General features: G+C 32.4%; 14 protein-coding genes and 1 pseudogene across 23 annotated transcripts; 6 read left to right on the top strand and 9 right to left on the bottom strand.

Annotated features, from left to right (window-relative positions):
* Positions 1-4,698: 4,698 nt before the first annotated feature.
* Positions 4,699-8,247, top strand: LOC100801534 (uncharacterized). Its single transcript, XM_006592861.4, has 5 exons — positions 4,699-5,943; positions 6,167-6,277; positions 7,255-7,421; positions 7,509-7,677; positions 7,782-8,247. The coding sequence occupies exons 1-5, from the start codon at positions 5,332-5,334 to the stop codon at positions 7,962-7,964; spliced, it is 1,242 nt and encodes a 413-aa protein (XP_006592924.1). The 5' UTR covers positions 4,699-5,331; the 3' UTR covers positions 7,965-8,247.
* A 2,509-nt stretch (positions 8,248-10,756) lies between these two features.
* On the bottom strand, positions 10,757-14,525 carry LOC100775281 (sodium/calcium exchanger NCL-like; annotated as a pseudogene).
* Positions 14,526-21,748: 7,223 nt separating this feature from the next.
* Positions 21,749-29,563, bottom strand: LOC100800993 (chromatin remodeling protein EBS-like). 3 transcript variants are annotated; one of them, XM_014764339.2, is made up of 6 exons: positions 26,554-29,563; positions 25,326-26,455; positions 24,823-25,165; positions 24,657-24,725; positions 23,782-23,920; positions 21,759-22,063 (listed from the first exon to the last, which is right to left on the bottom strand). In XM_014764339.2, exons 2-6 carry the CDS (start codon positions 25,396-25,398, stop codon positions 22,037-22,039), a joined length of 651 nt encoding a protein of 216 aa, XP_014619825.1. In that variant the 5' UTR covers positions 25,399-26,455; positions 26,554-29,563; the 3' UTR covers positions 21,759-22,036. The 3 variants fall into 3 exon arrangements, with proteins under 3 accessions (NP_001242778.2, XP_014619825.1, XP_006591885.1); XM_006591822.3 differs by having other exon boundaries at positions 25,326-25,629; positions 25,746-29,546; NM_001255849.3 differs by lacking the exon at positions 26,554-29,563 and having other exon boundaries at positions 21,749-22,063; positions 25,326-25,633.
* Positions 29,564-36,537: 6,974 nt separating this feature from the next.
* Positions 36,538-41,014, top strand: LOC100800452 (sodium/calcium exchanger NCL2). Its single transcript, XM_003540429.5, has 9 exons — positions 36,538-37,051; positions 37,250-37,447; positions 37,840-38,024; positions 38,201-38,346; positions 38,454-38,715; positions 39,031-39,179; positions 39,397-39,649; positions 39,740-40,021; positions 40,647-41,014. The coding sequence occupies exons 1-9, from the start codon at positions 36,640-36,642 to the stop codon at positions 40,893-40,895; spliced, it is 2,136 nt and encodes a 711-aa protein (XP_003540477.2). The 5' UTR covers positions 36,538-36,639; the 3' UTR covers positions 40,896-41,014.
* Positions 41,015-48,019: 7,005 nt separating this feature from the next.
* On the bottom strand, positions 48,020-51,627 carry LOC100820197 (basic leucine zipper 34). Its single transcript, XM_041007644.1, has 4 exons — positions 50,490-51,627; positions 49,317-49,407; positions 49,025-49,151; positions 48,020-48,832 (listed from the first exon to the last, which is right to left on the bottom strand). The coding sequence occupies exons 1-4, from the start codon at positions 51,026-51,028 to the stop codon at positions 48,612-48,614; spliced, it is 978 nt and encodes a 325-aa protein (XP_040863578.1). The 5' UTR covers positions 51,029-51,627; the 3' UTR covers positions 48,020-48,611.
* Positions 51,628-60,786: 9,159 nt separating this feature from the next.
* Positions 60,787-67,183, top strand: LOC100819662 (uncharacterized). Of its 3 annotated transcripts, none has more exons than XM_003539563.5 (10): positions 60,787-61,047; positions 61,381-61,769; positions 62,234-62,350; positions 62,738-62,820; positions 64,047-64,486; positions 65,144-65,319; positions 65,944-66,029; positions 66,159-66,292; positions 66,434-66,733; positions 66,951-67,183. In XM_003539563.5, the coding sequence occupies exons 2-10, from the start codon at positions 61,422-61,424 to the stop codon at positions 67,145-67,147; spliced, it is 1,881 nt and encodes a 626-aa protein (XP_003539611.1). In that variant the 5' UTR covers positions 60,787-61,047; positions 61,381-61,421; the 3' UTR covers positions 67,148-67,183. The 3 variants fall into 3 exon arrangements, with proteins under 3 accessions (XP_003539611.1, XP_006592923.1, XP_014620575.1); XM_006592860.4 differs by having other exon boundaries at positions 61,375-61,769; XM_014765089.3 differs by having other exon boundaries at positions 61,256-61,769.
* A 2,590-nt stretch (positions 67,184-69,773) lies between these two features.
* Positions 69,774-73,670, top strand: LOC100819122 (RNA exonuclease 4). Its single transcript, XM_006592859.4, has 9 exons — positions 69,774-69,935; positions 70,020-70,095; positions 70,210-70,288; positions 70,580-70,661; positions 71,603-71,711; positions 72,555-72,643; positions 72,753-72,817; positions 72,921-72,999; positions 73,202-73,670. The coding sequence occupies exons 1-9, from the start codon at positions 69,882-69,884 to the stop codon at positions 73,364-73,366; spliced, it is 798 nt and encodes a 265-aa protein (XP_006592922.1). The 5' UTR covers positions 69,774-69,881; the 3' UTR covers positions 73,367-73,670.
* Positions 73,671-77,356: 3,686 nt separating this feature from the next.
* LOC102660450 (uncharacterized) lies at positions 77,357-78,751 on the bottom strand. Its single transcript, XM_006593238.1, has 3 exons — positions 78,631-78,751; positions 78,245-78,369; positions 77,357-78,172 (listed from the first exon to the last, which is right to left on the bottom strand). The coding sequence occupies exons 1-3, from the start codon at positions 78,749-78,751 to the stop codon at positions 77,357-77,359; spliced, it is 1,062 nt and encodes a 353-aa protein (XP_006593301.1).
* A 583-nt stretch (positions 78,752-79,334) lies between these two features.
* Positions 79,335-84,542, top strand: LOC100799923 (reticulon-4-interacting protein 1, mitochondrial). Its single transcript, XM_003540428.5, has 7 exons — positions 79,335-79,987; positions 80,125-80,352; positions 81,443-81,516; positions 81,690-81,849; positions 82,800-82,919; positions 83,062-83,170; positions 84,174-84,542. Exons 1-7 carry the CDS (start codon positions 79,766-79,768, stop codon positions 84,353-84,355), a joined length of 1,095 nt encoding a protein of 364 aa, XP_003540476.1. The 5' UTR covers positions 79,335-79,765; the 3' UTR covers positions 84,356-84,542.
* Positions 84,543-91,624: 7,082 nt separating this feature from the next.
* On the top strand, positions 91,625-94,499 carry LOC100818049 (uncharacterized). Its single transcript, XM_003539561.5, has one exon. It carries the CDS (start codon positions 92,093-92,095, stop codon positions 94,238-94,240), a length of 2,148 nt encoding a protein of 715 aa, XP_003539609.1. The 5' UTR covers positions 91,625-92,092; the 3' UTR covers positions 94,241-94,499.
* Positions 94,500-97,578: 3,079 nt separating this feature from the next.
* On the bottom strand, positions 97,579-102,217 carry LOC100799393 (uncharacterized). Of its 3 annotated transcripts, XM_006592857.4 has the most exons (5): positions 101,692-102,187; positions 100,563-100,781; positions 98,788-98,813; positions 98,428-98,703; positions 97,579-98,237 (listed from the first exon to the last, which is right to left on the bottom strand). In XM_006592857.4, the coding sequence occupies exons 1-4, from the start codon at positions 102,037-102,039 to the stop codon at positions 98,463-98,465; spliced, it is 834 nt and encodes a 277-aa protein (XP_006592920.1). In that variant the 5' UTR covers positions 102,040-102,187; the 3' UTR covers positions 97,579-98,237; positions 98,428-98,462. The 3 variants fall into 3 exon arrangements, with proteins under 3 accessions (XP_006592920.1, XP_003540475.1, XP_006592921.1); XM_003540427.5 differs by lacking the exon at positions 97,579-98,237 and having other exon boundaries at positions 98,302-98,703; positions 101,692-102,217; XM_006592858.4 differs by lacking the exons at positions 97,579-98,237; positions 98,788-98,813 and having other exon boundaries at positions 98,302-98,703.
* A 1,444-nt stretch (positions 102,218-103,661) lies between these two features.
* LOC100527250 (uncharacterized) lies at positions 103,662-105,559 on the bottom strand. The gene is made up of 2 exons (NM_001250083.2): positions 104,727-105,559; positions 103,662-104,201 (listed from the first exon to the last, which is right to left on the bottom strand). Exons 1-2 carry the CDS (start codon positions 105,306-105,308, stop codon positions 103,788-103,790), a joined length of 996 nt encoding a protein of 331 aa, NP_001237012.2. The 5' UTR covers positions 105,309-105,559; the 3' UTR covers positions 103,662-103,787.
* Positions 105,560-110,353: 4,794 nt separating this feature from the next.
* LOC100817519 (uncharacterized) lies at positions 110,354-118,668 on the bottom strand. Its single transcript, XM_026124740.2, has 6 exons — positions 116,619-118,668; positions 115,649-115,789; positions 113,765-115,514; positions 112,920-113,203; positions 111,737-112,587; positions 110,354-111,645 (listed from the first exon to the last, which is right to left on the bottom strand). Exons 1-6 carry the CDS (start codon positions 118,014-118,016, stop codon positions 110,457-110,459), a joined length of 5,613 nt encoding a protein of 1,870 aa, XP_025980525.2. The 5' UTR covers positions 118,017-118,668; the 3' UTR covers positions 110,354-110,456.
* An 8,173-nt stretch (positions 118,669-126,841) lies between these two features.
* On the bottom strand, positions 126,842-129,588 carry LOC102660802 (uncharacterized). The gene is made up of 3 exons (XM_006592856.4): positions 129,271-129,588; positions 127,312-128,922; positions 126,842-127,187 (listed from the first exon to the last, which is right to left on the bottom strand). Exons 1-3 carry the CDS (start codon positions 129,322-129,324, stop codon positions 127,122-127,124), a joined length of 1,731 nt encoding a protein of 576 aa, XP_006592919.1. The 5' UTR covers positions 129,325-129,588; the 3' UTR covers positions 126,842-127,121.
* Positions 129,589-132,718: 3,130 nt separating this feature from the next.
* Positions 132,719-136,337, bottom strand: LOC100306635 (protein yippee-like). 4 transcript variants are annotated; one of them, NM_001401221.1, is made up of 6 exons: positions 136,211-136,337; positions 135,868-136,122; positions 134,543-134,586; positions 133,641-133,749; positions 133,202-133,257; positions 132,719-133,088 (listed from the first exon to the last, which is right to left on the bottom strand). In NM_001401221.1, exons 2-6 carry the CDS (start codon positions 135,961-135,963, stop codon positions 133,004-133,006), a joined length of 390 nt encoding a protein of 129 aa, NP_001388150.1. In that variant the 5' UTR covers positions 135,964-136,122; positions 136,211-136,337; the 3' UTR covers positions 132,719-133,003. The 4 variants fall into 4 exon arrangements, with proteins under 4 accessions (NP_001388150.1, NP_001388151.1, NP_001388152.1 ...); NM_001401222.1 differs by having other exon boundaries at positions 136,256-136,337; NM_001401223.1 differs by lacking the exon at positions 134,543-134,586.
* Between the last annotated feature and the right edge of the window lie 6,784 nt (positions 136,338-143,121).

Below are 143,121 nucleotides of genomic sequence, written 5' to 3'. Positions count from 1 at the left end.
CAAAATGAGCACAATCTAATGGGTCCATCCAATTTAATCTAAAGAAAATATGATCTAAATAGAAATGGATCAATTTGGATTGTCTTAACGAGTCAACATGTACTGAAAAATTATAAGTCTAAATTCAATTGGATCTATTTAGTCTGATGTTATTTTATTTTATTTTTTCTTTGAATTAATATAAATTTAGATAAAATAAAATAAATATGAGACTATTACGTGGTAACATAAAAAATAAATTTATAATTAAAAATAATTTTAAATATATAAAATTATATTATAAATAAAATTCATAATTTTACATAATAAGTAAATATTTTTTAGCATATAAATTGTATTTTATATTTATGAGAAACAATTTATACGGTGGCACAAGTTGTTTTTAACTATTGATAATTTTTTTTAAATAATATGAAAATTTAATTTAGAAAATAAATAGAAAGAGATAAGAAGTTATAAAATTTCCTAAGTACACTTTTTTTAAAGAAGAAGTCCTATATATACTCTTGTCAAATAAAAAAATAACTTTAAAAGTACTCTCATTCTAGATAACCATTCTAATTTATTTATAAATATTATAAATGATATACATACACAATAGATTGATAAAGATATAAATTTAGATATTATATGCAATAATATTTTTTTAGATATTTTATATATATATATATATATATATATATATATATATATATATATATATATATATATAATATAGACATAGATTAAGTTGTGTGAGAGAATGGTTGAATATGGAGGCATTTTCTTATTTAAAAATGGGTTTAAAGATTGCTAAGGAAGTCATTTTCCCAAAAGATAATACTTAAGAAAAGTTACCATTTTAAAGAATTTGATTTCAATGTGATTTACTTAAAAAAAGATTAATACCACCAAATAATCTTTTAATTCCCAATTTAACATCATTAGATAGACTTTTAAAATAATTTTTTTATTTATAGGAATCAAATTCATATATTAATGAATTTACAACTTATTAATTATTCAAATAACTGAATTAGATCCTTTAGTTAAACTCATGTGATTTTCAATCAGTCTTTAATAAAATGTTGAGCATGTCAAGGACCTGTACCTACACATGATTTTTTTACGGGTTCTTAATGATTTTACTACAAGAGTATGCCGCATGTACAACTCTCATTTCTCTCTTTATAAAGAGAGAGAAATTAATGGTTGTGCACTGATGATAATATATCGGTGATTGAAAGATAGCACACAAACACACAAGTTTTCGAAGATAAGAAAGAATATAAGTATAAACACAATCGGGTGAGTTGGCTGCTTTATTTTTTTTTTTTTTTATAAAAAGAGAGACTGTGTATAATTAATCAAAGGAATCAGAAGGTAATCCTATTGTAAAATTGAGATAATTTGAAAAGAATATTCCTCAATCCACACTCTCGTTAAATTTGAGTTTTCATAGTTACTCTTTACAGTTTATTCTCTCCTTATTCTATATGCTAAAATAGGTTTTCTAGCAACTTGTACACATTTATCTCTTTCAATTTCCCTTTACAGTTTATTTTCTCGTTAAATTTGGTAGCTGATTCCCTCAGTATTGCTACTTTGAGGGTGTAGTTTTCTGTTGTTCTTTTACTTTCCCACTGATAAAAAAAAAATCCCTTTTAATATAACTTGAATCATGTCTAGAGCAAAAACCTGGCTTGCAATTTATGCTTACGTGTAGAACATTTCTGCTTTTCTACCATTTCATATATTTACAATAATGAGTGCATGACTGTAAAACTTCACACCTAAATATTACATCAAATATATAGTTCTAGTAAGGTGCAAAAATCAACCAAACTTGGCTTTGTACGAGGACAATAAGGTAACGAAGAATCTTATCATAGATGGCTCGATGAAACTCATATATCTTTTGTATATGAAACGAAATCTTAAGCTCCTCACATAACAGACAAAATGATGGTGTCATGCTCATATATTGGTGACAATCTCCACTTCCCTCGTTCCTCATATTGGGGCCTCAAAGACGGTGGTGGGTGTCTCTTTGTTGATGACAGAGTCTCTTCCGCAATCTTACTTGATTTGAAGTAATGGATAGCCTTAATCCTTGAGATATATATTCTTTTTTCTTGGTCAAACATCATTAACCCACCAAATAAGTACTAAATTAAATTAACTCAGGATGTATGATTGTCATTCACTCAAACAAAATTTACATAAAAAAATTAAACAATTGAGTATTTTTTATAAAAATATATCATTTTTCATACGTCCATAGGTACAGTGAGACCTTTATACCATTATTTCAATGACTTTATTTCATTATTTTTTTTATAAAATTCTTGGTCCTACTCTTGAAATTGATATTGTGAAGTTTGTTGTGCCTGAATCTGAGCAAAAGAGTGGGTCCCCAAGAGAAAGGTTGAGATAGCTTTCCTCATCAGCACGACATGGAGATATAAGCAGATTTTGAAACTACCGTATATGATGTATATACACAGTTACATTGATTCCTCACCCCTCATTTTAATCTGTTTTCAGCACAACTTTCGCTTTCTTTCCAATGCATGGGATCTAAAGTTTTCTAAAATTAAGAAATTAAGACAACTGATTGATTACCCTTATCTAAAGTACATGGCCAGGGCACCCATTTTGAATGACCCGAGTAACTAATTTTCTTCTCTTTTTTCCCATACTTTGATAATTCGATTGGGATTTTTATGATCAATTTTTGATTGGGATTCAATTCATTGTCACTAGTTACTTTAAATCTGAATTGGTTATTTGTTACGCGTCAAATATGGGATAGGATAAAAGTTTATTATATTTATTATATGCTTTTCCGTTTTTTTCTTTCTAATCTTACTCTTTAATTTTTTTGGGGTTAATATCCTACTCTTTTATATATACAGTCATTTTCATTTTTTTAAAATTTAAATTAATGAACATTTTATTGAAAAATTACTGTCAATAATCACGCCAAGAATTTTTTGCCATGAAATAATCTTCATAAATTAATGACTCAAAGTCATTCACCCAAAAAAAAATGACTCAAAGTCTCACGAAAAAGAAAACTTGGAGCGAGATTTGGTATTACAATTGTTTGTGAGCTGTAAGTGTGAGAAACAAAACAAATGCTTATGATTTGTGAAGGAATCTAACCATCTAGAATTGTTTTGTTTTAAGTAATGATCCAGTGATAATTGTGGTATCTTTGCTTATAGTCATTTTCTCCATGCATGATTAGCTCGACCGAAAGCATTACAAGACTCAACATGCACATGCCTTACGTGTTTTTCACCAAATTAAGAATCCTGTTGATCTCATCCCTCAATAAAATGCAAGTGGCATATATATGACACCACCAAATGCTTTTTCTCCCCCTGAAAATTTGCTTCTAAAAGTGCACAAAGAGTGCAATATTTTACAATCTGCTTTTTAAAGATATACCATGAAATAAAATATTTTACTATATCACTTGTATTACAAATAAGATGGATATAACAGGCCCTATTTGTTTGGAAAAAAAGACCCTATTTAAGTGCCACATATTTTGAAAGTTTCTTTATTTTATTTGAAAGTTCCGTCCAAAAGTGTTTTTTTTTTTTCCTTTAGCAGAATTACCTCTGTGTGTGAATGAATTACCAGTACAAAAATTAAATTGACTGAAGCAAGCAGCATTAAAGGTCAATTGTTCATGTTCAATAACAATAGGTACGCCCAATTTATTTTCCTTTTACTTATAGAAGCTATATTAAATAAATATAAATATATTTAATATATTCACCATCTTTGATATATGAAAATACATTCAATACTGATTTAGTTTTCTATAAAAAAAATGTAGAAAGATTAGTAGGAAGATTTTAAATAACTCTTTGTTCCATTTTAGAAAAGCAATATCATATCTTTCTATAAATTCTCTTCCAAATCTTTTTATTGACTGAAGAAATAAATTTAGTTAATGTCTTTTTATTTTTTGACGACACATTTAATGTATTTGAAATGTAAAATACATTTTATATTTATTATACAAAGAAAATAAGAAGATTAATAGAAAGAAAGATACATTTTATATTTATTAATAGAAAGCAAAAAATATAAGGGTGTGTTTGGTTTGTATTTTCATTTTCTATTTTTATTTTTTATTTTTATTTTTTGAAAACTGTTTTCATTTTTAAAAAATTAGAATTTTAAAAACATGTTTGGTTTGACTTCTTGTTTTCTGTTTCCAAAAATAAAAACACTAAAAATTTATGATATATTAATTTTTTTTTCTTTTTTGTAATTTTAAATTTGCTTAAAATTAGATTTCTTGTCATCGCATTTTCATTTTATTCAAAATGAGATTTCTGTTTTGAACTGAATGAAAACGAAATTTTATTGTTTTCATTTTCTGGTTATTTCCTATTTTCATTTTCATTAAAAATATTTTCAAAAATCCAACTAAATACATTTTCATCATCATTTTCTATTATAACTACAAATAAAAATAAAAAACAGTGAAACCAAACACACACCTAATAAATTTAGAGAATGGATGTATGTTTGTGCTGGGGCGAGTGATAAGAAGTTTGTAAAGAAAAAAAAATAAAAAATAAAATAAATTACCCTAAGTGGGGCCCAACAAAAGCCAACCAAGGTCTAGGGGTCCACTGCCTGAAATCAAATGTAACAAACAAACAATCAAAGATGACACTTTCTACCAAATCTGTCTCTTAGCTACTTTTAGAACACAGACACAAAAAATTTAGAGAGAGAAACAGCATCTATGACTACAAGTACAACTTGGGTTGAGAGAGACTACAGTTCATCGTGAGAGTCGGTCTAAGAGGTAGGAACAAAATGAGGAGTGTAGAGCGAAGATTTGGCAGATAAATGAGTGAATATTGTCATTCATGGTTAATCTGATTTGCATGGTTTGAATTTTGAAAAAATATTATTTTTTTTTGTTCTTTTCTTATCCTGAGGTTCAGTTATTTCGTGTAAATCTCAGACATGCAAGCAATTTGAATTGAAAAAATAATCCGGGATCTTTTAGATTCTCTTCTCTCTCATCATCTTCGGTCTTTGCTGAATATATGGCTGGTCTTTTGGGTTTGTTTCACAATTTCCATAGTCATCAGAGATTCTTAGGTAATCCTAGATTTTGTTTTCAGATTAGTTCTGGGGTTTAGGTATCAAACACTTTTTCTTTTTACTTCTCTCTTAAATATTGATGTTGGGAATCTAGGTTTGGGTTAAAAATTTAGTCTTGAAGACAGAGGTAATGCCAGATTGAAATTTGAAACAGGAGACACTGGTTTGTGTCATATGCTTAGATTAGATTAGATATCTTTGGATTAAATGGAAGATGATACAACAATGCCTCAAGATGATCAAAGAAATTCTGATGGTACTAGAGGCATTGGGGGTCTTAATAGATCTTCTAAGAAGTCAAAGCAGACAAAAGTGCCACAAAGGGGACTTGGTGTGGCACAGCTTGAAAAGATAAGACTAGAAGAACAACAAAAGAGAGATGTAGGTGCAATTTTACCATCTCCTAGTACTTTATCATCAACCAAACCACCCTATCTGCCTCTCCCAGTTAAGAATTTTCATGACTCCAACCTATCCCCTTCCACACCACTTTTACCTTGTGAGCCATCATCTGAATTTAGGTCCCCTTTGTCACTGCAACAGCAACAACAACAACAACACAAGGATGTTAAAGTTCCAAGCACTGTTCCATTGGCAAACAGTGGTGGCTTTGATGTTGGCTGGCATGTTGTTCCTGGACATGGGAATGTTCCCAAGTCGTGGAGCTGCTACCAGTTTGATTCTGAGAAGAACAACTTTGGAGTGGACCCAGGATTGCCGATTCTACCGAGTTTGCCTTTTGAATCCAGCCCCATTTGGCCTCTGCCCAATTTGGTGCAGAGAACACCACAATATCAGCATCAAACTTCTTCACCAGTGGTAAGACATTTTTTTTAAGTGTGACCTCTTTTTAATTTGTATGATGGGATTTTCATTGCCATCTATGATCTATTTATCACATTCTCTTCCCATGGAATTGGTTTATTGGACATGTAGGTGAATGTCTCTCTTTTCAATTTACATGATGGGGTTTCCATTTGCCATATATTCATCACATTCTCTTCCCATGTAATAAAAAAGGATTATTATATTGAACATGTAGGTGAGTGTCCCGTCAGGAACTTTATCAACATCTATGCCTCATTTCACAATAGAGCCCCCTTCAAACCAAAACAACAATTGCAGCAGTGTGCCTGAGAGGTCAATGGAGAAGGTATGTGCAATTTGTGCTCTTGAATTAATTTATGTGCATATTTCAGTATGTTTTATACTATATGTTATGGATGAGATGCTGGAAATGCATTGTTAAAGTCATTAGTTGAATGTGGTATATTCCGGGGAGGCTGCTAATGGATGTTGTGGCGGTGGTGGCCACCTGCAAGGACACATTAATGGGGGTGACCAGGTGGGTTATGCTATTTATTGGCATCAGTGACATGGATCAGGTGAGACTGGATTAGCAGATATCATCAACTGGAAGCTTGTAACGCCTTACTGCTTCTGCATACATGCAAAGTGCCTGTTTTGTCAGTATGGTAGCAGTTCCTGAAATTGTGGCGAGAAAGGTGGCATTCCTGATAGATTTGTTGTGGTTGTCAACTTCTATAGGAGTGTGCTAGAGACAAGATCATTAGGGTTATAACTCGGCTGCCAGGATATCCGGGTAGATTGGATCTTTATTGGGTTGTAGTGCATGCGGACTCATTGGGTCCTTAAGGTATGGAGGTTGGTCTAGAACACTTCAATTCATAATTCAGTTGTTTAATTTAAAGATTGTGTTTTATAATAGGAAAATGTTGAATGTACACCCCAAATTTGGGGTGAAAAGGTGTAGGGAAGAGAGATATAAAGGAATTAGTAAAAAAAAAAAGGAGGGAGAAAGTGAAAGATGTAATTGGATGGTAAAAGAAGTGAGAGATAGGAAGAAAAATGAGGTGGAAAAGGTGGAAGAGAAAGTGGCAAGTGAGTGTATGAATATAATTGCCCTTTATAATAATATACTTCTTGTACTAATTTACTCTTCTATATGGCTAAATGTTTCAGTTTGTTCTGTTGAACAGTCACATCATAGTCATGTGTGGTCTCAACAAATTCAGTCAGATTTTGAACTGGTGCATTTTAGTAGAAGAGATTTTCCTCAGAGTTATTAAGTTTATGGAATTTAATATAGGTGTTTGAAACATAATGCAGATGATTGGCATGAAAAGGCAAACGCCATACTCTTTCTCCCCAGATTTTCCTCATGCCCCTGCTTTCAATTGTATATCGTCCCCCTTTGCTGAAATAAGAACTAATGCAAAAACTCTGTGCGGTAATGGAACCGGATTTAAATTTGATGCTGGCAATTCAACTTCCAGGTAGTAGTTTCATTTTATTTTTTTGACCCATATGTTGTAGTTGTAACTCTTGTGGGCTCATACCATGCGTATCTGCACCATCTGCAGGGAAGTATCATCCTCTTTAGCATCCTACTCTGAGCCAAACTCAAAGAAAAGAAGAGAAGAGAATGAGAATTTCAATGGAGATTTTCTCACGTTGGCTCCTCCCTCTCCTACTTCGTATCCACCTTCGAAGTCCAAGTTGTCTTCAACTTACCTAGCATTTCACAACCAGGTATGTCTTGAATTTGAATCTCTATCTTGTTAGGTTTGGGAAAATTCATTCGCCATTTTGCTATATTCATTATTCACTCTAAACTTGTATTTCATTTTCTAAAGGGAAATGTAGAAGATCAAATCCCTGCCCCCCCACCAGTGTTCAGGCTGTTCAATCAACAAAAGCAACCATTTTATGGCTTCTTCCTTCCAGAACCAAAGGAAGAACAAATTGGACAAACAACAGCCAGGATTCAGAATGGTCATGAAGTGGGAGAAAGTGTTGATCTTAACTTGAAACTATGAATATAACTTCTAGGATAGTTGTTTCTCACTATGAAAGTTGCATACTCGTCTTATTTTATTTTATTTTTAATTTTACTAGTCGTAGATATTCCTAAATGTGCACATGTAGTGTTGGTTGAGTATGAAAAGGACTAGAAATCTTGGCCATGTGAGCAGTAGGAGTGGAAAATGAAAGGAGAGATGTTGATTTGTTTGTTTTGAGTGGCAATGCCTATGTGCTTTGATGAAAGCCAACCTCTAGTGGCTTTGCCTTTGGAATTGAGGCTATGGATTTGTTTGTTTTTTTTCTTCTCTTTTTTACTGTTTCCTTGCTTGGTTATTATAGTGCCTGGTTGGATGAGTCAGGAACTGGAGTGGTAACAAACTTATGCATGTGGGTTGTGGAGGCAGCTAATTGTGCATTGTTTTCTCTTCTGTTTCCATCTGGTCCCAAAATCCAGCCTCCATTATGGTTCTAAAATGACAGAACAGTAGGGCCCTCAACATCCAGTAGCACGTGTGTCAATTATGACTTGCTGTATTGTTTTTGTGTGGATGTTTCATTAGATTTTATGAATAGTGCATGTTTGAATAAAGTTTGCACATTTGGGTTTGATACAAATTTAAATTTGTAAACTGAGTTAGTAAAAGTATCTCAAATCTTGTTGATCCAAAATTAAATTTTAAGGTACAATTTTACTCTCAAACATATTTTTTGGAAATAACCAAACATGACCTCGCATACTTTTGAATCCTCTCGTAGAAAATCCAAACACACCCATAATCTGGTAAGAGAATTATCTGAAAAATGGAAGAGTGAATTAAGATTATCATATGCTTTTTAATGGCCAAGATTTAAAATAAAAAAATGAAAGTCAACTAATTATCACATGACCATTTTAAAAATAACATGACATGCGTATTTTTGTATAAAAATTGCCAACATAGTCTTGTATTTCATGCACGTAGCAATTAGCATATTTCACCTCATAAATCTTACTAAGCTATTTAAGAAAAAACTAAATATTGAGAGCATAAGTCATAAAAGAAGAGAGTATGGAGATAAGTGTGTTACCATTTTTTAAATTGAGAGTCTTGATGAATTGGTATTTAGTTTAATTTATTTTAAAAATATTTTTAGATTTTTAAGAGTTTTTAAAATTAATATTATATCTAAATTAATTCAAGTCTAAATAATAATTAGTTATGCATGTACCAAATAACAAAAAGTTATACATTTTGTATGAATTGTTTTCACACTCATATTACAAAGGTTTCAGAACCTGTTTCAAAGCTGTGGTGACTGATGGAGGCGACTAAAATTGTTTCCAATATGAACCATGCGTGTTTGGCTAATTTAGGTTTTTAAATCAATTCTAAATTAATTTTGGGGAGGATAGAAAAGATTCTAGGATTAAAAAAATAAAAACCTTTTTGGTTGGTAAAACACAAAAAAGATCTTATACTCTTAAAAGTAATTTTTTTCTACTCACTTTTAAAATATCAGCCAAACTTACACCAAATAATTTTCTTATAATTAATTCTATTAAAGTCAAATTTCATGGTAGAGAGTGTCTAACCACTAGGTCAACCCGTCGACTTAACAGCCAAGGCTTTGTGTTCATACGTATTAAATTTGATGGAGACCAACAGCCTATCTGATTATGTGCAAAGTTGACGTGAAGATTCCCGTTTGATATCAACAAACTTTTCCCATTGGGGATCAAACCAAGCAAAACCTCAAGAAAGGCCCTTAGTTTTTACATTGTTGGCTACAAGAACATTCCATATTGCACCCAAGAGCATTCTATTTTGTTTTTCTATAGAAAGAAAGGAATCGTAAGATACATACTAAATTTTGATTGCGTTGTAAAAACAGGAAATAAGTTCGGCTCCTCCAAAAACAACACCCTCAACCCCTTCATCTATCTGATAATATGTCTTATGGGAAATGATAAAATGGAAAACATGTTTCTGATTTCTGAACGATGAGAAATAAAAACAATCATATACGGTGGAGTAACTACCGACTTCGCAACACAGTTTTTATCGGTGCTATATTGTCTTATTGCACTCACATTGAGCGGAATAGTGAAAACTGTAACCACTCAACTGTTCTCAATCGATGTCAATTCCACCTTAAATTGAAGTCACCAACAACATAGTCTCACGCAAAGACTACAAAAGCCATACACCCCAACAAGGGTGTAAGAACCATACAAGGCACTAATGTATGAAACATTATTTGGTCTACGACCAACCAAATACATAATCAAGAACATACACCAATGCCAGGGAGAAGGGATAAAGTAGGATAGCCAGAATAGATGTCCATAGAGGGAAGACAGTGCGGAAGCTGGCATAGACGCCCACGACAATAACCAACACTTCTGAATAACCAATGCATAGACAAGGGCCAAGAAAACTGATAGGCAAAGCACATTATTCATTGTCACTGCTCCATATAACTGCAAAAACAATAGAAATCATTTTTAAATGACTTGAGGAGGGGGAAAAATTACACTAATTGTACATGTGAATGTGTTGAGGCTTATAAAATAAGCCACCCTTAGTCATGTACATCACATTAACTAATAACTGAATTAACTGTAAACATCATCCTGAATAAGTTATAGTCAGTAATTGTCCCATGTTGTTTAGCTAAATTCTGAATGAATAGATCATGCAGCAAATGACATAATTTGAGCGAAAGAGATGATTTCAAATGCTTAATAGTTTATAGGTCATAATCAACTCTTGCATACTAATGCCTTAAAGAGAAAGAGTATGAAACCAGAAAACAAACGTCAGAGAAAGTTAATGAGGCAGTTTGCCTCTTATCACGACTAGCAAAATTATTGCTGACACTGCTTCACTTGAATTGGTTGCTAAAGGCAGAAAAATGAAGGAAATGAAGAAAGCAGGAACACTTGTAGCCTCAGAAAAGTTATCCACTGCATCAATCAGAGGATCAGCAAATGCAGCAGCAATAATAGTACCCAGTAGCAGAAGCAGAACTGCTTTGATGGAAGTCCATTTGGCATTCTCAATGCCCTCAGCCTCTTCATTACCCTGACCTCCCACATCCAGCAGATCATGTTCCCTCTTTGTTTCCTGTGCACAAAATCCCATCAATTATAGGCACCAAAAAACAAAACAAGTTCATTAAGTTGAGCATTGCACAACTTACTTTGTGGAAATCAGTTAAGAACTTCATTGTGTGTGGACCAGCATCACCAGATGCAACTCGAGCACGCTGGGCCCTTTGAAGCCATCTACAGACACCATTGACAAATTCTTCTTGATCAACAAGTTCATTACCAGAAGTATCAAAGTCACCCATGATTCTTTTTACAGCATCATCATGATCCAGGTCTCCTCAAACTGAATTCCAATAACCAGTGCTCTCAATTCATTATGAGTAAGATTGCCATCTTGATTTTCATCAATGGTTTGAAACAATCTATATATTCCATTAAGAAGTCAGTGACAACCAAAAGGATGAGAATAAAAGCAGCAAACTTCTTTATAAGTATAATGCTTTAAGTCAAAGCATAATAGAGATAGCTTTACTTTCTAACGACTTCTTTGTCAGGTTCACCATCTTCAATCAGCAGCCTTCCCAATGCACGCTTCTTTAAATGTGTCAAAAGTCCTAAGATAACATGCTTGTGTTTAATAAATTCAAGTTTCCTCCTTTGTATCCAGGGCTGGAAAATCTGCACCATTTTCTCTTTTTCTTAATCTCTATAAGGTGCAAAAACAATGGCCAGGTTTAAAACAGATCACACATTCATCCAGTATACAGTTACTGAAAGTGCTAATGCTAACTACCGGATCACATCCAACAAAAAAGAATGCGTATCATCAGAGTTAAACAACAATGGTGCTGGCTGATGAAAAAAAGAAACTCCAGAAATGAACAGGAAGCACAAGTGCACTGTAAAAGAAAATTACCTGTTAAAGACAACAAGCAATCAGTAAACCGAGAGACACAATGAGAGCAATCAAAACAGCCAAGTGCCTTCCTGAAGTTGAATTGAGAATTTGTGGTAATTGAACGATCACAAATGGAAGGACAGATATAACCATAATCCTTGCAGCATAACTTGTCCAAATATCAGTACTAACACCAGAACCTGCACATGGAGATTTTAGTAGACTACGGATCCAAGTGAATCAAACATTCTAGACATTTAAACTGTACAGCCCAACTGCACATATAAAAATATCATCGTTTAGAAAAAAAATAAACAAGAAAATGGTGAATCATAATATATCTTTACCTAGCCCTCTTCTCATAGTCCAAAACTCGTATAATCTATAATCATGACAACAATAATGATCAATGCACACATGCAGTGGCTTGAATGTATTATATAATCCTTGATCCACAATTATGGTTGAAGAAATATACTTGAAGCTATTGCTAAGTAAACTATCTTCCAATTATTACTTCTTGTTAGAGATGTTATAAAGGTATAAACCAATCATCTGGCTTCACTTAACAACTTCAGCTTCAGATAGTTGGGTTATGATATTGTATCAGATCCTTTATGACCAAGCGGGAAACAATTGATCCCTGCAACACTCGTTCTTCTAAAAAAATGTTGAAATTAAGCACAAGGTAGTCGAGCATGAGGGTTATTCACTGTTCAAGCCTAAAGGGATCTTGAGTGAGAGGAGCTAAAAGATATTAGATATGTTAAAGCCAAAGCTTTTGGGACAATTAGCTCATGACACTTGTTAAAAAAAAAATCAAATCAATCAACAAATCAATATTCAGCATATATTGACACTTCAAATATAATGAATGTTTTACGGAGAAACTCCACAAGAAGGTTGATTGCTTGAATGTCAAGAAAGGAGAGGAAACACTAGAATCTTATTGCTATGGGCAAGGAGAAGTTTGCTGAGCTAATTCTAAATTTTTAAAATATAAAATTAAACAATTTCAAATGGCATACCAGTTAAACTAAATCCCCTTGTGTCTCGTGAATCTATTGCAATTGAACCCTCAATGTCACACTTGCCAACAATTACACAGGTCCCCCATATTATAGTCTGAAGCAGCGTCGTTGACCCAGCTAGCAGTCCCATTCCAACAGATACCTGACTTTGAGCAACTTCTTTACTACCTGAAAGCCCAGACACTAGGGAAATAAAAAACAAGAAATACAGATTAGCGGGGAAATGGACAAATAACAGCACTAGGTAAGCATAAATTCTAGTTGGTGATAGAAACAAAAAAATTCCAAGAGAGGTGGAAAAGAATCCAAAGCAAATATGATGTTACAAGATTAAAGATCAGTGGATTTTCTATTGTTAAGAAGCATAAGAGATGTCTCAAAGCAATTGCTACTAGTCAGATAAACCTGAAATAGCTAAGTTCCCCAATTTTGGCTTCTATTTGGCAGTTGAGAATTGAACAGTAAATCTAGAATTTCTACAATAACATGTCCCGTATCAGCTATTTTTCATACTAAGAAGTGAGTGTGAGAGGAGTTAATCTTAACTATACAATCAAAATGAATGGTCAAAATTAGATTTAAATAAAACTATATTGACCAATGACCATCTATATATATTATGGTTATATGGTCAAAATTAACTCCTCCCAGATTCTTAAGCACTCATGGAACTTTTTTGCACTTTTTTTTTCATGTATTCTTATTTATTTAATTATTTTTTCTTTAAACATTAATAAGAACCAATTAAGAGATGATATATAATGTAAGTTACATAAACATATTATATCAGTTTCATATTAATTACATTATGTTAAGAGCATCATAATGGTGATTTTCATCTTAGGTGTTACAGTCATTTTTAATATCTCTACAAACTTTTTAAGTGATTAAGTAATAATAATAACTTAACAAAATTGACGTGTCAATATATAATTTGATAATAGTGTAATTTGCATTGTTAATATATTGAGAAAAAGAGCTATGTATTGATTATGAAAAACAATTTTATATTCAATATATATATATATATATATATATAATAAGTTTGTTGATTTTTATAATAATTATTTTAAAAATTATAATAATGATTATTTATAATTAAATATTTAATATTATTAGTGCATAATCATTAAACTCTAATATATTTCACTTAAATTTGTCTTTAAATTTTAAAAAATTTATGAATACAAAAGCCTAGTACAAAATTCTTTAAAAATTAGAACTAAAGTAAAACATATATATGTAATAGAACGTGAAGCCACTGACAAATTCCTCCTTGGTTATTTTCTTGTCACCATCTAGGCCAAAAACTTTTATCACCTCTTTTATTTCTTTCTCTTCATCAAAATTTGTATCAGTTACTTTTGTTTTTGAGCAGAAGGACTTTCACTTCAGAAGCTGATATACCACTGCTTCCATCTTGATCTATTTCCCTATATAATTGCCTGCAAAGTGTAGTGACTATAAATGCTTCACACCAATGCCATGATGACCTAAAAAATAAGTTAAACTGTCAAAGTAGCAGCTCTTCAAAATTTTACCTTATGGCGCTCACATTTGGAGTCCCATTAATTCTTGGTGAAGATCCTTTGCAAGGTGTTCTTTTGAACATGTTGCAATATTTTCAATATTAAATTATCATGTTTCACATATTCTAGTCTTCTTTTCTGTACCCATGGTTCAAAAACCTGCAGATTAAATAGCCATGAAGACAATTAATTACTCAGCTAGGAATTGTCAGTATCAAAATAAGTTTATTAATACGCAATAGGATGGCACATTATGATAGTGGATGACATAGTTAGTGCTTATATTAAGCACGGATAATTCAATTGTCATAGGCTTGATATTACAGATGTAACAAGAATCAAGATGTTTAAGTATCACAAAGGTCAGAGGTTTATAACATGAGAAATTTTATGGTATCTTCCAAAATTTAAGGATTTTGTTATTGTTATTAAGTAATTTTCTCCTTTTCTCCCTTAATGTGTCCTAACAAATTCAATTATTAACTCAAAAGACAACTATATAGAAACTCTTAATTTATCTGATACCGTAACAATGTGTCCTTGATTCTGAAACATTAAAATGATTTCAATAGCTGGCTTTGATAATAAAAGATCTTATTAAAGAGTGCTTTAAGGACATTTACTAATTATTAAGGAATTAAAGAACAAAAGGTATACTATATATGTATTTAGAGTTTAAAATTATTTTATTTTCCAGTCCTTGGTTGTGTGATCATTCATTAACATTTACCATAAGATAAAAGGAAAAATGGAAAATGGAAAAACCTGGTAAACGCGCGAAGTACAGGAACAGAAAAATGGAGATAATAACGAGGCAATGACTAAGGTCACGCTTCTTAGCACAGAAGAGAATTGGAATAAATTTGGGATTTCAATGATTGCAAGTGGTATGACTGAGCAAACCATGATTCTTGCAGTGTAACTGGTTTCCAAATCCGTATAGTAATGCCACAACCTTGACATCCACCAAAAGATGACATTTTCAGGCACGAAAATAGTAAGTATTGAAGAATTGGTATATTATTCTAGCAATTATACTTGTTATAAATGTTTGATAAATAGAAAATCGTGATCGAGTAGTACTTCTGTTATATCAAGAAAATTCCACTTTTTAGACATCTAATGCTACTATTAAGTAGGCATTATATATTATTAATTATTATTAGGATTTTGAATTCATCTTAAAAACAATTGGATGGACAATTCGTGATGCAGGGATTAAAATAAAGAATATTGCTAAGCAATGTCCTTGTTACATAATTAATAGATGAAAAGTTTTTACTAAAAATCAAAGTTAGATGAAAAGTTTTTACTAAAAATCAAAGTTAAGATTACATTAGAAATTATGAAAAGGCATATTCTTGTGCTATCTCCCTGCTGCTGACAAGTCCAGAAACTGATGATAGAAAAACAGAATGATAAATTAATATTCTTTCTATTTCATTATAATTTTCATTTAAGAAAAAAATAATTATTCCAAAATAATTATCATTTTAATTTTTTAATATAATATTAATTATTATTTTTACTTATATTTCTTATAATATTGCTGATAAATAACAAAGTCTATCAATGAATTAATGATAATAGAAGATTAATTTTATAAAATTTCTATTTTTTCATTTATTTATTACTTTTAATTGATATGTGTGAAACAATCTATATGAAACACGAGTAATGATATCACCTCTTTCTTTTCTTCATGAGTATCATATGTCCTCCATTTATTGAAAAAAAAAAAGGTAATACAGGACTAGAACGTGTTATAGTTTCAATAAATATCTCCATGTGACTTGTATAATGAGGGTTTATTTTTTTTAAAATTGTTTTAGACTTTTAGTTTTAAAAAAACAAATAAAATAGACATATGTACTAATTATATATCCAGGTGTATAGATTATCTGCAACTGTGTTGAGAATGAGACACATCTCTTAATGCTTGTGGTGGTACTTACACTAGTGACAATTGCTTACCTTATAATATAATATAATTTTTTTCTGTGCAAAAAAAAAATAATATCTGTCTTTTCTTTTTTACACTAGTTTTAGAAATAATTTTTTAGATAGGAAATTGATTGCTGAAATATAACGGTTTTTAAAACAAAAAATAAGAAGAAAATTGAAGAGACCTAAAATGATTAGTTCCTCAAATTTGCTGAAAGTGGAATATATCAAAGATTTAGATTAGTTCGGTTCATGGAATTATTTTAACATATATATTAAATTGTTTTTTGACTGCACATATATTAAATTGTTAGAGATATATAGTTCCGTGCGTATATATAGTATAAAGGTTTTAGCATGTTAAATCATAAAATATTGATCTCAGAAGAGCATTAGTTAAGTTTGATAACACTATAACTATTGGCGAGGTCCAACCTTATGTTCAAAAGCTCACGTATTTGTATACTTTTAAAAAGAATAGAAAAGTACAATTAATAACATTAGCAAGGATCCGTTTGGAATGATTGTCAGATTTTTTATTTTTGGTTTTGAAACGTAATTTTTGAAAAAAAAAATGTTTGGCAAATTTGAGGCTAAAATGGTTTTTTACCCAATTTCAAAACACTTTTGGATGAGTTTTCAAGACAAAAATATGGTTTCTTATACAAAGTTTTAAGTTTTTTTGATAATGGATAGGTTTAGGTAATATTGATCTATTACCTAAGATGGTAATGGATAGGTTTAGCCGTTTAGGTATTTGTATTTTTAAAATAATAGCCGAATCTAAACTATCACATGTGTGTATAACAAATTTTAATAGCCAATTTTTTACTGGTTAAATATTTTTTATACTCATACTCAACTTCAATATTCGTATTTTGATTAATTCAAATATACTTTTTCCCTTATGTTTTTATTTTTTTGCAAATTAATATTGATATTATAATAGAAATACTAATTATGAGTAGTTGATAGGTGTGGTTTAGATTGTTACCTCTTATCATACAAGTACTCATAAAGTCACAAGTGACAATTTTCTATCTAATAAAAGTCCAGGTAAACGTATAAAGAAGACTTGGCATTTGAGAGAGAGAGAGAGAGTCAGAGAGTTCAGAAATAACAAGAAAATTTCATATATTATGACTAATATAAATTTTAAAAATTTTCATTAGTTGAAAAAGGAAAACAACTTCATACATGTTTTTATATATCATTTTCCAGATTTGTAAGTTATATGGATATATACGACACGAAACAATACATGGGTATCGATCAGAAGCTTAAAAAATACAAATTAAAAGGGGGAACAGTTTGGGGAATTAATACACTAAATTAATCTAAAAATTATAAATATTGATCAGTTTAATTTGTGAAAATACAAAAATATCATTTTAATCCATGAAACTACTAAATAGAAGTCATTCTAATTTTTGTAATTTAAACAATCATCATTTAATAACAATAATGAGAATTTTAAAGTAATTATTATTTGACAAATTTAAGTATTAAAATTATATCTATAAATTTTAATGACTGATTAAATTCATTTTTACTCGTAGTGGAGAAGCAAAATTTGATGTATTATAGGTATAGTGGGTTAGAATTCAAATTAAGGGACATTAGTTGTTTGCTATACTTGTATATGCAAGATGCATCTATTCAAATCAGCTAGAGAACATGCAAGGTAGCCCACAGAAGCAGAACAATATTATTTTTTTCCAAGGATAAGAGATGACATACCAAGAAGAATTAAGGACTCTGGAAGGGCACCAAAGACACCGGGACCAAGAATCTTGAAGATTTGCTCAACCCCTTTAGCCAAATATGATTCTCCGATCCATGGAACAACAAATATTCATACACCAAAATAAGAAAGAGATGGCCAAAAATATTGTTTGTGCATGGCAAGAAGCCGTACATTTGCTTGCAGTATTCCTCAAAGGATTCATCATCAATTCCTTTAAGAACTAAGTAAGAAGTTTCGTTGTGTTGAACATTATGAACACCATCTGAAACTAGCTAGTTCGCTGGCACGCTCTGGCATATAGCGACCTTGAACCTTAATTGTTAGTAATAAAAGGAGAAAGATTAAGTATGGTGCTCTGGAAATGTTTCTCATTTTTTTCTTTCTGAATTGAGCAAAGGAACGACAATAGTAGGATGCACAGAATCCTCAAAGGGATTTTTTATGGCTTTAGAATATAAGGATAAATTAGATCAATGATATATATAACATATATATGCATACATTAAATTATTAATTTTTTTTTGGTAATGTACGAGTGATTGAAAGATGACCAGAACAAACCAAGTAATTGAAAGTCATGCAATGGGTTTACATGCTCCACAGTTTAAAGAAAATTCTCTCATAAACGAGGAAAGATATTTCTTCCATGTCCAAAATTTTGTAGAATTGTATGCGCGTCTTCAGTCTTCTAACTCTATTTCTTATTATCTAAAAAAACTATTTCTTGTGTTTATTTACTATTAATAAATACTACATATATAATTAATTATCACTAGTTTAATTAATTACAATTGGATGAATAAATTAATAAAAAATCAATACCTTTACTATACAATAATTGATTTTATTTTTGAAACACTACTCACATCTCAACCATCTGAATAATTTTGTTAATTTTGTTTCCTATAAGAATATAGAGCAAAAAATATGCAATAAAATTTTTTAATTTAAATTTGTTAATTTTGTTGATATTACAATAATTGTTTCCCCCAAACTAAGTTTTCAGGCTAAATTTTGGCTTCAAGTATACTTTTGGAGAAAATCAAAGATGATGTCAAACTTATTTTTCTCTCCAAACTGAATTTGCAACTCTCCCACCGGCAAATTAAACATAGCTTGTATCTACATTCATTAAAGAAACAAAATCATGTGTTAGAGTATATATAATGCATGATTACTAAAATAAGTTATTTATCTTAAATTTGTGAGTTTTACAATGCCACATAAATTTAAAAATTTTACATAAAAATTTATTCTAATGCCAAAATTGTTAGAATGAATGCTTAACTTGAGTCATGTTAAATTTTATAATCCAAAAATAATTCTTTAATAAGTAAGAATAAATTAAGTAACAGATTCATATATAAACAACACATTGCCAAGTTATTTACTCCAATAATTATAACTTTTTAAATAATATTGTTTAATTTTAAACAACTCTTGAAATACCTACATTAGTTAGAGATATTCTTAATTATAATAAAAGTGTTTAAAAAATGCAATTAAGCCAATAAAGCGAACTACTACAGTTTTTTTGTTTGGTGAATATACTACTACAATTCTTAAGGCCTACATTCCACGACTTGTGATTCCACAAGTTGGCCCATACCCTCATTACTGAAAAAGAAAGTAAACAAGTAACATAACGTTAGCAGCAGCAGTTAATGCCACAGGAAGACCAACCACATACTAGTACTTGTATTGTAATGATTCTTAAGACTGACAAGGCACATAAATAATTAGTAATGAATTAGTACTGCTACAAAAAATCACACACTAACACGCCAACCCATAAAAGTCTTTATGGTAATTAATTAATAGTTAATACTACCAGCCATCGTCGGTTCAACTGTATCGATGAAATTAAGTGTGAAAAAATAAACATCCACTTAGGGTAGTACACAGATATATACAGCTAGCTATGGGTTCAGCCCCAGCTTTCTGATACTACTACTGCGTAGTGCGTATCTTTCAATTGTTTAACACTTTAGCAGATTCAAAAAAAACTGAGAAACCAAAACATTGATACGAAGATACGAATTTATACAGGATGAGAATGATCGAGATAAGTTGTGCATTGATACATATATTTTGATAAGTACTGTCATTATGTTTACATATAAATAACCCTAGAAATCAAACTCACTATTTTTCATCATTGGATACCCATATAGTTTTTCTTTCTTTCTCTACCTCTCAACTCAGTCTTATGTAGAATGATATATAGGGTGTTTAACTTGCATGTGCCTTGAGACCTTCATGCACGCAAGAAAAAGAAAGCTGTGTGTATGTATCTCGTGGGGTCTATTCATTGTCCAAGGAAAATGCATATCACAACAAAAAAGACTAGAAACAAATTTTGATTCATGACGTTTAATTTGTAGAAACTTTTCCGTTCAAATTAAATATCGTTGCGAAAAAGTCAAACGAATACAAGTATCGTGGACGTGTGATTAAACGTTCCTTGTATCATAACACACGTGATAACGAGGCCAACCTATTTTCGCTGCATCAAAATCACCCAGTAACCTTTTATTCATGGGAAACCATTATATCGTTACTCTGAAGCACGTTTTAATCATGAAAAGTTGGAAATCAATAACTTGCTAATGTTTATACAGTATACACAACCAATTAACGAAGCAATATTTTCTTTCCCTTGACTTCCACAAAGGGTTGTGTAACGTTTGATTCCATATGATCATATATATGTAAGCACATATGTTGTCTTTACGTCAATATGGACATCGTACGTCAGTGTGCATGCATGCTACCTAACCCTAGCCTTCACGAGCCTAAAATACAAGCACGTTAATGAAGATCCCATTTAACAGTTGCTATATAAATTTCTCCAAGAAAAGTACATTTGTATAAAAATATATATCATACAATTTTACTATTAACCTTTTCTATTAGTCAGTGTTTATGACACAAGCAAATTTATTTTCCTTCATTTCCGACAATATTCTTTTATTTTGTTAATTAAACTCTTTACCTTAATGAGAATATACTGGATTAACATTTGAAATAAAATCGAAAGGCAACTCAATTATACTCAAGATATATAGTGAGTGCTTGCTTTGACATCGGCAACGCACAAATAATTATCGCATGTTTAAATTGGCATCGATATACACGGGATCAATGTTTACTCAAAGCTGTCAATTACAAATAGTTTCGGCGTCATCTTTAGTTTTTGATGTTAAAGTTTCCCTGTATGTGGATCTGAAACACATACCCAAACACGCTCTTAAATTTCCACATCCAATATATATAAGGAAACACGCAGAAGCAATAATTGGTATAGGGTTGATAAAAACGTAGATCATCAGGTGCATCTAAGGCCAATCCAAATACAAGGATAGGATATCGACGCCAATAAAAAAATTGAAACGCTATATTAATTGTACACGACATTTGAAAACAAGCACCATCACAGCCGCATCAAATATGCTGTTTCACACTAAATCATCAAAGTTCGTGAGACACTCCAGTTGCCAAACTATTTATACGTTCAAAACTGTTCCGTTCAAAACCTGGCATTATTGCCCTTTCTAACGAGAAAAAAAAAATCAATAATAGCATAATGCACAATAGCTGATGAGCAAACAAACAGGAATCCAAATTTCAGAAAATTGATAATTTCTTTTTACTCCAGTATTCAAGGCCTGATGTTATCTCAAACATTAACACTGACAGGAGTTGCTCTTTCTGGACACAAGGAAAACAGATCAATGTCTGTCATAAATCTAAGACGAATACATACATAGCCGGAGTCAAATACATAAAATGATGTTTATAGCCTCTGGTAGAAGCTGTACAATACACCCACAACAGCTACCACATAGCCCGTGAAATTCAGCAAGAGGTGCATTCGCAAGATGAGTTAATTCAGCATGATGGTCATCTCTTCCGCCGCTTCGGCTCAACCTGCAAATTCAAATTCATGACTTGTTCATCAAACGTATAACATTGATGAATGAAAGACCCAATGTGAAACTTGATGTTGGCAATGAGACAGCTCTCTCTATGCCTAATACGAGCTATACACTCAACATAAAATTTCCCAGTTCTATGTCATAATTATCATTTACAAAGCATAGTTCTAAAATGCCCACAAAGGCCATTGCTAGTAAGTAATGTCACTGGGTAAACAGACAGAAGCATTAAAACATAGTCCTTACAAAGATCCCATCACTATCTGCCAACATGAAGATGAAAAAGCTACCAAACATCTTGCAGAATACATCAACCAAAAGAACAATCCAAGTCAAATCATGTTCTAACAATACCACACATTGGACATTTCAAGAAATTTTTAAAAGCCTATACACTGTACATAAAACAAAACAAAAAATAAACGACAAATCCAGACTCTAACACAAATTAGTTAAGTAAAGATTTTGATCTTTAAACAAAATGCTTTACCATAATCTCTTACTTGATTGAATTATTTCCTCAAAATGAATGGTGCTAAATGCAGAAGATGCATCAAAGATTCAAGGAATAACAAAGGAAGACTGGAATTAGCAGGTCAAGCTTAACGACTTCAACAAGAAAATGAAGACATATGTGACTACAATCGGAACTATATTTTCTTTCACATAGACACAGAGATAGACAGATAATAAACTTTTATATGCTGAATCCAAATATGAGCTTACGTGCTTGGTAAGCCCATTCAAATTTAAGATAATGGTACTAGAAAAAAAAATTGATTATTAACTGATTAAGCATCAGTCATGATTTAAAGTCTTCAAAGACCTCATGTTTACTTATTAAGCATTGTATGGAAAAAAATAAGCATACCATGGCTATCAACTCAGCCTCACTGATGTAGCATGATCTTGGAAAAAAAACAAAATACCTACATCTACTCTACCCCTCCCCCACACACTGAAAAAGACAAAGAATCAGTTCACCAATGTAATCAATGAAGTTAACAAAAGAATGATCGGGTCACAATGTATAGAGTTCCCGATTTAGGAATGAGCACAGACGAAATTCAAAAAATGGAACTCAGAATAAAGAACACAGATTAACTTAGTGAAAGAACCACTCAAACAAAGTGAACATGTTGAGCACAAGGAGAAGAAATATCAAGGTAAATGAACACAATAAATATCATTTATGCCACAATCAATAATTTCAGCCATAAATACATTGACATACAAATTAAAAGAAAACATAAACCAAGGCTGCCAGATAGGATTACATAAAAAAACTATGGGAATATTAAAAACATATTTAAAACTCTGAAGAGTGCCTGTCATAATATCTATAATTCAATTTTTAACCATCTGACAGCCTTGAATCTTTAACTAATCACACTTTGCAGCAAATTCATGTTAAAAAAATGCCTAAATCTTTCAGATTAAGGAAAACCAAAAGAAAAAGTTTTCAACTAAGCAAAGTTTGTTTCAACATTCTAATACAAATCTGATTAGATGCTCTAAGGGCACTTCCTTTTAATGGAATAACTTTCTTTGTTACACCAATCTTCAAATACTACAACGGATGTGTTCCCATTCCCCCTTTAGCCTAGGAATAATAATGCCTCTCCAGTATGATCAGGGAAACTGAAAAGGAACATAAGTAAAAGTGCATCTCAACTCAAATTGTTCAGGACTGGATGCAGGTAGTCTCACCTTGCCATCAGATCCTGGTGATACAGGAAATGTAGCCTGGGGTTTCTTCATGTCATCATCAGATGAACATTCTGAACAAACAAAATGGTCCAATTTCTTTGCTTCTTCAATAGTCATGCCCACGCAAGCAGGATGGTACCTACAAAAAACCTACCAATATTGAACAGTGTTTCTTTCATAAAATCAATAGGGTCATACAAACAGACGAAAAAAAAAAACAGCAGTAGCACTACTCCTTAAATTTAACAATCTTTATGAATTCTTGTAGCCAACTAAGGTCATAGTTTATCAGAGCACAAGAAATCAGCCCCTGCATCATTCAATTTGCATTGGCTGACACATATTGGTAAAAAGATACAAAGGAATCCAGAATCAAGATATTATAGGCTGACAAAAGACAGATGATGTAGACACATCAGAAGTTTAAACTCCATAAAATCCATCTGCTATTTCTTTTATTACATGTTACTCCTTTATAAATGGAAAATCTTTTATATGTTCTCCATTTCCTGCATTGTTCTCAATTGTTTTTCCTTTGACTGAACAAGCAGAAAGCCTCATCAAGAGCGACATGCAAAACATGTGCATAGACTAGCACAGTTTGAATAACAACCAAAGTCATGAGTGCATTAAAAACTATTGGACTTGAGAAAACATTTTCCTAAGGCTTCTTTAAGTCTTTTTGCAGTCTTTATCTTTCTTCCTTTTGCTTAGGGTCAGCAGCCTGGCTGGCTCTGCAGGAGCTGAAATATCCAGAGAATTCCTTCATCCGAGCAAACAACGCATCTAATGCTAAAATTAGAGACCCGGACATCCAAAAACCACTCACAAATGTAATAACAGTAAACAAAGAAAGCAGAATACACTGGCTTTACCAATCCTTGCACCCCTCACACTGCACCATGAGGTCATCTGGGTTATAAGGCATCTCGCACTTGCAATACCTTCAAACCACAAAACCGAACCAAATCAACAAAACAAAACCCACCATTTCAAACACTTACAACATTATCTCACTAAAAAAAACAGAAATAAACTTACACAGCAACACGGTCAGGCGTGAAAGCCCCAGTAGCAGCCTTGTACTCAAACCTACAATAGTAATCCTCAGCACCTACATTCTCAAGCTTGGTATAGTTCTTAAAAGAGTGCACAACACACTTCCCTTCAATTGTGTGAGCACTCTGAACATCATAATGGTCAGACAAAAACAGCTCCTTTGCTCCATGGAACTGCCTGCGTCCTCCAATAGACTCTTCAGGCCTATAATACCACCTCACACGCACCTTCACGTTGTTCCTATTATCCTGTTCGATCTTCTCCACGCGCGCCACGTACGGTGGCTTGCTGGTATCAGAGGGGCGCATCAGCACACAGTCCCCAGCTGCAGAACACAACAAAAAAAACAAAACACCTTTCACTAATCATCGCAACAGCCACATGGTTTCAAACCATTCCCTCCCCTTCCCTTCGCAAAAGAAACGATTTTGAGGCCATTTACGCAACTGGGTAGCTGAAAAGATAAAAGGGTTTCTTGCGATTACCTCTTACGATCTTGTTGGTGCCTCTGATGGTGTAGGAATCCACGTCTTTTCTGCCTGGCCTCGTTTTTGCCATGTTGTGAAGGGTCTCTCGGATACTCTGTTTCCAACAAAAGGGTTTGGGCGGAGAATTGGAAATGCGAGGGGCTGGAGCTTGGGCAATGGCGAGAACGGTTGAATTTTTCTGAGCCTGAGAATTTTTTTTGGGGCGAAGAAGAACAGAGGAACCCTAAAGGTTTTCGTTCAGTCCTTTGAGAGAAGAGAAGAGGGCCACGAGAGAAGGGAGTGAGCGTTACGCTCCTTATGCCTGTGGTTTTTATTATGACATGTTAACACGGTCTTGGTTCATTGTTACTGTTGGTAATAGAACATTAATTAAGATTTGGTCTCATGCATTTAGCTTGCTGATGTGGTGATACCTACCAATATTGCCCCTATCGCCATTTCCCATTCACATCTATTGGCTTTGACTTAAGCATTTTCGAGTTTACTTTTTTTCTCTCTCTCTTTTTCGCGGTAATCTAGGGCATTGTTTTGTCTTGAAGCAGCATCTGTTTCCACAGAAAAAACCAAAGATACTCGTGTCATCTCATTTATTTCAGAAAGAAAAAAGTTATTTTTCCACGGCCCTGAGTTTATACATGAGAGAGAAAATAAATAATAAAAGAAAGAAGGTAATAAATGTATGTTGTGAAATAATGATAAAAGAAAAGAAATGGAAAAAAAAGGAGCAAAGTGAATGTATAAACAATTAAGTGTGGGAAAAAATATAAGATTGTTCCTGAAAAGAAGCGGTTGATCCCTTGATTAGAGTTAGTAAAACTGTAAAAGAAAAATCCAAGGAAAGTGTTTGCCTAGCTCAATTGCATGCCTCATTATAGTTAAGCAAATAATACTACAAAAATACTTAAGGTTATTAACTTCAAGGTTTCCTTTTTTTCTTTTTTCTTTTTTATCTCATTACTATTTACTTCAGACTCGTCTTTTCCTTTATTGGTATCACCATAATAATGTTAGGTATTGCTCGTTACTGCAGGTAAGTAATGAGGCCCAATTAGACCGTTTAGGTGATTGTGCAGTATAGGATAAGATACGAATAATGGGGTGAATCTTGAGGCTTGAAACCTGTTGTCCTGCATGCAGAGAGTTTGCTAGAGTAAGAAGCACCAAGTGAAGTTGTGTATACTATTCTCCAAGGCATGAGCAAAGGGAAAAGAAAAACACCAAAAACCTGATCCAGGGGTGCTGTATCATGAGATTTAACATCTTTGGGTGGCCATACTTGGCGCCGAATGCCCACACCTCTGTTCGATAATTGAAAGCCAAAGACAAATTATATAGGAAAATGGGTCAAATCATCAAGGTGAGGGGAATGACATGCTAGCTTATCAGATATTCAGATCCAATGTTTTTGAAAGAACTGTTAAGACCAGATTCAGGGCCAAGATGTTATCATTAAAAACCATGAGAAACCAATCCCCTAAACCGAAATCGACATGACATACAAAACATTATCCTAGTTGGTGTAAATGAAAGGGAACACCAAAAATAGTTTCAGCCTCAAAAGCATTGTGCCAAACAATTATGTTCATAGCATCTCGGGGACCATCACTTGTGTCAAGCGGTAAAATGCTATAGACATTCAAACCCTGCAAAAACAGGTCCAACATTTTTAAGCATACAAAACTTCCATAGTAGCTGGTTTACCCACATACTCGTCCCTAATAATATTTTGAACAGTTAAAATGTAATGAGTCTAGAAGGAACATTTATAACTTGAATGAATGTCTAAATTCCAAAATGTATGGCTATTGCTTATTTCTTCAATCCAAAATACGGTTGACGTAAAAAGGAAAAAAATACAACTTACATTGGAGGGAAGAACATTAGTGTAGATTTCATGTAACTAACTTTAACATTTCATCTATGATCATCTACAATTTCATCTTTGGTTTTCTCTATTTGTCAGGAATAATTCTCAGTATTCTTGGGTTTTCAAAGATTTTGAGGGAAACTCAAAATCCTAAAACAGGAAAACCTATCTAAATGCTATTTTTCATAAACACTAGCCCCTTTTCATAAATGCTACAACATATATTATAAACAGCTTAAGAAAAAATCATAATTATGGAGTGAAAGAAATCAAAGAATACATAGATGATACAACATATCTACAAAAATATAAAATGTAACGCATACCCTAACAGAATCATCATGATAACACATCATGGTATCAAAAATTATGGAAAACAGTACCAGAACAATCCCAACAGAACCATCAAACTTGCAAAAAGAGCGGACAGCACATCATGCAGTACTCATCTACAAGAATAGCCTGTGCCAATTTTGAGAACTATAAGAGGCTAATAAGTAATAACATTGAATTATCGAACATGCCAACAGGGGAAAAAACAGTAGCATAACGATCAGAAGACAGAAGGCTAAGGCTGAATGAGTGAATGGCAATATTTACGTGAAACATTTAAATGACAAACAATAATTTAGTGTACTTCGCTGAATAACTGTCTTGAATTTTGGTAAAGACAACATCAATAACAAAGCACCTAATAGAATCAGGATTCAGATTCACTATTTGGGACATTGGGTTGCTTGTCCATCAGACCGCCAAAGTGACAAAACAATACTTCTAAATGCTAAAACCGAAACCTACCTTCCAGAATCAAATACTGTGACATGCTAGAAATTACATGGTGGGAATAAGCCTTTGTTGCTGCTTTTTTTTTATCGACAAATGTTAGTTGTTACTTTGTTAAGTTTTTATTTGTGGGAGGGATTCGAACCCACCACTTCTCCCTCTCCGCTCCTCCCTTCAACCGCGAAGCCAACCTTACACCTCCTAAGGCTTTGTTGTTATTGTTGTGTTGATTATAAGGAAGGAACTTAAAACCCACACAAAAAACTTGGGAGCACTCACAAAAGCATGACATGAAGAAGGGGCTAGTAGCACCACGCCTAACTGCTACCCATTTAAAACTCTAATTAACAAAATGTAAGAACACACACACAAGGAGAAAGGAAAAAAAAAAAAAAGGTGAAGAAAGGGGAACAAAGATATTCCGAGTTACTGACAAATAATGGGCAGAAGTGTGTGTTTATCCAGAGGCTCCAACTATGTGGCATGCTTTGCTCTATCAGGTTTTTGTTGCCCCCAAGGCTTTGCAACTTACTGATATATCACTTATAGTTTATGTTCAATCTTAAGTGTATTTAGTATTTACTTATCGGCCAACTCAAGTAGCATGCATAAGACTAAATGGATTTTATATCCAATCGATCAACTAACTACAAGAAGACACTTCAGCCAAAAGATGACAAAACATGAATGGAAATATTTCATTCATAAACTTCTGGACAAGCATCACAAGCCACAGTTATGCATAAGCTATTTTTAGCTTATGGGAAATTTGCCTTCTAATTTTCTTCTTTTGTGTTTATAGAAAAACTTATCCAAACAGGACCATTGTCTAAAACCTAAATGCTTGTCTCCACTCCACCTCGAACCCTTCCTCCCCAACCAATAGCCAAAACATTCCCAAAAACACAAGAAAACATGGTTGAACTCAAAGTCCAAAACTTCATTACAAAACTAATTTTATTCATTGATCAACTAACAACACCAACATCACTCAATCTGAACTAAATATGAGCAATGAGAAACGAGCTTCAGATTCCATCACATTATGAAAGTGCCACCTGACAATATCAATTCCAATTGGCACATAGAACATCATCAGCTAAAATCTGGAATTAGAGATCCTGATATTTATATCCCTACATGTGCGTGATTGTATATTTTGCTAGATCAAATGAGGAAACAAAATAGTGTAAGAAACTAAGAACTAGGAAGAGTTCACAAAAGCACGTGTTCGATTAAATTGTAGGCATATAAATAATTAACTGTGTTCTTTGATCAAATATGAAGTAAGTGCTGGCAAGTGACAAGTGATTCGCATATAATTGCATTACGTCAGTGTCACATGATACCTAGAGAAATTCATGACAATAGAGGAATAAAAAAAACACGAAGATTTGGTGATTTGCATTGTGATGAAGTGCTTTGGGGTGAGAGGCTAAACACAAGGCGTGAAATACACGGATCGAATGCGCGAAAAAGGGAGAGAAAGAATCCATTCGCGAAGGGTAGAAGAAGAACATAGACCACGAAGGAACAAGAGAGAGAAAGCTTTACTCGCTGCACTGGGTTGAGTTGGCAAGCGAAGAAAGAGAGAGAGAGAGAGATGCAAAACAAAAATAGCAGCTGCTTCAGATTTGGACCTGGCTACAAAGCCCATTTCAAAACTGTGTTTGCATCCATTTTGTGAATGGGCTTTTACTCGAAGGCCCAATCAGGAGGATTATGACTTGTATTCTAAAACGAGTTTGGGTGTTGCTATTGGCCCCTAACTCTTTTGCAATTAGCCCCTATCAACAGTGAAAATACCCTTCTGTCTCTCATTTCAAAATTCCCCACCCCTCGTCGAGTGATTGCATCAATGTGTGCACATCATGATGACAAGTGACGGCAGCAGCAGCAGCCAGAGGTAGAAGCTTAGCCAGATCCAAAGCCACGACCAAGATCAATTGTTGATAGGATAATTGGACCTCCATTTGCAGGAAGTAAAATTGAGTTGTCACTTATGCAGTTGTAAAGGGACCACTTGTGTTGGTCATGTTTAGATTCGTTAGGAGCAACCAAAGTTGAAGCTTGTCAGCCATGGTGTCCAGGTGTTACCATACCTTACTCTACCGTAAGTTAAGTCTTACGTGGATCGGTCAAGGTTAGTAGCCCTTGTTACGACGTGATATCTTACCGCAAGCAAGGGCTTGGTGAATTCCTTTTTGGAGAGGTGGTATTAGGAGACATCTTCTTTCCACCTGCCTGTCCAAGGGATGACCATCACTTTGGATAATGTGTTTTGTTTGCTACACTTGCATGTGACAAGCAGACCCATTAATAATGTCCTCTTGCTCTTTGAAAGAGACACGGTGAAGGTCCTACTTATAACTTGGCATTTCGACAAAGACAGACATTGCATTGACAACAAATGCAAGTGTCAAGGTGAGGTTGACATGGTTGGCTGATCTATATCAAAGATATGTTATGTCAAGCTCCTATGTTTAGGCTGCCAAGGCTTATCTCTTGGACTTTATTAGTAGTATAATATTTGTCGACAAGAGCTTGACTCACATCCATGTTGCCTACCTCCAGTACCTCAACAACCTCAACTCTTGCCATGAGTATGCATGTGGAGTAGTTGCACTGGCATATCTCTACAACCATTTCTTGTATGTGAGCTAGTATGATAACAAACAGTGTGGAGATTATATAATATTACTCATAGTAATGAAATTATTTTAGTATTTTAATTATTTTCATTCACATTTTTTTATTACTTTACTTAAACAAAATTTGATTTTTACAATAATGGGTGCTTGCGCATTTGCCCAGTGTTGGCTACTCAGAGGTGAAGGCTTACATTGTGAAGGACCTACTAGCCACCGGATGGAAGCTTGAGAGGTTCTAAGCTTGCCCTTTCAATTAGGGGGAGACTAGATGGCCTATAGTTGGATGTCATCTAGTGTCCACATGAGGAGCACAGGGGTGTGAGGCCTTCGCACATGAGACCTTTTCCTCTAACTTCATCAGATGTGGGATTAACATAAAGCTTTATCGTTTAGAGAGGATACTGAGGAAGTTTGGTCATGTATAGACGATTCCACGCCAGCTACCTCCTTGTCCTTCATATCAACTTTGTGATCAAGTGTGGAAGGAATGGCAGCAACATATGCTCCTATACATTTATCATCCATCCCACGACAACCACAACTTGGGCAACCACTGACAAACTATGTATTGGGTGGAGACTACTCTTGTCATGTAATAAAAAATTATATTTTGTTGATATGTTCCTCTAAATTTCCACTTAAAAATAGTTACTAAATGTAGTTGTTATTGCAGGATCGATTCCAAATGACGTTAAAAGCTATGTAGAGTTTGTTGGACCTCAAAGTTGTGCAGAGGACACGAGTCATCATCAGGTCATACAACAAGCTTTACAATTGTTACAAGAGAACTTGACAATTGGATGTAGCTCAAACACATAAAGAACCAGGAAGAGGACTGCCAAGAATGGCAAGAAGGGGGACAAATGCGGTTGATTATTGTATTGGGCATATATTATTATTATTATTATTATTATTATTATTATCATCATCATCATCATCATATTTTTATTGTTTGATGTAATGTGTATAGTTTTTTATGTTGTTTTGAAATATATTATTTCCAATTTATGTTGTGATTGAATTACTTCTTTTGTGTTCATCAACTTTTAAACAACACGCGTCTAGTAATGTAAAAACAACAATCTCTTCAAATAATTTATAAAATAAACATCAACAACTAAACAAACACTGATAATATAGACATTTCTTAAAAAAAAGCAGTGGATAATTTTTATAAAGTAAAACATGGCTATACAAATTTCTCACGCATCAAAGCAATAATATTTTCTACATCGGTCAAACGCTGCATTCAACTCGATGAGACCTTTGCTACTAAATTTTGAAAAGATGAAAAACATATTTCCTATATTATCATTGCGTTTAAGCTTCATACACTCATATTCAACACAATTATCACATAGATAAATAGGTTAACAGTAAAAAAAGGTTAGGTAAAAATTTATCTACCTCTTGGTGTGCATAATTGTTTTCCTTAAAGCATCAAGCAACATGTTCTTACTTACTTTGATGACTTTAGACCAGTAAAACATTCAAGTAATACCCCTTCAGATGATGAAATCATGTCAGCATTGCAATACACAATGTAATATACACTCTTTATGTTTTCTACAATATGATGAATATCAACCAATGGTGTTGAGTTACATCAAATTCATACTGATATTTATATAAGATAATCTATTATTTTCTCTTAAGTCATAACATCTGTTAAGATTGCACAAATTTAAATTGTGTCTATATTTAATATGATTGGTATGTATCAGAAAAAGTAATCTTTGGTCAATATGCATCATAAAGAGCAGTGTCCTGAGTCAATCATTATAATGTATATTTAGTTAATAAAAACACCAATTATATTCTTATCTTTTTTCAATAGTACAACAAAATACATCATACGACAAAATTATGATTCAATTATATTAAGAAAAATACAAAAATAATTACATAACAAAATCATATATATCGAAAATCATGATTCCATGAAAATAAACATTTTAAGAATAAAAAAAATCAATCCCATGATAGAGATGAATTGGGAGTGGAGCCAACAACGACTCCCAACGATTTCTTAGCGGCACGTTCACAAAGTAATCCACGATTTGCTTGAAATTTCCTTGTTCAGGGTGCTTTTCATTATTTAATAATAGAAGTTTGTGTTGATTTTTTTTTATTAAAGAGAGACTCAAGTTTGTGTTAATTTCGTTAATGAAAAATGGTCGGGGTTATTTGATGGAGTTGTATGAGATTTTACTTAATAGTAAAAACTACATTAAAAAGAGAAAATCCATAGAATATTGTTTGTATTTTCCGCATCTATAATAATAGGAAACACACACTTATATACGGATATCATATTACATTCTTATAAAAAATGGTTATTGTGAAATCCTATTATAGTGAGTTTTATCTTGTAGTTGACTATATTTCTTTTTCGTGGTCAATAATGTCACGTAGTAAACTCGATAGATGTGGGAACAATTAAAATTTTAAAATGTGTAATTTGGTTTTAATATAAACGTGAGAGATGTGAGAAAATAACGTGTAATTGGCTCTTTTTCTGATATTGTTGGAGGGTGTCAGTTGTAAAACAGTCAGAGACACGAGAGAGAGATAAGCATTGGACTGAAATGCTTCGGGTTTTCTGATCTGTTATGTTAATTGTCATGTTCTTTGTGTGTGCTGACAAAATATTTTTTTTTCCTTAAAAAAAAAACATGTATAACATAATAGGAGTTTAGATATAATTTAGATTTTTGCAAACATGGGGAATCTTAACTCTTGTTTTTACATTTTTTCGTTATTCACAAAATTATTTTTTTAGAATAATTCTTATCACTATTTAATGATGACATAATATTTTTTTTTCCTAATCCTTTAGTTTATAACGAGAAAAAAGTTTTGACTAATTTAAAATTCAATAAATAAATAAATAAAATTTAATAAATAATTATTTTCGTTAATGATTAAATTTAAATATTATTCAAATAATTTAATTTTAACTTTAACATCTTAATCATTTTTATTCAATTATTCGGTTAAGATAATATTATCTAAATATGTTTCGTCAATAATTTTATAAAATGACATATATCTGATTTCTTCTAATATAATAAGTGTTCTAAGGCGTATTATTTCGCCTAAAAGCTGTCACATTTCGTGGTCCACATTTTTCTTTTACATGTGTTCCACAATATCTCAAGTAAGATTGTGATAGAATGAGCTTTACGCCCAAAATAAAGTAGTTGAAAGATTATATTAGATGGAGTTAAATTATTAAAATATTAAGATACTATTTATTGTGTTATTTAGCTTTTATTTTTAATTTCGTTAAACTAAGATTTCTATGGTTATCATTAATAGCAATTAGATTATAAATTGTATTGTTTCTATCCTTTTGGTATCAATGAAAAATTTGAGAATTTATATTTGTGTAACTTTCACTCTATCATATTGATTTCGAAGGGTGATATATCTATAAAAAAATCCACTAATACACACGCGCGCGCGCGCATATATATATATATATATATATATATATATATATATATATATTAACAATAGTAAAGGACCAACAACCATCGTATTCCTAAATGGTAAATTACACATTCATTATTAACTAATTGTCAAACCGAATTAATCATTTTTTTATATAATAAATCTTTGACTATTTATTTATCATCTACAGAGGATTTTTTTTATATAGAACCATCTACATAGAATTAATATGATTAATTAATGCCCATTTAAATTAACTATAGTTTTTGTCGCATCATTTGGAAGTTTCAAAACCTCTCGCATCGATGCCCAAAATCATTAAAAACTGGATTATATATATATATATATATATATATATATATATATATATATATATATATATATATATATATATATATATATATATATAATCAAATTACCTGTAGCAATGATGAATTATTGCACTGTATAATTTTCGATTATATAAATTTTATCGTTGGATTAATTTTTTTTATATATAAATCATATATACAAAATTTCCCATTAATATAAAATTATTTGTTATCTAATTTGTATAGATTTCTTAATATAATTTTTTTAAAATATATTAAAATATAAATTATTTGATTTTTTTTATTGTTATTCAATTTAGACATAACTTGGCGCACACAATCTTATATTAAATGTAAATATAATTTAACAGTTGAATTAAAAATCATATTTTATATGAAATTATAGAATAATGTAACAATTTTTTAAGTTACAATTTGATCCCTTATTGGTATTTATTAAAATAAACTATTCTTTTTTAATTTCATACATAGGATTTGATTTATAAACCAATTTAATTGTTTTTCTTACAACGAGTTTAAAAACATAATTTATTTTTAGATTAAATAAAGTTTATTATTTTGAAAGATTCCAAACACAACAAATAAGACTGTGACAAATTTTCGCATTCATATTTTGAAAATAATTTATCGGTTGTCCCCTTCTAGTTAGAATAAGAACAAAAAGATTTTTACATGAATAGGACAATACTCCAGGAAAGATTGCCTTCTGGATAGGGTGGGAGAGGCTCTCGTTGATTTTTTACATAATATGAATATATGATTTGTTTTTTGTGAATAAATACGTACTAATATTTGATAATATGATATATCTGATTTATTTATATGATAAATGGCTTCCATTGAGTGGCTCACGTGTTATGTGAGGATTACTATTCTTCTATCCCAAATTCCAAGTCCAGACGGGGTTAATTTGTATTTAATAAAATGTTTGAATTTTTTTTTTATCAATAACAAGATATTGTTACGATAATAATTACGTGACCGATTTCTCATGTCGGAATATAATGAAATATATACTTTTTCGAAATTGAAAATTTATAATTCAAATATAAGATTTGCAGTGCACTTGGGTGTTGCTGGGTGCATCTAGGATTATTGCTGGTGCATCCAGTATTCTATGTGAAAAAGTAAAAATACCCTTGGGTATATTTAAAGTAGTTTTTGTGCACTCAGCTCATTCTGCTTGATCCGTATATGATTTTGTTGATCCGCAGTCGATCCGTAGTTGACAAAGTTGATTCGTAAGTTTGTTGCGGATCAACTTGATTCGCAGGTTGCTTACGGATCAATTTGATTCGTAAATTTGTTGTAGATCAACTTAATCCGTAAGTTTCTTACAGATGAAGTTGATCCGCAAGTTGCTTACGGATTAACTTAATTCGCGCGATCTGCGGTATCTCGTATGCCGCTGATGACCACTGCAACACTGAACACGGGTACGTTCACCTTCTGACATGTTTAGAATAAAAACAACTTTCAAAGAGTGAAAGAAATCAGGGGTATTTTTGACATTTACAAAAAATGTTGTGGGTGCACCTAGCAACACCCTTCAAGTACCCGAAAAGTTGGTTTCAAATGTTTCAGCATCTTTTTGTTTAAGAAAAGAAAAAGTTTATTTGTGTTTTACATTTTCAACCACACACAAGTCATAATATTACCAAACAAATGAATCAATTGTTCCTGTTTAACTTGAGAAGTATTAGATATACAATTTTGTTTACATGTAGTTTAGGTCAAATTACACAAGTCATAATATATAGGCTAAAAAGAAAATAATAATAATAATATTAAAAACCTGACTAACAACAAACCACCCAAAACCGCTAGTATTATTCTATTGAGAACACCAGAACCAACCATTATTCAAACCAGTTGCACACCGAGGAACAGTAGCAGTTTCCCTTTCGACTGGAATATGTTCGATATATTTGGATGGACACCAAGCATCTTGGAATAAAGCTGAGTTTTGATATCGATCATTAAATAATCAACCACCATGCGATGCAAGCATTAAAATTAATAATTTTAGCGGTCCCCGTTTATTATTACAATTAAAAATAATTCACGTGACACTTGTACGATTGTGAATCCTCAACCCATATATATGGCCTAGCAGAAAATTGAACATGCAAGCACAGTGAAAGGTCTTGAGCCATTTACTTTCCTCAACTTCAATTTCTCTAGCTAGCTACTAGTTCAGTGTTCAGCATATGTGAAATGAAATGAGAAGAACCATGTCAAATGCATCAGCATGCTTCTTTTTCTTTGCTTTTGTAGTATTAGTAGCACTTCATAATGCTGAATGCCGTTCTCTTCGGCCTAGTGTTTCTGATGGGGTTGATGCAGTTCAATTACCTCAAGAGTCTTCTTATCTACAACTCAAAGACCAAAGTGTTGTTGTCGAGTCTTCTTCTGATGAGCATTTCTGTAAGCAAATGTACGGGTTCTTGCCATGTTCCAATAACATACTTGGCCATCTCTTCCTCATTTTGGTTTATGAGTACTTGTTGTTCCACGGAGAATCATATTTGGCTGCTGGGGGTGAGCAAATCTTCAAGATTCTTGGCCCTGGTGTTTTTGGTGCTAGTGCCTTTGATATTCTTGGTGCTCTTCCTGAGTCATTAATTCTTGTTGGTATGCTTCTAGTCTAATTTCTATCTTCTAGTTTTAAAGCTTTTTAAACATGTCAGAAGGCTTATATGTATCTGTTTTAAATTGCTTAGATATTTAGTTATTTGGGTAAGGTTCTAATATTAGATATCTTTATAGATAGTACTTAATATAAACATACCTTGTCCTAATTATTTTTGTGGTTTTTGTTTGTTTTGTCAGTTACTGGACTTTCCAGCGATAAGGAGAGTGCACAAGAGTATGCTTCCACTGGAGTTGGTTTGTTGGCTGGATCATCCATTATGCTTCTGACAGTAGTTTGGGGGACCTGTGTTTTCATTGGCAGACAAAAGTTGAAAAATGACTCTAACTATGGTGGCACAAATTCATCAAGTGGAGGAATAAAAGAATCACTAACTGGTCTGCTTTTTATTCTTTTTCTCTGTATTTGAGCCCCTTAAATTAATTTCAAAGATATATAATTGAAAATTATTTTTTTAGCAACGAGAGTTGAGTCTAACGAAAGAGTTAGTTTTCCACATCGTGGTGAACCAAGACTTCAATCATGTGTCTCAAACAAGATTACCTCTGACGGAGGATACTTGTGAGAAACAATTTTTTTTTTCTAACTAAAAGAAGTCCATGTTTCTAATACAAACTAATGAACATTCCTTCCACTTAAAACAAATCTTTGCTGTTTCGAAGTTTCAAATTCTTCATTAGCATTACCTTGACTTTAAATTTATTCGATTTTGATGTTTAATGTGTAGCTCATTCCCTTCATTTACAGTCTCCTTTGGATGAATTTATAGGTTATGGTATCACTATGGATGTAGATACTAGAAAGATGGCAAGAATCATGGTTTTCTCAGTTATACCACTCCTCATAATGCAGATTCCCAGTATATTCAACTTCTCTTCTATTCCACGCAATGTGACCTTGATGGTTGCTCTTACAGTTGCTGTTGCTTTTCTTATCTCATACTTCATTTACCAGGTTTCTCATCCATCCAAACACTTTCTATTTGCTTTGAGTTTGATTATTAAAATCACATTTTGTTAAATAAGAAAGCACTAAACAATTCCTCACTAATAATTTTGAATTATGCTTCTCCTATTTGATTTTTTCCAATTCCAAAATTGCATTCTCATTTTTCACCAATGAATCTGCAGGTCTTTAAACCTCAGATTGAGAAAACAAGACTGGAGTATATAAAACATGATGACTTAATATTAAGAATTTTTCAACGTGTCGAAAAACAAACTCTACAAAAGATCCTGACCGATGATGGGACTCCCAATGTAGCTGCAATAAGTGGGTGAGTGAGGTTTCATGAAACATTTCTCAACAGATTAAATGGTTATTTTATTTGCTTAGTTTTCTAAGCAGTTATTGTGTACTTAACCGATAATACTTAACAAGCAGGCTGTATCATGAAATTAGTCAACGTGGGGGCAAGGACTTGTTAGCTTCTGAAGTGAAAGAGTTGTTATTTGGAACAAAATTAAATGACACAAATATCAAAGAGGAACAGATAGCAGACATGTTAAAAGTTTTTGACCGAAATGGTGACCAAATTATAACCAAGGAAGAGTTTGTCACTGGCTTAACAGAATACATTAACCAATCAAAGCATGCTCTGGATAGACAATACCTCCCCAAAGAATCTCTCAACAAAATGTATCAGGTATGTAATGCAATGCACCATGCCACTTGATTGCCATACATTATATAAATGATAGCATCATAGTAAAATGTATTGATATCCATTAGAGACTTGCTATCCATACAATAACTTATACAACATTTTCTATCTTATACTTCCCTTTCTTTTCTCCCTTAGTTGTAAAATTTGTTATACAAATAAAGTTTCTCTTTATTAAGTGCAGGATTTTAGTACTTTTTGACATTGTTTGCAATGAGATTTTATTCCTTTCCTTTCATCCCAAGTATTTCTCACCCTGCTAACTGAGCACATCCTGATTGTCTGTATTCTGACCAGACTTTTATCAAGCCATGGATTGAACACGTGAGAAAACAACGTGAATTGAAGGGACATCTTATATCTGAAGTCTTGAAGCATGCTCAGAATGATATGGTTGGCCGGCTGCGCCAAGATGATGGCACACCTGACAAAATTGCTATCAAAAGGTCCACATATTGATTTTGTTTGTTATATAATCTACTCTTAAATAGTATAACTACATTAATTAGATGTTACCAGCTATGTGGAAAGAACCAAATATCATAATCATTGATATAAATGTTCAAAATCTGAAGTTAATAAAATTTAGTTTTCTATTAATGATGACACAACAAAATGGCATATGTTTTTGACTGTTCTGGTGGACACTGTGTGATGCAATAGGTTGTTTGAGGAAATTGATGTTAACCAAGATAACCACATTTCAAGATCTGAATTGGAAAAAGTAGTCAAGGACATCCAGTTTGGCAAGGCTGTAGAAACTGAGGAGGCAGTTACAAAACTTGTTCAAGATCTTGATCTCAACAGAGATGATGAAATTAGCGAGACCGAGTTTGTTGAAGGCTTTACAAAATGGATGAACTCAAATTCCAGCCAAGCTGCTAACTCAAAATCTTCGTCTCACGAAATTCGTCGAGTATTTTTCGTTATTCCTTTACTCAAAATTTCTTTTAGGCCAAACACTTGATGAATAATATAAATTTACACTGAAATGATTGTGTGTTAGACCTGGGAAGATGTTGAAAAGGTAATAGAAGAGAATCAAACCAAAGGAACATCTGCATGGTTGACGGCTATAGGATATGTGGTGTTGGGAGTTACTATACTGGCTCTTCTTGCAGAACCCTTAATAGCAAGTGTCCAAAAATTCTCTGAAGAAGCAGGAATTTCATCATTTTTCATCTCATTCATTTTAGTCCCCCTGGCTACAAATTTTAGAGAAGCAACCTCAGCAATCAAAGAAGCTAGCCATAAGAAGACCAGTAATACTTCTCAAACAATGTATGAGGTTAGTCATCATCTCCATATGCCAGTTTCACTTCTTCACTATGCTCCTATGAGTATGAGGCACAGATACGATACAGTATACATGTAGATATGATACACAGATACGACGACGTGGTTATTCTAAAAATATATAAAAAAAAGTGATACATGTATGATATACATCTAGATTTTTATAAAACTTCATAAAACAACAAATATGTGATTGAAATTCTGTAATCCAAATTAAGAACATACTTTTTTCACATTACTAAAAATTAAAAACAAAATAAAAATTGTAAATCATTGTCATCATAAATCAGTTCCTATTGTCTACAAATAAGAAAAGCATCAATCTCATTCCTTTCTTGAATCATCTATAAAGAGGGCAATCACCATTTTTAGTTCATTAAAAGACAATGCTTATATGTTTCTATATTATATATACTTCTATGTCTCATATGTAGCTATATCAGATTTTCATAACTTTTTTTAAAGATTTGATGCTTCATATAAACGTATGAGTAAAATATCCAAGAGTATTGATATTGAATCCGTATCAGATACAGATACATGAAACAAAATAAAGTATTGATGCTTCATAGCTATGCTAACTATATATACTTAAATTACGATTTGGGTCAATGCAGATTTATGGAGCAGTGTTCATGAACAACATTCTTGGCTTTGTGGTGATCTCTATACTTATATACATGCGTGAGATCACTTGGGAATTCTCCGCTGATGTGCTAGTCGTGGCAATAGTTTGTGCTGTAACGGGCCTCACTGCTAGTTTTCGACCCACTTTTCCTCTTTGGACATCTTTCCCTGCATACCTCATGTACCTAGTAGCATTGCTTTTGGTCTTCGTCCTCAAAGATGTTCTCAATTATGTTTAGTGACCAGGCTGGCATAACAAACCATGGATGTGGATTATGTTGAATATCGTGTGACCGTTGATGATTCTAATGGGGTCGTTGATGCCTTGATGGAAAACGAATTTAGATATACACTGAATGCAAGGAAAAGTCTAAGAGTATCAATTGCACAAGATGAGTTAGTAACACACTTGATTGGAAACCTAAAAATTCATGAGTTGACCTCATTGGATAAGAAATCAGACCTATAATTTTTTGTAATTTTTAAAAAAATTCAGCCATAATAAAAGTACATTAGAAAAATTATGCTACTAATATTTCTTATCAAACAATAATAAACCCATTCATTGAGCTATTGAATCAGTTGTCTTGGATACCACATTGATAAAAATTGTGAATCTTTTTTATTTATTTGTAGGACTTAAACTCACCTTTTAATAGGTTTTGTAACAACTTATATACGTTGTGCAACCAATTAAATTAGATCTTTTATTATAAAAATTGTGAATATTCAATCACATAAAAACTTTAGTAGTTATAGATTCTTTGTTTCTGTTTAACTTTTTAATTACAGATATTCTTGTTATATTACAATAGATTTTGACATGTTATAGAGATTTCACCAGGAATTATGATTGGGATTTTGACGAGAGTATTAAATCACTCAAGTAACAAAACAATGAGTAAGGTATCATCTCAATAGAGACTTGTGTGATATTTGGGTAATTAACAATAAATTAAGTACACTACTATGATTAAATTGAATAATGTGAAGACAAAAGCGAAAATTAAAAGAGTTTAAGGGAAGAAAGTTGATTTAAGAATTTTGTCAAATACTTTGTAGATGTGATAAATTTGGATTTATATAAATGGAAGAAGTGGTCAAGTTTAACTTGATTAGACATTCCTAACATGTAATAACTACTTATTCCTTTGCAATTAAGATTATCTTAGCATCAACCCACAAAATTATTCAAGCCTTAATTCCATAAGTGAAAAAATCTAAGTCCTTTGATTTCATTAGTAATTTCCTGAATTAGTATAACCAAATGTCTTGCATTAAAAAAATGAATTTTAGTTATGATCAATCCTATTTACCCCATCCGTGGGCATAAAGATTATTTGTTGCCTTTTTTAGTTGGCAATTCAAAAGAATTTCCTAATTGCAATTAAATTAATAGGATCATACAATTAGTTGATCAAACTAAAAACAAAAATTAGGTATAGAAAAATAACAGTGAGAACTTTTATTGAATAAAAATAAAACATAAGTGCATGAAAGTAATAGTCTAATTACATTAAACCTCAATGAGGATGAAATTGGTTACTCATAGCCATTAAATTTGATGAATATGATGAAGGGATAATCCGAGGAGAAACCTTAAGCATTGAGTTGTCACACAAAAGATTTAAAATGTTAGAGATACCAACTAAAAAGACTTAAATATGTTTTTTTTATGTTTGATGTATACTGAATTTTGTGTTTCATCTTAATAAATTTTTCTTTCGAATCTTCCTCATGATATTTGAAAAGTTTTATTTTAAATGTCTAATTTTAATTTAAGTTATGATGTATTTATTAAATATTTAATAACACGATTTGTGACGGTTCAAGAATCATTACTATTTATTTCAAAATGAAAGCTGGTTATACCCGTCGTCCTTGGCGTCACTATCCGAGTCTTAATATAGTTTCGAGTTCAAAAGTGAAAAACATCAAAGCTTGAATAATCATCACTACAAACAATGCCACTGAACTGACATGTCATCATCGTTACAACAAACAATGCACACACTCAAAACGACGCACGTTTCAGGCAAACTCACTCGAAATCAGCATAGAACTTGGCGCGCTTGTGGCTCAAATCGCGGCTCTTGCCCAATGATTAACTTTTCCAAAAAGTTGATTTTAACTTATCCAAAAGTTAATTTTAGTTCGAGACAAAAGCTTATTTTATTTTTTCTTCTCATTTTTATTACTATAACTGCTTGTGAAAATACGTATCCAAACATTTGCATGCTATCATTTCATTTTTACATTAATAAACTAATTATGATTTGGTTCATTTGACTGAACTTAGGGGACAAGTTACATAGGAATTTATCAAAGATGGCTATGGTGGTTTGGTTGTTTGTGGCACTTATCATAACACAGTCTTACACAGCTAACCTTGCCAGCATGCTAACTGCTGAACGGCTTGAACCTACCATAGATGATATCGATCAGCTACGGAATAGCAACATCAAGGTTGGATATGGTAAAGGATCCTTTTTGAAAAATTTTGTGCAGGAAGTGTTACAGTTCCATCCTTCAAACATGAGGCACTTTGGAGCACTTGAAGAGTATGCTGAAGCTCTCAGAAGGAAAGAAATAGGAGTTGCATTTCTTGAAGTGATGTTGCAGAAAATCCTATGACCTCTCCAACCACACATGTTACTCCTACTCAAGTTTGAATATGAACAGGTTACTTGGTATAGGAGTGGAAAGTGGTACTAACACCTTATTGCTAAATAACTTAATTTGATAGCTTTGCTAGGCAATGCATTAATTAGTTCGTATGTTTGGTTAAACTAATGTAAAAAAAAAAAAATGTCCCTTAAAGTTCTTATGGTGTTGTAAATAATAATATGTCCCTTAAAGTTCTTATATTAATGAAGAAATAAGGTTAGTAGTATGATTGTTTGGTAGTCCAATCCAAAGCCCAAAAGGGAAGAGGGGTTGAATGGAGCTATGTGTATCTTGTTGGAATCCACAGCAAGCATGCATGTTATTATTCTTAAAATATTTTTTATTTAATTTATATTCTATATTCATTAACTCATTTTTATTTATGATAGTAAGTTTTAATAAAAAATATTTTAGAAATAATCTTATTTTTTATTCATTTTTATTTATGATAGTAAAGTCTAATGAAAGATATTTTAAAAATAACTTTATTTTTTATTTGAAATTAAAAAAATTAAATAATATCAACTAACTTTTTTAATTAACATGAAATTAGTTATTTTTATTTATACATGAATTATTAGCAAATACTTCATATATAAACAAAAAAATAATATTGTATATTAGACTTAAATACAAATAAATCTAACTAATTTTATCTTATTTAATGTTATCATTCCTAAAATACAATTCATTTAGTTTTAATTTTATTTTCAATTACTCATTTTTATTTATAATAACAAGTTTTAATGAAGAACATCTTAAAAATGGGTCTTGTTAATTATTATCCTCACGACATTGATTAAGAAACTAAAATAAAAAAATATTTATCATATAAAACATAAAAAAACTTTAGTAGAGAGCAATTTTGTGTATCCCAAAAATAAAATTCTTTTAATTTTTTAACCAATGTTTTAAGTACATTAGTTAACATTTACCTTTAAAAATAATTTTATTTTTAACATGAGATTAGAAAAGTTAAATCATATCAATTAATTTTCTTAATTAATATAAAATTAATTATTTTTATTTATGTATAGTATAATTTTGTCTTCAGCTCTTAAAAACTTTCCAAAATTCTAAAATTAGTTAAGCCATCATGATTGTTCTGCTTTATTTCAAGTCCCACAATCATTATCTTTCCGTAATGAATGATTTATTGCTCGCTGCATAAGTTCAAACTTGAAACAATCATTATTTCAATGACTCTAACTTCTGTATTTGAAAAATTAGTACAAAGCTGAAACTCTCAGAGCAGTACTAGTGGGAATGATCCAAGTACCTGAAACACTTATAAAGGATGAGTGCTTGCTGCATTTGTTTTTCTCCTTGGAACCCCCACTCTCTAATGACTAATGAGATAGCATCATCTAATAGTCCAATAAAAACTATATATGGTGGTCAAAACTATAAGGAAACTACATTTGAACTTAAAGTCAACTGTCTATTTCCGTTACGTTAAAATAAAATACTTTTTAGTTTACTTTTTTAATTAATTTAAATCTTTTAAAAAATAATTTAATTAATTATATTAAATGTGTCAATTATTTGTATCATTATTCTAAAATTATCTTTTTTATTTATATATTTATTGAATTGTTTTTTATTAATATTTAGAAAGAATAGTTAAATAAAAATATATAAAAAAAATTATATATCTAAAAATAAAATAAAAAATCTTATAAAAAGATACAAACAACTAAAAATAATCTTATAATTAACCACAGAATAAATACTGTACATCATTTATCTGCTCTTAAAAATCATTGTTTCTCTTACCGAAAAAACAGAAAAGAAAGAAAGGAATCATTATCTCTTCCTTTATTTGGATTGCACATGTATTTATCCAAAACCACCCTATAAGCACTGGCTTTGGGGCATTAATATTTTAGCCTTACAGAAAATCATAAAAAGTTCTTGGCATTAACTGGAATTTTTAATTTCGGTTCATCATATTCTTCTTCTAGTATTTCTCATACATTTTGAGAGTCAAGTTGCCTTTTATAAGTTTGGAGATTAAAACGATTGAATTAAATATTTTCAAAATAACCAAGCTCTTAAATCATTTTGAAGTGAATAAGCAAAGTAGAAAGAGCAGACAAACACTCGAACAATTTAAAAAAAAAAGGTTACTTGATTTAGATTTCTTAGCTTCATTGCAAATTAATGGACTAGTACAAAGTTTGTATTTTTGTAGGAGTGAGACTAGTGGAGTGTCTTTCGTGGTCCAAAAAGTCTAAACTTAATTGGTATTTATTTGAACAAATTACGTCACTGGTTTTTTTTTTTTTACTCCTTTAAGGACCAAACTAGAGGAAGAGCGTGGAGAATCATCACCCGTCATTGAAGCTTAAAGAAATCAAGAACGGGTCTTAAAGATTCATTGCCTGCTCCTCATCTTTATCCTTTTCTTTTTGCTTAATTACAAATTGTCAGCTAACTTTTATTATTTTATGAATTTTACTACTTAAGTTATTTTTTGTGAATTTTATTACTCAATTTTCAATATTTTATACATTTTATCATCCATTTTTTGTTGTGAATTTTACTATTTCTATTTTTTTATTTTTGCTTATTTTACTATCAGATTGGGGACAAAAATTTTACTTTTTCTTTTAACTTTTTTTATTACACATTAGCAGTGATAAAATACATAAAAATTGAAGATTTTAGTGATAAAATTTGAGGGAGAAAAAATAAGGGATAAAATTTGTAAAATAATACAAATTAAGTGATAAAATTTTCAATTAATCCTTTTTTTTCTCATTTTATTTATGAGTTTTCAAGTTTCATAAAGTTAGGTTAGGATGAACCTTATTTTAACCTTTTATAACTAATTTCTCTTTGCTGAGTCGTATTTCTTTTCATGTGAATTAAGTTATTGAATTAATGCTCAATGTTTTTTTCGTGATTAGCCCACATTAGGAAATTAAGTGATCTAGATCTTGCAAATAGGAAATTCAGGTTTAGATTGTTCTAATTTAATAACCATATAACTTATGAGTCTTGGAATAGGAATTATATGCGTCCACATGCAATTTTAAACATAATGATTGTTGCTACTTTTGCTCATCTAAGGAACGGGAATCCATAATCAGGAATGCATGGGTTTATCGTCTAAAGGATTGGGATAAACTAAATTAGACAAAGGAAAAAGGTTATCTTAGGGAGAACCAAGGGGATTTCAACATGTGCATGTTTCCATTAATTGAATTTTCTTGTAATTTTTATTTGCCTTTTTTTATATAAAAAAAACTGAAAATCTAAAATTTCTTATGTCTTTCTGAATTTTTTAATCAAAATAGTAATTAATTGATTGTCTTATTGTTAAACCACAATCTTTGTACTTATAATACTCTTCTCACTCTTTATTACATATACAACTGTACACCTGCCATGTTCTTAATTGACCCCAATTTCTTTATAATTTTTGGAAAGACATAATTAATGGCTCTCAAATGTTCTTCACAATGACTTTGATTTCTTCTTCTATGTCATCTTCAAAATTTAAATTAAAGGCTTATTATTTGATGTCAAGCCTTTTTGGTCTCCTTGTTTTGATTTCTTCTTTCATGCCATCTTCAAAGTTTAAATTAAAGGTTTATTATTTTATGTCAAGGCTTTTTTGTCTCCTTTAAAGAATGAGAGTAAATCATAAGTATCTTTTTTCATTTTAAAAACAAGTCTCCAAAGATAACTCCTCAATAAATCTCATTTTTTAGTTTGTGTTTCCCCTTTTAAAATATCCACTTCATCATTATCCCATGTAGAATCCATATTCATTTTCTAAATCCAACTTATCACATGTAGAATTAATTATTCACCATGGTTGGGTGGGAGACTTCTAGAACTAACATTCTTACTACAAATACAATTTATATCTCTATCAATGCTGCCACAAACAATTCTTCCCAAATAATCATATATAAATTATCAATCTAACTGAGAATTGAATATGATTTACTTCCAATTTGGCTTCAAATTTCTTCATTTGTAAGGATTCAAACTTATCTTCCAAATTCCAATGTGTTTGAAGGCGTACTTTTTTCACATATCAACTCCTCATGTGATCATTTTGAAGAATCTCTCGAACTTGTTTTACCCTGGAAAATTTCTCAACATGTCATAATCCAATGTTTCGTGATGATGCTAGCTAAGAGCATGTTGATCCAATCTATGATTTGTTTTGTAACGTGTTCTTTTGTTGTTGATTTAAAGCTCCTCCATTTTCAGTTCACGCCGTATCCTTCTATAATCTATATATTATCTCCTATGCTTCTTGACAGCCAAGAAAGACCTTCATACGCATACACTACTTATCAATATTGTCTTTTGTGAGTCTGAGGTTCAAAACGACGAAATTAAACATTCAAAATTAATAACCAAGTTCTGATACCACTTTGTAGAAAATGAGAGGAATTGGGGAAAAAAGAAGAAGGAAGAACACTCAAATAATTTAAGAAACTCACTATCTTTGAATTTCTTTCATTGCCAATAAATGAACTAATTAACACATGAATCTTAGACACTTCTTGATACAGTAAACATACTTTAAAACAATTGAATTCTTAGAAATACAAAAATCAAATTTAAATAAATATTCTACACACTATTAAGTAAATGCTCTATTATCATTAATACTACATTTTCCAAAATGCTTAATATATGCTGCTCCAACAAGATAATTGGGATCGAGAAATTTGATGTAAAAAATCTACTATTACATAGAACACAACCTGCATATGTAGAAGAATAAATGTTATAGCTGGCTTAATTAAAATTTTGTACAATTCATCCAAATTAAATGCGAACAATTAGTCTCAAAAGGAAGAAAAACAAGAAAAATACTGCGATCAGACACCCCCTTCCTCCAAACAAAAAAAAAAGGAGAAAAATAATTCTCTGACAGCTTCCATGCATATCCCAATACAAAACCACGATGCTTTGTCCCCTTATTCCACCCAACAAAATAAAAAATCAATGAGAATAATTTTTCTGTTAACAAAAGAAGAAAAAAAAAACAAAAGTGTAATCTGAAGAAATCATCAAATCCAAAAATCCCAATTCAACCCCCAAGATATAACCAATTTTCACCTTGAAAGCATAAAAAATTCTCCAACCTATTCTCAAGCTAATTAATCCACTTGTCAAGTTCCTACCCTCCAACCCCATCACTGTGTCAGGGTGCCCCCACACCAACACATTGATGGGGAACACATCACGTGAAAGTTTTCTAGTTAGCATGAAGGGACATTCATTCATCCACAGCACTATTCCTTGTCTCTTCCCCCTCAACTGAGGAGCTGCTCCTTGTTGTCCTTGCATCCCAATGTTTGAGACACTGTTATCTGCTGCTGTCGATGATGATGAAGTTGCATTGGTTGTTGTTGTGGCTGTGATGTTGGTGGAGTTTGTTGAAGATTGTTGTTGTTGTTGTTCATCTTTTGTAGGTTCTGTTGATGATAGATTTGCCTTAGTCTCTCTATTTCCTTCTTTAATGCTTCTTGGTGAGCTGAGAGAGTAAAAAAATATATACCCACTATCTCAATAATCATGATCATGGTGTGCTTTTGGAAGTTCCAAAGGTGATATATTATATCAAAAGAGAAGAAGGAAATAAAATCTCAATATGTATATATGGATTGCATAAAATAAAAGATGGAGTGAAAATATTTGGAAAAGGAAAAAGAACAAAGCATTATACCGTCTTTGAAAATCTTGTCTTGGGCCAAAGCAGCAATGCGTTGCTTCAAGGCACTATTGTCGACATTAAGAATCAAACGTTGATGGTCCAGAAATGCAACTCGCGGTGACAATGCTGATACCTCCGTCTTCATTTTAACATTTCTCATAATTAGCACAAGTCTTATATATTTATTGGAAGATAAATATGCTACTAGATTTAGGGAAACTAATATGCTACATGTAACATTTATATTCTTGGTGCAGCATGTGTATATATATTATGAAAGTTAAATTAAATTAAACTTATTCACCTGCAAAGTTGTTACGCTCCTTTCGAGTTCAGAAATGTATTGTAGCTTTCTTACCCTTGACCTCTGAGCTGATTGCCTGTTAGCCAAAATTCTGGTTTGCATACAAATAATAACAATAGCAAATTAGATTTAGTTTGGTATATACACACTGCACGTTTAATTCTTCTACGTATATAAAATCAATCACGTATACTGTAAGGTTAAGTTAAAGTAGCTTGAAAGGAAAAGGGGTATAAGAGACATAATTGGACTCACATAATTAATTAACTTCTGCACTCAACCAACTCATTTAATTGGTTTAATAAAATTAACTTTGTTAGATCCAAATACATAACTATCAAAACATTTGTTTTCTTTCTTCTTCTTTATATATATATATATATATATATATATATATATATATATATATATATATATATATATATATATATATATATATATATATATATATATATATATATATATATATATATATATATATATCTAAAAATTGTACTCATCAAAATGATAATTCGATCATGTATTCATCATTTTTCAATTATTTATTAAACAACGCAGGACTTGATCAAGTTATTTTTAGTTCTAAAAAAAAAATGTAGCATACATATCAAGCCACTTGCTACTAAACAAGTTACTATTCATGTTTAATATTAAAAAACTCTACAAAAATTTAATGTGTAAGACAAGGTATATATGGATCACTCAGTATTTTTTTTTACGATTAAAACCAATTATTTAAACTCATGAAAGTAAATTATAAACTTTTAACTTAACAAATATTGTAGTAAAAATATGAACAATTTTTTATTCAACAAGTGTTAAACTAAATTAGAATACATAATCTATCTATTAAGAGAATTTTAATATTATTATTTAATCATAAATTATCATGACAAATTTATTGGTTTTTACATTAATTAAAAGTCTTAAAAATATACATTTATTGGTTTTTACATTAATTAAAAGTCTTAAAAGTCTTAAAATTTATTATTTAATTTAATTAAATACATCCTAAATCCTACTAAGCTGGTAGTTTATTTAAAAAATAAAATCATTTTCATTAATTGTACGTGCATGGGAGGTGTGAAAGTACTATATAATATATAAAATATAAAATAGTAATACATTACTACAGCAATAACAATAATTAATATTTGGTGTGATTAGGAGTACCTTTTGACCCTCTTGGGATCAACAACGATTTCAGTGCAGGTGGCGGTGACGGAGGATGGCGCCGCCGCCTCCTCATCCTTGCTCGAGCTTTCCTCTTCAACATTTTCCGTCTTCGGCTTCACGTCCAGCGCCATTGCTATCGGCTTCTCCTCGCTGCTGTTTTGGTCGGAGGTCGGCGAGGAGGGGTTGGACACCGACGACAGCGGCGGCGGAGGCAGCGCCGCCACAGCAATGTCATCGGAGAACATCGAAATGAGCTGGTCCTCGTCGAGCCGGTCGAAACCGGTTCGGCATTCCTCGAGAAACGGTGTCTCGAGGAACGTAATGGAGTCGCTGGCAGATCGCCGATGGGCACCCCGCCGGGCCGACGAGAAGTCTAGAAACTCGTCGACCCATGAAGGCGGTGGGGGAGTTGTAGTGGTGACGATGGTGGTGGTTGAGGTTGTGGGGTTGAAGTTGGCCATTGAGGGTACCCTTTGATGAGGAAAAGATGGCCAATTTTGGGGTGTGGTTGGTATTTTAGGAGGTAACTGTGCCATTACCTATGTATGTGTGACCCCAAATATAGAGAGATACCGAAAATTTTGTGTCTACTACACGTATAATGGCCTTTGTGTATCTAAGTGTGTGTGTGTCTGAGAAAATAGAGAGAGGGAGAGGGAGAGGGAGAAAGAGAAAGGAACAACACAGATCCCAACAACCTAACCAACACACAAACAACCGCGAATCTTAGTTCAAAATCTTGTTCTTGGGGTTCTAAAACCAGCGGGAGAGAGATAGTATTAAAGAGATGATGAGAGGCAATGCCATTGTGCCATGTAAAGCCTCATAATGGTGTTTTTATTCAGTTGCTATAAAGTTTTTCTCTTCTTTCTTCATATATCTCCTTTTTTCCCTCCCTTTTTCTTAGATTTTGGTATGTGTTTATGTAATGTATGTTTTTCTAAGGGGGTGTTGGAGAGAGAGAGTGAGAATGAGGGAGAGGTGGGTCACATGGGAGAGGATTAGAGACAGCTAGCAACAGCTAGCTGGTGAAAGACTCAACGGTTTTAGTGGGAAAATTGGAGTGTTGTTTAATAACTATAGGAATCAGCAACCACGTGCAGATGTGACCCCTTCACTTGGCATCCATTGTCTCATGTCATGATACTGTATACCACCATATTATAAAAATTTCATTTCATCCCTATAGAACTTATCTTGGGCAGTTTTTTTAAATTTATTTTTACCCCTTTGCCTAAAAAGTTTGGTTCCGCTTGTGTTGTGTCCTATCCATATAGCACTTTTAATTAGACTTGGATAATGGGACCACAATCAATGCTTGGCCTCCTGGTTTTCACATGGTCAGTGTGTCATCAGAACCGTTCAATTGATTATTCTATGCATAATCATCTTTTCTTTATGTGTTTTATTACCATTTTTGGATCGGATTAATGGACACGCTGGCACCCGATATTTGCACTTCGGTTTGGATCAGATTTTGGTTCCCTTTTTTATATGTTAATCGAAGAGTGTGCAATTGGGTTTTGATCATCCAATTGAGTATTTGGCAAGTTTGTGATTAACGGGGGGTTTATTTTAATAACTAAAAAAGGCATGCAATGTGGATCATTAATCTTTCCTTGGTGTAGTTACATGGGAGAAGATCTTGGGGCAGATTAAATTAAACCATGGGATAGTGGTGTGTATTGAGAAGATATATACCACATGCAATTGATTAAGTGAAACTGGATTCTATCTCTATAAATAATATATAAGATTCAAGTTTTATAGATAATAAAAAAATATATTTAAGAGATAAAATTCTATTAAAAATAATCAATTATTTTTTTTAATAAAAATTAATGAATATTTTACATCTATCTAATCGTAGTGAAAAAAAAATATTGAGAAGATATATATAGAACTTTGGTTAAGGATGAGCTGTGAAGAGAAAAGGGCTATGTAAGAATCATGTCCTCCATCTCCCCCCATGTGAAACTCTTTGTAATAACTCAGCTTTCTTTGCTTTATATATCTCCTAAATCAGACTCACATGGGAAGATTTCTGTTCCTGTTCCTTGCCTTCTCCTCTGAAATTCTGTGTAGCTCCATCATTTCATGCTGGCACTTATGTTATATATTTATTTTTTAAAGTGAATGTACTTAGGATGCACTAATAATGATTAGGGGAAAAGATGGAATAATGCATGCTATAACTGCCTCAGACCTATTGTTTAATAGCTTTGTCTTTGTATTTATCACTTAACGCCACCCACTTTTGAAGATGTTCTATTATTTGATTAAATATATGTTTGCAAATTCGATTCCTCATGAAGGGGAAAAAGAAATTTAGATTCCTCATGAAACCATTAAATTAATTCTTTAGAAACTCATCATTATGATTACTAAAATATTCCCTCGAGATAACTATGGTCATATATATTTGAACTGGTGGTTAGCTGTCCTCTCCATGGTCAATGAACATAATTCCACTAAACATTCAAATATTCTCAGTGTAATTAATTAATCAAAACATAAAATATAAATTTAATGCTATTTTATTCCAGTCGTGATTTTATTGTTATAGTCTTATTAATTGACGTCCTATATTCTATTTATAGGTATTATTTATGTAAAATAAAATAAAAATACATAAGATAGTTTTGAAACTAGAATACAATATATATTGCAATATGATTTTGGATTATGATACAAAATTAGGTCATGATAGTAATGTAAATTAAATATCTTAGAAAACTAAAATTGTGATTATTAACTTTAAATATATCAATTATTAAAATATATGTTTACAAAATAAAATCATTGAAAAGTCGTAATACTTGGAAAAAAAACAAAGATATAAAAAGTTATCAATATAAAAAAATAAAACATTTTAACAGTCAAAGTAAATATTAAAATAATGAAAAAAAGGTTACAATATAGTAGTGTAAAATGGTTGTTGTTAACTTACATCTAATTGGGCTAAATCGTTTAAGTTTATTTTTTAAAAATAAGTGTGTTTTTTAATAAAATAAACAGTTTTATGATTTTTTAGTATGATTATCTAAATTATTTTTTATTTAAAATAAATAATTGTTTGTTTTTTTAGTGAGAAAATTCTATCTATTTTTAAAAAGAAACACTTATATAAACATCATTCTTTTTTTAAAAAAAAAAATAGTTTAAACAAACTAGATATTGGTCAGTTTATTTAAATTTATTTATTGAAATAAACATCTATTTTAATAAAATATTTATTTTAAGAGACAAATTCTATTTACTTCTTAAAAAAATTTGATATAAAAATATTTATTTTAAAAATCATTTTTCCTTTCATTTAATTTTTTATGTCTCTCCTTTTCCTTCACCTCATCCACTCCAAAATAGGAAGGAAGTTACTTACCCATCATATCTTTTCCGGTGTAAAATAAACTGCGTATGAAATTAGCTTCAATTTTGTGATTTTGTGATCCCTAGAATTCTTTGGGTACCGTACATACGATTTAAGAAGAAAAGGGCTTACGTAATCGTAATGACTAATGAATACAAAGCATAATTGCACGTGGGACGACCAATAAATAAGTCTTACCTGTCTGTCTTTTTTCTTTTAGATTTGAATTTTTAATGCATAGTATTAGTTCGCATTTATCTAATCTTTACCATTTAATTACATGTAATTGTATTTAAACATCCATATACCTTAATCCCTTCATCTCCTACAATATAAAATCGGTGTTTCATGTATATAAGCACCAAGCATAACATGTAAAGATGGTGAGAGATGATAAATAATTGAAAGCGCCAACACAGTGGACGCGCAAAAACACATTAATAAAAGAAGAAAGTTTGATGGGGACCATTTAGTAAAGTTTCCATCCACATTTGAGTATTTTGGTTTGCTATTCACTATTTAGTCCGTATATGTAAATATGAATATGGAAATATTTTTTTTAAAATTACGTACAATGGTTACATTAAGATAGTAAGATTGAATGAAACTTTTGACTTTTTTTTCTTCTGAACACAAAATATGTCCAAAGTCACTAGTCATGAGACTATTATTAGTCTCATTTTTAAAATGTAAAAATTATTAAAATAAGTTTTATTATCACTCAATAATTTTTTTTTCATACGCTAGGTTAGTAAATTAAATTCAGGTTAATATACTTAATTGTCTACCAATTATATTAGACTCTTGTTCATTTCAAACTTTTGACTCCATGCATTAACCCCTATATACATAAACTTATGACATCATGCAAATCTCTCAAACTCTCTCACCACTAGACCAACCCAAATATATTCAGGCATTCTTAAACTTATAATTTTTACAAAAATAAAGTAAAAGATAAGTACTAATTTCAAACAAAATTTATTTATAATATTAAAAATGCAAAATGACCTATTTGATTATTTATCTTATTTTCTAGTTCAATTTAGTCATTCATCATTTAGAAAAGTTTATTTTGATTCTTTATATTTTAAAAAAAGGATCAACATGATCTTTTTATTAAATATAAAAGACTAAAATGAACTTTCTAAAAAATGAATGATCAAAATGAACAAAAAATAAATAATATCTTTATTTTATTAAATAAAAAACTAAAATGAAATTTTTTTTAAACACAAAAAACTAAAATGAAATTTCTAAAAGATAAAAAATCAAATCAAACAAAAAAATAAGATAAAAAACCATATAAATAATTTTACCTATTAAAAATATAATGAATCCTAAAACTATCATTCTTAAAATGATTCCATTTAACTATTAGTTCAATTTAAAATTGCATGAACAATTAAATATTTTAGGCCAGTCCAATTTATATGACCTATTAATATTTTTATTTACACTAGCGTTCAATAACAAATCACTTAACTAACACATCATTTAATGAACAGAATGATGTGGTGATATGATAAATTTTTATCAGATGCATAAATTTTACAATGATATTGCAAATTAAATTTATTTAAAAAATAAGCATAGTTATTTTATTTTGGGGCGATGTATACTTGATTTACTGCTCTCTTGCATTTAATAAATTTTGCACCTATCCTAAAAAATAAAATAAAAAATTGCACCTGTGTGTTGACTTTAGTCAACAATTGTAACTTCAGTTAGTCCATCGTTGAGGCCAAGGAAACCCACTACGAATTGGACCTCAAACCCAATCCAAAACACTATATGTCTATTTCTACTAATACATTACAAAGTTTTGAATTTCCGTTTTGTATATGAAAAAAAAAGTTTATTTTTTCCTGAATATATGAAGAAAAAAATTGTTTTCTTAGAGGCATGAAGAAAAAAATTGTTAGAAACTTAGAATCAATATTGTTGTAGATTTTATCCACCTATACATGATCACCTCTCGTTAAAATGGAATTTATTATCCACCTATAAATGGAATTTAAAAAAATGGTTTATTTATTTAGATCTTATATATACATTATAGAATCACATTTTAAAATCAACCGTGATTCAATTAATTAAGACACTAATTTAAGATTTAATAGTTTAATGGTAAACAAATTGTAGTACAATCAATATTAATAAATTAATAATTAACAACGCACTAATTATATACACAATAGTATAAAAGTTACATTTAAAATAAAATACTCCCATTTTGTTTTTGACTCAAGAAAATATACTCCCATTTCAACCTTAATCAGGAGTAACAAACATTACATGATGTGGTCTGCATATAGTGCGTACAAGGCTCCACTTCATGCCGCCTGTAGCAAGCAACAGCAGACAAATCTTGAAAACATGGTTTTGCCTTGTTATTTTAGTCTACATCATACGTATTTTGGGTTTACGATACGATATGTCAAGGGATTATGGGCATAGTGTCATATACTGTATATAAGTTTCATTTGCAGTAATATTTTAAAAATTGGATCGGTTGAATTATTTAAACCGTAAATTAATTTTATTTTTTTATCTGAACATTATATACTTCGAGGCATAAATTTAACTACTTGAATCAATTTAACAATTATTCACAAGCCTCACCAAAATTTATACGGCTTTAGTTTTAAAACATTAGTTTATAATCCTTAGAGCATGTTCAATGAAATTGTTTAACCAAGTTTTTTTTAGTTTTTATGGATTCTTATAGTAAATAGGGTTTTCTTTTACAGTGCTTATATAAAAAAATGTTACTTAACAATAAAAAAAAATTCTTTCTAAGATGAGAGAGAAGTAAAAAGGTTGTTGGGTTTGTCATGCTTGAGGTGAGAGAGAATAAATGATTAGTTGAGTCTTTTCTTTACATAACTTTGAAAGGTAAAAAGCATAATGTCAAAATTCACTCAAATGCTCTTTATGTCCCGAAAAGAATTAATTAATTTCCCACTGTCGACTGATGAAATGTATCCTTAGTGAAAAAAATAATTTTTCTAAAATATTGAGATCATTAAAATAATTTTTTCAATAAAATTATTTATCAATTTTGTTTATGATTAATAATTATAAAAAAAATTGGTTGATGAACTCTAATATTATCTCTACTTTTAATCACATTTTTTATATTTATATGGCTCAAGATTTTCCTTAAGATAATTATGATTGAGCATGGTATTAGTTGAATGAGTGACTTTGTTTGGTGAGACTCAATCATGTGCTATATGTTGTACCACACTACGTGATTGGTTGAAGGCTCTCAAATTTGAGTTGTGTTATTTGAGGCTTGGAGTTATAGATTAGGTAGCTTCCCATTCATGGCAAACTTTGTGGCAGAAATGAAGGAGAGACGCGTGGGATTGAATTGGAAATAGATCCAAGACATTTTGATTGTCATGTGAAGGCAGTGACGGTATGTTTTTATAAACGTGTGTGTTATAAATAGTGTCAACAACCAGTGTGGCCTTAGCTTTTAGACATCGGAGGAAAGGATTAATGTTTTACGTACGTGATGTTCGGAAGTCTTTACCTACCATTATTTATGTGTAGTTAAGGAATATTTCTTCCATTCTAAAATAACTGTATTATCTGACAATTTTATATAATTAAAATTTTCTTTCATTAGTTTATTAATTTTTATTAATATATATATATATATATATATATATATATATATATATATATATATATATATATATATATATATATATATATATATATATAAAATAACTTAGGATCACGAGTAAATATTGTATGTATATATTGCCATACCGGTGATAGCTTCAAGGAAATAGAGAAAGAAAGAAAAATAACAAGGCCAAATTGATTGACAAGCCACGTGATTATAATTGACAGTTAATCTCCGTTATTGAATTAGACTATATTAAAGGATAAAATTTAGGATAAATTAAAGAATAGAAGTTATTACTGCTCTGGTCTTTATTATAAGACGTTATTTAAAAAAATGATGGTTTTTTTATAGGCAATTTATAATTTTTATGAAGCATATATCTATTTTTTCACTAGTTGTACTTATTAATATTTAAATATTTGTTTTTTTTATCAATAACAGTGTATAATACTGTTGAGCTTTAATATTTTCATATTACCCATATCAAGTTAATAATTATTGATAAGGATAAAATTGATACATGAGTAATTTTTGAGAAAAAAATCAATAAAATCAAATGTATTAATTCTTTTTATTGGTATGTATGACTTTGTCCAAAATGTCTTATAATAAGAACTAGATGAAGTATTTTGTTCCTTTTTCAAGTTGGTTAATTATGAAAATAATTATCTGTTATATTAAGAGTTTAAGATAATATTTATTATTTTTATTAATTAATTTCTTAGAGCATCTCTGGGATACCTATTTTGGTTGTCTCATATTTGTATTAAAATAATTTAACTGATCCCTACTAAGTTGCATCACATTTAAGTAACCTATAAGAAAAAAAATTATATCTTTTTTTTATAAAAAAAACATTGTTAAATGTTAGAGATTTATAATAACTTACCTATTCTTTTCAATCAACTGACCTATATCCTGTTAACCATAAAACTACTACTCATTTTGGTTTCTATATGAATAATTTTTTTTTATGTTTTAATCCTTATCAACATCCTTCTCCCTTTTTCTTCCTTTTACTTCTTCTCTCTCATGTTTGTTTCTTTTTATTACCTCATCAACACCTTTTTCCTTCTTTTATTAAGTTGCAATATAATTTTTTCTATATCATATAATGCTTATGCAAGACCCATCGCCAAAATCGTCTTTGGTGACTATGAATGACATAAGTATTTTCATTTCCAAATTTGTAGCAATTTAACAGTCAGTCATAAAAAAATGAGTTTTAAAATGATGCACCAAGGTCCTACCACTACAAGGAGTGCTGGCTCAAATTGCTACTCGTAGGTTATCTCGTATTGTCCAAGAAACACATTTGAACTCTACAAACTTGAGACACTATGATTTAGGGTCAATAAGAATTAGTTAATGCAAGAGAGTTTAAAAGAAACAAAACCCCCAAAATAAAAGGAGGAGGGAGGTGTTGATGAGGTAAAAGAAAATAAGGAAACAAATTGGGGAGAGAAAAAGAAGTAGGAGGAAGAAGAAAGGTGAAAGGTGTCAAAGGATATTAAAACATAAAAAATTGCTCATAGAAACTAAAACAAGAAATTTTATGAGGAAATATACATTAATGTCATGTCATGTCAGTGTTACATCATCCATTATTAATGACCTTAAGTTTTTATTAGTAATATGAGCCAAAATAGAATTAAAAGTGTTTGTATAAGGACTAAAATGGATGATTTTTTAGTATCAGAACTAAAATGTAGAGTTTATGCGATTATAAAGACCAAAACACAAAAATAGAGTAAATATAAGGACCATGTTTGATAGTGCCTCCATATAATGCGGTTTTCACGACAAGAGAAGTTGCTACAAGAGCCTTGGTTAAGAAAAAGTCCAGAGGAAACATCTTTTCCATTGATGAAGGCTATGTTTGGTTTTCCATCCAGGGTGCTCAAACTCAATTTAGAAATCAACTGATTTTGGTGACATGTCTGGTTTCCTGTAAAATTATGGTTGCAATGAAAATTTTGCTCGGAAGCTTGTTTTTTAGAAACAATACTTGTGTTGCTTTTGCAAACTTAAGTTTAACCAAAATAGTTTGTAAAACTTTAATCCAATTCTCTTAAGAAATAATAATAATAGCAATATTAATATTAATATTTTTGATGTACACATTTTTATTCCGTGGGTTAGCTTGGTGACTATTAGACCAATTCTCTTAAGAAAAAGTGCGTCCCAAAAGAGTATAAGAGAATTGCTATTCTCGCCCCTAAAATGCTAGTTTCACCCCTTCTGGGGCAATTTTTTTGTCTCCGTCTTTGTGTCAGACAGATCAACTTCGTTGGACTGGCTCAACCTGAGCCCAGTGTGCTAATTCATTTTTTTTTTCTCTTGAAACCCAATTCAATCAAGACTTTTGTTATATTCACTCCCCCTTTTTTAAGTACACTTCCCTTGTAATCATAAATATTCACTATACCCAATTCAAAATGACGCTTAAATTTTTGTATTCCAAATTCTAAAGTAGAAATGTTTTGATATTATTCCAAAATGTACTCTCCATAATACACAATAGTAGGTTTTGGAAAGTACATTCCCAAATACTTTTAATTTTTCTATTCTTGAAAGTATTCTCCATAATACACAATCATAAGTTTTGGAAAGTACTTTCCAAAATATTGTTTTAATTTTTGTATTCCTAAAAGTACTCTTTAGAATGCACAATAATGGGTTTTTGAAAGTACTTTTCAAAATACTGTTTTAATTTTTTTATTCCTGAAAATACTTTTTTGAAGTTTTTTTTTTCAAAAAGCACTTTCCAAAATTTAATATAAAAAACTTGTTGCCTCTATTCCAAAATCCAAAAAGGCAACCACCTTAATAAAGTGACACAAAAAATATTTTAATATGTCTATACGTTGAACCTTTAACCAAATTGCACACGTGCAAATTATGTATGGAGATTTGAAGCTTGTAAGCAATTTTCCTAATTTGTAGTAAGAGAATAAAGCTATCAGATCACTATAACCAAGAAAATGAGGAAGAAATGAATGCTTTGTTGCCATGAAAGTAACAAATGGAGTAAAAGAGAAAGAATTATAATGAAAGAGAGGAGGAATATTTTGTTGTCATGGAAGGAGTGTATTGTTTGGGAGAGGAGGGGAGGGGAGTGTGTGTCCGGGAAAAAAAGAATTTAAAATAAGAAGGTTATTTAAGTTAATTTGGATTAAAAAAATAAAAAGGAGGTGTGCTTAGAGAAAAGGGAGTGGATTTAGGAAATGCCTTGGGTCACGCGCTACACTGCTAGAAGTGCAACCGTTACTGCAAGACGCTATAGCTGAGCGAGGGAAGGACGAAGTTGGCGGCAAGTTTCGAAGAGAGAGAGAGAAGAAGCAGTGGGTGGTCGAGGTATCACTTTCTTCTCCGCCCCCGCCACGCCCTAGACCGCCGCGGGCGTTGCCAGCACGTCGCTGGAAGGCGGTGGCTTGTTGGCGGCGGAGCTTCGCGAGATTAGGTTCGGATCGCTCGGTCTCGCTAGGTCACCGCTGACGAGAATTTGAACTTCTCGTCACTACTAAGCCGCTATTTAGGTGTTAGTCTTATTCAGCTCTATTGTTTTGGGCTAATTCATAGCTTAATTTTATGATTATGGATTAGTTTTGTTTGTTATGAACTTATGATTCTATTTCCATTTGATTTCTGTATTAAATTGTTGACAATTTCGTTTTGAATGACACTGTTGGTTTGATATGATATTCTAATAAAAAATTATTTAACCTTTTTTCGTCGGAACTGTAGGGGGTTCTCTAAAAAATAGTGCGAAAAAAAAAGTGCACAGCAACACTCAGTGGTTTAATGCATCAATTGTGATACTAATATCTTCAAAAGGCACTTGACTAACATTGTGTCTGTTCTAGCTAAAGCTTGTGTTGGGAGAAAGCAAAGAGCATCTAGTTTGTTAACAATGGAAGATGATCTGTTGGACACAGAAGACAGGAACAACAATGGCAGTTCCACCGCAAAGAAATCGAAGCAGCGGCGAAAGAGGAAGGAGTACATGGTGGACGAGGATGGGCAGGTGGGGGCACGAGAGAAGCTGGCAAAAAGAATCTTGTTGTCTCTGACGAGGCCTTCCTATGTTTTGGGATTGGGTCCCAAACCTCTTAGGGTGGAACACCGTGCAAGGTTGCGCTACCTGCTTCGGCGGCTCGTCAGCCAGCATCATTGGGTTGCAGCCAGTGGTGTTCTCAGTGTCTACTTGAAGGGAACACTTGATGATAACTCTCCCTACAGGAACCGTCTTAAGTTTTGGGTATCCCCTTCACTATTTGTGCCTGTGCCCTTCTGTGAAATTTTGTTTTAGGGGTTTTGAGAATGTCGTGTGGTGTGGTGTGGTGTCAAGTCTCATTTGCTTTCAAAATTTTCACATATTGGTCTTGTTTTAGTGATATGAAGTTAACAGGCTGAGATGAAAAGGGTATATTGATTCATAACTCCTTTTTTTTTATTTACTTTAGAGAAAATGGCACTTTTGTTTTAAGATTTGCGGGAGATCTTTTGAAACCAAAATGATTTCCCATAATCTAAACATTCCCAAACCTATATGCAATTAAAAAAATTTCATGATTTTTTTTTAAAATGATTCCAGTGCCTCACCCATACTTTTGTTCCCTTTCACCCCTCATTCTAAAACTTTATTCTTTGTTTCTGTAATTTCTTTTATTGTTGATATGCTGAGTTAGTTTCTGAACAACATGTATGCCGGCATATGTGTAGGTTTTACTGGAGCTTCTTAAGCATGTGGAAAACCACTCTATTAATCCAACACGAATCAAGAACCTCTATGATATTTGGTCTAAGAAAATTGGATCAATGAAGACTTGGCCAGTTGAGGTATGATTCAGAACCCCCTAATGCTTTATAATTATTACCTTTATGTTAAATGTTTAAAAATTTCCTTTGTCACGTAGTAACTATTTCTGACTTGTAACAAGAATATAACTACGCTTAAGCAAAAACAATTTTGTCTTCATTTGCTTTGATAACAATGATTGGACTTCTTTCAAAAAAGCTCTATAAAAACAATATTAATGCTTGGAGACAACCAACTCAATACAATCTCATCATCTTGAAAGTAATTAAAGACTAAATTGGATATGGCATAGAAAATAGTACTGCTATTTTGTAGCAGGAACACTAAAACGTCAATTATTGTTTTCAGTTGTCAGTTTGATTGTTTAGGCTTTCGGTTCTTAATGTGGAATTTTGCTTGTGGAGCAGAGCAGATATGCAGTCCATTTGGAGTTCATGCTTTTCTGTCTTTTGCAAGGCAATGCTGAGGATGCATACCAGCTTGCTCTATGGTATGTAATTTAATTCTTAATAATGTATTGCATCCAGTGTTGTTAAATGGCATGGTGCTTTTTTTGCCAACCACCAAAGGCAATTTGTGAAGGGAGGCCTGCTATGGCAGCGCCATAGGCCGCAATGGCGTGTTTATATGGCAGAATTTTGGCCTTCCGCCATATTCCTCCATTGATAACATTTGCATCATGATGCCAAGGAATGAATTTATCATAACTTGTCATTCCTATATAATGTGGTGAGCTGGTTGTCTGTCATTATTATTATATTTTTATTGTGGGTTGTATATTTTTCTATCAAACTTAAATTGCTTATAATGGTTGATATTATTAGTTTAAGGTTTTATTGTTGTTGTTGCTGCTGCTGCTGCTTATAATGGTTGATAAGGTTTTAATGGTTATTATTATTGGTATTTATTTCCTCCAGACATTTAAGAATAATATCTTAATAGTATGGACTCTGGTACTTGCTACTTGTTATGAAATGCAGACTAATTATTATACTTAATATTGCCATTGTATATATTCATGGGATAAAACGATAACATTTAGAGTAGGCAAGTTTTTATAAAAAAATAAAAAATAAAAATACACAACCATAATTGCAAAAATTCAATATTCCAAATGATTGAGTGACACTGCCCCAATGCTGAAGAGGATGAACTTGGGATAGGTCACACCCTGGAAATTTGGGGATGAATTAGTACTCACGGTGACTTTAAAGATACTGGCAAGTCTGCTGCCCAATGTTTGTGTTCTCCCCAGTCACCAGTCACCAGTCAAGAATTTAACCCAAGCAATACATGGAAGGAACACAGTTTCAATACTCTGACAATCATAATTGTGGTTATTTCATTGATTATCTACCATCACTATCAATATATATACTATATAGGTTTGCAAGTTACCACCCAACTGGTATAGTTAAGTGCCAGATACATGCTGTCAAATAAATGCAACTTGACTCAAATATGACTGAAAGACCATTTATGTGTTTTTTTACCTTTTGTGTAAATAAAATGGCTTCAAATATGAACTTTCCATTGATAAAGTATTCTTTTTCCTTCATTAATGTTAGATTTTCACTTCAAAAATAGTAAAATACATGTCAGTGTTTGAGAAATAATGTTATAAGGGGGTTACTAGACTCTAATTTATTTTCTTCCTTCATATTACCTTGTTCTTTCTATCCTTTTTTCATTTTTGTCTTTTTGTTTCTCCTATAGCCTTGGGCAAGAAAAAGGTGATATTGGTCCTATGTCAAAGATGATGATGGGTTTGACATTCTATGAGTTGTGGTATTCTTCTATCCCCAAAGAATTCCAGTGGAGAAATTCAGATCAGTTTGACTTGCAAGAGAACTCAGATATGGAGGGAACTTCATTCAACAATGAAACTGTACAGTCAGAGAGGTATAATTCAGTTGAATCCCACATGGCTGACTCCCAGTCCCAGCGTGATTCAGATGCCTCTGTCATGAATGATAAGAAGATATCTGGGGATGTTGTCTTCAATGAAGACATGGAGGTTGATGCTAATAAAAGAGAAAAACCACATCAGAACTTTCAGCCAGAAGGTTTTTACTTAAATTCTGAAGAGCATAAAGGATTTGGAGATCCTTTTTCTAACAATGGAGGTCTTACACAGGATATCTTGTATGGCCTTGGTAAGTCATTTATTTGCTGAAATGGAGAAAAAACTATTTATTGTGGATTCACACCTGTTGACCTGTATGAGAATGTCTATGCACATGTATAATTGTATATGGATTTTCCTACCCAATATTTTTTTTTTCTCAAACTGGAAATGTTGATTGTCTTTCTTACTACTCTGATGAGGCTAGATTTTAGTTTTTCTCTTGCCTATGATTACTGGTTTGTAGCAACCTCTGATTAATTTCGATAGAGCATCTCCCCCAATTACTGTGGTTTATGAGAGGAGAAATAAGAGAAAGAGTCAAGGGTATCATATGTAACTAAGTGACTGTTCGTCAGTAAGTTAGAGTTAGTTTTTCAGGAGAACAATTGTAGTCATGGTATAAAGGATAGGGAGGGGGAGGATATTTGCACATTGGTTAGGAGGGACCATATTCCTTGAAATACTTAGCCTTTCTGTTTTCTGTAATTCTTTCATCACTCAGTGAGTCAGTAAACAGTCTCTTGTCTTTCATTTTCTAACATTCTTTCTTTTCTTATTATTATATTCTGATACCAGTTTTATCAAACTGATATCAGAGCTCTTTACTCATCATTTCTAAGTTTAAATAGTGATTACTCTCTGATTCACTTGTGACTTTAACATTGTCTTTTGTGCATTTACTTAGGGGAACTTGATTTGTGGTTGCTACCCCTGCGTTTATCTGATGACCACAGTTTTGAGGAGTTCATGTATTTGCAAGGAAATCAGCCTAATGACTATTACAAAAATGCAGTGAAATATTTACAACTTGCACTTGACTCAGAACCTTCTGCTTCAGCAGCATTACTTCCATTGATACAGGTATGGATCATACATTTCAATTAACTTTGTTTGGAACAACTAAACTTCATTTCATATTTCATTTAAGGAGTTGTTTGGTAAACTAAAAATCAGGTTCAGAACTGTAGTTGAATTTGTTACATAACCTCCTAAAAAGTTCAACTTTGATCTGCTGTTAATGTAAATCTTTTCTACTCTATAATCGGACATCCAATCATCTGCATCACATGATTAAAAAAATTAAACACTGTTTTGGTTTGTGTGAATCAAGATAAATTTGAAGTGATTTCAAAATAATTAACTTTGTAGTACCTCTAGTTAATTATGATCCAGTGATCCATTTTTTAAATTTCAAATAATTTTGAAAGAGGAAGGGACAGAAATAAGGAAAGTTTTGGTTCAAATTAAAACTTATTGGATAAAAACCAACTGTTTACAGGATTTTGTATGAAATTAATTATCCATCTTTACTTGCACAAAGCAACTGACTATGTTCTGCAATCTCACAGCATGTTTCTTTTTCTGGATGCACATGCACATCTATATTTTGCATCTGCTATAGACATTATATTATATGACAATTGTTTTCTGCATGGGATAATGTTTGAGATATCAAAAATGGCTTCACTTTATTTTTGTTCCCAGCTGTTGCTGATTGGAGGTCAAGTTGACGAGGCTCTAAATATGCTTGAGAAGCAATGTTGTAATTCAGCCTCTGTACTCCCAATAAGGTATATATTCCTTTTTAATGATTAGCAGTGATGTACTTATTAAACCAACAATTTCTGAGATAAGCTGCTATATTTTACTCAATGCTTTTTTGTCATGTTTAGTAAATTTACTATTGTACACACTTGCAGAGTAAGGGCTGCTCTCTTGGAGCGTTTTGATCGAAACAACTCTCTCCTGCTTCTTAGCTGTTTTGAGGATATATTGAAGAAGGATCCAACATGTAGTGACACCTTAGCAAAACTTATCAAGATGCACCAAAATGGTACTTTCATTCTGAATCATGTTTGTTATATGATTTGAATAATTTATAGTCATTCTTCTGCTACAGACAAAGCAAAACCTTTATATGCTTAATGATACATTATGCCTATGTCGTTAATTGGTTTCTTCTGATATTTTACAGGAGACTATAGTCTTGTATCTCTGCTGGAAATGATTGCTTTACATTTAGATGCTACAGATGCAGAGTACAATACGTGGAAGGTGTTCTCTTCATGTTTCTTGAGACTGTCTTCCTACGAAGAAGACTGCATGTCTTCATGCCCCATTCAAAATGAAGATGGACATAAGCAACATTTTCCCCTTAACAAAACCCCTAAAATATTTACGGATGGTATATCAGGAAAATCTTGGAGGCTTCGCTGTAGGTGGTGGCTAACTAAACATTTCAGCAATAGCAAGCTTGAATCCGAGATTAATACTGGTACGTATATATTTTTTAGTGTTTAATTTGATCTATTATAAATGTAAAACTTACACTATTATCCAATCATGAAAAGTTTATGGCAACACTTACCTAGGAGGTCAAACTCTGTTGGTAACATGATCAACTTCACTATAAATATTGCAACATGCTTACTCAGTATTATTGTTTTATTTTAGTCATGTTAATTTGTTTTCCTAAATTGTATATGTATCAGGTGACTTGCAGTTACTCACATACAAAGCGGCATGTGCATCGTATATGTATGGACGGGAATTCAGCTATGTTGCGAAGGCTTACTCTCATTTAGAAAAAGAAGATGATAAGGAGTTGCTATTGTTCTTGGATGAGCACAGGGGAAATTCATTTGGAATTTATCAAAAATTTCAAAAGAAATTTACACACATAATATGATATTTATCTAAATCACTAATCATTATTTGCTTAAAATCTTCATATTAATTTGGACGACTTTTATGGTTTTAACTTTATTCACTCTGTTATTTGTAGGAATTCATATGCTCATTGCTTGTCAAATTATCAGCTTTATAGAAGGGAAGGATTTGCCTTTAAAAATGGAAGAATGGATACAAGTTTTAATGACAAAACACTAAGTATATAAAATTGAAAAAGGTGGATAGATAATAACGCTTGAACGGAAAACGGGTTACTTTCTAAGTAGTCTTAAATCTTTATCCGCCCTTAATATTAGGTTAAACGGGTTCAATTCTGTAGTACTACCTGACATTGTTTAAGAGCACTTTCATCTAATTAATATCATCTGTAATCAAGATTGAGCTTAAGTATGTTCATCCCCCCGTAAAGACTTGTCATGTATTCTCTATGTTTGATTCTGTTTCGTGTTTAAAGATTTTGTACAAGAATTTAGAAATGTAATTATATTCTTTATCTTTTATATTAATTATAATGGTCTTTTTTACTCATTTGATTTTATGTATGAACTTTTTATGTTGAGTGTAAATTATAAAAGTTAGTAAAAAAAAAAGATTTTATGTTATAGAGATAACGAACCAATGGGCCGATAAGATTATTATGGAGGAGTTGCTATTGGTTTCATTGTCATTGCTATGACCTCTATCAAGGAATTGACAACTTTTTTTTTTTTTTTGAAAATGTCCTTTTCCATGAAAGCATAAATCTGTTGTATAATTGTATAGTAAAATCATGTTTTCGTTATCTGACGGGTGTGAATTAAAAATACATAACGGAAATACAATCTCATTATGTATTTGTCAACAAAATATTTTTTGTTATATTAAAGGGGTGAAAAAAATTAATAATGAAAATACAATTTCATTGAAACAATACCATAAAATCATATTTTCGTTATTTATTAGAGGGAGTGTTAAAAAAATAATAAAAATATAATTCGGTTGTAATATTTCAATAGAATCATAATTTGATTGTTATGATGGTGATGTGCAACTTGGTGGCATAGTGCGGTGGAAGTGCACATCGGCATAGTGGTGGTGCAAGGCGCAGGGTTAAATGTTGTCATTTTTATTCTCCGATGAAAGAAATGAACTTGCATTTTTGGGTTGTGATAACATTCACTTGATTTTAATTTCTCATCTTTTCCATTTTTAAATTTTCTTTTTTGAAGAAAATTTTTAAAAAAATGTGAATTTTCAACAATTTTTTTTTTTAAAAAAATGTGAATTTTCAACAGAGTTGATTTTTGGGGTGTTCTTCATAAGTTATATTGATCTCGAAAACCTAGAAGTTGCAAGCTATTGTATTGTTTTGATGATAATGTATGATTTGTTATCTGTTTTTTGTTGTTGTCTGGTAGGTGGTGAATTTTGGAGGATGATATGGGTTAAATATTTTATTGTTTAGTTGTGAACCTTTAAAATGGTTAACGAAGGATTTTTTGTTTTTGTTTTTTTGGTCTGATGATTTACTATTTGCTTATGTGTGTATTTTATGATTCATATAATTCGTAAGGGCTTGAAATTCATTACTTTGAACTTCATATATTTTAATGGTTATAGGGTTTCTGAACTTTATATATTTTAATGAACTTATATGGTCATTTTTAACACGCCATAAGAAATTTTACTGGGTGTGACTAGTTTTTAACTAAGAAGGATATTTTTGTTGGCATTTTGTGTTTGTAATTGCAATGCTTACATACCAATTTGCTATCAGATGAGATTGTATCTTACATGTCCATTGAATGTTTCATTAATTCTTTCTCATATTTGTTGAAGAGATTCATTAGCTACTAACGAATTTTGGAGTAAATTTTTTGTACTTGCCTAATACATATTCCTTGTGATTAGTAGGGTGTTTGTTTTTGTGTTATTCTTGTATGTTACACTGATTTCACAAAAGCGACAATATACATAAACAACAATATACAACTTTTGTGTAATGGAAGAAACTTGTCGTCATTATATTAACATACATGTTTATCAAACGTGTGTCTAAACACACACTAACTTTATTGGATTGGTCATTTTTTATTATTAAGAAAATTAAATTAGGAAAAAAAATAATCATATAAAGGTGAGTATTGATGCATTAAAGGAAATGGTATGTAACACAAAATGCTAAAAACATTTTCTCATTGTTGATACGAAATATTACAATTTGAAATTTGTAAGTTTTATCTTGTGCAAAATATTTGTTTTTTTTCTAATAGTATTGGTTTAATCTTTTATTTCTTTATGTGTCTGACTGATTTTATTCTATTTGCTTGGAATATTAGGGTTAATTTGCATCGACATATCTCTACATTATGAATCAGATGACAAATTCAGAAATGGGTCAACAGAGACAAGGGTATCATCACTTTGAACCCATTATAATGTGTTAGAATTAACGATCACATAGCATATGGATCCTTTCTCACTACAGAGACCTCACACAAAAAAATTTCAAATATGAAAAATCTATTAAATTTTTTATATTAAAGAGCAAATAAAAAAATTCAGATATATATATCATAAATAAAAAAACATATTTAACCCTTTATTATTTTTCAAAACTCGTTCAAAGTTCTAATAACAAGAACCAATGACGTCGTTGTGTGCTCTTTTCTTTCTTTTGTTTCAACAAAAAATTTTGAACACTGAAACCCTGATTGGGAAGCGCGCAGAAGACACAAACTTGCGGCGAACACATGAAGAAACCGAAGCAAACTCTGTTGAGCCCCAATTGGGTTCAACTTCAACAAGTGCCTTTTCTATCCTCCTTCTTCTTCCTTGTTTTCCAAAACTCATGTTTCTACATCAATTTATTGGTGTTTGTCACCGTGCAGAAGCTGAAGCTGAATGGCTCCAAGGCTTCAAGGACCTTCAAAACTTCAGATGAAGACACCCCAGAATCAATATTGGGTAAAAAAAAATTGATTTTTTCTTCTGGGATTGCGTTGTTTTGTGTGGTGGATGTAAGTGGTGAAGCCTTGTAAATAATACAGCTGTGTGTAACCTTTTTTTATTTTTTGACAGGGAAACGTAAAGAGAGACCAGATGATGAATCCAATGATTGTCAGATTAATCCTCTTGTTCCTGTAAATGACGATTCAAGGTGACTTAAGTGATTTTTATGTGTCACTACGTAGTTTAGGGATGAAGGCTTGTCTTATATTGTTTTGTTTTGTGTGAATTTGAGCTGCATCTATATGAATAACTGAATACGAGTTACACTGGTATAGTGCTATTGCTGGTTTAATACTTTAATTCGTTTTGAGAATTGAGCTAGAACATGTTTTTTTTCTTGTATTGTATCTGTTCATTTTATCTCGGCCTGCTATGTTATTATGGAGCTTTCTACTCTTTTTATAGTTCACTATCCTTTAACTTATTAACCATTTGGCAGTCTGACAGATGCAGTGGCCATGGATTGTGAAATGGTTGGCGTAGGTCAAGGAAACAAAAGTGCCCTTGGAAGAGTAACACTGGTATTAATTTGATCCTCTCCATCTTGTGATTATTATCTTTAGAACTTTTCCCCCCATTTTACTACATTGATGAATTCATATCACTACAAAGAATGACTGATTGGCGGATATTATTTTATCATTTACAATCTTTTTCCTTCTCGTCCTAATCCGGTTTAATTTTTATTGTCTGTGGCATGGATTAGTATTGCATTTCACTTCTTCAGTCCCAATTCTTGCCTATGCCTGAAGTTATACTATAGTTATATATACTTGGTTGTGTGTTGTTTAATCATGAGGTGTTCCTCAATTGGTGTGTGCTTCAAATAAGTGGACTTCACCTGCAGTGCTAGATTTTGAAATCCCACTGGAAGTACCAAACGGTCAGGGCTATGGCATCGGACTCTTAAGTGGATATTAATTCACACACCCAAAGGGTGTGGGTGCACCTTGTGAGAGACCCAAAAGAAAAAAAAAGATTTAATGTTGTTTGGAGATAGACCATAAGAACACGTTTCTTGTATTTTATCACCTTATATGAACATGCTGTTTATGTGCAAGTGTTCAATAAGTGTTATTTGACTCTATGAAAGTTCACTATTAACAACTACGATACTACTGTAAATTTATCCAGGCAATGCAGAACCCATGCTTGATAACTTTATAAAACTCTTCTTTGATTTTTTTCTGGGGCTATTTTTTCTACATCATAAATAAGACCCAAGAACCTCACATCCTGTATACATGCGAAGCCAAATCAGTCCTAACTCTATTAGTGTAAGAAATCATAACTTTAAAACTCAAGTGGTCCTAATTCTAAATAGTAGAATTATAATATCACATTGATTTCTTAATTTCTTTGGCATAAATAATTGTTACAAACTTACAATTATCATTAATATCTTCAGCTCCCCTTTCCTTGTTAAATCTTTTATTTCTAATATTGGTTCAGTTGATGGCAGGTCAATAAGTGGGGAAATGTTATTTATGACGAGTTTGTCCGGCCAATTGAGCGAGTTGTTGACTTCCGCACTAAAATTAGTGGCATAAGACCTCGAGATCTTAGAAAAGGTTCTTTGCTATTCTTGTTTACAATTTTAAATTATAATTGAAAGGATTGGAACTAAAAATTCCAAAGATTAAGTTTAGAACGGGTTCTATCAAATTTCAATGTTTGTGTAGATACATTAATTTTTGTTGTACTCTTTGAATGTTTAAATTTTTTAGCAATCACAATTTATTGAACTCTTGCATGCATCATGGAGTGTGAGAGAATTTTTTGCCTTATGTATTGTTAGTCAGGGAGGATTGTTGGCTATGAAATATATCATTGACTTCTATTGACATTTTTAAGCCTAAAATTTATGTAGCTTTGAGTTTCAAAATTTTGTGTGTCATCTTACTTTACTGAAACTTTGGACATTTTTCAAGAGCCTCTTGTTTTTTCTTTTTTCTTTATCTTTGATCAAAGTTCTTCGGTGGCTTTACCAAAGCATGCATTTAGTGTTTTAGTTGGTCCTAATCATGCCGCTAGGACAAAACTTTCAAGAGCTGTCCTGTATACCTTAACTAGTAGTGATCTAGCTTATCTGGTGAGATTTAGAGTGTGAAAAATGCTCCAGTCGTAGCATTGAATAGTCCATTATGTTCAATCTAAACATTATGCAAATATTTGATGTATAGATTAATTTAATAAGCAGTTCAAAAGGAGCATGTCTACAGTCTACGCTAATATTAGCAGTTAAGGTTTGGGTGCTCAACTATTAGCATGCCTCATCTCAATTATTAAAAGTAGCCATAATAGCTCATTATAACTATTGAGGATCAGGATTTTTCCTAACTATTTCTATAATTAGTATTATAATTCTTATGCTAATAAAGTAATACATTTCAACATGATGATAAAATTTGTAGCAAAGGATTTTTGGGCTGCTCAGAAGAAAGTGGCAGAGTTGATCAATGGAAGGATCCTTGTTGGTCATGCCTTGTCCAATGATCTTAAGGTCTGCATTTGAGTGGCTGTTTTTTTTTTTTCATTTTCTTGATCTGCGTGTGTATTTTTCTTCTCAGCCTCTGGTGTTTAAAACTAAGAATTAGACTGTACTTTTGCAGGCATTATTATTAAGTCATCCCAGAAAAGATATACGGGATACTTCTGAGTACCAACCATTTCTAAAGTGCTGTCACCTTACTGCTTCTTCTACCTATTTTGTTTTTGAATTTTACATTACAAATATTCCTGTAATTAGTTCTAATAAACTTGCCTTTGGGTTTAAGCAGGTCAAGTAGCAGAAGAGCACTGCGGCATCTTGCTGCCAAACATCTTGGTGTTAACATCCAAACAGGAGAGCACTGTCCAGTTAGTCTATCTACCTTTTTGGTCCCCCCTCGTTTTCTTTTATTTGATCACTTGAATAATAAAACTATTAGTGTGTTGGATAAATGGCAATTGTCTTTGTGGTTTAAAAAATGCACTAGCTTTAAGAACTTGAAGTTGCCATTCTTATAGCTGACTCTGTAAAACATGGTATCAGAAGTCTAAGATATCCATATTGTTTCAGATAGAAGATGCTCGTGCTGCCATGCTGCTTTACCAAAGAAATAAAAAAGAATGGGAGAAGAGCATAAAAGATCAATTTCGGTTGAAACAGAAGCAAAGGAAATCAAAGCAAAAAAAGAAGCTGAAGAATGAACACACTTCAAATGGCAACCATGTTGAAATTTGATCATAGCATTGGGTGCCCTTTAAAAAACATCTGGTCAGGGAACCTCTCCTTCAATGGTTATTGTATTGCTTAAATTTGAATTCGAAATGCAGTTTAAAGAATTAGTTTTTTCATAGTTATAGGATCAATATTTTTGCAGTAGCTCCGAGTATAATTCGTAGGAATTGCACTTTCTCTCCCAAGTATAATTGGTAGGAAAACGCTGTTTTCAGTTTTAGTGGGTAAAGGTTATGATGTACTACTATAAATTAAATTTGTATGTATCGTTATTTCTTGTTTTAGAGAAAAAGTTCGGGTTATAAGAGTTTTTATTGTGAGTTGTGACTGATTTATTTTCCAGATGCTTCTGTCCAATCGATTTAGTGCATGTTAGGATTTACGTTGGATGATCTAAAATAACGTTGACATATCAGGTAATGTGATTTTTGTACAAATGACATATTTGGTGTCTTGTTATGGAAATGATTCTAAATTTAAAATTAAATGAATGCATGTTTGTTTTGACATCAAATGTCATTTTATTTATAGGTCAAGTAGAAACAACAGAATATAGTTTCTGCATTTTTCTTACATTTTAATGTGAAATTTTCATTTAACAAACATCTTGACAGAGTTAAAAAGCATATTTAGGTAACTTCATTGTATTTAAAACTTTATGTTGAATTTGATTATTAACTTGATTTTAGAATAAAAATATAAAAAGGTCCCTCTTGTTTTCAAAGGGCTCACTCGCACCTTTTTGGCAAATCTCGAAACAAAGTTTGTATAGTTTGCAAAAAAAAAATGTTAATTAAATATAGAAGACTAGACACTTCTTGGTTTAAAGATGTTTTGCAAACGACTCCCTAAACATAATTGACTTTAGATACTTGAAATGGTAATTTCATTCTCAACTTGGATAAAATATTTAATATGATTCCATTTTATATTTCATTTAATAGAATAATACTTATCATTTTCTCCCAACAAGGTAAGTTTAGTCACCCATGGATGAATCAATGAATCGTCATGGTATGAGAGTCACTTCGCTGAATCACAAAAGCAGCAGAATGCATACTTTCCCAATTTAACGTCAGTTTTGGTAACATGTGTTAGATATTTGTTTTCTCTAACAAATAATGACCGTGCATTCAAATAAAGCTGAAATAGGCTCAATTTACACATTAGATCATTTATATAGTCTAAGTACAAACTTAACAAACTCACAATTACATATTATATCTAATATATTCTTTACATATTATATCTAATATATTCTGAATTATAACTATCACACCCCCTTAATTCAGAATCTCTATAGATGACAGTCCAAGCTTGTCTCTCAATACTATGAAATTGTTCACCTTCAAGTCTTTTGTGAGAATATCCGCAAGTTGCATTTCAGTACTGCAGTACTTCAAGTCAAGCTGTTTTTTGCTCACTTTTTTCACGAAGAAAGTGAAATCTTGTCTCTATGTTTTTTTACCTTCCGTGTGCTACTGGATTCATGTTCAGCTGATAATGAATTTGTTGTCCACATACAATTTGATTGGCCTCTGAATTTCCATCTTTAATTCTTCAAGTAAAGAGTGTAGCCACATTGCTTGGTATGCAGCATAGCATGTTGCAATGTACTCAGCCTCGCAGGAAGATAATGCCACTACAAGTTGTTTCTTTGATCACCAGCTTATTGGTGCACCTAGGAACTTGAAGAGATATCCAGTAGTGCTTTTCCTTTCCACCTTGTCTCCACACCAGTCTGAGTATGAGAAACTCATCAACATAGTTGTAGATTCTAAAATTCCAACCAGGCCTATGAGAGCAGTTTGATCAGAATCCTAAGGAAATAGAACACCATAGCTAAGTGTTCCTTTGAGACATCTCAGAATTCTCTTAGCAGCAGCCTAATGAAAGGCTTTAGGATCGTCCACAAACCTACTAATTAGACCAACTGCAAAAGAAATGTCTGGTCTTGTGTTGCAGAGGTATCTCAATGACCCTACGACCTGCTTGAATAGGGTCCTATCCATTGACTTTTCTGACTCATCTTTCACAAATCTCAAGCCTAGTTCAACTGGAGTGGATGTTGGGTTGCAGCTCATCATCTTAAATCTCTTTAGCAGTTCTGTTGCATACTTTTGTTGGTGAATAATCAGAAGTCCTTTGGCTTTCTTGAACTCAATTCCAAGGAAATAAGACAATATCCCTAAGTCTGTCATCACAAATTCAAGCTTCAAACTCCTCTTGAATCTCTCTATATGAATCTGATTGCTCCCTGTGATCAATAGATCATCAACATACAAGCACAAAATTATCAAATCATCTTTGTCACTCTTCTTTACATAAACTCCATATTCCTTCTCACACTTATGGAAACCTTGTTTGACAAGAAAGGAATCTATTCTCTTGTTCTAGGCCCTTGAAGTCTGCTTTAGGTCATACAATGCCTTGTATAACTTGAACACCTTGTCTTCTTCACCCTTGATCTCAAACCCAGGAGGTTGTTTCACAAAGGCCTCCTCTTCCAAAGTACCATTGAGGAATGTCGACTTTACATCAAGCTAGTATAGGGGCCAATCTCTAATGTGGGCTAAAGCTATCACCAATCTTATGGTTTCTAGCCTAGCTATTGGAGCAAACACTTCTGAATAATCCAAACCAGCTCTTTGGAGGAATCCTCTTTGCAACTAGCCTTGCTTTATGCTTGGCAACAGTTTCATCAGGCTTTAATTTCACCTTAAACACCCACTTCACATCTATTGGAGACTTGTTTGGAGGCAAGTCAACAAGTTTCCAGATCTGATTTCTTTCAATTACTCTTAATTCCTCTTCCATTGCAGCCTTCCAATGATCTTGTTGCAGTGCATCTTTGTGATCAATTGGTTCAATATCTGCCAAAAAGGCAAAATGCACAAACTCACTTGCTTTCCTCTTTGCTTCTGCCTTTTCTTCATCATCTGCCACTACAGCTTGCCTAAGGATGTTAGGCATATCAACATGATAATCTTTATACTTCAAAGGTAGTGCTTATCTCTGAGTAGTTTCTGATGCACAACAGCAGGTTCCTCATGATCAACTTCTATTTCTGTTGCTTCACTATGTCCAGTCTCATTGTTCTTTTCTCCAAACAAAGTGCTGATAGTGCACTTCCTTTTCCAGTCCCAAGAGCCATCTTCATCAATCACAACATCTGTGTTGATGAAGATCTTGTTAGTTAACGGATCATACAACCTATAGGCACCAGTTGGATGATATCCAACTAGTATCATAGGCACACTCGTGTCCTGAAGCTTTTTCCTCCTCTCATCAGGCACATGCTTGAAACACAATGACCCAAACACTCTCAAATGCTTTACTGTAGGCTTCCTTTGTGTCCATACTTCTTCAAGCACTCTATCTTTTAGCTTCTTTGTGGGACACTTATTCAAAATGTATGCTGTAATGGACACTACTTCTCCCCAAAAATCGGATGGCAAGTGCTTCTCTTTCAACATACACCTTGCCATGTTCATCACTGTCATGTTCCTCCTCTCAGCCAAACCATTATGCTGAGGAGTATAGGGAGCAGTGATCTCGTGTATTATACCATGATGAGTACAGAAAGATTCAAAATCATTAGATGTGTACTCTCCTCCACCATCAATTCTAATGATTTTGATTGACTTTTCACTTTGATTTTCACTCAACACTTTGAACTCTTTGAAAACAGATGGCACTTCACTTTTGGCTTTAATCAGGTATAACCTCATCATTATACTAAATTCATCAATTTACAAAATATTTGTTACCTCCCATTGAAGACACTTCCAGTGGGCCACATACATCAGAGTGAACCACTCTTAGCACTTCAGTTGCTCTTGCAGGTGATTTTGATTTGAAAAAGTTCCTAAGCTGCTTGCTTGTCAAGCATCTCTCACAAATCTTATTAGGAACTTCGATCCTGGGCAAGCCCTCAACTAACTTCTGTGACTGAAGTTGATTCATTCCCTTAAAATTTAAATGCCCAAGTTTTCAATGCCAAAGCCATCTTTCATCTTCATTGGCAGTTGATGCTAGACACTGCACATAAGCATTATTCATGTTCACCTGAAAAGTTCTATTTCTAGACAATGGGACTTTAAACACTCTCACATCACTTGGATCTAGCAAATCTAGAAACTTGTTCTTTAAGGATGCTGAAAATCCTTTCTCAAGAAGCTGGCCCAAGCTCATCAGATTACACCTCATATCTGGCACATACATCACCTCTTCTATTACTACAAGGCTTCTATTACTCCTTCTGAAAGCAACATTCCCAATTCCCACACTTCTGATAATACTGTGATCTGCAAACTTTATAGTGCATTTCTTATTATCATCAAGACTCACTAGCCAACTCAAATTACAAGTCATGTGATTTGAGCAACCAGTGTCCAAATACCATGTTTCTGAATCTCCACTACTGCTAAAGTTACAGGTGGTTGTCATTAATACAACTGCTTCTCCATCTAAATCACTTTCACTATCATCTTGTTGCTTTGCTTGTGTCATATGAGCCTCATTTTTACTGTATTTCTTCTTCTTCTCTCTTACATTTGCACTTCCACATTCATTTGCAAAGTGTCCCCAACCTTGACCATTGTAGCATTTGATCTTACTCTTGCCAAACTTTCCTTTTCCACCCTTATTATTTGATCCTGGTTCCTTTTTTCTCCCATATGATACTGATTGATCCTTATCAGAATCATTATGATCATGATTGCCTTGAAATGAAGAGTTCTTTCCTTCGTGCTTGTTGCTCTGCCACTTAATATTTCCTTTCCACTTCTTGTTCTTTCCTCTTTGCTTCTATTTTGAAGCATATAGAGCCTCATCTTGCGATTTTATTAAGCTTTTCTCATTCATTTTCAACTCATGTGCCTCTAGAGAGGCTTGCAGCTCTTCAATTTTCATCTCAGATAAGTCCCTGGCCTCCTCAACTATAGCAACTCTCCCATCAAATTGAGGAGTTAAGGTTCTCATCACCTTCTCGACCAAATCTTGATCTTTGAATTTTTCACCACATTCTTGCATTTGGTTCACAATTCTGAGCAATTTTGTGAAATAATCACAGACCCTCTTATTGTTTTCCATTTGGAGGAGCTCATATTGTCTCTTCAAGGTGTTTAACTTCACCTTCTTTAACTTGTCATCACCAGAACAAGCCTTTGCAAGAATGTCTCATGCTTCTTTCGAAGTTATGGCAATAACAATTTTCTCAAAATATGCAGAATCAACGCATTGATGCAAGAAAAAAAGTGTCTTACAATCATTCTTCTTCAAATCCTTCAACGCTTGTCTTTGAGCATCTGATGTGGTGGCTTTAGGTTCTTCAACTCCATTCTGAATAACCTCATACACATCCTGAAATCCAAATAGGGCCCTCATTTGCACGTTCCATTTGGATCAGTTTTTCCCATCAAGAACTGGTAAGTTTCCAGGTATGTGACCATTCATGATGCCGTCTCGATCAATCTTCACAAAAACTCTTCAAGAATTCGCCAAGAATCTTACGCAAGATCTGAAATCACACGAATCTTGAAAATCAACACTCAACGAGATCGCTTCACTCACAATCTCACAGCTCTCAACAGTTTACACTTGAAGGATCCTCATAGTGTTTGAATCTCATAATTCTCTCACACTGTTTGCACTCACACTCAGATTTTTCACTCAAGAACCCACTTTTCTCGTCCCTCTTGGTCCTTAGAACATGGAGCTCATGATACCAATTCTGTTGGAGAGAAGGAGAAAAAACTAGGGAATCACACACACTCAAAATGATGAGATAAATATTATTGAAAACTAAATTACACATTAGACCATTTATATAGTCTAAGTACAAACTTAACAAACTCACAATTAGACATTATATTTAATATATTCTGAATTACAACTATCACTTGGGGGGTTCATTTTTCATAAGCTTATATATAAATTAATTTATGCTTGTTTTCTCCCAACACTAGATAATTAAAAAAGAGCAAGATAACCGCAAATTCAGCTTTCGAAGAACTTCCATGAATTGAACGAGGAATGTGAATTTTTTCATACTTGGTTTTTATATTTTTCTAAGGTGAATAAGTTCACATATTCTTTACTTGATCACGAATTGTGTTAGGTTAGGCTACTTTGGATTCTTTTGTAGTCACTCTCTCTCTTAAATTTAAATTGATTTATAAGGGAACCAAGTATTTAGCGTGGCAACGAGCAAAGGCGCCATTAACAGTAACGCCTAAACGCAACGAAACGCAATCTCCACCTCTTCTCTCTCTGCGGACCAAAACACAGACACGTTCCAATTCCCCCTTCTTTCTTTCACATGCACACTCTTCAAATTCCACTTCAACAAACCCTAAACCCTAATGCTCTGAAACTCACATTCCCATAAAGTTGAGAAATATGAGAATTCCAAGCAATTGCGAGTTCACACGAATCACGCCCTCTGCTTTCAGCTACCACCGTCTCAAATCCTACGTTTCCGACTGCAGAGCCGTGCTTCTCCCCTCATTCGGCGGCCCGCACGTGCTCCAGCTTCGCTCGCACGTGCCAGTCCCTCCGCTCAAGCCTCACGATGTCCTCGTTCGTGCGCGCGCCGTCTCCGTCAACCCCTTGGACACCCGAGTAAGTTAGTTGCTGTTGAAAATTCTTGAACTGTTTCGAGAATCCGGTTAACTGTTTTGAAATTTTCTTGAGCTGTTTTGGGGAATTGCTTGAACTGATTTTGAGATTTTCTTGAACTGTTGGTTTGTGTCTTTCAGATGCGTGCTGGCTACGGGCGTTCCATCTTCGAGCCGCTGTTGCCTCTCATTTTGGGGCGCGACGTCAGCGGCGAGGTTTCGGCGGTCGGAGATAAGGTGAGGTCGGTGAGTGTGGGAGAACAGGTTTTCGGGGCACTGCATCCCACTGCCGTGAGAGGCACTTACTCGGATTACGCGATTCTCTCCGAAGAGGAGGTTACTCCGAAACCGGATTCACTTACTCATGTGGTATGTTGTAGTTTCGTGATTAGTGATAGTTAGGTCTATTGAATTTGATATTTGGTGCTGTGATCCTTGATGTATGTGTAACTTTGAGTGCACGATTGCATGTAGTAGACTTGTTAAAATAACACACGAGACATGGAGTGTGAAATTTTATTATATGTTTGCATTGCGCATTTTGAAAATAGAACAGAACTAGACATGGTGATAAAAAAAAAAGTAGTATATGTTGGTTCTAGTTAAAAGGGTGGCACCATAGAGAGCAGAGTGGAACACGAGCTATCTATTGATTCTATTCCATTTCAGTTCTGTGCGTGCTCTATGTTTCCTTTATCCTTTTTAGGCTAGCTGTTTGTAACTTCTTGATTTGATGCATCAATCTGTTGTCAGGATTAGTCAAAGTATATGGTGAATGACACCAAACCTTGAAAGTGTATTGTGAATGAGTTGCGGTGTAGGATCTTGCTCTCTTTGTAATCAATGTATTTGTACCCTTCTTATGCCGTTATCTTGGGACTGGGTAGACTAGGGAAATGAAATTCTCATTGATTAAAGAAGAGCAACCAATGGTCAATACAGAAGTGGAATATATTTAAGTACTGAGCTGTATTGTTGCAGTCAATATGATGCACAGGTTCTGCAATAGTGAGGGATTTAATTTACTGTGATTAAATTCATGACAGTAATTAAATTTTCATTATGTATCTTCCAGTACTTGGAGGAGCATCATTATTTTAAGATCTGTTGCTTGAAGGAAATGTTTAGACGTGTGCATTGGGTGGGATGAACCATACTATAGATCATGCAATATTTTGGATTACTTCATATACTCATTTCACATTGGCTATTATTATTCTTTCTTTCCCTGATCAAATTAGGTGAGAGATTATTTAGGTATAACAATAATCTTTGTCTGTTTATGTCCAATACATTCATTGGTTTTATCAGCACACTTATAATTTACTTGTTACAAAATAATTAGTGGTTTCTATCTACATCTACAATTGACCATGATTTTTCCCCCTTGTTTACTTTGGATCATTCAAGCCATGCTTTTAACCTTTTTTTATCTTCTTTTTTCCTTTTAATCTTGTAGGAAGCCAGTGCCATTCCTTTTGCTGCATTGACAGCTTGGCGTGCTCTAAAAAGTACAGCTAGAATAAGCGAGGGGTATGTTTATATTGATAAGATTATGATTTCTATTGGTGAAAATTGATTTTTGCACAAAAATTTACTGTTCATTTGGAATTTTCATTTTGTGTATTTTCATCGCCCACTAAATGTTCAGCTTGCTAACAGCTCTCGTTCCACTCACTTATATACTTTAAGCTTATCTCAAACAGACAACGGATATTAGTAGTCGGAGGTGGAGGAGCAGTAGGGTTGTCTGCAGTTCAGCTTGCAGTAGCTGCTGGTTGCTCTGTTGCAACTACTTGTGGAAGTCAAAGCGTAGACAGATTGTTAGCAGCTGGTGCAGATCAGGCTGTCGATTATGTTGCTGAGGTGGTGATGAATCTTCTTTTTATCATTTTTCCTGTCAATTGTTCAGATATTTCAATTAGACAAACCTTGCTATTGAAGTTTTTTGTTTTGAAATTAAATTTCCTGAAAGGGAAAACAACAATACATAACATACTGATTGGCCTTTGATCAAAAACAGAAAATAAGATGCTAAAATGGAAGATAAAACAGACATTTTAAAAGAGTTGATAGTTGGCCTTTGATGAATGTGGCAAATGTGTGTTCAATGGTAAAATGAATTATTTCTTTCTTTTTAATACTGTATTTAATTATTTTTAATAATCAATAAAATAAAATAATAATTAATAAAAAGAAAAAATTGTAAATAAAGTAGAAATTTATAAAATCTACGATCCTATAGTAAAATAAAATTTTATAGTAATTGGGAAGATAATGAAAATAATTATAATATGCAGATAAGTAAGCGCTTGGGAATGGCAATTGGGGTTTAATAATCTAAATAAATTTATCTATTTAGTTTTAATTGTCCAATTACATTTATATAGAACAGCAGTAACAACTAAGCCATTATCCTAATTTAACTTATACTCCAAGAAATGCAAATAAATCCTAATCCCATAAGGATTGAGACTCCCTAATACTACCCATAAGTAAAATTTAAGGATTAAAATATGAGCCAATAAGACCTAATTAGTAATTAACATAAACCTCAAGCCCATATGCAACCCAAGACCCAGACATATGAAAATTAGTGGAATACTTCTAACTCAGATATAAAATTAGAAGTAATAGAGTACTAAAGCTAATAACCTTATATTATAATCATCCAGTAAGTTGATGGAATAGTACAATCATCCCCTAAATAAAAAATACTAAAATTCAAAGACAATTTGGTCTTTAAGCTTATGCTTTATTCTAGTGCATCTTGCATAAGATCTGATCTGTCTTATAACTTCATTCTGGATTGACAGGATGTTGAATTGGCTATAAAGGGAAAGTTTGATGCTGTTTTGGACACTATTGGTGTGCCAGAGACAGAACGGATGGGCATTAATTTTCTAAAACGAGGTGGACACTACATGACACTTCAGGTAGTATATGAAAGTTTATCAACTTTTTCATCTTTATCACACTTGCAGATATACTCAATTCATTGCCAGAATGACCTTTTAGATGTTTTTCTTAAAAAAAACGTCTTTTCTTCAATCTTCTATTTTTTCTATTTCATTGAAGGGTGAGGCAGCATCATTGTCTGATAGATATGGACTGACTATTGGGCTTCCTGCAGCTACAGCTGTTTTATTGAAAAAACAGCTTCTATATCGATTCTCTCATGGAATAGGTAGAAATTTCCAGACTATCACATGCTATTTTTCTTTTGACACCTTCAAGTATGCCACTTATTTCCTTTGTAAATTCTACCTTCTGTTTGACATTGATAGAACTGGTATTATAACAGTTAGAAATAATGGGTTCTGCTGATTGACATAATGCTCTTGTTTAATCTAAAAAAGTATCACAGTAAATTTTCTCCTGCCCCCTATCTCACCTTGGAGGAAAAGTTTTGAAGTAGAACTCTAAACTTCTAAAGCATTGATAAAATTTGGAGCTGAACCAACTGAATGAAAGAATTAGAAAAATGTGATAATGGGTTCTGCTGTAATTTCGTCATACTCTGATTCTAGTATTCCGGATTAGGCAGCCTATACTATGCAAGCTGCAATAATCTTCAGTGTTGCACAATTACATGTTGTCTTAGAATTAAACTTTCAGCGAAGAAACAACCCAACTAAGCCTTATAGATGCATGTGAATTACTCCAACTGTGTATCATACAACTTAAAGATGCATCTGAATTATAATGTTCATGGGATTACCAGATTAAGCCTTTGTGAAACCTTTTAGCTTCAGGTGTTTCCAGATATCAGATATTCATAAATGATATCTTTGCATTTTTTTGGCAAAAATAGGGATCTATGAGGAGATAGTCAATTGTGGCATGTGAGATTGATATCAGGCTTTCTTGCTGCTTGTTAATTAATGAAACAAGATTGAAGATATGCTGAAATCAAATCCCGTGTTGCATCCCCAGTTTCCTTGTAGAAAAAGTTAAAAACACATTTATTTAATGATTTAACAGCTGCTCTCTCAATCTTTCTTTCTAATTATGTCTGCGCATGGCATTCCCTGTTGATCATAATTATAATTTTGTACATTGGTTCCTTTGTAAGTTAGAAACCAAGGGTGGTGTTTACTTCCTTCTTGTTTTAACCCATGCTGGCAAATGCCTTTTGAAATTTTTTAAAAGAATGTAAAGCCTAATCCCCTTTTTTCCTTGTGATACAGAATACTCATGGACATATATGAGGGCTGATTTAGATGGTTTAATTGAGATTCGAAAGCTATGTGAAGCTGGGAAGATGAAGATACCTGTGTATAAAACGTTTCCCATAACACAAGTAAAAGAAGCTCATGAGGCAAAAGACAAGAAGCTCATTCCTGGTAAAGTTGTACTGGAACTTGATTGACGTCTTGAAGCTGATCAGAGTTGGTTAAACTAGTTTTTTCTTTTTTTCTTTTTTGCAATGGATTGTTCCACATTTTATTGAGATTGATAGGTGTTTTTTCTGGGTTCTCTTTGATAGGAAGTGGAACTTGTTGTAAATTTTGATCCAGAATAAGAACATCTGTAAATTGATTGAGAAGTTTGTGTGACACATGTCCTTTCTTTACCTTTACAACTGTTCTAGTTTTAGTTATATCCACTTGTGTTGTAGAAGGTGTTGACCCCATGTGTCAATTGTACTCACTATATCAATAGCCAATCCGTGTTCTCTTGAATTGTGACATCGAAAGAGAACATTGCTGAATTATTAGCAGAAAGCTTGTTCATTGCATTAACCTATTTGTGCTACTTGGGAGCGGAGAGGTAGGCATCATTTGTTGTTGAAATAGCCAGATCCTAGGAACATTATAGGGCACCATTTGTCTGCTTACCTTTTAATTATTTCAACTGTTAGAAACAGGCTATATTTCGTTCTTGATCACGCGTGTATACGTGGTTTGTATGTTAATAAATTAAAACTTGTAACCTCACTTGGATACAACTATTCAATTATTTACGGTCTGGTGGGACACAATCTAACATGGACTGCATAGACACTTTGACAAACCCTAGCAGTAGCAGTGATCACCAAACCAGCTGGGTAGAAAGGATGGAAGGAAAACAATTATTTCGTACTTTGAAGCCCGAAATTAGATCTCCACCCCTTTTGTTGTTTTTCTTGTATTATATTCCACTAATCAACCGAGTGATTATCATCGTTTAGAAAAAAAAAATGTTAAGGTACCTTAAAAAGCCTCATTGGCCACTTTACGGCATCGGCTTTACCTCAAAACCGGGCCTCATGCAGAAAAGCCCAAAATGCCAAAGTTAAAGTGCTCTACAATGTAAGTCCATAAAAATATACTTATTATTGAACAATCTGCTTTTCATAGACGTCTTTCCATAATAGTAGTATATCAGTTTTGTCAAGATGTGTAAATGTGTGGTCAAACCCCTTATTTTGAAGTAACCTTGACCCACTTATTAATTTGGTTATCATTCAACTTTGGAGTTAGGATCATACGGAGTGTGTTGTGCGTGCTCCTCTTTGAGTGGGACCACACCTCTAAACCTATTCGTATTAAATGCTTTCCCTTGTGCATGTGACGTGAGTTGAGATGTTTAAAGGTCTTCAGCAATCTGACTTTACACTAAAATTTAATTCTGGGTCCAATTAATGAATGCCATAAAAGTATTGATTAAAAAATAAAAATTTACCATCAAATTTATAATGTAGTACTATAGTTTATTAAAATCTAAAAGAAAAAAAAATCCATTTTCAAATTAACTAGGGTCAAGTTGTGCTACTTTGTGTGCATTATGTGGCAGACAAATAATTAACATAATCATGTCTTTAGGATATTAGGATATTGATTAAGAAATTAAAAAGAAAACATTTATTATATAAATTACAAAAGAATGTAAAAAGATAAGAACAATACAAGTTTTTGCTTTTTAATAAAAATATTTTTATTTTAAATTTTTTAACCAATGTCCCGTGAATATTATTTAACATTTGTCTGAATATAATTCAATTAGCTGTGTGATACCTTAGCACACCTGATTATGTTAAGGATTTGTTTTACTTGGAGTCATAAAAATGTTAAATAAATTTCACATATTCTATAGATGCTTTTTATCATTCAGTGATTTAAAAATATTTTATCATTTTTCAAAAAGTTGTCAAATAACCTAAGACTAGTTTTGATAGTGGTAATATTTTGGCAAATTCAATCAATCGTTTTCTCTGCCACGCGTCACATGTCCGCAGGTTTCTATGATATCCGCGGGAAACATAGTATACGGCACAGTCCTTCGCAAATGGGTCCCTATGCTTGTTTCAGAATCTTACATATACTCTCCTTTTCATGCGCGTGCGCCTGCACACTTCTCATGCGTTTATATCTTCTTTTTTTTTTCTTGGCCAACTATACCTTTAAATTCTTAGGTCCATATTTCTTTATTACAATCAAAACATGGTGATGTTCAAATTATCTTGTTCGATGAATATTTTGAAAAGAATAATCTATTTTTAGTATTCTTGTTTATGAAATGGAAAATATTAATTATTTTACAAGACTGGTTGCATCAATTTGTAAGTCCTTATAGACTGACTACATTTTTATGTGGTACTCCTTTATAATTAGAATTTAATTAAAATGATATATTTTTTTGTATTCTCATCTAATAAAATTATTATAATGTATGATAAAATTTATTAAATTTTGAATTAATTATTTTAAAGAGTCACATATAATATAATTTAATCAGTTGATAGTATATAATTCTATATTTAAAATATATATAAAAAATTAACCCTTTATAATTCCACATTAGTACAATTTCATCTTATGCATACTTTCATATTTATTCTAATTTCTAAATAGCTTCAATCACTATCAGATATCAATGTAAATAACTTTACAACCACTATCATCTACCATATCTTCGTCGAAGGATTTAAACAACTCAATTTTCTTCCCTTGAAATTAACATATATACGTTCATTTTTAATTTACTGTTGCAACCGCATGTTAGTAGCAAAAGAATTTTTGCAAAAACATCTACACCTTCCTTTTCCATTCAATTTCTGTTAAATCGTTGAATTTAGTTTCGAAATCTGTGAACAAGTTAAATAGTAAATCAAACATGTTCTACATTCATCGGTAAAGGAATTCTCAACTGCTTCGGTGCAAAACATTTGAAATTTTGTGGCTGATTCATTCATCCTTTGATGGTGCTAATCACATGTCTTCCACTCTCATTCGCAATTTGGCAAGAGCTACTGTTCAAAATTAAAAGAGAAATTAAAAAAATTAAGAAGCAATATGAGAATTCAATTGCGTCAGTGTCTTTACAAAACTGTCATGTTAGTTTAGATTGGAGTCACGATCATGAAAATGAGGATTATATTTTAGTAGAAGCCACAATTATTTTTCACAAAATTTGAGATATTTAATTAAATTAGAATAATATCTCGCCAATTGTGTTTGGTTGAAGAGAAGAAAAGATAAATAGAAAAAAATTATATAAATTCCACATTCTATTTTAATTCAAAAATTTATGTTCTTAGTGTGTTGGATGGAAAATGAAGAGCATATGCATTAACATGAAAGAATGATAGAAAAATAGCAGTAATAGGAAGGCGCGGCGCGTGTCGTGAAAGGAAAGCAGTGGCGAGTATGATTAGAGTGTGGTCACGTGCGTTGCACCTTCTTCCTTCTTCTTTGCACCTATTCCTCTCTTCCCTTCCCCTTCTTATTTCCTAACTGCCATTTCTTTTTTTTTTTTTTTTAATTTCAAAACTATTTTTATAGTAAGTTCTTGGATCCCCTTAATAGCTTACTCGTTTTTTTACCATCACATTAACACCAAAGTAAATAGTAGCTTCAATATAATACCATTTCATACACATTTCACCATTTTGAGACGATAGTGGGCTGGTTTATACTTTATAATATAGTTTTATGTAATATTATTCATTAAAAATATTAGATAAGGATCCAATGTAATTTTTTTATAATGGGTATTTGATTATCCATGACGCTGCCAACATGTTTGCATTGCCGTTTGAATTACAATAGCACACAACCTTATGCATATCTACCGCAAACACTGTGTTATAAACACTATGTTTGATTTTTTTTTTCCTACTTCAATCATTTTTATTTATAAGACCTAAGTTTAAATGATATTTTTCTTTTTATATGATTCAATCTAAAATATTCTTTGCATTTATTTTTTAAAATTAAAATACTCGTAACTAAAAGAGAGGATATATTGACGATTAATTGAAAAAGAGAAAAGAATATTTATAAGAATGATAGTTTTAAAAAAAATTATAAATTTAAAATAAATTATTGTTATCAATTAACTTAATTATTTTTCTTAATTTTAATAAAATAGATAATTAAGTCTTATAAATAATAACAAAAAAGTATCACCTTATTAAAGAAAATATAATTTTACGTAATATTCATATTAATTAGATATATTTAAAGGGATGACTAATTAGTGTCTTTATTATATTGATTAAAAAATTAAAAAGAAAAAAATATATTATCTATATCATATAAAAATACAAAAAAATATAATTTTACACTTTCTAATAATTTTTTAAAATTTCTTAATTAATATTTAAGAGACTTATTAACATTTTCTTATATTTAATCACTTAAGAAAAGTTTAGAAAACAACAAAGATAATAATAATAATAATAATAGCGTGTGGGGAGAAGCACTGTGAAAACTGAGACCTGAGAGGTAGGTGGGGAAAGCCGAAAAAGGCAAGCTTTGTTACAGACAGGCACTGTAGTACACAGTAAGTACAGCATTGGTTATTATTAGTATTTACATTTACACTTACAAAGTGTAATAGTAATACTGCACTTCTCAGTTCACACCACACGTATGGACACATGAATTCTGTGAAAGTGGCATAAGCCTTTGATATTCCCAAGACCATAACTTTGTCCCTCATTTTTCCTTCTTATCCTTCTTCTTCTAGCTATGATCTGGCCACGTTCCTGCACGCACACTATTTTACTGCCTGCTACCTATTAGAATACATCTTTTTATGATTTTTACATCTCAAATTGGATCACATATGCATATTATATGTGTCTCTGTATGTATTCGTCTTGGTGTTGTCCTTGATTCCAACCATTTCCCATGAGACCACCTGTGAAAAACATTACATATGATTATCTAGAATTAGAATAAAGTCCACTATTGTAGAATACACATTACATGAATCTTATAGAAATACAAAATATTGACGGATGGATTAAGAAATTTCATGAACTATATGTGAAATTAGATTGCATGCTAAGCACTTGGCATTCAGTAGTTTTATATTCAAGAAAACCAAAAAAGAAAAATAGAATAATATTTTTTTATACATACTCAAATTCAAAATTATTGATTAAACTAAAACAATCACGTATTAATTCATCAATACACTTGCATGGTGGTATTTTATATTAGTACTTATATTTACTATTATTTTTATCTCTTTTACTTATTTATCTCTTGGGTAGCAAAATGTTTTCCTAAATAATTTTTTTTGCTAAATGCTAATTAGTGTTGTTGTTAAGGAACTTAAAGTAAAAAAAAAAAACATTGGGGGTAAAAATTGCACTGCTCATTATCTTTTTGTTGTGTTTCTCTTATGATTTACATAATAAATATTTTTTTTTATTTTTTTTCTTAATTATAAGATTTTTTTAAAAAACTTATTTGTTCCTTTTTATAAGATTTTTTTTTAATTTTTAAATGTATTAATTATTTTTTTCATATATATTCTTATTTAATTATTATTTCTTCAAAACATTAATGAAAAACAATTAAGTGAATAGAAAAAAAGGATAATTTTAAAATGATAATACAAATAATTGACAAATTTAATGTAATAATTTAAATTAATTACTTTTCTTAAAAATCATGAACTAGTTAAAATAATTTTATAATGGGTAACAAATAACTATTTAATCAATGTTATAATGACATGAGTTAACAAGAACCATATTTTTTTTAAGTTTCCTAAATAATATTTAATACTTCTAATGTGTCCTTCATCACATTTCTAGTTTGCAAGCATTGATTGCGAATTAAGAATACAAGTAACAAGCTAATCAATTTATTCGAGAGATTTCCTCACATTCAATGAAGCTAAGAATGCTGCTGATTTTGACAAATTATAGTACCGTTAGGTCGCCTTTCTTTTCCCCCTCCTCTTAAATAGCCGTTGGGTAGGTTTTGTTCTACAAGTTGTTTTAGTTGTTGTGGTTGCTAGTTGTTGGTTAAGATTTTCGTACCATTATTTGGTAGTGTACTAGTGTTTTGACATAGGATTTTATTAAGGCAAAAACTATATAATTTTAGAAATTTCAACTAGCATTATGTAAAATAATAGTAGTATTGATTTTACTGACTGAAATGTCTAATAGTATTCAATTAAATATGATTATATACGCCCAAAATCACCTTTATCGGTGTCTTTCAAGAATATAACACCTTATCCTTTTTTTTCCTATCAAGTTTCTTTTCCACTCACACCACCTTTCTTTTTCTATTCTTTTCCCACTGCTTTCTGCCTTTACCAAAGTTGTTGATCTGCCAAAAGTCTCGTGCACGCAGATGATTTTTTTCCCTTTTCTGCTGAACACGGACACGAACCTTGAGGCTTAGAGTACTTCACTATTAACAAGTATCATCCAAGATTCAGCCCCCAACCCATACTGCATTATCAAGTGCTCCCAAATTCTTCTCATAAAAAAGAAAAATATTATTTATTGTCATCTAAGGAAAAACCATTGGTAAACCAATGAGGAAGGATTTGTGATGTGTTTGATGTTGAGAATAATTCTACATCAGATGTTTAACTAAATTTTATGGTACAACAAAGACATTTGAAAGATCCATTTAAAAATCGATTTATAAGGAGGTGACTTATCCAATTATATAAATACTTATTAAATTTGTTAAATAATCTTATGTGAGACTATTCTCAACATTTGAAATGGATTCCTAAAACAAATAATTAATATTTCATAATTAATTTAAAAAAGTAAAGTAACAAATAATATTTTTACTTTTTTATGATAAAATTAATTTTATACATTATTCAAACACACTAATTTTAATATTATTAATTCTTTGTTATAAATTGAATATATATTAAAAAAAGTCTTTAAACATTAAAAATTAATTCTCACCTTGATAAAGATAAAGAGAAAAGATAAAAATATCAATATAATAGATAATGAAATGTGATAAAATAAAGAGATAAAAATAAATTAAGATGGTTGAAGAGACTATTGATATTTAAAAAAGTTGAAATATAAGGACTCTATATATTTTATATATTTCTCATATTGTTTCAAAACTTAAAATGTATAAATAAATGTACAATAATAATTGGTAACAAGAAAAAAATGAAGAATTATTATTTTTTGTGTAAAAATTTAGACGAATTGAATCTTACAGTAAGATGAATACATAACTCAAGATTATCTGAATATTTATAAAAATACTTATAAATTATCAATAAACAAAGTTCTTATAATCTTTATTAAAAAATAATTTTTTTAAAATTTTCCTTTTTGTCTTAACCATCCGTCCATTACAAAAAAATGACATGAATAATCCAAAATTCGACTAGAAAAATAATTAAAATTAAAAATTATATTTTTACCAAAAATCAAACTTAAATATTATATAAATAACTCAATTTTAATTTTAATACATTAATGAGTATCCTAAACTAATTATTTCCAAAGATACCATATATAATATGTGTGGGAAATAAAAAAATAAAGAAAAAACCACGAGTTGGCAACAAGAGCCTACCCTACACAGTCCAGCCACAGTGGCTTACAGCATTTCGTCATCTTCCATTAAACACTTTCTTCTCAGTTCTCATTATCTCTGTCTCTAACTCACACATAGTAGCCACCTTGCAATCTGTAGCAGAGGATAATAAGTCACCCCACCTCACAACCAAGCAAAGCTAGCTAGTACTACTTTTAGCTAAAGCTCTTTCATTTATTGACTGTGCTTACTTAGAACAACTACCATCCCAAAAAATCCCTCTTGTGCTTACTTAGAACAACTACCATGACTTGGCAACTCTCATTCTAAAACCAAAAGTAAAAAAATAAATGGAATCAGATAGAGAGAGACCCCATCGCAGCACAAGTAGCAGTAGCAGCACAAGCGAGTTGTTTGTTTGCTTCACTTCCCGTTTGTCCTCTTCATCCATGAAACTCTCATCCAAGTCCATTCTCAGCCCAAGCCGCAGCAGAGACCCTCCTCAGATTTCCCTCTCTTCCTCCCTCAGCAGGAGACTCAGGAGCAATGGCAGCATCAAGGGTGGTGGTGGTGGTGGCCAAGCATCTCCAATGTTCCCAACCGGTGGTGGTGGCAAGAGAAGAGGAGGCTGTGGCTTTGAGAATCCTGAACCTTCTTCTCCCAAAGTCACTTGCATTGGCCAGGTGAGGGTGAAGACCAAGAAGCAAGGGAAGAAGATGAGGGCAAGGTCCAAGAGGAGGGGTGAAGCTAGCTTCAGGAAGGGTGAACAACATCAACAGCAACAAGTTGGTGCTAATGCTAATGCAAGTGCAACAAATCTGAATCTGAATCTGAATCCAGATCTCACTAGACAAAGCAGCCAAGGGTTTCAGCATCACCAGAACTGTTTGAAGCATAGGAATAATCAGAGATGGGTGCATCTTCCCTTGACTATATGTGAGGCTTTGAGGGAGTTTAATTGTTTTTTTCCTTGTAGGTCTTCTTGCATGTCAAGTGAGAAGGAAAAAGAGAAAGGTGGTGGTGGTGGAGTGGAAGGAGGAGGACATGGGATGATGAGAGAGGGTTCATGTGGGAATACTAATAATGCTGTTGGGAGGTGGCTGGTGGCTTTGCAAGATGGGGATGGGAAGGGGAGGGGTATTGAGCTTGTGATGGAGGAGGAGATGGAGGTCAGTGGGAGAGAGAGGAGTAATAGTCAGAGGAGGCATGTGTTTGAGGACATTGATGTTGATTTGGTGGTGGGAGAGGAGGAACAGAAGAAGCATGAGGAGGTAGTGGGTGGAGAGGAGGAAGAGAAAGCTAGAGTTAGCATATGTATTCCTCCCAAGAATGCTCTTTTGTTGATGAGATGCAGATCTGATCCGGTTAAGATGGCTGCTTTGGCTAACCGGTTTTGGGAATCTCCTGTTCACAAAGACAGATGTCAAGAAGAACAAGATGAAGAAGAACAAAACATCAAAACAAAAGAAGATGAACAACTAGAGGAAGTACAGGAAGAACAAGTTGAAAGAGAAGCCATAGAAGATAGCATTTGTGAGAGAGAAACAGAAACTGCTGTTGTGGCCACTGAAGATGAAGAACAAGAAGGGAAAGAAAGCTATGAAATTGAAAGCAGAGAAATCCTGGAAAGCAAAGAATTTGGTGAAGTAAAAGAGGAAGAAGAAAAGGGTGATGAAGAAGAAGCAGCAAATGGAGGAAATGCCGTTGGAAAAGGTGAAACTTTAACACACCCAGAAGCTCATTCAGATCTAGAGAACCTTAGAACCGAAGAAAAAGAGGTTGATCTCCAAGAGGGTAAAGAAGAAGAGAGAGAAAACAACGAAAGCTCGGAACTTTCTTCCACCTCAGAAACCGTCGCAGCTTCAGATCAAGAAAACGACGGAGCAGAACCAGAAACAGACACGAATTCGGATCCGGAGGAGGAAGAAGAGAAAGAGAGCGAACCGAAGGAACAACCTCAGCAACCAGACACGAATTCGGATCCGGAGTCAAAGGAGCGAGAAAACGGGTCAAAGTGCCAAGAGAGAGAAAGAGAAGGGTTGCCGGAGTGCTTGCTGCTGATGATGTGCGAGCCGAAGCTGTCGATGGAGGTGTCTAAAGAAACGTGGGTGTGCAGCACCGACTTTATACGGTGGCTGCCGGAGAGACCCGCCGCCGGCGGCGGCAGCAAGAGGGTCGCCGGAGAAACGTTTACAAAGTCCAAGCCGAAGCCGAAGCCACCTCAGCCGATGATGCAGCTGCCAAGGTCATCGTGCTCGTTACCGGCGGCGGGAGGCAGTGCCGGAGTGTCGATGGCGGCGATGATCGAGCAGAAGCTGGTGGGGTCCAAATCGGGTAACGGGTACGAGCCGTTTGTGCTCACGCGCTGCAAGTCGGAGCCGATGCGGTCCTCGGCTAAGCTCGCGCCGGAGGCTTGTTTCTGGAACAACAGGAAGCTCGAGCCGCACCCCCCGGCGGCTCAGCTTGGAGTCGGTGCGCCGGCTGGTGTTGGGTTCTGATTTTGATTGTCTTTCCTTTTCCCCAAAATCTTAAATTTTCCTTCTTTTTTTTTAATTGACAGAATAATCAATTGTTGTTGTTATTATGTGTAGATTATTGCTAAACTTTGGGCAGCTCTTGGTAAGTTAGGATTATTCAGTATACTATTTTGCTGTTTTTAGAATGTAATCCTTTGTATAAATAGTTTTAGTGATGCTATTTGTTTTTGGGTCCATTACTACTCGTTAGTGAATTTATAATAAGAGTTTAATTTCTGCATTGTTAGCTAATTTGGTACTATGATTTTAAGATAGTTGTAAATTGTTTTTGCACTGTTAGTGAATGTAGTGGTGTTTACTCTTGTAATGGTTGGTATATTTCTTAGTTGGAATCTATTATGGAGAAGATAATGGGGTTGAATTCGTAGTGGTTGAAAGCTTGAAGTATATGCGTGATTTGAAGGGTACGTAAATAAAAGTGAGTGGGGGGCATTTTGTTAAGGTTGTTGTGTCTGGTTGTCTGATGCCATAATTAGGTTGGAATTCTTGTGGACTTTGGTCAATGGTCGTTCATCGTTTTAAATAGCTGCTCTGATTAATTAATTTTGTGTTGTTGTCATTGTCAAGTCTTCATGAGCCGTTTAGAAGCTGGAGTAGACCATGTGTAATGGCCAATGAGGAATTGAAATGTAGATTGAAAGTTGAAACTTAGGAAAACAGTCAAAAACACTAGTTGGACTACTTGTTGATAGTAGTTACTAGTTGTTGTATTTAATGGTTAAAAGGCAATGTGAACCAAATTGGAAAATAGTGAAGATTATGAATCATGTGGAAATTTTCCCTAACCCATCAGGGTAGCCTAGTGGTGGGATTTTCTTTTGTTATTGTTCTCTATTGTGATAAATAATTTTGTTCGAGTGGAATAAGATATTATGTGCTGTAAAGTTTTTCTTTTAAGTAAAATTTTGGCGCAGATAACCTGCGTAAATCATTAAGACATAATAATCTAACCGGTTGGAAAAAACAGTGAATTGTGATGGATTTATCTTACGGTATATTATTATTTTATGCGTACTTCTTTAATCAATTACTCCTACTATGTATATATGCTAGTAAAGACAAACATTATTAAATACTAGTATCGAGTCTTTTTGATCTTTTAGCAAAGCAAGCATTTGGTTTGTTAAAGTGTGTTTACGTGTTTGATTTGTCCGCGCTCATAATCTTGAATGATTTTGAGATAAATATTTGTGATACAGCTTGAGCTTGAAGGCAACTACACTGAGGATAAGCTGTAAAGTTGGCGTTTTGTCTTTCCCATTGCATTGATTTCCCATTCCTTAGTTTTGCAGAATTTCAAAGCGTTTCCTCAGTCAATTATAGGACTTTGAAGCATAATCAATTCCCAAGACAGCAAAAACTATTGTATGATTATCTTACAAGCTTTTCCCCTCTTTCTTTGCAATAGGTAAGGGGACAAAGCCAAGGACAAGAAGGAAACAAATCATGTTCATTCATTTAATTAATCCTTGGATTCAGTCTTTGAGGCAGCTTCTTCTTGGCCTCACTATGTTTGAAGTTTGAGAGCTGATATTCAATTTACTTGAAATAGCTTTTCTTTCAAGATGCATTCTTTGATTTTCGATAAGCTCGTAGTATTTTTTTGTTAACCGATTAAAGACAAATCCCTCAAAATATTGAGATTCACTTAAAAAATTAACCTTTCCTAACAAATGTTATTTTGTATCTGCAGACCTAAAATTTGAACTCTTAATCACATGTTTAATAAACATGATAAATCTACTAACTATTACACATCATGTTGGTTTCAAAGAGTACTACTTTTCAACTTTGTTTCCACACACATATATACTTGCACGTGCCAACTTCAGTAAAATATTGAACCCCACAAGCACCAAACAAAAGTAAATTATCTAGCTACCTTTACTATTTATTTATTTTTATTCGTTAATATGAATTAGAAGTGTTGAGAAGCAAGTTTAGATCTTTAATTGTGAAGATGGAGTATGAGGTGTAAAACCACGGTTGAGACATTGACAACGAAATGTTTGCTTCTTGTTTAAGAAGTTTCATGATCTTAGTTGCTTTATTATATGGAAAAAAGGTTGGACTGATTAGGAATCTTGACTTGAAAAAGGACGAACAGAGAAAAACACCATGTAAGCTGGTATCATAAAGTGTTTTTGCTGCAAACTTTTTGAGCAGATTGGAAATGGTGTAGGGAATGGGAGATAGACATTCTGGCTCCTGTTGGCACATGGACAGCAGAACCAATAATGAATGGAGACCTCACCAAAGCCCCATCTGTAATATATGTTCGAAGAGAGCTAGTATTTTTTATTTGAGTCAAAGGTAGAAATATCATATATAATCAGTTATTTATTTCATAGAAAAATGGTTACATTAAAAGTTATTTAATGATAGCGCAATTATTTTAAAAAGATACATAACTTATATTTTTCTTTAGGAAAATCTCCATTCTTGTCTTGTATGCAAATATGTAAATGTATATACTAACAAATAAATTTTACCATGTGAAATTAAACTTAATTTTCTGAAATCGTGGATGAAAAAAATGCATTTAAAGAAAAGATTTCACTATACGTGATTATTAAGATATTTTGACAGAAATTCGTCATCAAAAAAGTTAGTAGATACACTATACTAATATTATGATAACTCCTCAAAAAATATACCCTAAGAGTATATTAAATGAGAATATAAAATTTGAGAAATAAACCCTGTCTCCCCTTCAAAAATAAATAAATCTTGTCTATTTTTTTTATAAATAAATCTTGTCTATTCAATATTACATGAATAGTTAAAATTTATTTTTCTTGAATATGATTTCGATCATTTATATAAGATTGAATAATTAATATAAGCTCTTTGTGTAGTCTAGATTCGTCCCTTTTGGAGGAAGAGATGGAAGTTTTTTCTGCCAAATTCCAATAGCGTCATTAATCTAAACAACACGATCACAAAAGAGATCATATAGAATTCTTCATTTTCTTCTTTCCACGTAGTTTGTGTGATATTTATGTTCACGTGGGTTGGGCTACTAACATGCAGTAGAGTTGTGTCTGAGAACATACCTAACCCTAATTATTACATGGACAATTTGGTACAATTTGTACGGATGGTTTTATTTGATATGAATAGTACTAATCACAGACACTTGCGCACTTCTATATAATTTTCTCTATTTGTTTACAGTAGATATTACCTCCTTTAAGGTGACCTACACCAAGCATTATTCATTTGACACTCCCCATTTGAACTTAAGTCATATGCATGATTCTGCACAATTATGAATGTCACAAACACACAGGCATCTCTAACTAAATGTACTCAAAGTTGATCTTCCAAGTTCACTACAAGCTGGCCTTAGTGGCCAGTTATTAGAGAATCAAGGTAGAGACAAGGGTGATTGGGTTCTTAGTCTAATTAAGATATTACCATACAGCTTAGGGGTCAAGACATGCCTTAAATCTGGACACAATGGTCTGTCGTGTGTATGCACTGCATGCTGAAAATCCTATATCGATTAATGATATGACCAAAATAAAGTATACAAGTAAAAGACAATTTTTACATTTTGAGTTAGCTTTTGGAATTGAACTAGACCCAAATCCAAATATCTAAGGAATAAGACTGTAAAATTGCATTGCAGGGGATGGTTTTAATTTTAAGCTTCCAGTTAGAAGGATTTGTGTAACTTGAATTGGTGGCAAAGGAGAATCAGCAAAATCACTACAATGCACAGTTCGCCATTATATTTCCCGGGCACACACTTATTGGCAAAAATACCAGTAGTGGCAAAGGATAGACCAGGGCCTAGGGGTATGCACCTTGTTCTTCATCTCAAATAAGTGATGCTAATAAAACACAAGTTTTTGGTGAAGGCCACAGAAATGTAAATGCAGCAAGTGGAATTTGTAAACTTAATTGATGTTTCATTGAATGGATTGAGTAACCGCAAATCCTCAGCTTCTTCCTATCAAAACAAAACTGACAAAATTTTGACAAACGGAAAGGGTAAAGGAGGGGACAGGAGTATATAGCTTCCATAAACCTTTCAAAATATTGAACATTAAGACTAGTAACTGCATTGAACTTGCCACCTACATTACTCCCAAAAGAAAAAGGATATATGTTAATTTTACATGTGGATAAAATTTGCTGACCTTGATTTGAACTTCATTATATTTACACCTAGTAACTATTGTGCATCATTTGAACTTTGTTCTTCCTTCCTGCTGCTCAATTCAGTCTTATCTGTGGAACTCTCATTGGATGAATTTGATAAATTTGGCTGATCAGTGCTTTTACTTTCAGTTTCCTTTTCAGTTGAATCTCCCATGATGGATTTGAGGGCAAGCTGGCCAGAATAAAGGAATAAACCAAGGGAATTCAGGCCAAAAACAAATGTTGCAAGGTAGGTCAAGCCATTCACTATTGTCCTGTGAAAATTTGTCAGAGTTGTCAGGCCAGGTGCTTTAAAAAAAGAACAGCAAGGCCCAGATAGAAAAAGAGATTGAAGCTACCTAATGGTGATGGTTATCTGGCGGACCTGAAAAGCATACAATTTTAAAGCATAAAAAACTGGAACATCTGTTCTATTGTCATTTTTCTCAACTAATTTAAATGCTTTTGTATCATTCTATCATTGTGACAAAATCAATTCTATGAATGACATATGACACTAGGAAAAGGGTTATGCTTATCGTGTACACAGAAATATTGCAATTGCTTTGTCAGAATAACAAAAAATTGGACTACTGTACTTAATAATACAATTCATAACCACAATTATAGGCTATAGCAGCTAAAATTGATCCTGTACTCTGCAATGCACAAGTTAGTCAAGAGATGTAGCCAACTTATGATGATAACAATAGGTGTACTTGTAAAAGATGATAATTTCACTTCCAACAAATCATATAATTGTAAAAAAAAATTCTTATGCTGGATACTCTCATACTCCAGAGCATTAAAGATTGAATTTTCTAGACGATCCAGGAATGGATTAAAATGAAAGTGTAGAATCTTAGTTTTATCTATTTTTCCCATTTAATATCCACTCTCAGTGCTTACTTGTGTAATTTATGAAAATAAAAACACAGCTGAATTAATAGTCTGTATTTCAGTATCAGGTAACTGTTGGATGGGAAACACGGAATTATCCAGTTCCAAGACTAACTAGATTCATACATATATAGCACAATCTCTAGTTTCAACCTGGGAATGGATTGCCTTACTAATCTCCAATGATTAAACTTCAGTACAATTGAATATTCTGATCATCACAGTTCAGTATTCAATATAGGTTCGTCAGTGATACAGAATAACCATGAACTTATACAGATCGACATTAAAAACATTAAATAGCCATGTAAGTGAAAGCAATGTTGAAAACTACCATCAAACTGTCAATATATGGGCAGCTATGACTTAAGGTATATTCAATAGGTTCATCAATTATACAGAATAACCATGAAGTAACACGAATCAACATTAAATATCCATGTAAGTATAAACAATGTTGCAAACTTCAATCAAACTGTGTCACTACACCAGGCAGCAATGACTTAACATGCACATATTTTTCAACCAAAATACTATAGTAAAACATTAGCAGTTTTACGATAATCATTTCAATCAAATATATCCTGGGAAGAAATTTGAAGTGTTCTTAATTGGTGAAAGAAACACAACCCCACATGTTTGAAGACTTCTGCTTGAAGGAAATGACACCAATCAAAGTACATCATATTCCTTGGACAGTTAGATTCATGTTACCAAAGCTACTCTTTGTTTCTTCAACTGAAATGTTTTCTTTTCTCTCTTTTTGCAACAAGTGTTTTGGAGTCTCAATTTTAAAATTGTAACTAAAGAAGAATGATAAGCCACCCAAGGAAAAATTGTTCAGAATAATTAAGCCTACTAACCAGAAAAAAAATATTAAGAGATGAAACACACTTCTATTATAATTTTACCATCATCACAGTTAAGAAGATTAAGTAACAAGATTCCAATTCCTAGCTATCCGACCTACTAATGATATCAAATCAAGATTCAAATCATGAATGGAAAAGCTCATTTTTTGAATCTTGAATCATAATTTGTATCCAATCACAAGATTTTAAGACAAGAAAAAAATAACTTCAAATATACAATATAAATGTCATATAGTGTTCAAATTCTGACCTTTTTATTTGGTTATATTAATAAAAGAAACGGCCTTTTATAATTCCAAATAACATGTTGTGCAACAAAAAAGAATAAATACAGATATAGAAGGACAGGAGATGAGACATACAGAGAAGTTATCTGAAATTGTCTGTCGGTTTAGAGCTGCCTCAATGGTAGTGGCAAACTTGTAGAGAATAAGAGCAATAACTCCAGCAGATATTCCCCCAAGCAATGCCTGAACAGGTGAAGCTGAATCCTCCTTAGCCTTCACTGAAGCCGACCCCATAGCTTTCAAGCTATCCAATGCTTCTTCCTTTATCGACTTCTCTCCTGAAGACCTGAATTGCTAAAACCACAAAACCCATTTCAATGAATACAGACTGCATCGTAACAGCACAAATCAGTAACATCACTGCAAAACTTAATGTGAACAGCACAACAACAAAATCAACTCAATACATCCAATTTCATTTTTTAAAACTAAAAATCCATTCTTTGAAATCATTTCTCACCAAAACATTTATAAAGAAGAGGGTAACTACACATGTTATCCTACAGACAAATTGAAAAATACCAAACGCAGCAAAACACGAATAGTGACAATTATACAAAATCAAATAACGGACCTTTTAAAAAAAATTCTAGTCTTAGAATTTCAAAAAACTAACTTATGGAGTGAGGGTTGCCTCCCACTTTTTTAGGTTATATCACTAGTCAATGTGAAATCTTCAATACCTCCTTGATGCTGAAGACTAAACATCTCAAGCGTGAAATTTGTAAGATAATATATATGTAGGTGGTCCTATAATGACCCGATAGCCCCAACAACATCCATTAGGATATATACTTTATACCATCTAAGAATTTCGGCCTTAAACTAATTCAACCCAAAAACTAACTCGTAAAGCGAGGATTACCTTCCCCTTATATACACTATTTTGTTCATATCACTAGTTAATTTAAGATCTCCAACATCTAGAATTTAATTGAAATGCACGGTTACACTGTCATCTAATGATATACAACCGTGTATGAGAAGTTATTCACTTTTATAACAACTACTTTACAAGTCAAATTGACATTTTTACAGTTTTTTATAAACGAAAATACATAGAAACTTAGCATGGCACATATTCCTAAGTCAAATTGAAACCCAAGTGACGATTATCATATAAAAAAATATCAATTTTCTTACCCAGAAACTAGGAATGAAAAAGAAAAAAAAGAAAAAAAAAACAAGAGAAGAGTGTGCTCACGGATTGTTTGACACGTTGAGCCCTGCGGCGGAGGGAGCGGAAGAGGAAGACGGAGACGGCGCCGGTGAGGAGAACACTGGAAGCGACTTGGATGGGCGAAGGGTCGTCGGAGGTGGCGAAAATGGAAGGAGTGGAAGAGAATGGAAGTTCAACAGGGCCCTCTGTGTCAATGTCTGCTGCTGCATCGGCGAGTTGCGCGGCCCATGGAGGAATGGCTGAAGCCGAAACAGAGTGGAGAATGGTGGGTTTGTGGTGAAGAGGAGGAAGAATGGAGAGAGGGGGTTTAACTTTGTGGTGTGCGAGTGTGAGTGGGAAGAGAAGGTGGTGGTGGCACTGAGAGTGCAACATCTGATATATAATATGGCAGAGATTTGATTTTGAGGAGTGTTGTTCCCAGCTTCGGGGATGATAATGGTGTTTCCTTGTGTTGTTGTTGTGTTTATGCCACCACTAAGATATCTTCTTCTGGAGTTTGTTTGGCTTTTGGTGTCAAAAGCGAATTGCCCCATATCCATTAATCACACATGCTACAAGATTTTTCTCTTTTTTTTTTCCCCTTCTTAAATATATAAAAAAAAACTTGAATATATAATGAAATTCAAATCTAGAATTTTATGCAAATTACTCAAATTATCGTAACACTGGTTGACACGCAAATTAATTGACATAAAATAATTTTAACTTAATTAAAGATATCAAAATTTTAGTCTTAAATGCGCAAGTAAGATAAAATAACACTAAATTTTGAGGAGGAGAATTTTGCATCTTAGTGGTCTTACCTTATTCGAATAGTAGTATTGCCTCCAATGAAAGATATCACATTTTGTACCAATTTTGTTTTCATGAGAACACTAAGTTATCTAAGTAAGATGATTATTTTATTATAAGTGTTCTTTAGTTTAATTTTAAATTTTATAATACTTTTACTTTACTCTTTAACTTTATTAAATGTTATATTTAGTTTTATTTATTTTAATATTATTATCCAATTAAAAATCATTTTAAATATGACATTTTAATAGTTATTGAAAAAAATAATAATTATTTACGATGTGATTATAATTGTATTGTTAATAACTAATATTGTCTAAAAATTATATTGATCACTTTTAATAGATCTTTCTTCTAAATTACTTTTTCACCCACAAGATTTAAACTCAAAATCTTTCTTTGGAGGACCAAGTTTAATACCACTTAAATAACAAATTGTTTGTATTTATTTTATTTTATTCTTTAATGTAACTAAGCAATATAATGAAAAAAAAATACAATTATCAAAATTCAGGAAACATAAAAAAATTGTAAAAAAAAAGAGAAGAAAAGATCATTAAGTTATGAAGTTCCAAATTATGGGGCAAACTAATAAATACAAGGCAAACCACAAGTATGAAAAGAGTCTTTTTTTTATTGTAATTCACTAGGGGATTTACAATACATAATAAGGGTTAGAGTTTAAAGAAGTATGTGTTGTATCCATCCCCCACACACCCAAAAGTTATACCAGCCTTCAAAATGATCATATATAAACCATTGAAAACTATGGGTCATTTTTCGATGTAGGACTTGTAACGAAATATAATTTTGATTTTTCTTTCTACAGTATTGTTAACTAAATATATACAAGCTAGTATGGTAATCTTTTACAAAAAAATGGCTCATTATTTTGAGTAATTAATAGTTATTTTATAGAAGGTAGCCAATGACATCTTACTCTTTTTAGAAACTAAAAAAAAGAGTTATTAATGTGGGTATAAATTGGCTAAGAAAAAATAGGGAATTGAAGCACTGAGCCACGTTGCAACATAACAATCAAAATGCTTATGTGACAAGATTAGCTTAATTGTGATTAGTTGTAAAAGTCATTACTCGAACTTCAGGATTTATATATTATAAATCAGTAGATTGTTTTGGATAATCGATCAGTAATATGCTCATAAAGAGAGAGCATACATGATTAATTAAATGCCTTATATAGCAGAACAAATACCAAGAATTACTATTATTATCATTATTATTTTCCTGTTCTTAGACAATTGTTACAAAGAATTGATCAGTAAAGTGTGATTATGACACTATAATGCAATCAATGGCTTTTCTCAGCATTCCTGGTGTACGTTTGAAGCCACTGCTCTAGCCCAAAACTTGATTTGCTCTTTCATGTCACCTGAAGACTTGTGAGAAGCCCAATTTGGAATAGGAGGAGCACAACTTTGCACCAACCATGCCTCTGATAAGTATGGTCTCCTTGCTGCCTTATCTTCTTCTGTCTCATCTCTTTTTTTCTCTTGCAAGCCAGGTAGTATGCTAGCTAAACTTGGACTTAAGGCTTCCTTCTCAAATGAGAACCCCAAATCCTTGAACCCTTGAACTTCTTCAAATTCAAGATCACTTAGGCTTCTCCTCATTGTTTTCTGATTCAGGAACCTGCGCCTCATCTCCATAATACCCTCTTTGTTGAAGCTTTCAACCTCAGTCTTTCTGGCTGGTCTACATCTTGGAATGCTACAAGACTGTCATGCATGACCAAAACATAAGTGAAAAAATGTGAGGACTGAGTAGTTAACTTCAAAACATTCAAATCAATCTGAATTTGGAAGTGTATGTATGTCTTAAAACTTTACTTTCTAAAGGGTTATTGACTTTTCTTAAAAAGTAGCATTATAGCAGCAAGCTATATATATATATATATGCTGCCTGTCCTTCTCTAATTATACGATTTTGCTTAGCCAAAAAACTTTTGGCTTTTTGGACCTTTTGGCTTTAATTAGTGTTATTCTGGGTGCTGGCCACAATAAAAGCAATCATAAACTCTTAGAAGGGACAGAATCTTATGCATTTAAACCATATTCTATTAACTTAAATATATCTAACAGAAGCAGATGATTGAACCATAAATTAGTGCTATTCTGGGTGCTGGCCACAATAAAAGCAATCATAAACTCTTAGAAGGGACAGAATCTTATGCATTTAAACCATAAATGAAAAATGATTCTATTAACTTAAATATATCTAACAAAAGCAGATGATTGAAGTACCTTAGAGGTTTGCCTGGGGGGAAGAATGTCAATATGTGTAGGTGTTGATGGTTGCTTGTGGGATCTGCCAGTTCTAGTATCATTTACTTGGAACTTTTCTTCTCTCCCTATGGATGGAGGCAAAGATGGTGTTCTTAGCAGTTTGCTTTTCCTTCTATTACAATCACTGTTATGATGTCCTTTCATCTGTGCACAATGAGGTTCACTTGCTGCATGAGACACAACAGGATCTGTTGGTTGGTGCACCAATTTGCTCCTAACAGAACAGCTTCCTTTATGGTCTTCTTCTCTCAATCTCAATGGTGGCATGGATGGTGCTCTCTGGATCTTCTTAGAATGAACAATAGCACCATTGTTTGGTGGTTTACTTGGTGATGATGAGTTTGAGTCCTTCACCAAAAAATCTGGGGGGCTGATTAGGCCAGTGGAAGAAGGGTAAGGATCAGAGTGACACCTTGTCATCCTTGGTGCTATCTTTAACAAGTTATCAAAGAACCAGCACTCCTCGAGAAGAAGATCCGCAGCTTCCACTTTTTCATCTTTGTAAAAAGAAGACTCACAAGAGTTGCCAATAGGCTCCATGAGTTTTCCACTTTTCCAACTTTTTCACCCCTTCATGTGTTCTGAATTTATATTGGAGGCGTTTGCATCTATTGTCATTGAATTCTGATTATAAATTAAACGAATGTAGTGCACACATAGGCCAAAGATTTGACTATTAAAAATGCTCAAGCTGAGCTTTAGATAAGCCATGTGAGATATGACAGCATGTGCTTTAAGATGTTCATGTCCTTATATTATTGTTTAGCCATAATGAGCTTACTGTCCAAAAAAACAAAGTGTTATTTAATACAGAAATGGATTTTCCCTTGGGCATTTCATGAAGTGAAAATAATACTTATGAGATGGATGAGTGCTGCAGAGAGGCCAAGTGGGGCCATGCGGCAATTAAGTTCCACAACAACAAAAATAATAGGTAGGGACGATTTTTTTGGGATTAGCTTTGTCATGCCAGCACATTCCCATGTGATGAGGTTTTTGTTTATGCAGCCACTTCACATCACAAAACAAGTTAAATTAATCATTGTGTTTGGTTGTTTGTTTGACTATTAAAACAAATAATTTGATTATGGTGTGAGAAGGTTTAATTATCATGTTATTTTCTTTGAGAATAGATATTTTTTAAAATTATTATATGATCAAAATTGAATAATTATAGTAGTTCTTAGCATGCAGTTGCAGAAGGCCTTCATTACTTTCTCATGTGTGTGAGTCTATGTGTATAGGGTTTATGACTTTTGCTGTGTTCCACTATCACAATTCACACCACCAATGTTCTTAGCTGTCTAAATATTATGAGCGTTTAAAAAATTAAAGCAAACTGATAAAATTTAATTAAAGTATTAATTTAGTTCAGTGTGGTTAAGGAATGAAACCAATTATTTAATCGGATCTAGGTTGATGGTACAGTTAAGGAAGATGCCAAAAACTCTGAATTATTTCGTTGTAATTGTTGTTAACCTATCGAATAACAACTCTAGAATCTTCACCAATTTTAGCTATATTTGTAAGTTTTTCTGATTAGGTAAAAGTTACTTTTAAATTAATTGGCTATTTGGCTAGTTTCAATTATTGAGTTTGATTCGCAAATAAAATGATGAATAAGATTTTTTTTTTTTTGTAAAGTCTTAAAAAATAAAGTAAAAAAGTCTAATCTTTGTATAATGTGTGTATGGAGTGGAAATGCATCAAGTGAAAATTGATTAAGTTTCCGTGCCAAGTCTAAAGAATATTACTGCCACCAATTTTTTTTCCATTTTGATGTTTTGGAGATTCACCACCAAACCAAAAATGTTAATAGTAATTAGTGAAAATATACTAATGAAAATGAAAGTAGCAAAAACACCCTCTTGAAAAACTAAACTCTTTACTCCAAAAGATTTGTTGGTATTTTTTTTTTCTTGAAAGGCAAGATTTGTTGGTATTGTGATTTAAAAATTACTATAAATAACAGAATCTTGGAAGAAAATTTCTTGGCTAAGGTAATAATTTTCTTCTAGCTGGATGACTAGATGAACCTATAGGTCAATGGTAATGTAAGCTACTACCAATAATTTCAGAAGATAAACTTCATTCATTTGCAGCAAAGAGAAGCATTACATTTTGGTCCCCGCAAATCTTTATACTACATGACATAACACCCAACTCAGCCACTTGGACATTTCTTAACCACTCTAATCTTTATATCTAACCTTCTAACAGATTCAAGGGACACAAATTTTCTCCACAGAACACCAGAACTACAAGCAGTAGGCACGTTGAACAAACATATAGGTGGATTCATTGGCTTAAATTGAAAAGATTATAAGCCTTTCATTCCATCAGGTCTACAACAATTTGTCTCATGTGTCAAGAAAAATGGCCATGCCTTACCAAGAAGATCAGTAGCCAATGTCCATTAAAGAAAGGGGGAAACTAAAAAAATTGAAAACCAATTGCCAATGCTCAAGAGAATGGCTGAATTGAAGTTTCATATTACTATGTATCCATGGCTTTGTCATGGGTCACAGGACTCCTTTCCTCCTCTAACCTGTAACAATTATTGTTAGCTTAATTAGCTAAATCATTGCTTACATTTCAGAATCAATTTACTTAGTTAGGATATGTTACTGATTAGTGGGATTAAAGATATGGTTGGATAAACTTATCCATAACTAAATATACGAGTAAAAAAAATGATAAAAAATATGTTTTTAGTTCTTATATTTTTCTATCAAACATGATCAAAATTTCTATTTTTAATTTTGATCAAACTTTAAAAAAATATGTAGAATTTAGTCACAATCTAAGAATTTTATCATATTTTTTTAAAGTTAAGAGGGATTAAATCTATATTATTTTTTTAAAAAAAATTGAGGATCAAATTCATCAATATGAAAATACAAAAAAGACCTTGATCATGTTTGACTAAGAGTATAAGAATTAAAAGCACATTTTTCCCAAAAACAAAATAAGTTTTTTCATGAGCTAAAATTAGGCTACGTACAAGTTAAAAAATCAACTTTAAAGAAATTAATATAAGATCATTTCTTCAAATTAACTTATCTATTAACTTATAAAAAAATTATTTCATTTTTTCTTCTTATTTTTTTCTCATAGAAATAAAAATCCTCATGAGTAAGTTTATCCAAACATACCCTAATTACTACATTAGGTGGTCGAAAGTTATGATAATGTATAGCTACTTCGTCTAGAGAAATATCAAGGTATAGTTAGTTTAAGAAAGAAAAAGAAAGTGAAAGAAAAGAAAAGAGGAGAAGAAAAATAGAGTAGAAAATAAAATGACTTTAGGTTGTTTGGTAGTTGAAAAAAATAAAAGTGAATGTGTGTTTATCATAACCGTGGCATGTGTTTAATCTATCTATACATGCTCCTCACTGTCAAAGTTTCTGACTTGGCATCAAAGAATCCCTCCCCATTTGATGAGGTAACCACCTCTTTGTCATAGCCATAAATAGGGGCAGCGGTGAGTGCAATAAAACATTTCTTTGCATTCTATAATAATGAACATAAGTTACCTGCAACTCTTTACTTTAAGTGATTTTAGATTTGATTTTCTTGGGTCTTGGATTTAAGTTTTGTAAATAAAAAAGAACTTAATTAAAAAAGAAGACGTCATTAAAAATGATTAATTAAATTTTTCGATAGAGATTAATTATTAATAAAATTAATAAATAATCCGTACCGATATCATGATATAAAAAAAAAAAAATAGAAACTGCTAGGAAGTCGGGGATCAAATCAGTGTGTGCATGGTGGAGGAACTTAGCCAGCCACTGCCAAGTTACACGATTCTTGTAGCCCACAATCATTTTATTTTTGTCAAAATCATGATGTCCCTTAATCTACCCGATAAAGACTAATTTTATTTGTAGTATATGTTTTATTGGTCCAATAAAATTTTAGATATATGAGAATTGAACATTAGTTTTCTTATTAAATAAATTATTCTTACAGCACCGACAAATCCTTAACCCTTTTGAATTATTTTTTTTATCAATATATATGAATGAGTTATGGATTTAATTTTTATATATTCAAGACTTACATTAATTGGTAAAGGGCATTGCTATTGACAGTATTAAACTTTAGCAAATGACCATTTTATTCTTATGAGCTTTCGAACGATCCCAACCCCCTTCAACTCTCACTTCTCCATCATAACACCCCACCATTTCCCTTCCTCTCTCACTATTTTATTCTCCTCCGTTTTTTAATTGAAATTAAATTAATTACAATATAAAATAATTTGACTACAGTTAATAAAGGTAATTTATAAAATAATTAATTCAGTTAGGTTTAAAAATGGTAACTTGTATCCAATTAATTTAATTTGATTTTTTTTTAAAAAAAGATATCAATTATTATTAAAAATAATAAATTATATCACAATTAATTTTATTGCTTTAAAAAAAAGAAACTTACAATTAAAATTAATTAAGATGGGTGTAAAAAATACATAATTGAAACATGATTCCGTTATGTATTTTTTACGAAATACACAATGTAATCATGTTTTCTTTGTGTATTTTTTTACACCTCCTTTTACACTAGAGAAATATGATATCTTTATGTTGTTTGTGAATGAAGAAATACACAATAAAATCATGATTTCATTATGTAGTGTGACGTGAAAAAAATATATAGTAAAATCATAATTATATTGCATACCATACATATTAAACATGAAAATAATAATTTTAGAAATAAAAAATTAGGCACGTTAATAGTTTAAATAACAGCTGTGCCAGTGAGAACAATAATTCTCATTTGTTAAATGATCATTTAAGATATTATTTTAATCTGCCTAATGTATAGGGTAGATATTTATTTGTATATAATTACAATAAATAGTCTTTGCATTTATAAATTATTATATTTTAAATTTATAATAAAACATTAAAATGACATAAGGTTATTTTTAAATTGAAATAAATAACAAGTGTTTTAAAAAAAAAGTATAAATAATAGTTAAAATGATTTAGAGACATTTTTTTTGTCTAGTTGCGATAATATTATATAAAAATACACCTCTCAAAGAAAAGAGAAAATATTTAAAAATATAATTAAGAAAATGAAAAGAAAAAATATTTTACTCCCAAATTAAAAATTCTAATTATAATATAAAAATAAAATAAATCACAACAGAAGTTTTTAGCAAGACTCTTGGCTTACTACATAGATGATAGCACAAGTTCTACTTGTCAATATCAACGTCATTTAAAAAAAGAAAAATACTTTGTCTCATTTCATTTTATTTGTATTTAAGGTAATGCACAAATCTTAAAAACAACAATTGATTATACTAATCCCTACGATAAAATAATTACATTTGACTAAAATATTCTTGCAAAAACGATTAGCTACACTGGCAATACATCCATTAATGCATCTATTTCTTGAGTATTACTAGAAGAAGAAAAAATCTTAATATTCTAAAATGACAAATACGACCGAGGGAGTAATAAACGTTTGGTTAGATTCTACAGAAATAATCAAGTTAGCTGACATACGAGGATTCAAGGCTGTGGTTTTGACTTTTGATGATGGAAGCACTAGAAACTTAATTTCCTGGTCAAAACTATATTTCAATCTCAGAAAAAGTTATATACAAATGCCGCATCAGCACCAAAAAATTGCTATGCAATCCAAGCTATGAAACAATATAGCCTAATCAAAAGGGCGCTTTTTCATTACTATCAACTCTCTTAGAGAACAAAGGCACAAGTTCTCAAATTTACAGTGAACTGAGACATCCTTGTCTGGGTCCAAATGAACTAGTACACCATCTCTGAAAACAAATTTAAGATCATGCTTGGATGATTCTTCATTCAGCACCATACCTTCCATTGCAGTTGCATGTTGGCTTGCTGAGTGAGAAACACATTCAGCTGGCACAACATCCTTGCGTTGGTTTCCATTATTACACGTGCTCAGTTTCAAACAGTCGAGAGATGTTCCACGCTTTTCATTTCTTGAGGTTTTATTTGATGAATCAATGAAATCTTCAGGCATAAAGCATTTTCTAACTGCTGAAATAAGATCCACAGATAATGATGCAACAGCATCATGGACATCTTCTGCTGTCCACTTGTCACTGTTTAAACCCCACTTTTCAACAAGTATTTTCTTTGTCAAATGATGCAGACTGTGGAGACATGCAGGGCAACATTGATACAAGCAAATAACCCCGGATTCAGCAGGGCCACAGCCATTACTTGAAGAGACATTACTGTCTGGGGCATTCTCTTGTTTATCAGATTTAACATCACTTGATTTAGCACCGGTCTCTACAGAGGGCAAGCTAAGAGGCTGATCAGACCTAATGTTCCCAATCTCAACATCGTGTTTCTTTGGTTCGCAAGCAGTGTGGAGTCCATTTTCAGAAGGGACCACAGATTGAGTGCACGTGGATTTGTTCAAGCCTTTTGAAATCCCCAGTTCTCCATCCATCTCTTCATTATTTCCAGCAGTTACAAATTCAGATTGTCCAAATAAAATACCATTCTCCTGACTTGTGGATGGATAAAGTGGTTGGCTTGCAGCAATAGAGTTGTTGATATTCTTATCTGAAAAAGAATGGTTCTGTAGATGTCCTTCAGAACTAGCATTTCCATCATCACAATCAAAAATGTCTGCATTATCATTTTTGTCATCAGAGGCAAGACATCCAGTTGTTTCAGCAGGAATTTCCTTCTGACTTCCCTCCAATGTCTCCAAATCATTACCATCTACAGGAACAACTAAATGACAGTCCTCACCTTCAGTTTGGTGATTTTCATGTGTGAGATGACTGTTTAATGGCCCACCACTTGCTGGTATAGCCTTTATTTTATGCTCAGGGGAATCCTGCTCCAGACTAAAATGGAAGGAATTACTGTTAGAAACCAAATCCACACAAAAAAATAGTAATTAAACAAACATGCATAGTAAAGGAAAAGCAGTAATACCTTAGCAACGAGTAAGCCCAGTTGTTGACCATGTCTTCCAAATAAGCCACTTGTGACAAAATACGAAAATATTGATATCTATCTTTCCCAGCTTGAATTCTGGTATTGATTTTCTCAATTAAGATCTCGAGAACCTTCCTTACATCAAGGGAAACTTCCCTAACTGATTTGTAAACACCTCTGTAAGCTGATAAACCAACAGCAATCAAGCCTCTGACCAGACCAGATGCTTCTCTGCTTTTGGTGCCACCAGAACTACAAGATACTGCCACCTGGTCGTGTGAATTATTAGGACGAATTATACAGGAATTGAAAGGCCAGCCCCTCCAAGGTCCACTTACATCAGTACAAGGACCTTCATCGAGTTTTGAAGTGACCCAACAAAGTTCAGTAAAATGTGGGTATAAAAGAATTTGATAGCCAAATGTGGATATTGCTAATAACAGGATTGACTTTCCCTTCATTGACTTGCTGTTGGGTGTTGGTGGAACTTTGGTAAAGGATTCAAGTTGGATTTCCCTCTTATCATTAGCTGGTCCATCTTCTTTTCTTTGGCATACCTCCTTATCTTTAGAAACTTCAATTGATTTATAACTTCTGCCCTTTTGGGAACCCATATGAACATGAGATCTCTGATGAATCAATTGAACCAGCTGCTCAACTACAATTCTCAATAGCTCTAGTGCAGATAGATTGATCACCATGTCATGATCAAAATTCTCATCAATTTGCACAGAGAATCGAGGAATTGTCTGCTCCAAAGGAGTTGATCGGCCATCTTTAGATTGGTAACTCTTGAAGAATTCTCTTACTTTGCACGGAAGTTCTGTATAGGGAACTTCTGAAGTAGCCTGTCACAAATGAAAAACAAAAATATAAGGATCTACTAACCAATATAAAATATTATTAAATGTCTAGCTAATACTAAAATGAATGACCTATTCTTGCAAAAAACAAGGATAATTGAGATTAAAAAAAATTGACCAAGCCATAAGAATTACTCAATGTTAAAAGTCATAAGAATTACTCAATATCAATACGAAATTGTATTAATATATTCCAAAATGACAAATAAGAAACTAGTGAAGTAACATAAATCAACATTCAACCTAAAAAAAGGAGCAAAAACCTAGGAACCAATGGTATAAAGGCTTAATTATTAAAAGCAAAAAAGTATTCATACCAGAATCATCAAGGATGTCGATACATCAATGGATTCCACCTGCTCAATAAATGACATCCAGGCATATGAAGCCTTTGTGTTGGCTTGGCCTTTGGTCATCTCAGTTGAGTTTTTCTCATTACTAATGTCATTTTCCTTCTGAACAACTTCGTTTGGTGTGAAACAAGACTTGCCCATTGTTAAACACGAATCTATCCTTTCAGCAATTTGGAAATGTTTCTCCACAGCCCATAAATCAATTCTTGGCAAGAATACTATGCAAGATTGCCTGCTAGCACATTTCACTGCCACAGAATCTAACGGTGAGTATCAGATCTATATCTATAAGTTGATACAATTATGAAAATAGTTGAGCATCAATATTTTGTACTACCTCCTTCCCATATCTTTTGATGTTTTAGCTTTCTATTTTTTTCCCAAAATAATAAATGTTTTAGGATTTCAAAGTCTAATTAATGCATTTTTATCAAATATACACTTATTTAATACCCACTACTAGTGGCACAAGTATCAAAAATCAAGGTATTAAATAAGGACATTTTAGTCCAAATATAAAAATTGAGTTTCATCAAATATTTCTTAATCTTTGTGCAGTAACTTTAAACATCTAGTATAGAGCAACAACTTCAACTCCTCTCTCACACTTGGCACCTTTCAGTGGCTAGGAAAAGAAAAGTATTATCTTTGTAAGCCTAAGTCATAAGTATAACCTCAGCAACAATGAACAAATGATGACAGCTTATTTGATCTCCAGAGTTTTTGTTAATTAGCATATTTAGTTAACAGTGATTCCAAGAGAACAAAAATCAACATTACCAGCCAAACAATAAAAAAGAGAGACATACTTAGTATCTGACCAATCCCTTGCACCACTACTCCATGCCCTTCTTGTAAAATAGTTGCCATATCAATCTTCTGCACTTCAATATTACCAATAAAGCAGTGAAGAAGGGAAGAAGCAAGATGTCTCTGGCCAGATCGTGAATTTCCAGATATTAGTATCCGAAATCCTGATTTGTTGGTCAATGCACATAAACCACTATGCATGCCAAGATGGTTCCTTGTGGAAGATTCAAACTTCAAGCTGTTATTATTGGCATCATCCACAGTATCAAAAGAACCAGCAATGCCATCGTTGGCAGATAAAATGCCAGAACAAGTAAGGTTTCTCTTTAACTCATAAACAATGTTTGTTTCTTGAAGAAAATCATCCATGTGCAACCACCAGTGATCAGAAGGCTTTTGCTTTTTGTCTAGAGCAGAAATCATGACATCCTTTATCACTGTTGCAGCTTTAGATATGGGAAGTGGTAACCATAGACGTTCATCAAGATAAAGAGATACAAGAAGAGTGCATAATGGCTGCAATAAACAAGGAATAAGTTGGATGGGAAGAGGGTAGCATACTACATCATTAGCAGCATTTCCAGCATCTCTCCGGGAGCAAGGTAGTGGGGACGAAAAATAAGCCTCTAACCAATCCCTCTCCTCCACTGCAAAGGATGGAAGAGGAATGTGCTTAGAACCAGAATGTTTTTCTTCAGCAGCTAAAGACAGGACTTCTTGCAAAGGGAAATTCCTCTTCAACGCATTCATCGCCGCTTGGGTACAAAGAGCCTGGAGATCAGCACCAGCAAAGCCAGATGTTTTTCTTGCAATCCACTCAAGCAAGGATCCAGTAATTGGTTTTGGCCACTTCTGGGTGTGAAGTGAGAGAATGGAAGCTCTGTCCTCAATTGATGGTAATGGAAAATAAATTTCCCGATCAAATCTACCAGGGCGCCTAAGTGCTGGATCAACAGATTCAGGACAGTTTGTCGCACCTATGACCACAACTGAACCCCTAGATTTCAAACCATCCATAAGAGCAAGCAATGTTGACACAACAGAGCTATGCGTCTGATCTTGCTGCCTAGTGCGGCAGGGTGCCAGCCCATCTATTTCATCAAAGAATATTATAGAAGGTTGACATTTCTCAGCAACCTGAAATAATAGTCTTAGTTGACGCTCAGCATCACCAACATACTTCCCCAAGCAATCTGCACCTTTACGGGCAAAATATGCAACCCGCTTATCACCACGGGAACATGCACCTATCAATGCCCGGACCACCAAGGTTTTCCCAGTTCCAGGATGCCCATGCAAGAGAACACCTCTTGGAGGTGTAAGCCCTAAATTATCAAAGAGCTCAGGATATAGCAGAGGTAAAATAACAACTTCTTTCATACAACAGATGACATCTTTAAGCCCAGCAACAGATTCCCATCCCTGAAATGAATTTTCACTGGCAGATTCTGAACCCCCAATGTACACTGGGGCTATTCTCAATAAATCACGATGAAGCCTCTTGTTTTCTCGTTTCAAAAATTCTTCATCCTCTCCACAATTTTCCAACCATCTCTCTTCATCTCCAATATCTTTTCTACAAGCTTCATTTGATCGCTTCCTTATCTCCCACATCATTTTCCTTGCCTTCAACTTCTTTATCCAGGATAAATATTTATTACCACAAGGTTGGAAGAGATGCCGATGATCTGTGCAAGCTATAAGAAATTTACGATGATCAAAGATGCAACCACTTGCTCTTGCACAAGGCTGCAAAACCCAGATAGAGTGTTAGTTTTAACTCATGGTTGGTATAAAAGAATGTTTTTCTTGCTTGTAGTAGCAAAATAAAGGGAATTCAAAATATTTGTGAATGTTATTCTTAATGAGAAAACTCAACCAACCAAGTGATAAGTTCTTGGACAACGATCGACACGACAACCAGTGGTTGCCCCTCGCCTCCCACAGCGAGTGCACTTCAATGCTCTTCCTCGGAAAAGTGCAGCCCTCACATTTTTTAAGCATCCAAAGTTAGCAAAATAAACCTGCAGAAGTTTGTCACAACAAATATTTACTTTAACAAAAATTTGACTAAGCTACAAATAGAAAGACAATTTGACTGTCAACTCTGAGCAACCAAACTATTAAGTTAATAAAGTTTAACAAAGAGCCGGGGAGGAGGGGACACAACCTTTTTGGGTCAGGAGTTGGCAACGTCTGCTCATTACTATGGACAATATTAACTATACAGCATGCATATTTTACTAGAAAGGCTTAACATAGCATCTATATTTTCAGGCCCAAAAAAAGGTCAATATGTTCATTTGGAATTTGGGACAGATGACAAAATTGAAATGGTTAAAGAAAAAAAGTTTATAAACAGTTTAAGTTTAAAGAAACAATGGATCTTCAGTGTGTGTTTGTTTCCAATAAGTCCCTTCCTTCTCAGTTTGTGCATTGGAAAGTGGGAAGTCTCCATTCAACTGAGTTGTAATGGGTTTCCAAACACACCAAAGCATCTTACCTTGTATCTAGTGTTTAATCTACATCCAAGGTCGAGAACTGTAAAAGCAAGTGGTTGTCTTATATCCATTATGCAAGTTATATTCAAAAGGAAACAAAAAGGGGAACGTCTAGGAAATGAAGATGTATTAGTTATTATCAGTTTAGAACTTATTCTGCTTCATTAACAATTACCAGAGCAAGACTTTTACTACCAAACCGAGCTTTTAGAACGTATTAAAATTAAAATGTCATTGTGATCAACAAGTCTGCAATGTTAATCTCTAAAGTCTTACATAAACCTCAAGCTCGCAATATGCAGAGTTTCATGATGCAAGCCATGTTTCACATACTACTAAATTAAAACCGCACCTCCGGACTCCATACAGCACAGTGCAGATGAACCCATATTCTAGCAATACCACAGTGATCATTAATAGGACCCAAGAGACGCCCAAGCCAAGCAGGTTCATCATCAAAACCATCCCAGATATCATAATTAGTCTCCTCTGAAGATGATGACCCACTATAAGCTTCATTCTCACTTTCACCATTATCCTGAGCTAACCTTTTTGGAGGCTTACCATCGCTCCCTCCACCGCACAAACCACACCGTCTTCCCTCTTTGATACGCTGGTGACCACGCTTGTCAACTGAAGCATGTTTCAACTCATCCAGCCTCCCAACATTTGCATCTTTCAAGACATTTTCATCAACGTCAGCTTCCTTGCCATCATTTGCATCTTTCAAGACATTTTCGTTGACATCAACCTCCTTACCAACAGATCCTTTATTATCTACCTGTTCAGCTACATCACCTACTCTTTTGCTTTCCTTCGCACTCTCTAACTGATCATCCACTTTAACTAAATGTTCCACTGGAGACGGTTCAGCGTTACCACCACATTCCTCTATTTGCAAATCGTTGGGTAAGTTCTTCTCCTCGTTCCCTACCATCAGAGGGTCATTTCCATCCAAATCATCCATCTGATCCCCCTCCTCATTCCTTATCATAGGAGAGACATCTCCATCTGAATCATCCATCAGATTCCCCTCCTCATTCCCTATCACAGGAGAGGTATTTCCATCCGAATCATCCATGCGATCCCCTCCACACGATTCGGTTTCTGAATCAGAATCACTCTCCTCACCACTGCTCAACACAATCTCCACTTCCTGACTCTTACTCTCCTCCAAACTCCCATCAGACACATCCTCTTCATGCCCTTCCTCATGCTTTGTGGCTTTAATCCTCCCCGGTCTCTTTGACTTAACCACTTTCGGCATCAAACCTCCCAACTCCTCTTTCCTACCAACCTCCCTATCACCCCTCCTTCTAACCATTCCCTCAAAAAGCTTCCTCTTCCCCCGAGGCGATTCTGTCTCCTCCTTCACCCTAACACCTACATTGCCAACTCTTGATCTCAACCTAGAACTCCAAGTCCCACCAGAACCTTTATTTTTTCGCCCTAATCTCCTAGCACCCTCCACACTACGACTAATTCCACCCTTCCCCACCTTCCGCCTTTTCTTCGGCGGAGCTGGAGAAGCGTCGAGCAGCACTGGGGCACAGCGAACCCGGGAGCTTCGACGAACCCCCACATCAGGGTTCAAATCCTCATTATCCTCACTCAACTCATTATCCTCATTCAACTCACCATGGTTTCGAGTGTACTCTTCCTCACATATTGCATCCAACCTCTTGTGCTTCTTCCGAAGCCGCGAACCCAATCGAGACGACGAACCCAATGAAGACGGAGATGATCGCATGACCAGAAAGCGGAAGAATCACCACACGGAAAAAATAGAGGAAAAAATAATGAAAAATGCACAAAAATTGAAAAAGAAAAATGAAAAACTTTTTTGGCACTCTCAAAAACTAGCAAATGGGCATTCGCCGATTGGCTTCTCCGTCCTATTGGGTGTTCGAATGTGCTCCGAATCGGAAGAAAAACGCCGCCGTTGCAGCGCTGCCCCGGTTGGTCCAAGGAGGGAGAGAAACCGAAACCCTAGAAATCGAATAGGCGACGCATCTTCTTCGATTGGCTTTTTGGTTCGATTAAAGGGTGTTTTCCATTTTTTCAGTGAAGATTGGGTTTCGGGGTTTCGGGGTTTCGGGGTTCTTCCCTGAGACCCTTCGTTTTTCAGTGTTTTTCGCTCTGAAATTTGATTTCTGTGCACAGAGACTATACCAGGGCGTGTGAGAGTGAAAAATAAGGCTTTTTGCTCTGATAGCATCCTTCTGTCCACGCGCGAGTAGTTTGCGTGATATACACGTGATGATTAGGTGTGGATGAAAGAAACAAGGACCGTTGTTTTTGTGGAAGTGAATGATTGTGTGATACACGAGCTTGATGAAGGAGTTGGGATGGGTGTCAATAGTGTATTTTTGCCAAATTTTCTTATAATTTCTTTTTTCTCCCATACAATGTTGCCGCCAATATCCCAGTTTGCATGACCCCAAAACCCAAATATAAAAGCAAATAGGGAGGGTATCGAGGGTTATGCATGAAGTGTTTAGACTTTGAAAGGACAACGGCTCTTTAAAAATTTAAATATTTGGGTATTGGATGCTTTTAAGTTTTAAGTGGGGACTACTGTGCTCTGGTGAGTATTTCTCTTAATTTTTCATTGTATATTGTAATAATTGTCAATAGTAAACATTGAGATCAATTTCAAATTATAAGTAATTGAGGGTGATAGGTTTGGTATGTATTTAGCACTGTAGAGGTTGAGAAATTAAAAAGCAAAACTTTCTTCATGAAACTCTTATTTATCACTGGATACACCTAAAATTGATGAAAAGGAGTTAGATGCTATATATTCTTGCAAAATAAGTTAAACTTAGAAACCAACATAGTTCTATACTTGATATTTTACACTTGAGTTTGTGATATGTTTGGAAAATATATATCTTGAAATTATTTTTTTTATATTCATTCCTTTTTTATAAATAGTTGATAATATCCTTCTTTATTTTAAAATTTTAATTAAATTACGTATGCATACTTCTATAATTTTAATATTTTTTCTTAAAAACTTTTGAGTTATATTTTTAAGATATTATTTAAACTAGTTAAAATTACTCAATAATATACAAAGATTTGTACATGATTAGAATGTTTTGAATATCAATTTCGATTATAAATTAATGTTTTATATATTTTCATTAATGATGTTTTTTTAGCCTTTCAGAAAATTAAAAATTTTGTTTTTTACTTTTCAAATTAACAGATTTTGCTGTAGTCAAAAGTAGTATTAATAAATTTGTCCGGCCTCCAATTTATTCATCCACATGCCAGTACCACATTACTGCAAGCTGCAGGACACACCCTACCTCTTTCTCTTTTTTACCGTGCCTTTTTCTTTTTTTTTTACTGTTTTTTACATTGATCGTACTTTTGCACGGCCCACACCTGGTTTTGAAAATATTCAAACTTTAATTCCAAAAATTAACACTTTTCCTTTTATATAGAGACCAAATTTTGAGTAATTAAAAAATGTAGGAATTAAAATCAATATTTTAAAAGTCAGAAACAAAGTCAAGGTTTTAAAAAAATAAAAACAAAAAACATTATTAGTCCAATTTTTATTTCATAAGTACACAACAGGACTTGAATCTTCATCATTGTACTTAAGGGATATATATAGTTGTTTCTCTCATGGAAAATTTAGCTAAATGATTAGCTAATCGTTCGCAACGACCTCCAAAATCAAGAAATTGACTCTAGAAAGAGTCTTGTTTTTTGGTTGTAGGTTTCTAATTTACTTAGAAGAGTGCTTAGTATAAAAGGTTGATCAAAAGTAAATTTATAAGAATAAAATACAATAAAAATTAATTAAATAGTGATATAAATAAATGCAAGATAAATGATGTTAGATTGACTGGCTGTGGATTTTTGAAAAAGTATGTGCAAGTCTTGTTTATGCATCTAATCATTAGAAATCTTCAATACACCGTCATGGTTCACTTGTTTTCACTATCGTTATTGTTAATGATGGATATTTGATGTGATTATTTTGTTGTTGATAATGATAAGACTCAACAAACTTACTCATGTGTTATGAGATGGGGGAGAAAATGAGATATGTGTTTTGGAGTCATGAGCTAAGGAGTGAGAGATATCATGGAATTGCTAACTTTACTCACATCCCTTATATCGTGGAAAACTTATCTTGAGATAAGGAGGAGTGAGAGCTCTTATTAGTGTGACATTGGCCATGGGTAGAGGGGTTAGCCCTAGACCCTAAATTAGTTTTGTTTTATGTTTAATTCTATTGGATGGGTTATGAATACTTCCAAGCATTTTTGAAAAATTAAAATAATTATTATTAAAACTTATTTTTTCTTCTTATACAACACTTATCACGAGCTGTGGAAGTAACAGCTATTACGTATTTTTGTAACATTAGATTAGGACAAGCTTTAGCACAATGGCAAGGTTACTTTCTTAGGAGTTACAAATTCAATTCTTAACCCCCACTATGTAAGAGCCTTGTCCATTGGGTCACCTCTTTTTTATTTTGTAACATTTATATTAATAAAGCAAAGTATGATACAAAGTAGGAACACAATAATATACAAAAGTTAAATAATAATTTTTATCGCTCAATATATAATTCGTTGATAAATGAATCCTTGAACGATGAAAATATAAAATTTAGTCCCTAAAAGTATAAATAGTGTGAAAAGTAAGTAATCGACAACGTGACCATGCTGATTAGATTTGATGAAAATGTCAACAAGATACAACGTAAATGTTAATCATTTTTTGTTGGACAAAAAATGTCAATATTTTTTATTGAAGAAAAATATCAGTAATTTGTTTTTTACCTAAATGTCAATACATTTCATTGGATCAAAATATCAATACGTTATCATTATTGGACGAAAAATGTCAGTAATTTTTTATTGGACATAAATATTAGTATGTTTCTATTAGCCTAATTTATTAGATCCAAAATTTCGTTTTATTTAAAGATAAAATATAATTTTAGGATAAATTTTCGTCATTTTTATCGTTACAAATATAGCATTACAATAATCACTTAAAAAAATATATTGGCATACATTATTTAAAACAAACATAATAATAACGATAATATTGGTATTTGTCTGTCACAATATAAACTATCCAAAATAAACATTGTATTAGTTTACCAAAATAAACATTATAACAAAATATCAATCATTACAAATTTTTTCAAATTATAATAATTAGTCACAATTTACTATAAGTAAAAGATAAATATATCTTATATTTTAGTTCTTCAAATATTGACTATTTTATTAACGGTGACGAACACACATTAACGTCCCAATATATTTGTTGTCTTTTTTACACTTTTGGGAATTAAATTTTGTGTTTTTCATCTTTCAGGGATACATTTATCAGCGGAGTGGAAGAAAAAAAGTTAAGAAAATATTATATGATAAATATGTCCTTATGTTAACAATTAGAGATGACCACATTACAATCATTTCAATGACAAATTCGGCATTTTATGCCAGTATTTTATTTTATTAATGGTAACAAACGGAAGTTAACACCTCGACATATTTTTCTTACTTTTTATATTTCGGGAACTAAATTTTATATTTTCATCTTTTAGGAACACATTAGTTAGCTAATTACACATTTATATGGACAAAAGTGACTATTTGCTCGTGTACAAAAGATAACAGGAAAAGCACGGAGCATCAGGATGCAACATTAAGCAATGAGATAAATTATGGAACATGAAACCATCATAGAAACTTCACTGATATATGCAAATGTCTCAAATTTGTGAGTTGAGACCGGCTGGCACGTCTACTTGGATGTACAATTATAGTTATGCTGAAATCAAACCTACAAAGTCAAAAATATTGACACGAGCAATGGACCAGAAGTAACGACTTGAATTTACAGATAAAATCCTATCAGCAGTTGGTTTGAACAATCACTAATCTTCATTAAGCATGGTATAATCTTCTATGTCAGTTTCTCTATTCATTTTTTCACATTTCCTCAATCTCAATCATTAAAAACGGATCTTGCACCAGCTTATCTGCCTGCAACATTTTTGGGCAACCTGACACAAATATTGGTTAAAGAGAAACGCAATGGTGGTACAGGATTAATGTGAAGGTTGTCAGACAACAATGATCTACCTGATATTGGGCATTGATCACGGTGTTGCTTTGACTTCAAATATTACATTATTATTTTCTTTTCATAAATGTGCCTACACTCCATGCTAGATCAATGAAAGAGAAACACGAGTAACATACACAAAATTATATCAATACTAGAATCCATTCATAAGATATTCCAAAGAACATGTATTTCAGTGCAAATACATAAACTAGTAGTAATCTTTTATTCCATTCTGCAAAAACAAGTTAAACACTATCGAAACTAATGAATACTCCCCAGCAGCAGTTAACATGGTGATACAACTCTAACCTCCTTATGAAAGTTCCATCTCCAGGCAATGCCTCTACAGCAAACACATCAAGGGACAGAACTTATATTTAACTTTGTGTGCATAATGACTAATGACTCGATCTTTGCAACCACTCATACAATAACTATGAATATGAATCTTCATAAACTTCATAAATATTTACTCTGTAGTTTATATGATAGACACTGAACCGTATGTAGGCTGTTTACTAGGAGAAATGGATGGGGTAGCAGAGAATCAATCTCTCATGTAGGCAAAAGGTGCAATCTGTTCTGTAATTACCTAGTACCTATAAATGTGGCAGATGGCAAGGAAAGCAAGGACCTATGTAGGTGAGAGGACAAGGACATGGGTTTAGGCTAGATGTTCTGCGCATCTGCAGCACTCAAGATTTATCTTTTATTTTCTATATTTTATATTCAAAGAGAATAGAGATTACTCTTACTGTAAGCAACTAGTTTTGTATGGTGCAGACGAGGATGGAAAGGCTGGAAGAGATGAGAAAAAAAATAGAAAGTTGAGTGGAGTAGGTATGAGGATCCAATAGCAAGGTATGCAACTTGAGTCTCATATTGGAACTATAGGATTAGTGTGGGGTTTATAAGGTTTTAGCCTCTCCAACTACAATAGCTAGCTTTTGTGGTGTGGTTCTCATCAATTGATAGCATAGCTTTTCACCGTGTCTCTCAACTGCAAACGAGTGGCGCAGAGGGTGATAATAGAACACCAATATTAAAAATATATTGGAGAAGACTAATATAAAAAATCACAAAGTGCAGCAGAATTTACTGTCCCAGAGTCATACACTCCTCCTGAGACGAGTTCTCTGTTCAGATTACTAGAAAGAAATACACACGTGTCCCCCTATTCCCCTATTACATACATTTAATAATTGTAACTGCTCCTTACTTTGTGTCCAAAACTGTCAACATGACAGTTACTATTCAGTATTCAACATATTCTAGATTCTAATAATACATAACAGTCGTGATAGTTATTATTACATCTATGTTAATATATAACTACTAACTACTACTAGTTTCTGCCAATAACTGTCATAGCTACCCATAACTCTCAGTTCCCATCAGGTGATGCCGGCATTTCAATGTTTGCCAGGCATTTGTCAAAGGGCTAGTGAACAACCAACCTGCATGACTGATAAGGCTGCAAAGCATGATGGCTTGTTAGGATCCAATTGCTAGATAGGAGACTTGATTCTAATGTGGGATATATAAGCACTTAAGCTCTCAAACTACAAAGGCTAGCTTTTGTGGTATGGTTCTCCCAAGGTTCTTATTAGTATGTCTCTCGTAAGGTTTAGCACTCTATCCCTGGTTGAATCATTTTGCTTTTCTCTTAATTTTCATTTATGTTCCTGTATGCAAAGAAATTCCAGAATTCGGTTCTGGTGTAGCTACTCTTGACTTTTCTTATCAGTAAAAAAGATCCTAAATCCATACATCATCTTTATAGGCATCGTAACATTTGTTCTTTCCATCAGTTGTTACAATTCAGAGTCAATTCTTAATAGTCTGTTGTAGTATCCATAATCATCTTTCTCATGGCTTGCCTCTGTCCTAACCTAAAGGGCATCAAAGATGTAGCTGGTCATCCATGTCATGAAGCATTATTTATCACTTCTAAATTCGCTCAAATACAGTGAGAGAACTCCTGCCTGCTAAATTTTGAATTTTCATTTCCATGTTTACCATTCCCGGAATTGTAATAAACTTCCTACATACAAGAGATATGGCATCTACCTTTATGGACAAATGAAGCTAAAGATTGAATAAATAGGAACTGTGGGGAGTAAATTGGGGAAATTGAAAGGCGCATATACCAACTCAGTATGCAAAAAAAAAATCAAGCCAAGCCAGACACTTGAATTTCAAGCATGATTTTTGATAAAATTGCTACTGAAACTCTAATAATACATTAAAAATAGTAAACTTCAAAGCTTGATTGAAGTTGTCAAATTGACTTGTTTCAAAAGCTTGAGCTCAACTTAATTAGTTCGTTTATAACTTGTTGTTTTCTTTTCCTACATCTAATTTTCCTTGAAGTAGTTTTTTGTTTATTAATTTAGTATTTAGTTGATTACATATCATTATGCTAGGAAAAGGAGAGTAAAATAACTCTTTAAAAGTAGGGTTAGGTAAATAGTACTAGTATACAGTAGTAAACCAATTAAATCAATAAGACTGCACTACTAAGTAATAGCAAGAAATAAATTATTATTATTATTATTATTATTATTATTATTATAAATACATTTTCTTATTTAAAATTACAATTTTTTGTGATAGAGTATCCGCATACACAAACAAGCACAAGCTGTATGTGAGCTTTTAGCAAAGCTATAAAGCCTGAGCCTATCTCATTTGTATAATTGAGTCTAGATTTAAGCTCAAACTTGTTTGTTTAGTCAATCAAACAAATTTGGTCGAGCATTTAAGAAGGTCAAATGATTTACAAGTAGCTCTAATCATTTATACACCCTTTGGTCCCCTGTTTACTGACCTATTGACCCAAGTTCAGTGCAGGTATCAGTGAGAGAATTTGCACATGGCCCGTGGATGCAGGATATTCAGGCATGGGTATGGAATATGGATGTATGTATTTCTTCAATTTACACGAGTACACAGACAGATAAAGATAACAATGATAAATTCTTGTTTTTTTTTTTATAATATATAAATCAGTTATTCGGGTTCAGGCCACAGCGGAGAAAAAACACAGCCAAATGGATAATTACACAGATACAGTGATGTCTTTCTTATTGATTTGCATGTGGATTCTTCAGACTTCAACCTGAAGCCAACCCATTTACATCCCTACTACAGAGAGGGAGGTGAAGGGCATAGTCCACCAGAAAGCTGGCTTAACATGCTTAATATTATCATTCCAACAAGAATTTGTTGCTAAACAAATACAGATTAAATCTAGAATTACCTAACATAGTACTTGTCATTTTGCAATAAAATTTTTCACCCCATACCTAGGATTATTTACCCATTCTGCCTAGCAAGTGAATGACTACACATGCTGGCATGCATAAATTGCAAATTTACATATATGTCAATTGTCAAGAAATAAAATTGGGAAGGAAAAATAGTTCAACCTAACAAAGTATGTAAACTTTAATTTAAAAATAAAGTAAAAAAAGGTGTAACTCAAACTACAATATAACACCTTGTTAGTTTATCATATGATTAGTTGATGGATAGAAAAAAAACACTAAAAGCAAAAACTTAAAAATATTAGGTAGTAAAATAAAAAAAAAGTTAATATTTTTTAGATAGTAAACTGAAAAATGAATATATGGTAGATATAAAACATATATTTAAATCTATATTTTTTTTATAGAAATATATATAAAAACTATAAAGATTTTTTAATTATCAAATAAATAGTATAAATATTTTTGTAAAATGCAATTCATTCATAATTGTAATATGATAAACTTACTTTTTTATGATAATTGTTTTAAAAATCATTATAAGAATAATTTTTTTATTATTAATAGAATAAAAACTAAAAACATATTTGGATTTTGCGTGCTTTTGGACTGAATTAATTCACATGATATTAGTACGTATAATACGGTATATCATGTGTATTACATTGCAAATTTTGTGCTTTTGGACTGAATTAATACATTTCATTATTTTGTTTGGATTTTCTCTGAGGCCTTATTTAGCATTATTTTTTTATATTGCTGGTAAATGAGAAATTCTTATTGCTGAAAATAGTCTATGCTAGAATTTGTTATTGGAAACACCTTTTTTTATAGGTAGGAACAAAGACTTCGTCAGCTAGACTCCCTTGACATAGGAAACACTTTTTAAATTCACTACCCATTTTAGGATTTTTTATTTTAAGTCATTTTAAGAGATTATTGATGCATCCATTTTTAGTTACTGAGGGTCCTGGACTATCAGTTGTGCCCAAATGAGGTTTGCAAATTCCAAGTCAGCCTCGTACCATATTTGGAGGAATAAAGTGATTTCAAAAGTTCTAAAAAATACTTGAGTATTTTCATCAAACAGAATGATTAAACACGCACGATATACCATCTGAGAGAGCTTGTTTGCATGTGGCAGAGCAAACATAGGTAAGGTCTTTCATCTTCCACCAGAAAGAACTAATAATAAAGACCTTCTTCATGTTGCAATGGCTGCATTAATATTATTGTGACAGGCCACATTCAAATAATCTACGAATACAATGTTACCTAAAAATAAAATAAAATATAGCTAATAATAGAGAAATTGATGTATTTCTTGAAGTTCAAACACGGATGAATCAACAGATAATCTCTTCATCTCTATACTTTCTTGCACATGTCTCTACCCTTACATGAATCAAACAAAGATGAACAAAACGTCAAAAAGCCCTTTCTTCACCAGAAGAGCAGATAGAAGATCATCGCTTAAGTTGCCTTCTAGCCAAAGCAGGGACTTTATTAGGGATATAGACCTTGTAGCTAACCTGCACATGCACAAACTACTAGTAATAAAAAAGGGGACAAGTAAAGGATTGCATACCATATTTTAGGGCCAACAACATTATGTCAGTAACATTCAGAATATTGGAAAAATTACGACACACTCACCTGTACCATTTCACCACCCCGCATCACGTTCATTGTTTTCTTCTCAAACTGGGAACCCTGGTTGGACTCATCTTGCAATTTGCCTGATTTATTCTCTTCTGATGAAACATTGACATTTCTGTCATTGCTATTAACACTCTGGATTGCAGCATGAGAAGTCTTAGCTGCATTCCTTTCTACATCAACCTCAGTCACTGGTAAATTTGCATTGGCAGCTTCATTTGAAGCATGTGTTTGAAGTGAATCACAGCAAGAATTTTGTGCTTGTTTGGTCAATTCTAAATTGGTAGTATTGTAATTGGAGGATTCAGTAATTGTTCCGCTAGGATTGTCTGAATCAATCACCTTCTCTGGTGCACCGGCTGGATGACACTTAGCAGATACATCTTTATCCATGTTTGAAATCCTTTCATTGTTTCTTGGACAGGCAATTAAATTTCTCCTCCCATCAGGCAAATTAGTTTCTTCTCCAAGGGTTCGCTTATCAATTTTTGTTCCTGCAGCTGCATCATTGACAACAGGCTTACCTTGAACCAGTTCGTGTTTATTTGTAATTGGTTGCTTCACCAGGCTATCAATTTTATTTTTCTGATCAGGAGCTTTTGCACTAGACTGAATCTCCCGAAACTTTCTTAGATTTTCCAATGCTCTTTGTCTTAGAATTGACTCCAAGTCATCATTCACAATAGCACCAGAAGTCTCACTTGTTTCCTTCATAGATTCAATTGTCCTACCACTACACACTTTAAGGTTACTGCTGTCATTGTAGCTCCTATCTCTAAGTTCGGGCTCTGTGAAGTTAAGATCAGCATTCATATCTCCTGCCTCATCCTCAATTCCCAATTTCTCTTCTGATGCAAGTGTATGATGATCCAACTCTGTCTTTGTCCCCCCATCATTACTGTCATTACTTCTACAAGGGTAATCATGATCATAAACAATCTCCTCCTTGGTTTCATTTCTATACAATTCCCCATATTCTTCCGCCTCTTTTGTAACAGTAATAACTGATCGTAACCGTCTGGAATTGTTCTCACCAACGGATTTCTCCTCAGTCACTTCATAACTATTTTCAATACTGCACGGAGAACAACTTCTTGCCCTGTATCTACTACTCTTTTTACTTCCAATTCTTCCTCTCGACCTTCTTCTGTCTTTCTCTTTTCTTTCTGATCTTCCCCTGCGGCTCTTACATTGGCTGTCATCACTGCTAGCACTCCCATCCTGACATGTTGAGCAGCTCCACGATCTGCTGCTCATCAAATCAACACTTGCTTCTCTCTTAATCTTTTTCTTCTGGGAGGATTTCTTCATCACCTCGTCACGCTCATTTTTCCTCTTTGCCTTTTTTCTCTTCCTAGCATAATGAGAGTCCTCGCTGCTGTCACTGCTGTAAGATCGTCCTCGAGCCTTCCTCCTAAGACCTTTCACATCTTTTCTTGTGCGAGATCTGTCCCTTTTTCTTCTGTAGCTATCTTCAGAACTAGAGGAAGCCAATGTGTCCAAACTTTTTGAATCATCATAGTCAGAACTAGAAGGAGAAACCTTACGGCGACGAACCTTCTTGGATTTACTTTTCCTACTTCTCTTACTTTTACTGCTTGCCTTGGCCTAAACCATCAAATTAGACATAAAATCAGGAAAATCCACACTAGTTAAATCAATCAACTCAACAAACTACATACGCTCAGGTTAGAAAACTCAACAACCAAATCGTATATAAATAATCTACACATTTACAATGAAGAAAAAAAAACCTAGGAGCCCACAAAAAAAAAAATCGCAGTCAGTCTACGAACACAAAATTACAATTTTCAGTTCAAAAACACAAGCAATAACAAAAACATAACATTCGTTTTCTTTTCCTAAAATTAAATTAATGAGATTGTTTTAGATTAAATCTGAAACTTAAAATTAAATACCCTAAAATTCAAATAAAAAGAAGAAAAATGAGGGTACCTTCGATAATTTCTTAGAACGTTTCTTCTTGAGCGAAGAGGAGGATTTCCCCATTGGAGCGACCTGCAAAACGAAACCTTCAAAGAAAGAAAGAAAAAATCAGAAAAAAAAGGAGAAGTAATTGAGGAGGGAGAAAGAGTGGGAGAGAAAAGAGAGGTGTGAGTAGTAGAAGAGGAATTTAGGAAAGGGAAATGTAGAAAAAGCAAAAGGGTGTGAGAAAAATGGATGCTTTTTTATAACGAAGAAACCCAATTGGCCAATCTCTCTTTTTTCTTAATCGCAACAACACTGCCAATTTATGCCCCTTTGAGGTTAACCAACTCAAGTGCCAATTGGGTTTTTCTGGCTTTATGTGGGAAGATTTCATCGTTATATAATTTAAATTATTTTTTAAAAAAGGAAATTGAGTATTATCAACGACTTTGCAGATTTTTTTTTAAAGAAATATACTTTTTACAAAAATTGAAAGCTTTGGATAGGATTAGTTTTTTCATATTTAATTTAAGACTTAAATATATTTTTAATACGTTTAATATTTTTTTTAGTTTATTATCTAAAATATATTTTTTATTTTATTACATGACATTTTAAAAATTTTACTTTTATTATTTGTAGTTAGTCTAAATTAATTAAGTGATAAAGTAACACTTTAATAATTTTTCATATTATTACTTAATCGATGATGTAATACTTTATTAATTGATCATGTTATCACTTAATGGATGATGTAATACTTTATTAATTCATCATGTTATCACTTAATGGATTGAGACCAATAGTATATACCAAAAGTAAAAGTTTGAAAGTACTAATAATAAAATAAGAAAATATTTTTGGTAATAACTGGAAAAAAAAACATATATCACTAATATGAAAAGTATTTAAGTGTTATTTTAATTAAAGCTTTGAGTTTCATGTGCATCTTAGGCTTAATTATTTTTTTAGGTGAAGTTATTGTTTTTATTTATTACGGTAAAGTTAAATCCACGTGACCGCAATAAACCTAAATTTTAGCATATACCAATTGCCACACATAAATTTTTCATGTGACCCGTATTGTATAAAATGTTGGCGCCTGTGAATGTTAAAATGGCGGTTAATTAGATAATTTTTATATTAAGTATAGAAAACTAGAACAGTACTTGTGCTAAGTGCATAGCAGAGAATAGAAGAGAACAAAAAAACAGCTTCATGTTGTATAAAATGTTACCTGTCCATGGATGTTAAAATAGTAGCCTAAATGGTCCAATAGAATTATAGTGTATATGAGAGCTTCTGAAGAATATGTAAGCATGGGTGGAAAAGCTAGATGGGATAACTATTAATGTGTCATCACATGTTATGTCAGCTATTGGGAGTAAGAAGGGTGTGGCTAAACCTAAGTTGATTAGGTTATCTTAGGCCTCTTAGTAAGTACTTCAGTCGGTTGGGGTAACAAATGTTTGGGTGGAAATAATTTTGATTCTTATTAGCTTGGATGAGATAGAACTATTGGACCTCAATTAGCCTGTAGTAATTATGAAATTGAATGGTAATTATGCCCTCGTATTTTAGTATTATTTTATTTAAGTTAGACTATTTTTTGTAAGTTTTTTAAGAAACTTATAAGTTTATTTGACTAGTTTATAATATTTTTTTTACTAAAATATTTGTTTGGTAAACGAGTTTATTTTGGTAGTTTATTTTTCATAAATTACTTTAAGTAATTTATGAAAAATAAATTAACATATAAGTTATTAGTTTTTTTAATTTTATTCTAACTATTTTATTTTATCTTTTTATTTAATTTAAAAATTCTTTTTTGTTGGTTATATGAAAAACCCTCATATCTAATTTTCTTTGCTGTTATGCAACTTGAAATTCTATTTTTTTAATTAGTTTATTTAATGTCAAACTATTTATTTTAATGAATTATTGTATTGTTTATTTTGATTTATAGTTCAAGTATTTGGTTACTAAATCAAAAATTGATATAAAAAATCAAAATCATACGTACTTCATTATACAGCAGTGAAATTCCAACGAAAAAAGATTAAATTTTACCAATCAAAGTAAAAAAAAATGATTTGTATCATGTTTCATAGTGATAAACATATACATTTAAATTTTTATTGTTCATTTAAAAAGTAAATGTTTAAGAAAAAGTATTTTTTATTTATTGTTTTAAAATAGTATTATTAATAGAGTACTTTAATGTTAAAAAAATAGTTTTAACCAATATAATTCTAATAAAGTTTATTTAACTTTACTTTTCTAAAAACAAATAAAAAATTTAATTTTACCATTTTTAATAATACAAAATTTAAAAAATTATTATCCTACTTTTAATTATGATAAGTTATTAGAAATAAAATTTAAATATTAGAAATATTAAATATGTTTTTTAACGTTATTTAATACTTATTAGTTAGTCTTATTAAATATTTTTAATTAAATTAATTAACTTCTAACTTTTCAACTCCTAACTTATCAGATTTCAGTTATCTTATAAGTTTTTAACTAATTTACCAACTAATTTTATTGTCTTATTTGCACCATAACATTTGTCTTTAATCGATAGAGAGTTTTAAATGATTTAATAGTAGAGATTTTTAATATATTTGAAATTTTAAGAGTTTTAAATAAAGAAAAAATGAGGAAAGGATTTGATTGCATAAAAAAAAAACTAGGACATAAATTTGAATAAAAATTATTCAAAGACCAAAATTGCAAGTTATCCATAATAGAGGTACTAAAATTGTAATTAAACTTCTATGTTATTACCATCAAGGAAAAATGCTAGCGATATACTTTTTAATACATTTTTTTAATGTTATCAATCTTTTAATTTAATCAAACAGTAAAGCTATTGAAGAGATCAAGAAATGTCTCTAAGTTTTGATAACAAAATCACAACTAGATGATTCAAAAATTGTTTTTAGCTTTTATGTTACAATCTAACCATCACAATTGAAAAGTGGCTCCCATGACTCATCAACTCCCGTGTCTTCATGGAAGAGATGCAAAACATAAAGGTTATATATAGATTTTTTAAAAAAAACATATATGAATTGTGGACATCTTATTTCTAAATCAAGGAGTAGTTTTTCAAATGAATTATAGTCTCCGTATAAATCACTACACTTTACTAGGAAAATACAATTTGACAATACCAAGTATAAGAGATGTAATATCAAATCATTCATGTAATTTCATTTCACATATTTAGTTTTTTGGAATAAGGCATCAACACCAATGTTACAGAATTCTCGATGACAGCAGCAAATTATTCAGTCCTCCAAAAAACCAAAGAAAATTACTCTATTTCTTTTCTCCTTATTTCAATTTATTTTAACATATCTTTTCTATTCTATTTGCCTTCTACTTTTATCTTTCTTTTTCTTTTCTCTATTTTACTTCTAATCCAAGCATAACACACGGTGTTTTAACTTCTAAGCGTTCAAACATATGCTTGCTGCCTCCAGCGTTGAAGATGTTCTATATAAACACAAAGTAAATAGCCAAGTTCTTTCCAAATATTTCGAAGCAAATCTGAAACTACCGTTCCATCTCTTTCTTTCCCCATAGTTTACACACTACTGGCAACTCTCATTTCCATACACCACTTATAAATAATAAAACCAAAACCAAAATAAACTTCATTAATTTTGAGCATTTTCACGGGTCACCATTATTATTGTTCATATACAGAAGCAGTGCATTCTTTCTCCTGATCCAACAATGCCGGCATGTTTTAAGGTTCTTCAGCATCACTCATGCTGGCATGACTATCGATGTAGAACTCAGTGGAGAAATCAACTTCATCAACAATCCTTCCTCTATTGTATTGGCACAGAGGATGTGCATTATTAGTATAAACACTATAACGGGAAAAAATGGAACTAAATTGCCTTAAACAATACACTACAGCCAATAGGAAAATAAATAATACCTTTCAAGAACAAACTTCCCTTCTTTATACTTTTGACACTTCTCGTGCGCAGATTCCTGATAGAGAATAGTAAATTTTAAAAATTTGTGTGTAAAGTAAACAACTAACTTGAACTAAAGAATAAGGGTTGATACAGAATAAATAAATATTTTAAACAATTATGGATTACCAGGGTTTTAAATATCCGTCCACGGTCATAATTTGGGCCACAACATCAAGGTTTTTTAACTGTCCACAATCGCAATTGGGACCATATCGGTCACATTTGTCCATGATTTGCCGTGATGTCAACAAACACAATGAAACCGCAATGCGACTGTGACTGATATTTAAAACCTTGTGGATTACTAATCCAGCATTAACAATCTAAGATTCATTTTATCTGTAACATTGATTCCTGATTACATGAAATCCAAAGAGGGTAAGAGAGGAAGATTACATATTTCCAGCCAATTATTTCACCGCAGCAACAGCAAAAAATATCAGCCACAGTATGCAATCCTGAAAGCATCATCCTTTCTTCTGGTGTTCCAATTGTGAAGTTCACGCTGGATCATAGGCACACAACATAAGCATACACAACAGTATAGATTATTCAGTTCTAGTGATATTTTCGACTAATGAGAAACCAAACAATTCCCTAACTTTTGCAAACAACAAGAAGGTTTATAAATGTCTACTTTTTAAAATTTCTATATGTTGCTCCAATGGGGAATCATAAGTTTCATGATGGGGGGAAATCATAGAGGGGATGCCGGCGAGGCTATGGCCAGAAGGAGGAATATGCGTTAGGCCTTATTGTTTATTCTTTTCTTACTCCTCTTCTCATTTTGTCAGTTTTCTCCATTCCTCTGTGACTGGTTTAGCACATTTTGGGGTCATCTACTGTTGATTTCAGAGAAATTTCCTCTTCTGTAAGGAGCTGAGATCCATTTCTTATAGTCGAATACTATCCTGAACTTTTAGTTTCTGTCAAAAGTCCTCAATCCTAAATTGCTATGCAAAGATGCCCAAATGCATTCCACTTTAGTTCAGCTAATGTGAAAAGATGGTGAAGGATTTCTTTCAGTAAAAAAAACGACAATAAAAACAATTCAGTGCTCTTGGTGTATTACAGAAGGCAATTTTCATAGAGGTTTGACTGTTGCAGAACATGATCATCATATTTTCCAGATTGTTGGTAGTATCAAAATATGTTATGTGCAATTTTCATCTAGCAATTTGAATACATTAAAAACATGAGCCCCGGGTATGCATCTTATCATACATGATACAACACTATCATGAAATTTAATTTCTAAGTCACTAATGGATTATCCAAAAAAACGGCAATGTACTCACACATTATTGAATAGGTATGCTTTTCCCCTCAGGCAATGAAAGGCCTGAAAGAAGGGTAATAGAAGATTAATATGAGAAGTAATTTAACAGTCCAGAAGAGCAGTAGAAGACTTGGAGCATTGTATTGGCAAAAAGCAAGCAAAATCAATATACTTACATTATGCATATCTTTAGAAGTAATACATCTTGCCTTTTATCTTCTGCCCACCTCATGCACTACATGTCAGCTATATATTTATTCTATTGAAATATGAACTATGAAGTTATGAATATCAAGGAAAGACACCACCACAGAATAAGATGGATACAACTCTACAAGGCATTAAAACCAATTATACAAGAAAGCAGTAAAGAGGCAAAAGGACATGTTGTAAGTTCATGCTGAAACTTTTTACACGAACCTCCAGCATATAGTCCTTTGGTTATAGTTTGATACAACATACTAGCTGAAGCATAATGAATTTTTAAACCAATCACGAGGATAGATTAGCCCCCCTTACTTAAGAGTACTTTACAAAGTACAACATTAATGGAAGAACTACATATGCATTATCACAGCCCAATTGTTTTCCCATTTGATCCCCAATATATCACTGAATTGGATTTAAAAGCACAAGGATTGAAGAGAATAGTGTGAAAGACTCATGCAATCAACCACAGATTTTTCATTAGGATTCATCACCAATGTAACCACCATTGGAAATTATTTTAGTGAGACTAGATAAGCGACTAGGTTATCCCCACTCAATCCAAAGGCTGTATAATTTGGACATTCTTTTGCAATTCTTCTGTGGATGTAGAGGGTGCAAATGGGAATACTTGCATGGTGGAAAGAGAATAGCAAAGAGTGCTCATAAAGGATAACTAATATCCATAAATACAACAGAGCTGCTAGATAGCCTGGGTTCTGAAAGTTGTATATACTTAGCAGGTAGGCTGAGTAAGAAACACAATAATAAGGCAAGTACAAGACATAAAAAATTCCAATAACCATCCAACAACTCCAAATACATTTTTGAAAATTACATCAGCTCTGTAATTTAACTAGCAAAACCACCAACACAAATTTGTCATATTAACCATTGGTTCCAACTTTAGTCATGGCACAACCTACGGTTACCATTCAATGTGGCAAGTGGTGTTCATATTTCAACCTATGAAAATGTCCATAAAATGATTTAATTGATGTCTCAAAACAGAAAACCAACTTCCTAAAAAAGGGTATTATATTATTATTTTTCATTCACAAACATTTCCTCCAACAACAATGTACAAAAACAAAAAAGCCTTAACAGAATAAAAGCAAGCATAAGTAAGGTACCTACCCTGGAGATGAGATCATTTGCAAGGGCCAAGTGAGTTCTGCAGAACTTGCATCTATAAGACCTGCCCTCAAGCTCCACCGCAAAGATTCTTCCCATTTTCTTTCTTCGCTTTGTGTTGGTTTTGATGTCACCACCGTCACTTTGTTGAATTGCTCATGGCAGTGGATGGAAAGAGAAACAACAATAGCACTGGCACTGTCAATGGAAACTAGCTGTTCAAACAGACACGTGTTGGTGTTCCTGCTCCCAGAAATTCTTATTTAAACAAAAAAAATATTAATATTAATTCATGGTACTAAATTAATAATAGGTCATAATTTTTGCACTTATGTTAGAATATAACCTCATCCAACAAGTTTCAAAGTTAGCAGATAGTTGGATTCCTAACCATGTATTTGATGGCATGTTATATACACGAGTCTATGAAAATTTCCCCTCAATTTTTTTTGGATTTACGCATAAACTACTATTGATAGCTTCCACCTTCACAAGTGTTAGGCAGAACCGAACCAAATATCCTATAAGGATATTAACATAGATTTAATTGGTGATCTCTATACCTTGAAAGAGATTGATTAATCTCTTCAATCTCTTATTATGATTAAGAGATATCTTTGGTACAAACTTAAAATGAACTTATTATCTTGTTTATTATTTTTTCTTCAGAACTATTACCGCGTTCATACAACCCAATGATACCATTAAATTTAATTAAAATTATCTCAAGTGAAAGATATTTTAATAAAAATAATAATAATAATAATAATAATAATAGTCATAATTTTTTTATGATTATGATTAGTGTTAATAATTATTCAGGTTAGGACACTCCTCTTACGTTTATTAACTTTGTACCAATGTTTTACTAACGATGATGATGATAGATTTGCTTATTAGAAGTAGCCGATCACTCGTTAATTCTTTGAATTGAAGCAAAGGAATAAAAGGATAAGGTTTAATAGGCGTCGATTGAGGTGTATAGTGGTTTTCTTTTTAATACAGTGAGGTGTAATTTTTTTAAAAAAATTATACTGTTAATTTTTCATCAACTAATCATCGACTGATTTAATCAAATGAGGAATCAACTAATCATCGACTGATTTAATCAAATGAGGAATTAAAAATATAGTTTAAAAAAAAGTACACCTGATTGCACTGATTAAAACTGTTAACAAAAGCTAAATACAGGGAACAAAAATACTGTTTTTTTGTTAGGAACTAAAGCACATTATGCAAAAAGTTTAGGAACGGAAACATACTTAATTCTTAGGGGGTGTTTGGTAATGGAAAATATGATTTATGGGAAAGTTATTCTTGATAATGTGTAAAATACGTTTAATTAATCTTAATATATTTCATAAAAATTAAAAATTCATATAAAATATGTAATTAAAACTTTTTCTCCACTCAAAAAGATTGAATTTCTATTATAAAAAAATAAGTTAAAATTGATTTTCAAGAATCATAATTTCTTGATAATATTTTTTTATTAATTACATACCAAATATGAAAATTATAATTTCCCACTTTAAAATTTCTCATAAGGTAAAAATTTTCCTTTTATCAAATACCCCTTGACCCTTGATAGAACCAACACCTGACTGAAAAGGGAAAAAAATATGATCAATTTTATGATACATGCATGTAGAGTATGGACACCTGGCTTACATTTTTTGCTTCAAATTTAGATTTTTAATTCTCTTATTTTAAAAATAATTCTTTTATTTTTTTCAATTTACTAAATTGGTCTTCTTATATTTTAATTCATTATCAAAATCTTTTTTTTTTCAAATTGATTATTTGAGTTTTCGTGACTAAAATTGAACGTTGATGATTAACAAAAAATGTTGATTGTCATGTGTCATTATCTAATTAATGACAATGACCAACAATGACATGTAGTCGTTAACATTTTTTGGTAAGAGTCAATGTCCAATTTTAGTCATGAAAACTCAAATAGTCAATTTGAAAAAAAAAACTCTAATAATAAATTAAAATATAAAGGAACCAATTTAATGAATTTAGATAAATAGGATAACTATTTTTTGTAATTAAGCCAATTAAGTATCATAAGTTCCAAAATTGTACTGGAGAGAGCTACAAAGACTCGTCATCACACTAACAATCCAAGGGTCTTTTTATGTTGCACCAATATCGTAAATCAGTAGCTATTCCTAATCCATAAATCCCAAAGGCTAAAATAGGGATACACACTCAGGTTTGTGCTTGTTATGTTCAAGGCTTCAAGTAAAAATGTAATTATGTTATAGTTACCATATAGTAGAGAGTTACATGTTCGTTGTGTATTGTTAAGAGCAGAAACATATTTCCTTTATGTTGGGGAATGTCTTTCATATACAAAAAAACATATTTTTGTTGTGCATAATACATAATAGAAATGTGTTTCTGTTGTGTATATTGTACAACAGAAATGTAGTTCCATCAGGGATATTTTTGGGAGAAAAACAGCAAACAAAATATGGGGTTAAATTAGGTAAAAATAGGTGGAAATAGCAAAGCCAATGTTTAATACCAAGAAATGTGCTATTGGTTGTGTAGTCCAGTGGACCTGATTTCTCTAGGCCCAAAGACTTGAAAAACTATTTTCTTACCAAAAAAATAACTTGTATCTCTTGAACTAACTGAAACTTTCCAATTTGGCAGTTTATCTTGTTCTAATTTCTGATCAGTTTTTCTTTAAAAAAATATTGATTTTGATTCACCAAAGACGTAAATAATAGCTCGTTTATAGGTACTAAATTTGTTTTTCACTTACCAAAATAAAATATAAAAAATTGACAAATTTTATTTTTGAAAAAAAAGTTTAAAAAACTGGCGATGATGGGAACGGATTATAACGAGGTGATAATTTGAAGATTATAAATTTCATAAAAGAATAATTAGAAATAAAAAAAAAACAAAGATAACAAATGCATGTTTATTTTTTGTTCTAAATGTATATAAAAAAGGTAAAGAATAAACACCTAAGTATGTTTTAATTAAAAATAATAACTTTAAAAACAATAATTAATTATGCCTGCGCCCAAAGAGTCCATATTTTTTTTCTTCTTTTACGTTCGACTACTATTTTTCCCTTTATTTATGCAACATCGCAGTATGCAGCAGCCACCCTTGTTCTTGTATAATTTTATTAGTTTTTTTTTTGTATAAAGGCATCTCGTGTTCCTCAAGGGATATTCTCTTGAACTCATATACAAATAAAAATAATTAATTTTATATTAATTAAAAAATAACTAAAGTTATTTAATTTTTTTAATTTCATATTTGTTAAAGAATTAAGAATAGGTGTCATTTATAAATATTTTATCTTCTTCACCAATAAAAACACATTTTATTAAAAATAAAATCACGATATTTCATTAAATATCTAAGTAGATAATACTTCATATATATATATATATAAAATCTAACAATATCTATAAATTTAAGATTAAAACAATTTCAATTTTTACTTTGAATCTCAATGTACTATTATTTTATTAATATTTCATTCAACCAAACATTCGGTAAGTTTAATTTTCTTAGAGTATGAATTATTGTGCAGAGTTTGTACCCAGGTGGCACAGTCGGCGCCCACAAACTCCAAAAACATGTCACTATTTCTGAACAAATCCATCAATTAACGCTTTCTTGCATTGCGTGCTTATTATTCTCCTCCCTCATCCTCAACCTACTACACAACACAACACGTGAAAAAGAGAGCTCAACGTTGCTTCTATCTTCTACTAATCACAATACTTATGGCATACATGACGATGCCCACTATAAATTAAATTCTGTCCCGTGAGTTGTTACTAATGGTATGGTATGGTACACTTGAAAATTTAACCGTAGCTTTACAAAAAAGGCGTGTTCCAAAAGAAAATGAACAAACGTGTGAAAGTGATGGCATAGCAATATCATCCATCTTGGTCCCTCCCTAATTTGACCCCAACCTTTTGCGTTGTGTTCGTCCATCTCAATTAGGTAAATAAGATATCATTTTTGGACGTAAATGTGAGTAGTTTTTTAATTTATTGAACCTAAATATCATTATATTTTTATTGAACTAATTTGTTAGACCTAAAATTCTGTTTCAACTAAGGGTAAAATATAATTTTAGGGTAAATTTTTACCATTTTTTATTGTTACAAGTATAATATTATAATAATCACTTAAAAAATATATTAACAAACATAATTTAAAACAAACATAATAATAACGATAATATTGATTATCAACCATAACTTAATTGTCATAATAGAAATTATTCAAAATAAACAGTGTATCAATTATTACAAAATTTTCCAAATTATAATAATTAGCCACAATTTGTTATAAATAAAAGATAAATATATCTCATATTTCACTTCTTTGAATCTTTGCTATTTTGTTAACAGTGACGGACGGAAGTTAACAGTCGAATATATTTTTTTGCACTTTTTATATTTTGGGGACTAAATTTTGTATTTTTATCTTTCCGTGATGTATTTGTTAGCAAACTACACATTCAGGAATAAAAGTGGTTATTTACCCTATTCTTATTCTTAGAGAGTGGGGAAACGAAAAATCAAGAAAATATTATATGACAAATATATCCTTATGTTGATAATTAGAGATGATCACGTGGGCAATCATTTTAGTGACAAATTTGTCCCTCTATGTCAAATAGGTTATTTTATTAATGGTGACAGACAGGAGTTAACGACTGGATATATTTGTTGCACTTTTTATACCTTCGGAGATTAAATTTTATATTTTTATCTTTCGAAAATACATTTATGATTTATCAGCGAATTACACATTTAAAAACAAAATTAATTATTTATCCATCTTAATTGGAATTTGACTACCTGCTACCTAGAACCTACTCTACTTTGTTTTTCCCTCCATTGCATATCAATTAAACCGAGTATACATCATTCCTGCATAAATTTAACTATTAACTATTTTGATACATTTACAATTATATATCATATAAAATTTTGAATAATCTAAGTTAGATCCCGGGAGTTCATCAGCATTAACAGATCCATAATTTTTTAATTGTGGGGGCAATTCTCATGTATATAAATTAATGGGTACAAAACTAATATTATAGCTTAATTTTTATTTATTATTAAAAATAATTTATAACCAAATATATATGTCATGTAAAGAAAAAAAAATCTAGCTACCCCCACATTCTCTCAAGTGCATTTGCCCTTCTACTTACCATGACAGGTTTTAAGGCGTAAAAAATACTTATAAATTATTCACTAACAAAATTTTTACATTAACTGTGAAAATAAAAAATTCATATTTTTTTATATAATTTGTTTCTTATCAACTAGATAAATATTTGTTGGTTAGAAACATTAATCTGTTAATCAATATTGAATACTACCTCCTCATGTCTTTTAATATTTTAGCTTTCTATTTTTTTTCCAAAACGTTTGATTTTTTAGAATTTAAAAGTCTAATCAATGCATTTTTTAAATATATTCTTATTTAATCCCCCACTATTAGTGGTACAAATATAAAAAATCAATGTATTAAATAAGGTTATTTTAATTAAAATATAATAATTTTTAATTTTATTAAATATTTCTTAATCTATATATAATAAACTTAAACATCAAAAGATATGAAAATGAGATAGTAGATAAATAGTCCCTCTAAATTTATATATTAAAAAAAAGTAATATTGAATGTTAGACCTAAGTAAATATAAGCCCATAGACATAAAAAAATAATAAGATGGAGTTGAGGATGGACGTGTGGTCCCAGAGGAGAAAGAATTTTTGGGTTTAACTTGGGTGTAGAGCTTCGCAAAGCACACAGTGGTGACATATGACTATAATAAAACAGCCGCCCAAACCCTAACAACCTCTTATAATCTAAATGGATTATCCGACACCACCCTCCTCAACCACCTCTTCCTGTCTCTCTACACCACATTCCCACGCGTCTCCTAGTCATTCGCTTTCGTCCCTTCCATACTAAAATGTTCACAATTACTAATATATTTGTATAATCTATCTATTTGTAGGAGAAAACATAAATGTTTTTCTTTTGATTTAATTGAAATATTTGTTTTCTTTTACCAATCATAAGGTTAAATCTTATTTATCATTTTAAATTAAAAATGGGTTATAGAAATTGCACTTCTAACACTTATATGATTGTGAAGTACGACTAGTTGCGTTGAATGTTGTCAGGTGAGATGGTTTGTGACTGCGTGCGTGATACAAGAATCTTTGGGACCCACACCTACAGCGCCCGCCGCGCCTCCATCGACCAGACCGTTTCCCACGTGACACCTGGACCCCTCCTTTTTCAATTCTTTCTACGTTTTTTATTCTAAACCCAACAAAAAACTTTTTCACAACAAAATATATTTTTATATTAATTATAAATTTACTTTAGTTATGGTGGACTGCTGGGGCAGGATTGGCCCTTCTTCGAACATTCCGGCTAAGAAAATTGTTCCTGTAGCTAGACTTCACGATTTAGGATATCTAACTCAATAGCATTTAAGTGAGATAGTGTAATTTGTCTTCGGTATAGGTTAAATGTTAGGTTATATATATTTGATGGTATTTAATTGGGTTGTAATGTTTTAGGAACGATGGTCTATAATCAATATCAAGATTTTTTTATGTATATCTTAATTAATTATATCAATAATCTTTATATTATTATGAGTAGGCATGGTAATGAGACCCGAATTCGTGGGGCCCGTCCCAGACCCGTCCTGATTTTGACAGAAAAAATCTGAGTTGATCGAGGTCGGGGTCAGGTTTTTCGCGATAGTTAAATTCAGGTTCGGGGTCGAGGATGAGATTTTTAATACCCACCCCGAATCCGTCCCGAAAACTGTCCAGCTAATAATTAATATATATAACACATTGAAATATAAAACTATTAGATTGAATTTTATGTTAGTGTTGAATTGAATTTTATGTTTTATTTAAAATTGTATTTTTTATTTTATGAAAAATTATATTTTTTTAATAAAATTTTATAAAAATATCAGGGGCGGGACGGGTGGGGAAAACCTGACCCCCGTCAGGAACGGGGATGGGGAGTGTATTTATACCCATCGATTTCGGGGACGAGAAGGGAAATGGGGAGTTAGGGGCAGGGGTGGGGTAAACAAAACCCGACCCCGACCCGCCCCGTTGCCATGCCTAATTATGAGATAAAGTCAAAGTGTTTGGTTCTTGCTATCTCGACGAAGTTAGATGACATTTGGACAAATACTTATTCGAT

This window comes from Glycine max, chromosome 12 (assembly GCF_000004515.6).
Source record: "Glycine max cultivar Williams 82 chromosome 12, Glycine_max_v4.0, whole genome shotgun sequence".
Lineage (NCBI taxonomy): Eukaryota > Viridiplantae > Streptophyta > Magnoliopsida > Fabales > Fabaceae > Glycine > Glycine max.
The sequence above is the reverse complement of the archived record's forward strand: the minus strand, read 5'-3'. Positions and strand labels throughout refer to the sequence as shown.

Coding starts and splice junctions, on each gene's coding strand:
- LOC100801534 (XM_006592861.4), top strand. CDS start 5,332: ATGGAAGATGATACAACAATGCCTCAAGATGATCAAAGAAATTCTGAT. Junction 5,944..6,166: donor ATCAAACTTCTTCACCAGTG/GTAAGACATTTT, acceptor TTGAACATGTAG/GTGAGTGTCCCGTCAGGAAC. Junction 7,422..7,508: donor GCTGGCAATTCAACTTCCAG/GTAGTAGTTTCA, acceptor CACCATCTGCAG/GGAAGTATCATCCTCTTTAG.
- LOC100800993 (XM_014764339.2), bottom strand. CDS start 25,398: ATGGCAAAAACGAGGCCAGGCAGAAAAGACGTGGATTCCTACACCATC. Junction 25,166..25,325: donor CACCAACAAGATCGTAAGAG/GTAATCGCAAGA, acceptor TGTGTTCTGCAG/CTGGGGACTGTGTGCTGATG. Junction 22,064..23,781: donor CACCAGGATCTGATGGCAAG/GTGAGACTACCT, acceptor TTGAATTTGCAG/GTTGAGCCGAAGCGGCGGAA.
- LOC100800452 (XM_003540429.5), top strand. CDS start 36,640: ATGAGAAGAACCATGTCAAATGCATCAGCATGCTTCTTTTTCTTTGCT. Junction 37,052..37,249: donor TGAGTCATTAATTCTTGTTG/GTATGCTTCTAG, acceptor TTGTTTTGTCAG/TTACTGGACTTTCCAGCGAT. Junction 39,650..39,739: donor CGTCTCACGAAATTCGTCGA/GTATTTTTCGTT, acceptor ATTGTGTGTTAG/ACCTGGGAAGATGTTGAAAA.
- LOC100820197 (XM_041007644.1), bottom strand. CDS start 51,028: ATGGCACAGTTACCTCCTAAAATACCAACCACACCCCAAAATTGGCCA. Junction 49,408..50,489: donor GATCCCAAGAGGGTCAAAAG/GTACTCCTAATC, acceptor TATGCAAACCAG/AATTTTGGCTAACAGGCAAT. Junction 48,833..49,024: donor AGACAAGATTTTCAAAGACG/GTATAATGCTTT, acceptor TTACTCTCTCAG/CTCACCAAGAAGCATTAAAG.
- LOC100819662 (XM_003539563.5), top strand. CDS start 61,422: ATGGAAGATGATCTGTTGGACACAGAAGACAGGAACAACAATGGCAGT. Junction 64,487..65,143: donor GGATATCTTGTATGGCCTTG/GTAAGTCATTTA, acceptor GCATTTACTTAG/GGGAACTTGATTTGTGGTTG. Junction 66,293..66,433: donor TATCAAGATGCACCAAAATG/GTACTTTCATTC, acceptor GATATTTTACAG/GAGACTATAGTCTTGTATCT.
- LOC100819122 (XM_006592859.4), top strand. CDS start 69,882: ATGAAGAAACCGAAGCAAACTCTGTTGAGCCCCAATTGGGTTCAACTT. Junction 69,936..70,019: donor ATTGGGTTCAACTTCAACAA/GTGCCTTTTCTA, acceptor GTCACCGTGCAG/AAGCTGAAGCTGAATGGCTC. Junction 70,096..70,209: donor CACCCCAGAATCAATATTGG/GTAAAAAAAAAT, acceptor ATTTTTTGACAG/GGAAACGTAAAGAGAGACCA.
- LOC102660450 (XM_006593238.1), bottom strand. CDS start 78,751: ATGAGGGCCCTATTTGGATTTCAGGATGTGTATGAGGTTATTCAGAAT. Junction 78,370..78,630: donor GGATTTGAAGAAGAATGATT/GTAAGACACTTT, acceptor AAAAATTCAAAG/ATCAAGATTTGGTCGAGAAG. Junction 78,173..78,244: donor AGCTGCAAGCCTCTCTAGAG/GCACATGAGTTG, acceptor GCTTCAAAATAG/AAGCAAAGAGGAAAGAACAA.
- LOC100799923 (XM_003540428.5), top strand. CDS start 79,766: ATGAGAATTCCAAGCAATTGCGAGTTCACACGAATCACGCCCTCTGCT. Junction 79,988..80,124: donor TCAACCCCTTGGACACCCGA/GTAAGTTAGTTG, acceptor TGTGTCTTTCAG/ATGCGTGCTGGCTACGGGCG. Junction 80,353..81,442: donor CGGATTCACTTACTCATGTG/GTATGTTGTAGT, acceptor TTAATCTTGTAG/GAAGCCAGTGCCATTCCTTT.
- LOC100818049 (XM_003539561.5), top strand. CDS start 92,093: ATGGAATCAGATAGAGAGAGACCCCATCGCAGCACAAGTAGCAGTAGC.
- LOC100799393 (XM_003540427.5), bottom strand. CDS start 102,039: ATGTTGCACTCTCAGTGCCACCACCACCTTCTCTTCCCACTCACACTC. Junction 98,814..100,562: donor CAATTTCAGATAACTTCTCT/GTATGTCTCATC, acceptor TATGCTTTTCAG/GTCCGCCAGATAACCATCAC. Junction 98,704..98,787: donor CAGATAACCATCACCATTAG/GTAGCTTCAATC, acceptor AAATTTTCACAG/GACAATAGTGAATGGCTTGA.
- LOC100527250 (NM_001250083.2), bottom strand. CDS start 105,308: ATGGAGCCTATTGGCAACTCTTGTGAGTCTTCTTTTTACAAAGATGAA. Junction 104,202..104,726: donor CCCCCAGGCAAACCTCTAAG/GTACTTCAATCA, acceptor CATGCATGACAG/TCTTGTAGCATTCCAAGATG.
- LOC100817519 (XM_026124740.2), bottom strand. CDS start 118,016: ATGCGATCATCTCCGTCTTCATTGGGTTCGTCGTCTCGATTGGGTTCG. Junction 113,204..113,764: donor AGGGATTGGTCAGATACTAA/GTATGTCTCTCT, acceptor ATTCTGTGGCAG/TGAAATGTGCTAGCAGGCAA. Junction 112,588..112,919: donor CGACATCCTTGATGATTCTG/GTATGAATACTT, acceptor CATTTGTGACAG/GCTACTTCAGAAGTTCCCTA.
- LOC102660802 (XM_006592856.4), bottom strand. CDS start 129,324: ATGGGGAAATCCTCCTCTTCGCTCAAGAAGAAACGTTCTAAGAAATTA. Junction 128,923..129,270: donor GTTCTAAGAAATTATCGAAG/GTACCCTCATTT, acceptor TTGATGGTTTAG/GCCAAGGCAAGCAGTAAAAG. Junction 127,188..127,311: donor GGGGTGGTGAAATGGTACAG/GTGAGTGTGTCG, acceptor GTGCATGTGCAG/GTTAGCTACAAGGTCTATAT.
- LOC100306635 (NM_001401223.1), bottom strand. CDS start 136,272: ATGCCATCAAATACATGGTTAGGAATCCAACTATCTGCTAACTTTGAA. Junction 136,123..136,210: donor TTTGAAACTTGTTGGATGAG/GTTATATTCTAA, acceptor TGTTTAAATAAG/AATTTCTGGGAGCAGGAACA. Junction 133,750..135,867: donor CAAATGATCTCATCTCCAGG/GTAGGTACCTTA, acceptor CCTATGATCCAG/CGTGAACTTCACAATTGGAA.